This window comes from Neophocaena asiaeorientalis, unplaced genomic scaffold (assembly GCF_003031525.2).
Source record: "Neophocaena asiaeorientalis asiaeorientalis breed wild unplaced genomic scaffold, Neophocaena_asiaeorientalis_V1.1 scaffold59, whole genome shotgun sequence".
Lineage (NCBI taxonomy): Eukaryota > Metazoa > Chordata > Mammalia > Artiodactyla > Phocoenidae > Neophocaena > Neophocaena asiaeorientalis.
In genome coordinates, this window is record NW_020174268.1 from 1,756,430 (window position 1) to 1,900,608 (window position 144,179).

At 38.8% G+C, this 144,179-nt stretch overlaps 2 protein-coding genes across 3 annotated transcripts; one reads left to right on the top strand and one right to left on the bottom strand.

The window, feature by feature from the left end:
- Positions 1-14,392: 14,392 nt before the first annotated feature.
- Positions 14,393-48,590, bottom strand: CCDC122 (coiled-coil domain containing 122). The gene is made up of 6 exons (XM_024755555.1): positions 48,561-48,590; positions 39,309-39,396; positions 38,680-38,795; positions 29,878-30,276; positions 29,012-29,128; positions 14,393-15,025 (listed from the first exon to the last, which is right to left on the bottom strand). The coding sequence occupies exons 2-6, from the start codon at positions 39,352-39,354 to the stop codon at positions 14,876-14,878; spliced, it is 828 nt and encodes a 275-aa protein (XP_024611323.1). The 5' UTR covers positions 39,355-39,396; positions 48,561-48,590; the 3' UTR covers positions 14,393-14,875.
- Positions 48,591-48,881: 291 nt separating this feature from the next.
- LACC1 (laccase domain containing 1) lies at positions 48,882-61,259 on the top strand. 2 transcript variants are annotated; one of them, XM_024755554.1, is made up of 8 exons: positions 48,882-49,308; positions 49,990-50,026; positions 50,485-51,090; positions 51,710-51,888; positions 52,983-53,148; positions 55,942-56,167; positions 57,314-57,474; positions 58,503-61,259. In XM_024755554.1, the coding sequence occupies exons 3-7, from the start codon at positions 50,541-50,543 to the stop codon at positions 57,471-57,473; spliced, it is 1,281 nt and encodes a 426-aa protein (XP_024611322.1). In that variant the 5' UTR covers positions 48,882-49,308; positions 49,990-50,026; positions 50,485-50,540; the 3' UTR covers position 57,474; positions 58,503-61,259. The 2 variants fall into 2 exon arrangements, with proteins under 2 accessions (XP_024611322.1, XP_024611321.1); XM_024755553.1 differs by lacking the exon at positions 49,990-50,026.
- The last annotated feature ends 82,920 nt before the right edge of the window (positions 61,260-144,179 follow it).

Here is a 144,179-nt window from a genome sequence, read left to right on the forward strand (position 1 = left end):
AAATTATATGTCAAAATATTACTCAGCAACGCTTTGATTTCTGGTGGAATTTAGTAATCCTTGATCTGATTGAATTTTCTACTGGATGCAGAAGACATATGTACTTAAGCTACTCTCAGTATATGTTATTTTATACCTTGGTGCGCTTGCTTCTTCCCCTCTGCTATATGTGGGCTGAGAAGCAGCAACAGTGTGGTGATTGAGATCACCAGGGTTCAAATCCCAGCTAAGCCATGATGTCACTATGGGACCAGGTACAACTTACTTCACCACTCTGTGTCTCAATTTCTCCATATGCAAAATGGGAATGATGGTCATAATAGCATCTACCTCATGGGGAAATTATGAGGATAGAATTAATGTTTATAAAGTGCTTATGAGAAAATAAGAGACATAAGAGGTGCTTGCTGATGATAATTTGCTTGTTCTCTTACATTCTAGAATCTCCATGGGGTGATAAATTTGCTACATGCATAGCATTCCTTAGCCAGATAGTCTTTCTTGAGACCACCCCCAGACTGGGTCATTCTCTCAAGAGTTCCCTGTATTACATCTTCAGAGCACTTACTATCTCTACAATTCAATAAATAACCTCATAATAATTTAACATCTGTCTTCCCTGCTCAGTTATGAGCTCTATAACTAAGTTGACTCCTGAGATCCCTTATAATTCATGCAACTGTCTGGGGCTTTCTGATTCGGAGTCAGCCTGGTATTATATCAGATCTGCTGTAAGTTTGGGGGTTATAGGATATATTCTAGCAGGTTTCGTTCAAGCATTTTTAAAAAAAATTTTTTTACTTTCATTTTTTTAATCAAAGTATAGTTGACTTACAATATCGTGTTAGTTTCAAGTGTTAGATTCAGTTATACATAAATATGTATTTTTTCTGATTCTTTTCCATTATAGGTTATTATAAGATATTGAATATAGCTCCCTGTGCTATACAGTAAATCCTTGCTGTTTATCTATTTTATATATAGTGGTGTGTAACTGTTAATCTCATACTCCTAATGTATCCCTCCCCTGCCTCTTTCCCCTTTGGTAACCATAAGTTTGTTTTCTATGTCTGTGAGTCTTTTCCTGTTTTGTAAACATGTTCATTTGTATTATTTTTTAGATTCCACATATAAGTGATATATAAAAATTTTACTTACCAGGGGAAGGATAAAATGGCATCAACCCATTAGCTGCTTTTAGAGCTATAACCAATAAAAACATCTGGACTTAGTTTTTGGCTTTAAGAGAGAAATTAAAAAATTTAAATTGCTACCTCTTCATATTTATTCCACATATTTTAAGACTTTAAAAAGAAAAAAGTATAGGTTCCTTAAAAGCCTTGTGGCATGCTCCAAAATTGTTAGTTTCCATTTTAACTTAGACTAATGGGTTGGTTGGCTGAGGATTGCTTGCGGGAGAGGGACTTAATGATTACAGAGAACACTGATATGTGTAGACTTCATGTTTTGAAAATCATTATGAAGGAATTATTATAAATAATAATATTCATAGAACACCATGTGGAAACGCATACCGTAGTTATGACTTCATAGCCAAAGCAAACTAGAAGAGTTAGGTCCAGCAGATAAACCAATAATGTAGACACTCAGAGATGGGGTTCCCTTCTCTCCCTCCATGAAGCAGCCCTCCCAACCCCACCCGGCCTCAGTCTCAGTACATCTGATTCAAACATTCTCCTTTACTCTTTCCCAAGAGTAATTAGACCTGCGTGCTGTGGGCATTCCAGCACATGATGGCTGTAGTTTGAAATATCCAATTTTTTCCTTTCCTTTTCATCCAAATCCTGTCCATCATCCCCAAAATAGCTCATATTGTTCATTCCTCTGAAAATCTGTGAAATATGTTGGTACTTCACTATAATTGCTCTTTCAGTGTCGCTGAACTGATTCATCTGTTTCACGTCTTAACTGGAGGAACAACTGGGTATAAGATAAAGGAGAAAAAAGACTATATATTGCACTTTATATTATGCTGCCGAGAGATGCATTTAGTAGGTGTACAACTAATAAACGATCCAGAACCCTGGAATACTTAATTAAATCAAGTTACATATTTGTGTGGTGCCCTAGCAAATGTCTAGCGTGGGCATTTAGGCTTCCCTAAATATCAGCACTTCACTTGTAATCTGAGATGTTGCATTTAGTTTTAAAATAGACCAACAAGCCACACAAACTACTTCCCAGGTATGTTTTGAGTTCAACATTCTTTTTTACAACTTCTATATTTACCACTATACCACCGAATAGAGAGAACAGACACTTAAAATGATGACCCTATGGTAAAATTCCATAATTTTTTTTAAGAAAGAAAAGGTAAAAAGTCTTTGACCTACTGAGTTTATTTAATCCAATTTCCATCCCACCTTTTGCTGTGTCTCCTGATCCTGGAAACAGAACACTGCTGAATAAACACTGCAAAGCTGAACTTAGTAGGTTCACCATGGATTTACACTAACTGTGGATTTACTCTAATTGGTGTCATTTAGATCATTAAAGCTAATCCCTTTTTTTATGGCTTTATGGCAGTTCACACCATTTTCATTTTCCTCAAATGACTAACTCTACACTACTAACACTACACTGTCACCTTCAGCTGTTTTTCTTACACTCTATCTAATCAAGAACTCCTCTGATTTCCTTTTTCTTTAAATTGTCCTTTTCCTTTATTCAGTCTCTAATTTTTTCATCCTGACTCAGGAGTGCTCTTTCTTTTGAAGGTTACTCCCTTCCTCTCTGCCCTGAAGCCTATCTCCTCCTGGGCTTCCAGGATGCACTCCATGAATAGCTCCCACTCTCTTGTATCTTCAATGCTGCCTTTTTCATAAGCCCTGCAAGCATGGTCAGATTTCCCAGGCCCTAGGAAATCCTTCTCTTAACCCTTCTAGCTACCCTACAAGTTATCTTGCATTTCTAGCCTTTCATTTACTATCTCATTTCTCAAAAGTGCAGTCAATGTATGTTATCTCAATTTATCCACTTTTTTGTTTGGATGTACTGCATCCCATCAGTCCTCATACTGAAGGCCACAAATTCCAGGCCTAAGGGGTAAGCTTGTGCTTAGATTCTAGAACAAAACTGCTCACAAGGAAGCAACTATCACCCCTTAGATTCAGTTTTGAATCTCTGTAGCAAGTGCTCCCACCTGGAACTAGATTCTGCCTATGTCACTGCTACTAGAACTTACTGAAGCTAACCACCTACCAGCTACATTTTCTGCCTACCGCTAACCCCCATCGCACTCCTTTTTTCTCCCTTCGCGTTTGGACATTGGATATTGGATATCCAATATTGGAACATTGGATATTGGATGATAGATATTGGAACATTAACTTTACTATCGATGAAGCTGATTGGTAAATGTTTCTTTACATGTTTGGCTGAATAGTTTTATTAAATTGAACTTTCTCCTATAACAGCAGCCCAGAATGTGCCCTCTCTGCACTTGATTTGCAGTCTGGCTTACAAGAAGAAGAGTCGGGGGCTAAGCCTTCTTCCAAATCAACAAAAGGTTAAGTCACTCATCTATTGGGACAAGTGGAAGTTCGGAGATTAGCTGAAAACATTCCTACCATAATTTTCCATTCCTGGAGAGTAGATTGGACGTTCTCTTCCCTTTATGGAAATATGAGCCATGGGGAATAAATGTTCTACACTATCCATCCTCTGCCTCCTGGCTAGGGCTTCTCCTAACTCCTGCACCAGAAAGCCTATCTAGTCTTAGCCACCGTGCCAACCCTGCTGCTGCCGGAATACACTCACTCCTTAACCTTACACACTGGTTTCTGGCTCAAAAATCAACCATAAGATCTTAACTACTCAATCCAGTGACACCTTCCCGGTCTTAATCTTCTCTCGCTTCTCAGCTCTAAAATTCCGATCACTTCCCATTTGACTGTGGAAAAAGAGGCAAAGATCATGGGGTCATACACTACAGTTTTGTACATTGTTTCTTATACGATTACCATTGTTTCCAATCAGAAGAGAGTTCTCTTAACAACCAGGTCCCTCTACTCTAGGTTTTTATAAAATCAACATTCATGTTAAAATGACTTCCTACTGATGTAGTAGAGGAATAGGAGATCAGAGGTTAGGTTTGAGTCCAAATTCTGACACATACTAGTTATATGACTTTAACTTTCAACTGCTTCAGTAATTTCAATGATAAATTGAGAATTCTGTGAACTAATTAATACTGATTGTATTAATAGTAGTTAATATGTATGGGATATTTTATTCTAATCACTGAGGACTTTATCTGCATTATCTTATTTAATCTACAACTCCATGAAGTAAATCATGATTATTCCCATTCTACAGATTTTAAAATGGAGACTTAATGAATGTAAGAAACTTGCCCCAAATCACACCACCAATGAGTGATAGTTTGGAATGAATCTAGTGAAACAGGTATTAGAACTCAAGTTTATATAACTCTAAAGTTAAAGCTCTTCACTGTGTTTTTCTTCTTTCCCTACACTTACTGTATGCAAAGACCTCCTATGGTGTATTGTACAGAAAATGAAGTCATAGATAGCATTGTCATCATCGTCATCATGACTGTCATCATTACTATTACACAAAGGATTACATTCTAACTTGGCCAGTGGTCTTTGTGTAGTCATTTCTCAATTTAGTTTATTATCATGTATTTGCTAAAAAGGGGTCTACTCTCTCTTTTTCTCTGAAAACCTTATAGTGTTATTCATGTACTAGAAGAAAACATGGGCATGTTCCTTTACGAGTTAGGTACAGGGAAAACTTTCCTGTGACACAAAATACAGAAGCAATAAAGAAAAACACTGATAAATTTAACTACATAAAAATAAAGCAACTTTGCCTGGCAAAAGAAGAACTATAAACAAAGTAAAAAGACAAATGACAAAGTGGAATAAATATGTGCTACTTGTATCACAAACAAAAGATTATTCTGGCATCAAGATAGATGTATTGACCAATGAAATAGAATACAGAGCCCCAAAATAAACCACCCCATATATGGTCAAATGATTTTTGACATGGGTGCCAAGACCATCCAATGGGGAGAGGACAGTCTTTTCAACAAATAGTGCTAGAAAACTGGATGTCCACATGGAAAGGAATGAAGTTGGACTCTTATCTTTTGTCATACACAAAATTAACACAAAATGGATTAAAGACCTAAATGTAAGAACCCAAACAATAAAACTCTTAGAAAAAAACATAGAAGAAAATTTTCATGACATTGGACTTGGCAGGAATTTTTTGGATATGATACCAAAAGCACAGTCAAAAAGAAAAAACAAATAAACTGGATTTCATCAAAATTAAAATTTTCTGCACATCAAAGGACGCAATCAACAGAATGAAGAGGAAATCCATGGAGTGGGGAAAATATTTGTAAATAAAATATTTGATAAAGGATTAATATCTATAATATATCAAGAACTTCTACAGCTCAACAACAACAAAAATAAAAACAACCGAATTTAAAAATGGACAAAGGACTTGAGTAGACATTTCTCCAAAGAAGATATACAAATGGCCAATAAGCACATGAAATAATTCTCTACATCACTAAGGAAACATGGGCTCAAAACCAAAGTGAGGTATCACTTTATATCCATAAGGATGGTTATTATAAAAATAAAATAAGTATTGGCGAAGATGTTGAGAAACTGGAATGCTTGTACATCGCTAGTATGCTAACATAATCTCTCAGGTTTGGGGAGTGAGTTCAACATGAGTGATCAACATGATATGGCTACCATAAAAGCCTTTGTAAACTTAGGTTGCATTAACAGAAAACTGAGTCCCAAGTATGGAATGAAATAAGACTCTTCTACAGGTGGTTGATCAGACTAATACCTTAAGTGTTGTTTTCTGTTCTGCATCTTTCATAGGACAATACCAAGGCAGAACACATCCAGAGGGATGTGACTAGGATGTGGAGGGATATGAACTAAAGTCACGTGAGTTGTTATAAACTGGGAATATTTAGCTCAGAGAAAACAGTTCTTGGGCTGGACATGGGCTATGTATTTCCGGCACTTTGAAACAGAGTTCATAGTCACTTTAAAAATATATATAATTAAAATATACTGTTCCTAATGTTTCACAATCTACTTTTCCTCTTAATTCATTCAACAAATTTATACTCTAAGTAATATGCATATTAATAAACTCTTTTTACTAATTATTTTTAATAAGGTATATTTGGCTTTTCTTTTTAACATCTTTATTGGAGTATGATTGCTTTACAATGGTGTGTTAGTTTCTGCTTTATAACAAAGTGAATCAGTTATAGATATACGTATGTTCCCATATCTCTTCCCTCTTGCATCTCCCTCCCTCCCACCCTCCCTATCCCACCCCTCTAGGTGGTCACACAGCACCAAGCTGATCTCCCTGTGCTATTCAGCTGCTTCCCACTAGACCTACTAGAGAATGGACTTGAGGATATGGGGAGGGGGAAGGGTAAGCTGTGACAAAGTGAGAGAGTGGCATGGACATATATACACTACCAAACGTAAAATAGATGGCTTTTCATTTTTTTATTCACTCCACTCCAGGGCCCACCATATTAAATAGTGCTGCAATTTTTATTCGGATTCAAAGAATGCTTACTATTTCAAGAACTTGGTATACTTCGAACTTATTTGCCTAAATTGTGATGCATTAGCAATTACAATAGTTAATATCACAGAATACACGTTTTCCCTTTGGTATATGGGATGTTAAACTGTGTTACAATGGTCATTTATTTATCAGCTACTCAGTGCTTTTTCTCACATGGCCCTGGTTAAAGCAGCCATAATTATACTAAACTATATCTGAAACTAAAGCATTTGGGAAACATCCTAACAAAAGCTCAAAACTCCCTTTCTACCTGAAAATTAACACTCTCCAAGGCCTAATAAGCATGGTTAAGGATACTTCTGATGCCAAAACTCTGAAAAGCACTTAAAACCCCTGTGCCATCAGCTAATGGAATATTGCCATTCTAGGGGAAGAAAGTAAAGAATATTTGAAAATGATTAAAAGGGAGGGCATTTTTAGTAGTGTAAAGAATAATATAATAATAGACATAGGAAGTTGGTTTCCTGAAAATGATTTTGCTACAGATGTAATAAGGAAAGATATAAAGTGTGTCATTGGGAAAAATTATATTAGAATTATACTTAAACTCCACAATTACACATAAACCATATAGAAACAATAAAAACAAAGTGAAATTGCCCCAAATTATCCTGAATAGTCATTACATTTATGAATATACAATATTCAATAGAATATTACAATATTCTATTCAGAGGAATGTTATAGTTTCCATTTTTAATAAAGATTTTCTTTCTATTTCCATACAGTCCTCCCTGTTTAGTTGTATTTTCATGAAGCTTTCACAGCTTTCTTCTTTAAAAGATGGAACATTTTACATAATTTTTCAATATATAAAACTCTTTTAAAAGCATGGTTCAAACTGTTTATAATTGAAGAACACAAGAACATATTGCTTGTGGCTTGTTAAACATGTTTACTTTCATTAGAGTTACATAAAAGTTTCATTTCATTTTCTAGAAAAGCATTTAAAGAAAAGTTTTGGTCTTTATAAATATTCACATATTTTGGTTTAAAATCATAAAGGTAAATTTTGGAAGTAATTTTCATGTTCTTTTTTAAATAATAAATGAATTGTCTGTTATTTGGTATCATCCTATGTCAATCAAATGATCCCATGCCAGACTATCCATAATTAAGCCCAATATATAAAAGTGTAAAGTTATTTTAACCTATTTTAAACAAGGAACTCTACATAAGTTCTCTAAATTGTACGCCAATATTTATTTTGATTCAGAAATCATGGTATATATTTCTTAGTACTTCTAAACTACAGCATTGCAGAGAAACTGAGGCATTTTAAATGTAGTTCAGCTTTATAGTAGCTGTAACTGTTGAACTTGGTTCTGAGGCTGTGTTATTGTTGATTCCTGAATGTAGGAGAGAGAACTTGAAGCAAATTTGTGAAAATACATGCCTACAGAAGACCTAGAATTTTGTTTTGGCTGGTGGAAAGGGTTTATTGTTAAATCGAACAGAAAAAAAAATGGAAAAAAAGGCAGTGTTTACTGTTTAGTCCTGAAATGGATTTTGTGTCTTTGGAAAGTTTTTCTTTTTTTCCCAGAAGAGGCATTTCATGCTCAGTTTTTACTCAAAGAAGATAACTCAAGAAATAGTATTAATAATAAGATTAGAGGGAGGTAGGAGAGACTGACGACAGGGATGTTGGGAAATATTGACAAGAAGAGCAATGGTTATCTTATTCACTAATTCATTCAACATACACCAGAGCACCTATTATGTATGCTAGGTATCTGCTTGCTGATGGCAATGCAAAAGGGAATAAAATAGAAACTTTCAGAGTCTGAAGAGTGAAAACAATCATGGGAAAATAATTGCTTTGCAGCCCACCTCAAATGTCACCTCTTCTTTTAAACTCTTCCACCCTCGTCTGGAATTAACTGCACCTTATTTTGTGTTTCCACAGGGTTTCGTTTATGCTTCTATTACAGGATGTTTTATGTTGTATTTGAACCTATTATATACATGTCTCTCTTGCCAACTAAATTAATCTCCTGAATGGAAAGAACCATGACATATTTATTTTTGCAATTACCTAACAAAGAAGGTAGAACGTGAAATTTATTTCTTTGCCATCATCAGCTCAATGGCTGTGTTGGGCTTTAACGCATACCAGTCAGCTTCTTTTTTAGACTGTTACAAAATGAAAGTGGATATTCAAATTTTGTTTCTATTGCTGGGCCCTACTTCCATAAGTGTAGGACATTTTGCAGAATTTTAACTTATTTATATATCAGCTTGAAGTTTTGAGGACTAGCAACACTAATGTTTACAAATGTTTGGAGGCCAAGAGCAAGAAGTCTTAATAAATTTAGCCTAGGTTAAAACCATTTTCACAACACTAATAATTTTTTTATAACTGTTACCAATTTTATATTTTTCGATGCTGTTAATGTAAAAAATCACAAAGATATTATGAAATACCCTTAGCAACACTTTTAAAGTGACTGTAAATTTTCTGAAACCATGATGACAGATGCTATGATTTTGATTTTTTACAATGTTCTGTCTTCTAGATCCACATTTCTTTGTAATATTCTGAGTTAATTACTCTTGATCTGCAACAGACTGTTACTCTAGGGTTTTGAGTTGTAGGTGGAATAATGAATGATTAAAAGGGAGAACTGCTAATTTAAAAAAATGGAAAAGATAGGAAAGGATGGTTTAAAAGAACCAGGATGATTATACGAGGCCATCAGATCTGGGGATGTGCACACATGATTTTTTCCTGTCTCTGTCTTTGTCATTTAGTTGGAATGAGAGCAACCAAAATGTTTTCCTTAAATATCACCCTTTTTTTCTGGTTGCGTGAGTCTTTTAATAAGCCTGTCTAAAAATCACAGGACCTCAGCACAGTTGAAAAAATTTTAAATTAAAAAATTGTTAAATTCAAAATCAAGATTTATTTAATAAATTTATAGTATGCAGCAACATGGTAGTTCCTAAGAATAGTAATATGAAAAAAAGTTTAATACAAAATAGTGACTGATTTATTATACTTGAAGGCTCAAAGTGTACTTGTACTGTTGTACTAAATAAATGGAATAAAGTTTGTGTCTTTTGGCTTGCGTTTTTAACTTAAAGCAAATAAAAACATCATAATTACACTAAGTGGGATAGTAATTAGATTTCAAAGGTGCTAAGTTTCTTGCTTTTTTTTTTTTTTTTTCCTGTTGCTGCTGCTGCTGGAAGCAGAATTGATCTGGAATGAGGAACCGGAGTAGAGTAAGTCATATCTTGAAAATAGAGATTTCAATGTGTAATTATTTTTGCAAGGTGAGTTGGTTTGGGATTCCCAGAAGCAGACTCCGAGCAAGTGATTTATTAGTGAAGTCCTCCCAGGAGAAATTGGTGAGGGAAGCAAGACTGGAAAGAAAAAGAAAGCCAAGCAAGGCTGTAATAGCAGGTAAAGTCCTTTTGAGGGTAGCAGGATTCCCACAGACAGTGTTGGTGAGAGCTAGTGGAGGTAAAAGCATAGCTCACCTGGGAGAGGGGTGCTCAAAAAGGATAAAAAAGAGATCTGAGAGGGTGTGGGCAGAGCACTGACTGTGTCAGTGTTTCTGAGAAAGTTTATCTCTGGGATGCAGTTCAAAATAAAGATGGAGTCTCTTGCATAAGACAGTTATAAATGAAGAGATTGTTTTCAATGTTCAGGATCTAAATTTAGGCAAGTGAATTAAACTTTGGAGTTACACCAAAAATGCGAATTGGAGTCTGAAGATGATACAACTGGGGCTCTGCAGAGACTGAGAAAAGGAAAGCTCTGAAGAGGAAGTGGTATTTTTTGCTGGAAAGAAATGGAAGAAAAATGAGAGAATTAGACTAATTATTAGGAAACTGTGCCTGAGTAAATTACATTGACAGATTAATTGAGATTGAAAGGCTTAGAAGATGAATAATCTAAATTAGTGAAAGATTAGAGAAAGAATGGACTCTTCTGAGAATTGAGTGCTTTATACAAATTTGTATGAACCACAAATTAAAATAATATCAACATTACCTAATTTCCCAGCCAAGTCAATATTACATCCAAGGGACGGAGGTGTCCTCAAAACGGTCTCCCTCTAAGGAATGACAGACACTTGACAATGGCTGTACACAGTCTCTGTGGGAAAGGTGGATGAGGAGAAAACTGTGTAATACTTTCAGCCAAGTATGTGTGCTGACATCTGGCTGGCTAACTGGGCATGAATTAGTTAACACTATCATTGAAGACAAAACAACTCATTTTTGCAGGATTGTTATATTTTTCCCATGTCACATAAAGAAGCACTATGGAATCAAGGAGAAATAGTCTTCAAAGCACCTTGAGGAAGCTTCTCCAATACAAGCACAAGGATAACAAATTTCTATTCTATGTAAAATAATGTCATGGGGAGTAATAAGTAATACATAATAGATAAGGTGGACGATATGTCTTGACTTAAACGTTTTGGACAAAAAAGAAATTTGAAGGTCTATCTTAGACTGGCAGTGTGTTATCATTGCCTCTAAATTACCTTGTGCTATGTGGCTGAGCAACACTGGCAAATATCTGTAATTTAAGGGTTTTATTCTAATTCTGACATGATTGTAATGCCAGAGAGCTTTTTGAGTAAGAAGCCTTTTAAAACTATTTATCACATGAACTCTGGTTTTGCTTTTGGAATACATCATCTCATTAATTAAAAGATTGAAGTTTCATTATTTCATGTCTGTCTTTACAGGGTTATGTAAACAGCAACTCTGTCATTACTAAATCATATGCTATTTTAATTTTTCTAAAAATGTAGACCTCATAGCCATCACTGAGATAGAACATTACAGAAGAGAAAAAGCAATTTGGAGCATCCCATTCTTAGATATGTATTGAATAAATCTATTCTGTTATTAGTATCTGTTTCAATTTATTTTTCCTGGTTTTGGTCATAGTTCAGTAACATTCAGGAGAAAGTGCTATACGGTAGCTTATGTGATATAGAAGACCCATTACTTATACTGCCAAATTTATCAGGAAAGTAAAAGAACAAAAACCAAAAACCAAACCCTTCCCTTAGAAATACATTATAAATTCAAGTAAACAAATATAGCATAGGTTATTTATGACAGGCACACAACTTTTAGCTACTGATCATTAGCTTTACTAATCATTATCTTAGTTAATGAAAAATAAAATATTGAAAATATGAGCAACTAGTAAATCAAATAGTTTTTAGTTGAAAAACCATAAGTTCTTCTTAGTCTACTGACTCTCCCCACCAAAAAATAGTCCTAAATTTCCACAGTATTGATATAGGCCTTAATGATTTGTATGGATGAACAAGGGATTCCATGTTCAATGCAAGACGATACAGGAACTTCGAGTATTAATTGTAATCACCTATGTGAACTTTACAAGGTTCCAAAGCAATTTTTATAAGCAGAATTTCACTTTCCTTAGCCCAAATGTTTTACTAATACTGACTTTCATGTACAGATGTCATAAAGAGTGAAGTAAGTCAGAAAGAGAAAAACAAATACCATATGCTAACACATATATACAGAATCTAAAAAAAAAAAAAATAACAAATTTTTAAAGCAGTTGTAGGTTTATAACAAAATTGAGAGAAAGTCACAGAGGTTTCCCATATACTCCCTGGTCCGACACATGCACAGCCTTCCCATTCATTAACGTTACTCACCATAATGGTACATCTTTTTAAACCAAGGATGAACCTACACTGACACATCATAATCACCCAAAGTCCACAGTTTACCTTAGGATTCACCCTTGGTACTGTACAGTCTATGCATTTGGACAAATGTATAATGACATATATCCATCATTACAGCATCATACAAAATATTTTCACTGCCCTAAAAAAATCCCCTGTGCTCCACCTATTCATCTCTCCTCCAACCCCCCACCCTCAGCAACCCTGGCAACCACTGATATTTTTACTGCTTCCATAGTTTTTCTTTTTCCAGAATGTCATATAGTTAGACCTATGTAACTTTTTCAGATTGGCTTCTCTCACTTAGAAATATACATTGAAGTTTCCTCGTATCTTTTCATAGCTTAAAAACATTTCTTTTTTAAGCACTAAATAATATTCCATTGTCTGGATATACCACAGTTTATTTATCCATTCACCTACCAAAGGTCATCTTGGTTGCTTCCAAGTTTTGACAATTATGAAAAAAGCTGCTATAACCATCTGTGTTTTTGTGTGGACATCAGTTTTCTACTCCTTTGGATAAATACCAAGGAGTGTGACTGCAGGACCATATGTTAAGGGTATGCTTAGTTTTGTAAGAAACTACCAAACTATCTTCTAAAATGGTTGTACCATTTTGCATTTCTGTTTTCTTGGATAAATTATGAAATTTATTTCTATTTCACCTTTTAAAAGCCAGAACATAACAAATCTCACTTTCTGGAAAGTCGTCTTATGAGAAATACATGAAGTGCACTTAATACAAGGAACTCAGTTTCTTGGTATCACCAGTGAGACCACCATCATCAGGTCCCGCAAATGAAGGTTTTGTCAAATTTCCCTCTAAACTTAGACTGAGATGAACTTCTTCCTCAATGGTTGTACCATTTTGCATTTCTGTTGCTCCACATTCTCATCAGCATTTGGTATTGTCAGTGTTACAGATTTTGGCCATGCTAACAGGTGTGTAGTGGTATCTCATTGTTTTAATTCTCATTTCCTTGATGACATATCATGTGGAGCATATTTTCATATGCTTATTTGCCATCTGTGTATCTTCTTTGGTGAGGTGTCTATTAGGCCTTTGGCCCATTTTTTTAATCTGGTTATTTGTTTTCTTATTGTTGAGTTTTAAGAGTTTATTTTATATTTTGAATAACAGTTCTTTATCAGGTTTGCCTTTTGCAAATATTTTCTTTCAGTCTATAGCTTGTCTTATCATTCTCTTGACAGTATCTATTACAGAGCAGACATTTTTAATTTTAATGAAGTCTAGCTTATCAATTCTTTCTTTCATGGGTTGTGCCTTCAGTGTTGTATCTAAGAAAGACATCACCATACTGACGGTTAGCTAGGCTTTCTCCTATGTTATCTTCTAGCAGTTTTATAATTTTGCATTTTGCATTTACGTCTGTGATCTACTAACTCTAACCCTAATCCTAATCCTAAAAATTAGAAGAAAGAATGAAAATAACCTAGTTCTGAGTCATGGGCCAATGCTGATTGTGTTACAGCATAAGCCACTTGAAGTGTTAGCCATAATAAGCCATGCAAATTCCTAATAGGACTACTAATATTAGGCAAACAAGATTATCAGGTTTTATGTCAGCTATACTCTTACTGAATCTTATGCACATAGAAAGGTGAGGAGAAAATGGACCTAAGATACCTCTTTGATGTTACTGCTTTGAACTCATTAAATCCTAAAAGTGAATATTTAAAAACCATATCTTCAATAATTGATGTTTTGTTTCTGCTTCTAAAAATTTAACGCAATGGAGCCACAAGAAGGAGCGCTTTTATTCCAAAAGGCACAAGTTTGTTGCTGTGGACATAGTATATGACTTTCAATGAGAAAAAAAATGTTAGTCTACATTGGTTAACATTAAGAGCTGGTATGTTTGCCTTACATGATGTTATAAATTCAATTTAGCTATAGAATAGTAAGAAAGAACATACAGACAGAAAAGTGAACAAAAAATTGCATACATTGCAACACTCTAAAAATATGTTATCCAACAGCAAAGAAAAATGATTGTTACCTTCTAGAGAAAAACTAAGTAAATATCTGAAGCCTTGAACACATAACAACCTTATTATAAATGTCAACATTTATGGACTGCTTTGAAGCCAGGGGTAAAAATCAGGTAGTTTGAAACAGACAACCATTTAAAATATCTTAACAATTTAAACCACTGTAAATTCAAATGCTTCTTTTCTTCTAAATTTTTGCTTCATGTGCTAGTGAAGGCAACATGTTTATAAACAGGCATTCATGAGTACAATATATCTTATACACTCAAAATATTCATACAGAGTCTTTCACTATTCTTCTGTGAGCCTTCCTATTGTCTCTCTATTGCTGTCAATTATTGGCTTGGAAGGCATTTCAGCAAACAGATGACTGATTCAAAGAAAAGAAAACATATCCGTCATTAAGAGAGCCCTCTGATAGTGGATGTCATTTGTTAAGACCCAAAGGATATTCTCACCTTTCTATCCCATAATTTTTGTGGCATAGTCTGTGCTCAGCATTACCCTATACTACATTACCCTTGGCCATGTTAATCTTTCGTTCCAATGCATTTTCTCAGTTCAGCTGCAGTTTTTTGCAGCTGTTGAATGTTCCATTGCCATTGTCTTCTATCTGACTGAAGCTTGTTCACCTGACAGTGCAAACGCTTAAGAATTGCACCGTATCTCTTATGTTGTACCTATTAAAAGAAGAGCACATGTCAATGGGCCTTGAGAAGGAAAACTAGTAAACAGCCATAAAGGATATTTTGACTACTCTAAAGAGGAAAGCACTTGATTAAAAATTACTCACTGTAAATAATAATGATAATAAAAATAAACAGTAATTATAAGTATTCAACACATTACATGCTAGATACTGTGATGAGAGCTTTTTACATGTAATTAAATTCTCATAATACCTTATGATGTAAATATTATTATCCCCACTTTTGTATAAACTGAAGATCAAAGAGTTTAAGTAATGCACTCAAGTTTTCACAGCTAGCAAGTGATGGTGTTTGGGATTTGAACACAAGGGAAGCATCTGCGATGGAGGGCCTTCTACTTAACAAAGCAGGTTCTGGTTAAGAGTAATAGTTTCATTTCCTATATCTAGTGGTTCACTGAAACATAGACCTATTGATCTAAAAGATCCAGGAGATCATGTAGGCCATTTCCCTGCCATTAAGTAGATCAGTATTTATGCCGAGACAGACAAGGCTACAGTGGAGGGCAGTGAGGCCCAGTGGAAAGTGCATGGGTTAAGGCTGAATAATATTTCATTGTGTGTATACACCACAGTTTGTTTATCCATTCATCCATTGATGGACACTTGGGTTGTTCCTATTTTTGGCTATTGTGACCAACACTGCTATGAATATGGATATAAATATATCTTTGAGACTCTGCTTTCAATTCTTTTAGGTATATACCCAGAAGTAGAATTGCTGGATCATACAGTAATTCTATTTTTAATTTTTTGCTGAACTGCCATGCCATTTTCTACTCTGGCTGCACGAGTTTACATTCTCACCAGCATGTGGGAGGGTTCCAATTCTTCACACACTGAAAGTATTTGGTATTACCTGTCTTTTTGATCACAATCATAGCCATCTTAGTGGGTGTGAAGTGGTACTCCCAGTGAGTGTGACAGTGGTATTGTAGTAAAACACCCACTTTAAAATGAACTGATCAGTGGGGCTGGGAAAGTTACTTCTTCATTCTCATGTCTATTTAAGGGAGAGCTCTAGTCAGTCAGGAAGGTGATTCTAGGTCAATACAAAGAAGAATCAATTTGTCAAAACACCAATTCGTCAAAATAACCAATTTGCCAAAATAAGTTTATAGCTTAAGATGGCTGTAGGGAGACAAGACTCTGGGTTTCTGGGGCCTTAAGACTCTGTCCCCGACCTGTCTCCCCTTCTCTCTGTAACTCAGCTTTCCTTTTTACTGGGACCCTCAGTACAGTTTCCCCTCTCTCTTTCCCAGCTTCTCCCTTAACTTGGAGCTTCTTCACCTTTATTATGCCATGGCTCATTTTGATAGTATATGAGGACTATGGACTTCTTCTTAGAATGCTTTTTAAATGCATAAAATAAAACATACAGGAATACAAAAGAAACCAATTATATGGAAACACAGTTCTGCAGAGCATCAGGGGAACTAGGACAGAAACACTGTAAGCATTCCAAAATACTGGTATAAAAACAAAGTGAAAACTTGTCAAGTAACACTTCACATAAATTGCTATAAACTTTAAACATCCTTTTAAGTTTTCAGTTTTGTTAATTCTTCAAAGTCAGATAGTTCATTCAAATTGGTGAACTAGGCCTCCTGATATATTGGCAAAACAGAAAATGACTTTAAAAGAATTATAAATAAACTGGTAAACAGAAACATCATATTAGATAAGGAAACTATATTCAAAAGAAGATTTTTAATATATCAAGTATATTCAAAGGGATATATATCAACTTATATGTATATATGTAATACATATCACTGCATATATTAATATGTAATAAATACATCCATTGATATATCCAATAGCATACATTCATAAGGAGAATATAGTCACTGAATATGCTTATATACATGTTCATAGAATATGCTAATAGAAATCAAAAAACTGGAACAAAATTTTGGTTACTCCATAAATCATATTAGCCTGCTTCTAAAATTATTCTTCAGCAGTGAAGCTGTGAAACTAATACACCATAGATCAGAGTAGAGACATGCAAAGTCCCCTTAGTGGGACTCTAGATCACCAGCCTCAGCTAGATATCACAGGAGGTATTAATATAAACTAAAGAAAGAATATATCATCAGAAGGGATTATGTGAAGAACGTAGCACAAAAATAGGCAAGTGAAGGAGGCATGTGTTGGTAGTTCCCATCCAGTGACTGTCTGATAAGAATAACACTGTTACGGAGATTGGCTCCTTGAGTGTCCAGAGCCAGAAGTTAAGAACACTCCAACTCAAATGACTGACTTGATTTCTATGCTCAGTAACCAGCTTTATGATAATTTGGCTTCCAGTGTAGTTTCCTTACAGGGAGAAGAAGCACTGATGACTGATAGGTTTTCTGATTTCCTTGAGAGTTTTGTTTATTATTGTAAACTAATAAACTGGCATTTGAGTTTTATACATCAGGTTCTTGTGAACTCTACTAGCACTTCTCCATGTCTACGCAACCCTGGGATATTTAAAAGGTTAATTTTCTAAGCCCACAAGGCTAAAAGGAGGTTTTGGCCAAGAAGTGACTTCATAAAGATGAAGGTCACATTGTGAGCCTTCTTGAAGGCCAGCCAATTGTTCAGCCTCTATTGGTATAATTCTGCCTTTGGTATGTGTCAATATTCAAACTTGAATACCATTACACAGCTAAGGATGTAGTGGTTCTGGAGAGAATACAGCTTTTTTTGCCTCTAAGAAATGGAGGGGTTACTATTCTTATTTAGTTATTGTTACACTCAAGGCAGAAATAAGAATAATAATGAAGCAGGGGTGGTGCTCAGAAAACACAGTGGCAAAAAGAGTGGCCTCTTCATTCCCTTCACTCTAGACATACTTCACTTCTAGAATCTGAGTCCAGGTACGTTCTCATCTTAAGACTTTTGCACTTATTTTTTCCTTTGCCTGGAAAGCTATTCCTCAGATCTACATGACTAGCTCCTTCACTTCTTTACATTGTTTGTGTTTTGAAAGTTAAACCAACTCTGCATTCCTGAGATAAACTTTGCCTGGTCATGAGTTACTAACCTTTTTATACATACCAGCAGATGTCAATTTGAAAATATTTTGCATCTACGTTCCTGAGGAACATTGGTCTGTAATTACTTTTCTGGTAATGTTCCTGTTCATTCTTTGTGTCAGGGTTATGCTGGCCTCCTAAAATAAGCTGGGAAGAGTTCCACCCTCCATTTTCTGAAAAAATTTGTATAGGCTGGGTATTATTTCTTCCTTAAATGTGTGATAGAATCTACCAGTGAAGCCACGTCAGTCTGAAGCTTTCCTTGTGGGGAGGGTTTTAATTATGAGTTCAATTTCATTGATTCCTACTTTACACCATTTATATAGCCTAATTTTAAATGGATCATAGGTCTAAACATAAAAGTAATTTCTTCCTGTTACTGATGGTATGTGCGCTTTTCAAGGAATTTGTCCATTTCATCTAAGTTGTTAAATTTATTGTTCTTTATAATAGGCCTTTATCATCCTTTTAAGTCTATAGGACCTAAAGTAGTGTCCCCACGATCCTCATTTTTTGATCAGTACTGTTATGGTTTATCAATTTTATTAGTCTTTTCAACTTTTGGCTTTGCTGATTTTCTCTGATTTTCCATTTTCTATTTCGCTGATTTCTACTATTTATTATGTCATTTCTTCCTATTTGCTATGGGCTGAATTTATTCTTATTTTCTAGTCTCTTAAGATGGAAGCTTAGATAATTGCTTTTAAACCTTTTTTCTCTTCTAATATGCACACTTAAAGCTGTAATTTTTCCTCTAAATACTGCTCTAGCTATACCCTATGGTTTTTTATATGCTGTGTTTTCATTATCATTCAATTTCAAATATTTTGTAATAATTCTCATGATTTCTTCTTTTTTTGTGATTTCTTCTTTGACTCATGGATTATTTATAATTGTGATAATTTCAAAATGTTTATGTATTTTCTAGCTTTCTTATTGTTACTGATTTTTAATTAAATTCTGCTGTTATCAAAGAATATCAAATTCTTTGAAATTTATCATCCAGTGTACTGTCTATCTTGGTGAATGTTCCATGTGCATTTGAAAATAAAGTATAATCAACAGTTATTAGGTGGAGTATTTTATATATGGTAATTAGGTTTAGTTGGTAGATAAGTTGTTCAAATTTTCTATATGCTTGCTTACTGACTTTGTGTATTGTTCTATCAACTACTCAAAAAAGTTGTTAAGCTCTCCAATATGATTGTAGATTTGTATCTTTTTAATTTTGTCAGTTTTTGCTTATGTATTTTGAAGCTTTATGATTAGGTAAATACACATTTAGTATTATTATTTGTTTCTGGTGAATTGAATGGCCCTCTTCAACTTTGATGGTAGTCCATATCTTAAAATCTACTTGATATTAATACAGCCATGACCAGCTTTCTTAAGACTGATGTCTTCATAGCTTATCTTTTTCTATCTTTCAACCTGTCTGTGTCTTTATATTCAAAGTGCATCTCTTGTGAAAAAGTTATGTTCGCAAATTGTTTTTTCAATCCAATCTGATCATTTTTACCTTTTAATTGGAATGTTTAGTCCATTTACATTTGATGTAACCACTGATATGTTTGGGTTTAAGTCTACCATTTCAATATTTGTGTTCCATTAGTCTATTTTGCCTTTTTTATTTATTTCTTTTCTGTCTATACTCAGAGTGGATCACAGACCTAAATATAGAATGCAAAACTATAGAACTCCTAGACGATAACACAGGAGAAAGCCTAGATGACCCTGGGTTTGGTGATGTCTTTTTACATACAACACTGAAGGCACAATCCATGAAAGAAATGATTGATAAGCTGGACCTCATAAAAATTAAACTTTCTGCTCTGTAAAAGACACTGTCAAGAAAATAAGACAAGCCACAGACTGGGAGAAAATATTTGCAAAAGACACATCTGATAAAGAACAGTTATTCAAAATATACAACAAACTCTTAAAATGCAACAATAAGAAAACAAATAACCAGATTAAAAAATAGGCCAGAAACCTGAACAGACACCACACCAGAGAAGATATACAAATGGCAAATAAGCATATGAAAACATGCTCCACATGAAATGTCATCAGGGAAATGAGAATTAAAACAATGAGATACCACTACACACCTATTAGAATGACCAAAATCTGCAACACTCACAACACCAAATGCTGGTGAGGATGTGGAGCAAGAGGAACTCTCTCATTCATTGCTGGTGGGAATGCAAAATGGTCCAGCCACTTTGGAAGACAGCTTGGTGGTTTCTTACAAAACTAAACATACTCTACCACATGATCCAGCAATCACACCCTTTGGCATTTACCCAAAGGAGTTGAAAACTGATATCCACACAAAAATACAGATGTTTATAGCAGCTTTATTTGTAATTGCCAAAACTTGGAAGCAATCAAGATGTCCCTCAGTAGGTGAAAGAATAAACTGTTGTATATCCAGACAACAGAATATTATTTAGCACTAAAAAGATAAATAAACAAAAGATGAACTATCAAGCCATGAAATGTTACAAGGAACCTTAAATGCATATTAATAAGTGGAAGAAGCCAATCTGAAAAGGCCACAAACTGTATGATACTAACTATATGATATTCTGGAAAAGGTAAAACCATGGAGACAGTAAAAAGATCTGTGGCTGACAGAGGTTGGGGGAGGGAGGGATGAATACATAGAGCACAGAGGATTTTTTGGACAGTGAAACTCTTCTTTTTTTTTAATTAGTTATCTATTTTATACATATTAGTGTATATATGTCAATCCTAATCTCCCAATTCATCCCACCACCACCACTCCCCTGAAACTCTTCTGTATGATATTATAATGGTGGATACATGTCATTATACATCTGTCAAAATTCATAGAAGGTACACCACCAAGAGTAAACCCTAATGTAAACTATGAACTCTGGGTGATAATGATGTGTCAACACAGGTTTATCAGTTGTAACAAATGTACCACCCTGGTGGGAGCTGTTGATAGCTTGGGAGGCTGCCAGGGGGCAGGGAGTATGAGGGAACACTCTATACCTTCTGCTCAATTTTGCTGTGAACCTAAAACTGCTCTAAAACAATAAAGTCTATTAAAAAAATCAATAACCATCACTGTTCTTGTATATTTAATGTGTCTTTTTTTCTGGCTGCGTTTAAGATTTTTTTCTTTGTATTTGGTTTTCACTAGCTTGACTATAATTTCCTTAGATACAGTTTTCTCTGTATTTATCCTGCTTTGTGTTTGGTAAATTTCTTGAATCTATGAGTTATTCTTTTAGTCAAGTTTGGAAAATTGTTGGCAGTATTTCTTAATATTTCTGTTCCCTTTTCTCTCTCTCTTCTCACCTCCTGAAACTCTAATTACCCATATGTCACATTGCTTAACATGGTCTCACAAGTCACTGAGGCTCTATGTATTTTCTTCAGTATTTTTCTTTTTCTCTGTATGCTTGCTTTGATGACTTCTACTGATCTGTCTTCAAGTTTAAGAAAGATCCTGCTTCTGTTGTGTCTAACCTGCTATCAATTACACCCAATAAATTTTTTCAACTTTTTCTTCAGTTCTAAGATTTCCACTTGGTTCTTTTATATGATTAATATTCTTTCTCTTTACCCATTACTGTGTATCCATCTTTCACGTAGAACAGGAGTCCCCAACCCTGGGGCCGTGGACCAGTACTGGTCTGCGGCCTGTTAGGAACCAGGCCGCACAGCAGGAGGTGAGCAGTAGGCGAGTGAGCAATGCTTCATCTGCAGCTCCCCATCTCTCCTCATCACTCGTGTTACCGCCTGAACCATTGCTCTACTCCCCCCATCCCTGTCCGTGGAAAAACTGTCTGCCACGAAACTGGTCCCTGGTGCCAAAAAGGTTGGGGACCGCTGCTGTAGAATATTTAACATATTTAATCATAATTTTCCATCCCTGCCGAACAACTGCTGAGTCAACTGTGACTTGATTAATTATTCAACTGTTTTTCTTGATTAATTATTCTCTTAATTATTGGTAATACTTCTCTATTTGTTTACATGTGTAAGAATGCTTTTAATTAACTGAACAGTGTACGTATATTATAAACTCTGGATTATGTTACTTTATTCTGAAAAGTTTTGAATTTTGTTCTAACAGTCAGTTAAGTTACTGGTGGATCATCTTGAACTTGTGAGACTTTATTTTATACTTTTGCTAGAGAGTGTCCATTTCAGTTTTGTTCTTAGATCTAGGCCTTGTCTTTAGTCTAGTTTTGTGTTAGTTCTTAGTTCTGAGCATGGTCTTTACTCCTAAAGTGTGGCAGTAGTAGCAGTGGGCAGATGCTAAAATCTCAGGTCAGTTCTTCAGCATTGTAGCTGTTTTTCCCCACTGTGATCCTTGAAATTTTACCTCCGTCCCCAATGTAACTGCAGTTCGAGTTAAAGCCAAGGATTTGAAGGGAGATAATACAGAAGTTTGGGGCTCCAAATAAGGCCAAATTTAATATTTACTCAATCAACCTCATGATGAGGGGTAGGAATCCCTAAAACAGTATAAAATGATTTCAAATGTAAGTTATTATTATTATTTGTGGTGATAATTATTAAGAGAACATATTAAATATTAGCAAGATCACGGAACTTATCTTACGACCCAGTAATTCTACTTCTTGATACAAAGGGTGTGTGTACTATGTTCACTACAACACTACTTTCAATAGTGAAACGCTGGAAATAACTTAATGTCTATCAGTTGTGGCATGCTTATATAATTTAAGGCATAGTCATACTGTGAGGTATTTTGCAGCAGTTCAAAAGAATAATGTAGGCCCATAGGTACTAATATGAAAAAATACTATTTATTTATTAAGTTATTAAGTAAAGTAGTTGCAAAATTGTATGTATGGTACTTTATGTAATCTTCCCCTGTGCGTAGATGTGTGTTCATGTGTGTGTGTACATGCACATGTGTATATATACATATATACATACATACTCATGCTTACCCAAGTGCACACGCCAAACAGCGGTTGCCATTAGGAAGAGGTGAGTGTGATAAGAGAGCAATGTAATGGGAGGCAGTGGTCAAAGGAACTTTAGCCTTCCCTCTAAAATTTTAATCTTTTCCAAGGAGAATATATTTCCACAGAAGTGAAAACCATTTTTTAAAAAGATTGGGAGTAGAGTCCAAAAGACATGGACTCATATTCTGTTCTGTTCCTTATCACTAGCTATATAACCTTGTACAAGTTATTTAAATTTTCTGAAATTCTGTAAAATATGCTACTGTGAGAATTTAAATGGGATAGCCTACACAAAGTGCTTGAAAAATACCAGGCACTCAATAAACAGCAATAGATTTAATAATACTGAACATTTCTTCTTGTACCTTTTGTAAGACAGAATAATTTGTTACCATGTCATCTAGCTATCTGAATCATTCTTACCCTGCCTTTAGTTTACCTTTTTACCTTTGCTTCTTTGGGTTTTTCATGTAGGACCGGCTTTCTAGTTGTGTAATCATTTCTGTGGCTGACCTCAGTAAATGAATGGATTAGTTAATTGTGTAACCTGCATGTTGCATTGTAACAAGTGAAACGTATTTTGTTCCTGATCCCTAGTAGCTCCAAAAGCACTCTGAATTTTTCCCTGTCCTTTAAATTTGGAGCTCAAATTGAACAAAATTTAGGCAAGGGTAACCGTTAATAAATCTTAAAATGCTTTACACAATACCTGTTTATCACAAAATGTTACTTGCAGCACTCATCATTTGCTAAAAACTTCTTAACTGCTCTAGTTTCCCTTCCCTGAAAACACTTGGATTTGGCAAATAACATGTTTTTAAAAAATGATTCCTGCTTAATGCTTTGTGTTTGTTTGCTTTGTATTTTGCTTCCCCACTTTTCTTCATCAGTGACTCATAACTTATCTTTATTTTCCTCTCTTTAGTTCCTTTCTTCTAAAATACATATAAGGACAGACAACAGACAGGGAAAAAAGGCTTTTTGGGATAATTATTTGGAAATACTTCTTTCATTCAGACATGGCCTAAAATTACCAAAAACATTCATTTGACTAAAAAAAAAACATGTAAAATTCAAAAACCATTTTCAGTTTTTCTTAATCAAAAAATGTAAAAAGCAACATTAATATCAAGATTAAACATGCAAAGCACAAAATATTGAAAGAATTAAACATTAGAACAAAAGAATGCTATAATCCAGGCAAAAGATGACCATGAACTGTACCAAGACCATGGCTAAAAACATCCAGAAGGAATAGAAAAAAAAAAAAAAGACTCAAAAAAGAAATAAGTAATAAAAATCTTCTGGTACTTAAATTTATACTCTTAAAAAACTAGTTGTTTTGAGAAAGAAGTTACTTGTGTCAATGATAAATTCTCATCAAGCAATAAATAAAGTTGTTGGGGAAAAAATGCAGTGCTCTCAAGACAACGCTGTGGCTGTGGTATTTGTCCTTCAGTGTTATAGTTTATTACAGATAATCTCTAATTTCTTAGATTTTCATTTTTTCAACCATAACATTGTGATAGAATTGAGGACTACTTTTTAATGCATTAGAGTTAATAAAACTAAAATTAAAAAGCCTAAAAGGATCTTTAGTAACCCTATTATGAAAGCTTAAAAAAGAGTTTATTAAATTTCACGATAAGAAATATACTGATGAAAACATTAAAAACTGGTCTCAAGCTCAATGACATTCCATCTAAATCTATCATTAGTAGACATTTACATCACCCTTTACCACTAAAAATACCTATGTACACTTCTGCTTCTGTCAAAATAAAGTAGATGCATTTCATATACCTATTCCTCATGCTAAGTACAACTAAAATCCCTGGACATTGTATGTAATATTAGCATAAGAAGCTTCTGAAAGGTGGAGAGAAGGCAGACTGGCTGGAAACCTTAGGATCCTAGGAACGACTTGGTAATGAGCTCCCTGGGTTTTCATTTTGCCTCATATATCCCAGACTGGATATGGGGAAGACAGCAAGCTGGAAATGCCAATAGATACAGACAAAAACAAAACAAAACAAAACAAAAAACTCCAAGAAAAGCCTGTTATCTAGCCAAAGGACCAGGAAAAAGGCAGACTATGCAAGACTGAAAACTTTTAGGTAGTAACTACTCAAGTCAAACACCACAGAAAAAACTATGGCCCCACCACCACCCACACTAGCAAAGCCTACACTTTCACCTTTGCTGGGCTATTACAAGGTGCCCTGGTCCTCCTGCTGGGGCGGTGTCAGAGAAGGCTGACTGGGGAGCCAGGACTTTTCATTCCCTCTGGAAAGTAACAAACCACATCCTCTGGTGTGAGTGGAGCCCATCTGGGAAGGCTGGACTTCTACTCCCATCTAGTGGTAACAAGGCATTCTTCCCCCTCCTCACTGGGAGAATGTCAGAGGAGGCCTAGTGGAGAGTCAGGGCTTTTACCACCGCTCAGTAGTAGCAAGGCCACATCTACACGGGAGCAGTAAAGAGGTGCTCCTGCCCTTTCCCAGCCACGGGCTTATCAACAGAAGCCTAGTGGGCAGCCAGAACTCCCACTTTTGACTAGCAGTAACAAGAAGCCCTTCTTCCCTCCATGAGTGTCCATGGAGACTCTGAACTTCCAGTACTACCTGGAAGCAACAATGACCCAGAGTCTTAAAACATAATACCCAACATGTCCAGATCTCAATAGAAAATCTCTCATCAAAGCAAGACCCAGAAAGACCTCAAAGTGAGTAAGAAATAACAATCAACATGTGCCAACCCCAAGAAAATGCAGAAGTTAGCATTATCTGACGAGCATTTTAAAGCCCATCATCATAAAAATGCTTCAATGAGCAATTATGAATTGCCTGAAACAAATGAATATTATAAAAAGTCTCAGCAAAGGAAAAAAGGATACAAAGAACCAAATGGAAAAAACACAGTAACTGAAATAAAAAATTTCATGGGATGGTTCAATAGCAGAATGGAGGGGATAAAGGAAAGAATCAGTGAATGGAAGATAGAACTCTAAGGATTACTCAATCTGAAAAACTAAGAGACAAAAGACTGAAAAAAAGAAATGAAGAGAGCCTCAGGGACCTGTAGGGCTATATCACAAAAAGACCTATGATTTGTGTCATCAGAGTCCTGGAAGGATAGGAGAAGAGAGGGCAGAACTGCAAAAGTATTCAAATAAATCAGAGCTGAAAACTTCTCAAATTTGGCAAAAGACATAAGCCTACAGAATCAAGAAGCTGAGAATTTTCCAGATAGTATAAATCCAAAGAAATTAGTTCCAAAACATATAACAGTAAAACTTCTGAAAACTAAAGACAGGAAAGCTTGAAAGCAGCAAGAAACAAATACCTTATCTGTAGAGAGAAAAACAATTCAAATGACAGTGGATTATCTGTTAGAAATCATAGAGACGAGAAAGAAGTGGCACAGCATTTTTCAACTGAAAAGAACTGTCAACCCAGAATTCTATATCCACCAAAATATCTTTCAGAGATGAAAGGGAAATGAAGACATTCTCAGATGAAAAAAAAGAAAAAACCCAGAGACTGCCACCAGCCGACTTCTCCTAAAAGAATGAATTTAGAAATTTTCTAAAGAGAAAGGAAATGATAAAAGAGGAAATCTTCGAACATCAGGAAGGAAGAAAGAATATGGTGGAGTAAAAATATGGGTAAATACAATAGACACATGGAGAGGGCACAGCTAAACGGTATGGGGTTTCTTTTGAGGTGATGAAAATTTCTAAAATTGACTATGGTAATGGTTACAAATTATCTGTATTCATACTAAAACCCATTGAATTATGCAGTTTAAATGGGTGAATTGTATGGTATGTGAATTATATCTCAATAAAGCTGTTTTCAAAATCAGCATAGTGGTAGCCTGAGGAAAAGGGACAAGAGAACTTTCTGGGCATGATGCAAAAGTTTTATATCTTGATCTAGGTCATGGTAACCCAGGTGTATGTATAAATTGCCAAAATTAATCAAGCTAAACCCTTATAGTGTACCTACTCTTATGACAATTATACCTTAATAAAAATTACTAAGAATCTCAAATTTCTCTCTAAAATGCTTTTACCAATTTATACTCATACCAATAGTATTCTAGAATTCAGGTGCTCCACATCTTACAAATTGTAATATTGATAACTGACAGGCTAAATATGGGGCCTTATTGTGGTTTGAATTATCAACCCCTTATTGTTAGCAAGGTTGTTCATCATTTCCATTGGGTTTTTTTTTTGATATTCATGTTTTGAAAGGTAAGACTTTTCATACCATTTTACCAATGTTCTATGGCTTGTTTGAAATTTTCTTATCTCTTAGTCACTTACGTATGTTACAAATACCCTCTCTCAAAATGAGTCTTGTCTTCTTTATTGTTATGCTGCATCTCAATAATCTAGAAATTTATGATATAGTCAAAAGTAACATTTAATCATGTAGTTTGCGTATATGTCTGTGTGTCTTTTAAAATAAATACTTCTGTAACACAAATGGCTAAGTTTGTCTCCTATATTGTCTTCAATCCTCATGGAAGCATGTGCATGCATGTGTTAAGAGGTAGGAATCTAATTTTATTTCAAAATTGTCTTTATTTTTTCATATGGCTAACTTATTTTTGTTTGTACCATTTATGATGGATTATTTCTGGATTCTTTTTTTCTGTTTAATCATTTTTTCTATTTCTATGCCACTTATATACTGTCTTACTATTATAGTTTTATAATAAATCTTGATATCTAGAAGGGTAAAAAAAAATACCCATCTATTTAGATTGCTAGTAAAATATAAGATAAAATCATGGTGTTTCTTGAAGAGAATGTTTTGTAAAGGTGAGGGTTTTTGTCTTCAGATTCCTCAGGTTTTTTTTATTGTGTCAAATTAGACACAAACAAGTTGAAAATATACATCTTTTTATTTTCCAAAGTAATTTTTAAGGGTGAAAATTATTTTTTTGCCCTTAACAACGTACACTTTTCCATTTTTGTTCTGCCCTCATCTAAACAATATGACTATAGAGGTCTGCCAGTGGCACCTCAAATTTAGCTTCACTTTTAATTTTACACATCAGTTTGTTGTTTTTAATTGGACAGTTGAAAATTACAAATAGGAAGTCAGAGGAGTTTAGAATACCAATACTTCCATTGTCTTTACTTTACTTTGAAGAGTCTTTAATTTCTGTCTAGGAGTGGTCATATTTTTGACTGGATAGCTTCTACTTTCTTTTTTTTTAATGTTTATAGCAACTTTATTCATAATGGCCTAAACCTGGAAGCAAGAAAGATGTCCTCTAGCAGGTGAATGGATAAACAGTGGTACATCTAGAGAATGGAATTATCACTCAGCTCACTATCAAGACATGAAAACACATGGAAGGATTTTTTTTTTTTTTGCGGTACGCGGGCCTCTCACTGCTGTGGCCTCTCTCGTTGCGGAGCACAGGCTCTGGACGCGCAGGCTCAGTGGCCATGGCTCACCAGCATGTGGGATCTTCCCGGACCAGGGCACAAACCCATGTCCCCTGTATTGGCAGGCGGACTCTCAACCACTGCGCCACCAGGGAAGCCCCCACATGGAAGCATTTTAAATGCATATTGCTAGGTGAAAGAAGCCAATCTGAAAAGGCCACATACAGTATTAGCCTCTGCTTTCTAGCCATTAACTGGGTACAAAATTGGTGGAATGCGACCTGGAAGAATTCTAGGCCAGATTTAAATAAGAGTGAGTACTTGCTTTCTTTGAATGTATTAATATATTTGAATATTTTTGAATGAGGGAGTCTCTATACTTATCTATTAATGGTTTAGACTTATCAACTGCTTTTTGTAGCTCTTTTTTGTTCTCTAGCTATTTTGGGAATTGAGAGTAAACTATGGAAATTATGACTATAGTAAAAGTTTAAAACATGATCCTATAAAACACTGAAATCCAGATAATTAAGACTTACCTCTATTTCTTTTCTTAAGTTTTCATGTGTCTTTTTTTCTTCCTCAAGAAAACAAGTTTTTTCAATGATGGATTCTTTTACAGTTATAATTTTATCCTTTAGGTTTGTAATGTCTTCCTGTATGTTTATAGAATTTAAAATATACACATCAAACAATGAATGGTCAATATAAATCCAAGATTTTCAGTGTTTCTATAATTTAAGAAAACTAGCCATCACATTTAATTTTGATAAATAGGATTAGAATATTACTTCTATAGGTACGAGGAACAAAGAATGGCTGTTCAAACAAGCAAACCTTAGATTTGAAAATATAGACCAAATGAAAATAAGACATAAAGGAAAGTGGTAGTCACAGGGGCAATTGCCCAGCTACAATATAAAGGATATTTTTTAATTCTTTAGCAAGAAATAATAGATATTTTAAGTTTTTATCTCTCAACATCTTCAAAGACTATTAAGAAAAAGATGCTTAGGGTACAATTATTAATTCATATTGTTTGTATAATAGCATTAAGCACACTAAATTGATTTTAATTGGTCTGTATCCATTAGCCTGGAAGCTAGAGTTTCAACATCTTTGTGAGTCACACCGTCTGTAACAAATGGATTAATTGTTCACAGTGATTTTGTTTGACTATATATTTTTATTAATCTATAAGGGATTTGGGGATGTTTCCTTCATGCATTTGCACATATGGCATAGTTGTTACATAACTCATGCACTTATACAAGTTTTCAAATTTGTGAATCGAGTTAGAGCACCCATGGGTATTTTATTAAGTTAATGATAAGTTTATCACTTAGTAAGTGTACTTGCAATAAAAGGAATAATAGAAAACATTTTAATAAGTGATATTTCAAACCTGTACTTGTTTCATCAGGTTTCCTTCTGGAATTTGGAGATCCTGCATAAGTTCCTCTTTCATTGTCTTTAGTTTTTTAACAAGGTCTCGTTTCTCATTGAGTTCAGTCATGAATGACCATTTGCTCTCTACCTCTCTCAAACTATCTTTATGTGCTTTTATTTTTGCATAGTATTCATTATATCTTATCATTTGTTCCTCAAAATCTTCTTGTGCTGCCTCTATGTCAAATTTAAGCTTCACATTTTCTGTATGTAAGGATTTGATTTGATTTTCCAGGTTTCCACACTGAAGTTTGGTAGTCTGTATGGCAGCATCTTGCTGATAAATTTGCCTTTCTGTTTCTTTAGTTTCTGCAGAGACAGATGCTATTTGTGTTTTAAGCTCATGAAGTTCATTCTGTAAGATATTTCAACATTATTATTATTAGTTCATGATATTCAACATGAAAGAAAAGTCATTGTTTTGATCCATAGTGTGTGTAGAAAAATCACTTAACATAAAAAATATATATTTATCAGATACAGAAAAATTGATGCATAACCGGAGACATGTAATATAGTAACAAAATTATTTTATAATCAGAGGGAGCCCAGGGTTATATATTTCTTATTTAATGTTCATCTAATTCTAAATATTAAAATTTTATCCTTTGTCTTAATATTTTATATGTAAAAGATACTTTACAATCATTTTACTAATATATTTGTGGGCAATCAGAAGTACAAACTAAAGAAAAACTGTATGATAAAAATGATAAAACCCTGAATTGAAAACACAAAAGATCTAGGTTCTAGTGTCCTTACTACTATTTACTAGTTGGGGTGATCATACATAACAAACTTAATTACCCTATTCAAACCTCACTGTCTTCACTTGTAAGATGAGTTTAAAGGTATATTTAGCTTTGCCTCTCTGAGGGATTTGGCATTTCTAACCAGCACCTCCTTTTTAAAACCTCCCAGCATTCTTCTCTTCTTCACCTCAGATATCTCTGAGCATTGCTTTTCAATCTCGATGGTTCCTTCAAATACAGGTTTTCCTCAGGATGCAGTCATCATAATTTCCTCCTCTCATTCTGTATATACTCCTTGGGTAATCTTATCCACACTTAGATCTTGAGATACATATATGCTAATGATTCACAGAATGTAAGTGGCTGTTAAGTCCTATACCCAGCTGCCACTGGCCATCTCAAATTCATCGTGTCCAAAAATCAGACTAATCCTCCCCTCCTCGATCCCAACCTGCTCTCCCTTGTATCAGTCACTTATTGTCAGAATCACAAAACCTCCATGACATATAACTAGTGTTTATTGCTCATGTGATAAGAAGCAACTGGGCTTGGCTAGGTGGTTCTGTTGACTTTGGTTGGATTTCCTCAAATGTCTGGAAGTTGGCTGGCTGTAAGATGATTTAGGTTGGCTTCAACTGGGCCAACCGGGGTGCCTTGGCTTTGCTTCACATGTATCTTATCCTCCAGTGGCCCAGGACAGGCATGTCCTACTCATGATGATAGCAGATGCAGAAGAATGGAAGCCCAATTATGGAACAACTTTTTCAAACTTCTGTTTGAATAACATCCTAGCTGGTCACATGATCAAATCTCAGTGGAGGGGTAGAAAGTATGTCCACCCATTATGGGAGGGCATTATAATGATAAATGGCAAAGGGTGTATACACGAGGATGAAGATTTGGGACTAAAAATGCAAATTACCACACCCCTATGTTCCCAAACTTAGTTAATGGTATTCCTTTGGGAGCCATATTTAATTCCTCCCTTCTCTCTCTTTTTTTTTTTTTTTTGTGGTATGCGGGCCTCTCACCGTTGTGTTCTCTCCCGTTGCGGAGCACAGGCTCCGGACGCACAGGCTCAGTGGCCATGGCTCACGGGCCCAGCCGCTCCACGGCATGTGGGATCCTCCCAGACTGGGGCACGAACTCGTGTCCCCTGCATCAGCAGGCGGACTCTCACCACTGCGCCACCAGGGAAGCCCCTCTTTTCTCTTTATATTTAACTATTCATCAAATTCTGTAGATCCTCCCACCAATAAAACTGTAGGCCTTTATCCTTTTTCTTCTATCCAGTATGGTCATCCTCTTTAAATGAATCTATAATCTGGGGAGGGAAGCACTTCACTAGAAAGGCAGACCCAGCCTATCCTTTTCTTGGCAGAGACAAGAGAGGGAAGTACACTGAAAAATACAGCGTGCTGATGAACTTCAACCTTTATCTCCAGCTCTAATATTTAAAATGACCACTTGACAGTTCTATTTGGATATGTAATAGATGTCTCAACTACACAGGTTCAGGAAAGAACTTTTAATTTGCACACCCAACATGTTCCTCTTCCAGCTTTCCTGATTTCAATAAACTGTACCACTTTCCACCTGGACACTTAAAAACCTAGTAGTCATTCTTGATTCTTCCCTTTACCTTAACCCCCACAACCTATTTACCAACAAATCTTGATGGTTGGGCCTCCAAAATATATAAAATCCCAGCTCACTTCTGACCAGTCTTTGTAGCATAGTCCAGCTTCCAACTGGTCTCCTGTTTCCATGCTTCCTCCTCTCCCCCAACTAGACTCCATTTTTCAGGCAGAAGAATCCTTTAAAAACATAAATCATATCATGCTACTTCCCTGCTCAAGATCCTCCAGTGGTTTTCCATTGCACTAATAATAAAATTCAAATTCTGTAATATGGCTTTTAAGGCCATACATGCTCTAATCCCTATCCACTTTGCCATCCCTCTCGTGTACTACTCTCCCCACTTCCAGCTTCCTTTTGTTTATGAAATACACCTAGTTCCTTCTCTCCTAAGGGCATTTGAAATTGTTCCCTGAACCTTAGAATTCTCTATCTCTAGCTATTACCTGCTGGGGTCTTTGTCTTTCACAATTCAGCTTTATTACTACTCCTCACAACAGCCTTCCCTGAATCAAAATATAAATTAACTATCCACCTTCCTCCCCCGTTATTCTCTACACATCATCCTATTGTATTTCCTTTGTAACACCTCAATCAATGGAATTACTTTATATCTTTATTGCTTGCCTGCCCTAACTAGAAAGTAAACTCCATGGGTGCAGTAAACTTGTCTAACTTCTTTACCACCATCTTCCCTGTAGTTAAAATAGTACCTGGCACAAAGTAGGTGCTCTATAAATATTTAAAAAATGAGTGAATGAGTGATGTACATGGAATGGTCAGGAAAGGGACACATGACCTGTCAACTAGATCAGGCTGTTGACCCTATTGATCAATATGGGAAGATGGCATTTACACTAATTTGGTCATCATCTCTTCTCTTTCTTAGACTAACATAACTAATAGACTGTTGACTTTTCTCCCTGGCTTTATTCAATTCCTCCTCCGATCCACTTCTACTCTTTCACTAGAATTTTATGTCTTCTTGTTGTTGTTGTGTCTCCCCCTCATCCTGCTTCTCTTCCTCTTCCTCCTCCTCCCTCTCCTTCCTTCTTTCCTTCCTCTTTCTCATCTCCCTCCCCCTTCTCGTTCCTTTCTTTGTTAATAGATTTATTGAAATATAATTGATATAAACTGCACATATTTAAACTTTACAATTTAATAAGTTTTGACTTAATTTTATGATCATGAGACTGTCACAATTAAGATAGTGAACTTATCCACTACCCACATGTCCAAATATCAGACATGTCCAAAAAAGTTTCCTCCTGATCCCTTGTGATCTATCCTTCCCTCCTCAGCTCTCTGTTTCCAGGCAAACATTCATCTGCTCTGTCACCAAAAATTAGTTTGCATTTTCAAGAATTTTATATGAAAAGAATCATACAATATATACAATTTTAGTCTCACTCCTTTCACTCAGCCTACTTAGAGACTCATCCATGTTGTTAGATATATCAGTAGCTCTTTCTTTTTATTGCTGAGCAATATTTCTTGTACGAATATACCACACTTTGTTTACTCATTCATCTGGTAGACATCTGTGTTGTTCCTGGTTTTCCAGTGGGCATACACTTTTATTTCTCTTGGGTAAATGAATAGCTAGAAATTGAATGTATGGGTTATATGGTAGAAATATTTTAAACTTTTAACAAACTGTAAACTATTTTCTCAAATGGTACATCACTTACATTCCAAAATAATTGGGTCTGAGAATTCCAGTTCTTTTATATCTGCACCAGCACTTGGTATGGTCAGTCGTTTTAAATTTACCCATTCTAGTGGGTATAGAATGAAATCTCATTATGATTTCAATTTGCATTTCTTTAATAATTGATGATACTGAGTATCTTTTCATGTGCTTGTCTTTTGCAATATATTTTTGCATGAAATGACCATTGAAATCTTTTGCCCATTTTTAAGCTGGGTTGTTTGCCTTCCTGAATTGTTAGAGTTCTTTATATAGTATAAATAAATTCAAGTACATTGTCAGGTATGTTTTCAAGTATTTTCTCCCAGTCTATGACAACCCAAATGCCCACAGGGCCCCAGCAGGTATACCTCACATTCATTTTCATAACAGTGCCTTTTGAACAGAAATAAAAACGTTTTTTAATGAAGTCCAATTTAAAAAATTTTTGTGTACTATTTAAGAAATCTTTGCCAAACCCAGCATCACTAAGTTTTTCTCATATATTTTCTTCTAGATGCTTTGTACTTTCAATTCTTGTATTTAGGCCTATGATCCATTTTTAGTTAATTTTCATATACAGTATGAGGTGGAAATTGAAGTTCACTTTTAGCATGTAGCTGTCCTCCACCACTTGCTGAAAGATTATCATTTCTCTAATGAAGTGCCTTGGCACCCGTCTTAATCAGTTTGGGCTTCTATAAAACAAACAAAAAAACAAATAAAAAAACGGAAAAACACCATAGACTGGGTGGCATAAACAACCGACTTGATTTCTTACAACTCTGGAGGCTAGAAAGTCCAAGATCGAGGTGCAGCAGATTTGGTTACTGGTGAGAGGCCTATTCCTGGCTTGCAGACAAACACCTTTTTGCTGTGTCCTCATATGGCAGAGAGAGAGGGAGGGAGAGGGAGGGGGAGGGAGAAAAGCTCTGGGGTCTCTTTTTCTTCCTATAATCCCATCATAGCGCCCCCACCCTCACAACCTCATCTAAACCTATGTACCTCCTAAAAGCCTCACCTCCAAATACCATCACATTGGAAGGAACACAAACATTCTGTCCATGAGAGCACCTCTGAAATCAATTGTTATGTGTGGGGCTATTTCTGGATACTGCTCTTTTCTGTTCCATGGATCTATATGTCTGTCTCTATGCCATGTTACACTGTCCTGATTACTGTACTCTATAATAAATCTCAAAGTCAGGTAATATTATGGGAGTTCCCTGGTGGCCTAGTGGTTAGGATTCTGGGCTCTTACTACCGAGGGCCCGGGTTCAATCCCTGGTTGGGGATCTGAGATCCTGCAAGCTGTGTGGCATGGCCAAAAAAAAAAAAAACAAAGTAATAGTAGTACTTCCAACATTGTTCTTCACAGTTGTTTTGGCTACTATAGGTTCTTTGCGTTTCCATAGGACTTTTAGAATCAGCCTGTCAATTTCTCTAAAAAATGCCTGCTGGGATTTTGATTGGAGCTGTTTTTAAACAATAGATAAAAGAGAAAGAACTCACATGTTAACAATATTGAATCTTATGATTCATGAAAATGGTATATCTCTCTATTTTGGTCCTTAATTTCTCTCAGCAGTGTTTCACAGTTTTCAGTATATAGGTCTTACATATTGTATTAGTTTGCTGGCGCTGCCATAACAAAATACCATAGACTTAGTGGCTAAGACAACAGAAATTTATTTCTCACAGTTCTGTAGGCTGGAAAGGGTGTCAGCATAGTCAGGTTCTGGTGAGAACTCTTCCTGGCTTGTAGAGGTCCACCTTCTCACTGTGTCCTCACATGGCAGAAAGAAAGCTCTCTGGAGTCTATTTTTATAAGGGCACTAATCCTACCACCAGGACCCCATTCTCATGACCTCATCTAAGCTTAATTACCTCCCAAAGACCTCACCTCCAAATACAATCACATTGGTGATTAAGGCTTCAACATATGAATTTTGGGGAGATACAAACATTCAGTCTATAACACAAAAACTTTCATCAAATTTACCCCTAAGTATTTCATAGTTTTGATGTTACTGTAAATGATAATGCTTTAAAAATTTTAAGTTCTGATAGTTTCTTTCAATATATGTAAATACAACTGATTTTTATAATTAATCTTATCTTGCAACCTTTCTAAACTCCCTTATTAGTCCTAATAGCTTTTTAAAATAATAGATTCCTTAGGATTTTCCAGAAATAATCATGCTATCTGTGAATAAAAACAGTTTTACTCCCTCCTTTCCAATCTGGATGCCTTTTATTTCTTTTTCTTGCAAGGAGTGGCTTGAATTATCAGTACCGTAGAATGAATAGAAGTGATGAGAAGACACATGCTTGCCTTATCCCTGATCTTAGGAGAGAAATATTCAGTCTCTCCCTATTAGGTATGCTGTTGGCTGTAGGATTTATGTAGATGCCCTTTTCTAGTTGGCTGGAGCTCTCTTCTATTCCTAATTTGCTGGAAGTTTTTTATCTTAAATTGATGTTGGATTATAACAAGTATCTTTCATGCATCTAGAATTCTCTTTCTAAAACGTAAATTTAATCATTCACTCTTTTGCTTGAAGTCCATCAAAACCCTCCCATCACCTCTAGAATAAAGTTCAAGTTTTTTATCATGCTATACATCTCTTGTTGCTTCTCAAAACACAGTCTATGTTATTCCACTATCAAACTACTTATAGTTCTATGAATGTACCAATTTTATTTCAGGACTCTGTGAATTTTTTCAGGTTCTTTTTGTCTGGAATATCATCCTCCTCACCCCCTAACCCTCAAACCTATCCCAGACACCTAATCATTCAAGTGAACTCCAGATATTTTTAAAAACTCAACCGATCACTCCTCTTTCAGTGTTAAATCTGTGTTTGCGCTTCTACTGTTGACACCACTTCCCTGCATGTATTTATTTGTTTACTTATTTGTCTCCCTCTTTAATAGACGGTGAGTAGTGTAAAAGTGAGGACTGTATTCAGCAAAGTGCTTAATAGAAATTAGGCCCTCAACATAAGTGAAATAACATCTGTAAAACTCTTTGAAGATTGACAATTTTTATAGAAAATTTCTTTATAGAAATCTGACATTATTATCTTTGTATTATATCCTATTGTCAACATGTATTCTTTTCTGAAAGTGACTAATGCAATGCAAATACTTATAAGAAATCTATATTACCAAAAAGGTATAATTATTATCATCATATCTCTGTTGATGCACTAATACCTAAAGCCATTATCAAAATCTGGTCCCATACTGCCTACCAGGGCCCCAGCAAGGATATCTTACATAATGTTTACAAGTATTATTTCATTTAATTGTCATGAAAACCTTACAGGCAGGTCTTATTATTATCACCATTTTACAAATGAGAAAACAGAAGCATGGAGAGATTAAACCATGGAACCGGAAGTAGCAAATCTCTTCTTTTAAACTAGGCAGTTCAGCTCTAGAGCAGCAGTCCCCAACCTTTTTGGCACCAGGGACAGGTTTCATGGAAGACAGTTTTTCCTTGGCCTAGGGTGGGGGACTGGGGGGGGGATGGTTTCGGGATGAATCAAGTGCATCACATTTATTGTGCATTTTATTTCTATTATTATTACATTGTGATATATAATGAAAGAATTAGACAACTCACCATAATGCAGAATCAGTGGGAGACCTAAGCTTGTTGTCACTTGTCACTCACTGATAGGGTTTTGATATGAATCTGCAAGCAATTGATGTATTATGGTCTCTGTGCAGTCAAACCTCTCTGCTAACGATAACCTGTATTTACAGATGCTCCCCAGCGCCTCAGCTCCACCTCAGATCATCAGGCATTAGATTCTCATGAGGAGCGCATAACCTAGATCCCTCGCATGCGCAGTTCACGGTAGGGTTCGCGCTCCTATGGGAATCTAATGCCACCACTCATCTGACAGGAGGCAGAGAGGTAATGTGAGCAATGGGGAGCGGCTGTAAATACAGATGAAGCTTTGCTCGTTCATCTGCTGCTCACCTCCTGCTGTGTGGCCCAGTTCCTAACAGGCCACAGATCGGTACCTGTCCGTGGCCCAGGGGCTGGGGACCCCTGCTCTAGAGCATATTCTTTTCATTTCTATGTTATATTTAATAAAAAAAAACCTTTAAAACTTAAATACACTGTTTTAATTTTTGCTCCTTTAGCTATATTAACAGAGAACAGTTATGTCTCATTACGCTGAATACAAAAACAAGTATGGCTTCCAGATGCCTGTGGTGGAATTATGAACATATTTTGAAATTTAAGGAACACAGAAATGTTCCTTACCTACCTGAAATGTTCACTGGCAACTTGTAATTCATAAGAACACAGGCTTAAAAACTTAACCTTCTTTCAATTCAGAATTTTAGGAAAAACTATCAAATAGAGTGAATTTAAAATAATTCTATGTGACATATTTTTTATGCTTATTTATAGTCACAGTGACATTGTTGAATGTTTGCACACTGGATGTGTAAAATGTTCCATGAACCTGGAATACTCATGTAGACTTTACTTAGGGATACCAAAATAATTTAGAAGGTGTAAATATGAAAAACAGACATTTTAAGTTGCCTCCTCAGAGTTATTAAGTTATGCTTAATAACTTTACTGTTACAAATTTAATATAACTTTGAAGAACATAAAGACTCATTTAAAAGACTGTGTGAAATAGGTTACCTGCAAATTGAACAGAACTTTTTTGTTTTTTTCTATTTCTGATGTTTGTGATAGTTGTTGCTGTGCAACTTGCTTGATAGCATCAGTTAATGAAGATGTGTCTTGTTTAGCCAGAGCTAGACAAAATAAAGTACATAATAAAAATCTAAATGCAAACATTCTAAGAAACATGTTTCTTCACTCAGTCATGAAAATTGTTACGTTTTCTCAAAAATAAACTAAATTTAGGGTTGGTACTCTTCCTTTTTGACTATAAACAAAACCAAAATCAAAGGCCATAAAAACAGACAATTCAAAGTCACCTACTACAATATTATACCTGTTACTTTATGGAACAGTATAAATATTTTGATTGGCCTAAAAATTTTTATCTAGACCATTTGCACATATACTACAGTTATAGTGGTACCATAACCATTTCTCAATTGCAGTTGATGAATTTTCATTATAGGCCTGCATTTTCAGGTTGTTATACTTTTTCTAAACATTCTATAAGTTTCCTCCCGGTAAACTTCAACAGCTGCCCTCTATTCTAATTTGCTACTAATTTTAACACAATTATCCTAGCATACTACTTTTTTGTAACCGCTCATCTTTTAGTTATATATTTCTGAAGATAGCTTCATTACCTTCTTCAGGAACTCCTTGACTCTTCCTTTCTTCGTTGCCTGACATTCTTGTGTCTCTTTTCCCCTTTTTAGTTCACCTTCTTTACTCCTACAAAATAACCAGTGTAGATAATCTTTCACTTTTCTTTTTTTTTTCCGTCATGTATGAGTGATCCTGAAAGTAAATTAACTGTCAAATATCTCACAAGGATGACAATGACATTCGTCATCAGCTCCAAGAATTAAAATACAATGACTGAGTGAGAGATTTGGGGGAAAAGTAGAACTGTCCTTCCATCTTGGTTGTCCTGCTTTTCAGCTGTTATGACCCTGGGAAGTTTCTTAATTTCTTTGCTCATCAGTGTCCTCATCTGTAAAACCTCATAGGGCTGTTGTAATAATTAATGTATGTAACATGCTTAGCACAGTAAATGACATAGAGTGAGTAACTAATTATTCTGGATTAGTAGCTAGTACCTCTAGAACCATTATGAAATGGATTCTAAAACTATAACCAGAATCTGTGAAAAACAGTGCCAAGCTGAATTAGCAACTTCTGTCATGGGTGTAGGATGCAGGCAATATGGCACTCCTGTGTAAGGCCAGGGTAAGCCTTACGCAAGTTTAAAATCACCATTCAATCTCTTCTATACGTAGGAGAAACGGATGAGATGAAGGGGTAGATTGTTTTCTCCCCTGAAAGGTGGAGAGAAAGAGTTCTTTCCTGTACCAGTGCAACAAATGAATGCTGAGTTGGCAGAGTTAAAGGCACTACCAGTCTTTGGAAAAAGAGTATCTGATTGTGCCCGTCCATTCCTATACAAAATAAATCATACAATTTTGCATGATTAATAAAAGGAATGTAGTGTTCCTGCTTAACATTTGAACATATGGATTTTTCTTTTTAGATGACATCCTTTTTAACACATCTTCTCCCTAAAACCACCTAGTTTCTCTGAAGTTCATGCCATCATGAGCTTCAGATGAGTAAAGTAAGAAAAAGTAAAAAGTAAAGTAAGCTTTACTCTTCCTTATTATCAGTTGACTTCTAAATCTCTACCCTTCACTCCTAGATTACAGTATCTGACTTACTGTGTCTCTATTACTACTTTTTAAAATATTTCTTTGGAATTTCAACATCCATACAGGTGGTACTTTTAATACCCTGACTTCTCTGTTCTTTGATGTTTTTCCTTATCCGTCCTCCGCAGCCACCCACAGAGTATCACTACAACTCATCCATAATCTCTGATTCAAACGCTTAGTTTTCAGCTCATCCCTCCTAGTATTTTGACTGTAAGAGCTCTTCAACCACATTGACTCTTCTACCTTTTCAGGGTCCCTTAGCCTTTCATGTACTCACGTCACTTACCCAGTTTAGATTCCTTTGCATTCAACCTCACTTTTTTTGTGCCACTCTCTCCCTGTCCTACTTCCCTGGAAAAATTCCAACCAGTTGCTTTGCTTACATACTAGTAGCTGAATATGCCTCAAGAAAAGCACACACCTGTGCTGTGGTCTCACTTAAAATTCAAGACACTTTATGTCAGGTGGGCCCTTGATGCTAGGCCCCTAGGATTCATCAAGTTTCATGGATGATTATTTCATTCCCTCTTCTCTGTCTTCAAACCTCCCACATCTCTTTCCCCCTCCTCTTTCAGTTGATAACCCGTCTTCTTATTTAACTGAGATAGTAGGAAAATATCAGAGAGGGTGGTAAATCACCCCATCTACCAGTCTTCCTGGACCTATACCTATATACTAGTCTATTCTTTTCTTCCAGTGAATAAAGTGTACTTGCTCTGACCTAGGGCCAATCCTCTCCTTCTGTACCCCTTCCTCTCCTACTCAAGGACATTGCTCCTTCAAACGTCCCATCAACAGAATTTCCTCCTTTATTTGGTCAAACATACTATCCTGGACGGCCTATCGTATAATCATCAACAACAATAACCACTTTTGCTTGACACTTTAATCTCTTTCAGCTATTGACCCCTTTCTTTGCTCTCCTTTACAGCCAAGATCCTTGCTGTCTACTTCCTCTCCACCTATTCTTCTTGAGCCCCCCAGAATTAATCGTTTACAACTCTAAAGTTCTTATCAAGGTATCTATGACATCCACATTGCCACTTCAATGGCAAGTTTGATCCTCATCTTCCTTAACATATCCATGTCATTGACACATTTGGTCATGCCCTCCTCCTCGAAACAACATACTTCTTGGTTTCCTTTGCCCGCTCCTACTCACCTTTCTCATTTACGTTAGAGTGCCCTAGCACTCAGTCCTCAGGCCTCTTCTTTTCTCTAAACTTACTCTGCAGGTAATGCCATCCAGGTCTATGGCTTTAAACTCCCTTATAGGCTCACAACTCCCAAATTCATATCCCTAACCTGACATCCCTCTTGAGCTCCAGACTCATACACAATTTCCTACCTGATATTTCCACTTGAATTTCTTATAGGCATTTCAACTTATTATGTTCCAAACCGAACTCTTTATGTCTCTGTCCACTCCATCACTATCCCTAAACCTGCTCCTTCATGGTCTTCTCCATCCCAGTAAATTATAAGTTCATTTTTCTTATTCACACTCAAAACTCTAGAACATTGTCAGGGAGGTATCTAGAAGGGTATAGAGCCCAAGGCAATTTAATCAGCCTTGCCCAAGATAATCATAAATGAGAGCTCATTGATGATGTTCCATAGACCCTTTGGGAAATCATTTGAGATATTCCCCAAGTATGTGGCCCAAGACTGCTGCCCCAATTGTTTTACCCAAGAGACAAATCAGAATCTTGACTCTTTTCTTTCTCTTATATGCTGCATGCAATTCTTTTGGCAAAACTCACTGGTTCCACCTTTAAATTATATTGGAATCCAACCACTCCTTACCTCTTCCAAATACTATCTTAGCTAAGAAAGCTTCCCTGATAATCCCTCTAAAACATGACCTTCATCCCCCATTTCCTTACCCTGCCTCATTTTTCTTAACAGCATTTATCAATTTTATCATTTTTCTTTTTTATTTCCTTTTACTAATGTAAGCTCCATGAGGGAAAAGACCTAGAACAGTGCCTGGAACATAACAGGTGTCTAACTATAGTCTATCTCCACTTCAATTGACCCTGTTCTACTGATAGAATAATGCTTCTGAAACACTTCTGATCACATCAAATAGCAACCAATCTTTCAACTCCACCTTAGATGCATCTTCTTTAAGAAGTTTTTCTTGATCTTTCTGGGTAGATATGATCTCTCTCTCTCTCTCTTTTTAGTACAATTGTTTCTATATCTCTATTATACCAAGATAGATAACAGTCTAGGTCTCAGGGTAAGATAGGGCTAATCTTGAAGCTAGGTTGTGCCACTTACTAGTTTATTAGGTAAATTCTTTCCAACCTCAGCCTCAGATTCCTTGTCAATAATAGTACCTTCCTCATTAGATTTTTGTGAGGATGAAGTGAAATAATGAATATAAAGCATTTAGCAAATTCCTGCCACTCAACAATTTCTATTCCTACTGTTTACATTACTTTATACTATATTTCCCTATTAGACTATAAGCTCCAGGAAGTCTTACTCATTTTTGTATTCTTTAAAGTATTTGATGAAGAAACCAAAAAAAAAATTAAGAAACTTAGATTTATACAATAAAAAATAAAGTAACTGGTATTTCTTGATATCTATTTCTGAAGCAGCATAAATTGAAGAACTCTTGGGTGATACTTATTTAAACCAGCTATTCATGAAAGGATATCTGGTCTAAAATTGAGGAAGTTTTCATTTTTTCTGGATCTCTACTGTAGAATGGACAAAAAATAAAAATGAAAACAAACTACTGCCATCTACTGATAATTCATTACAATTGCATAAATCAATAAAAACAAGAGTTTAGAGACTAGACAGTATTAATTATTCTTTCATTCAAACCATGTATGTCGGTACATATTATATACAAAGCACTGTGGGAAATATAAATATGAATTAAGTGACTGATTAAAAAAAACATACCTTATAATACCTATAGTATTTGAGAGTAAATATCCAAATATTACTTATAAAAAATCATTTAGGGGCTTCCCTGGTGGCGCAGTGGTTGAGAGTCCGCCTGCCGATGCAGGGGACGTGGGTTCGTGCCCCGGTCCGGGAAGATCCCACATGCCGCGGAGCGGCTAGGCCCGTGAGCGATGGCCGCTGAGCCTATGCGTCCGGAGCCTGTGCTCCGCAACGGGAGCGGCCACAACAGTGAGAGAGGCCCGCGTACCGCCAAAAAAAAAAAAAAATCATTTAGGCAAAACACTCAACTAAAAAAGTAGCTTTACAGAAAACAATGCAATGGAAATACTATAAACCACCATGTTCTATATTAACTATAGCCAACATTTACTAATTACCATAAGTACTTTCACACAGATGATCTGTTTTAGCCTTCAGAGCAATCCTATAAGCTAGACATGATTTTTACCTGTATTTTGTAAATGAGGAGACTAAGACTTCGAGAAATAAGGAAATTCACCAAAGGTCATACATCCAAGCAGGAAGGGTGAAACGTGAAGCAACTAGGATCCAAATTAACATCTATCAGGTATTTAGCATGTACTGAAGCATCGTGAAGAGCGTGACTTTTGTGCACCGTCTCGTCTGAATTCGAGGCGAGTGCCTGTAATTGGCCCTTGGGAGGAGATTTTAAAAAGGCCATGGCTTGAGTTTTTGGAAACTCAGACATCGTCTGGTACGTCCCTTCAAGTTAATGAGCAAAATAAAGCAAGGCTGTCAAACTCCCCTCGGGTTTTGAGAGCTTCAGGCTTAAAAGAATCAAGACGAGGCAGCTGTCCATGTGCGCCCCTGTCACATAAGCACCATTTTTCATCCCGAATGGAAAAAGCTGCTATGTGGACCTGCCAAGCAGTTTAAGTAGTTAAGTTTATAATTACCTCCTACCCCCTTTAGAACATACATTTGATTAGAAAACAAGGAAAGAAAAATTACTTAGTTAATTTTCACATAAGTGTGAAATTGCTTTTGTTTTTGTTTTCCAAGTGCGAGGGGGAGTTTAATAACTGAAGCTGATGTTTAACTGGGGAAGCTAAAAAAACTGACCTGGGGAAGAGAGAAAAGTTTTCCTGGAATTGAGAGTTTAAAATTATGTCTATATTTGTCATAAGCATGATGGAATCAGTTCTGGATGGTTCAATTCCAACAATAAATTAAAGAGGAATCATGGGGAAAATGTAACAAACTGCACAAATGAGTAAGAATCAATAGTACATACTTCAGGTAAAAAAGAGGACAAGTCTTTTCAACCACATGTTTTCAAGAGAAGTTACATCATCAGAGTCATCCAAAAAGAATAAATTAATTGAATCATTAAAAATGTATTGCATACCTATTATATACCAGAGTCTTAGAATCTGCTGAAACTAGGGACTTTTCTCTTCCCTGGCTAGGTAATGAGATTAAAGTTTCAGGATGCTGAAAACGGAAAGAAACCAGAGGATTGGTACTGTTCCTTAACTTTCTTTCAAAGGCAAGTTAGAGAACATTCAGATATTACTCATTGATAGCTTTAAGCTGAAGGTGGGATTTCTCTGAACGTACAGACAGTACTGGACTACAAAAACATCTCGTTTTGGGGTGTAGACATACAAGGGTTGGTCTGCAGCTCAAATCTAAGTTTTAAGGGATGCCCAGGCAACTGTTTGAAAAAGAAATTATAGGTCTTTGGTGAAATCCAGTCATAACCTCCCTGCTTGTCTCATTCAGGACAGTAAGGGGAAAAGTCTTTTATTTTTACTCTGTAAACAAGTAAACATGAGTTCTAAACCAAAAGGAGCTCGTAGCAGGTTGAATTGTGGTCCCTCAGACAGATGTCTGTGTCCTCACCCCCAGAAACTGTGAATATGAGCTTATTTGGAAAAAGGATGTTTGCAGGTGTAATTAAGTTAAAGACCTCGAGACGAGATCATCCTGGATTTAGGGTGGGCCCTAAATTCAGTGACAGGTGAGACGCTGAGCATGCAAACAAACAGTGACTAGGCCATAGATAAAAACAGGACTCTGACCCACAACCTGCAGCAACCAACCCAGGAAACCATCCATCATCTACAGTAACCAGCTAGCCTGCCATCTGAAGTCAGACCACTATCTCTAATAACAATTCAGGAGCCAAACACTAACCCCTGTAACAAATGGCCCCAAAATGGCCAGTGCTTGATTAATAAATAACAGCTTCCCTAGTTTTTGTCCCTACTTCCAACTTAGGACCAACAAGAGAAAGCCAAATATGCACCCCTAACCAATCACACAGGATGCGCAACTTCTAGTGAGCCCACCTACAGCTTCCCCAGGCCAACAGCCTGCAATCAGGGCATACTTGAAGATTTCCCTTTTTTCCACTATAAGCTTTCCCACCCCTCTGCCTGCCTTTGAGTCTCTGCCAAAACACAAGTAATGCGGCTGACTCCCTTATTCCAGCAAGCTCTGAATAAATAGCCTTTGCTTACTCTATGATTGGCCTTTTCTTTACTTCCACTCAAGTGTCTTTATGTGAGAAAGGTACAGGGAGATTTGAGACTCAGACACACAGGAAAGTAGACCATGTGAGGACACAGGCATAGAGCCCCAAGTCATACACCCCAACACAAGGAACACATGGAGCCAACATAAGCTGGAAGAGGTAAGGAAAGCTTTGAAGGGAGCACGGTCCTGACACACCTTGATTTAAGACTTCTGCCTCCATAACTATAACACAACACATTTTTGTTGTTTTAAGCCATCCAGTCTGTGGTCATTTGTTATGGAAAACTTAGGAAACTAACATAATCTTTTAACAAGGAAATTTGCATGTTACATGTCCTTTTCTGGAAGGACTCATAAACCCTAGTGTGAATGGTTTAAAGACAAGTGCTCCCAATTTTATTCTAATTGTTCTCATGATAAGAATTTACATGGTGATTAAGAATGCCTGGGGATTTTCCCAAAGGTTCCCCTCAACAGCCAGGCACTCTCTCTGCCCCCAAAATGCTCTAAGTCTCTATGGGGGAAATAGATGCAAAGTCAAATAATGAAAATGTAGAGGAACAGTAGGTGTTCTCTTAGTCTACTTACACTTAACCTCTAACCAATTGACTCATTTTGTTTCCTTTTAAATCATAAGCTGCTAATTCCCACATCACGCTGAATGCGCATGCTGGATGCTAAAGGGTTACAAAGCTAGTCTCCAGTGAGTCTGCCCACTTCTGCTCCTACCAGTGGAACTGTACAGCTGACAATGTCACTTGTGTTTGTTCCTGAACCTGTTTATGCCAGTTGTACTTGTCACTGTGCTTTCATAATTTAATTAAATATTATGTAAACCAATGAAATAGTGTGGAAATAAAGTTTGCTGTTTCTTTAAAAGCTATGTTTAATATTTTGGAAAGACCCAATTAAGGTGAGTTGTTTGAATGTGTGAGATAACTATAAATGATTATAAAGAAGAAATCTGCACTCAGCTTCACAAGTGCCTCTAGGTTATTTTCCTCTTAAGGGAACCGAATCTTGGGAAAGCTTAGCTGACGGTTGAGAAGTGTAGTTTATAGAAGAGATATGATGCAGAACTCTAATCAGGAGGCCATGTACAAAGAAAAGGCCTTGGACCTTCTCAACAGATTGGCAAACAAGCATATAGTTGTTTTAGGTTAAAAAATGTTTAAGGTATTATGGTATACTTTTTCATAACTCTCTGGTTTGACTGACTTTCCTTTGAAACAGTTTTATTTAGATATAATTTATATACTACCATGTTCATCTTTATGAGGTATACAATTTAATGTTTAATTGACTTTTTCAATGTACTGCTTGGTTATGGATACAGATTGCATCTATGAGAGAGCTTCTCCTATACAAACAAAATGCTAAAAGCAGTTAATTCTGCTTAGCAAGGGGATGGGGATTCAAGGTGATGTTTGAGCTTGAAGGGGCTTGAACAAGTAACAGCTAAAAAAAAGCATACAAAGAGAAGAGTGTTCTAAGCAGAAGGGATAGCTTATGCTAAGGATGAAATCATATGGTGTTCCAAGGAACAGCCTTTAGTTTGAGTGGCTTGGGAATAGGGAAGTTGTTTTTTCAAATCTAATTACGCATCTGAATCATCTGTAGAGATTAAAACAAAACAAAAAGCAAAGCAAAACAGGCCGAGACTTGACTCCCCGTGAGATGTGACTTCCCGAGTTTCTGATTCAAATGTTTATCTGGAGGTGGTGGAGGGGGAAGCTCCCTGGATTTATATTTTTTTAAAGTTCTACTTGTAGTTCTGAGGTGTAGCCAGGATTGAGAGCCACTGGAGTGGGGGGAATGGGGATGAGGTAAGAGAGTGCTAGGAGATGAGGCCGCAGCCCAGTACCAGATGATGAAAGGAAATGGTATATAAATACAATATAACAGCAAACTTTCTCTTCCCTGACAGCTTCCCTATTCTGAAATATTTCTTTTTTTACCTTTTTTACTGTTACCGTTGCACGACAGAAAATGAATTCCCACCATTGTCTATAAAAAGAGATAAATGTTTTCACCCAGCTTTGTAACTAAAGACCTCTATTTTGCTTACAGTAATATTGAACATAAAGCAAGCTCAGAGCCGAGCGCATCAGGTGCACCACACAGCACTCAGTGCTCTTAATAAATGTCCAGCAAAAATGATGAAAGTACAATTTTTGACAGAAACATCTGCCAGACACTGAACAGTGGGTTCCTATTCTGGGCTGGGGATGCCATAGAATAGCAGCACCTGCCCACTTCAGGTGCTCTTCTAAACTCCCAGATGGCTGAGATTCTTTCTCTCAGGGACAGGTTCTTCAGCACTTATCGTCTGAGCGACTGTCAGAAGAAACGGACCCCCTCCTTCTGTCATAACCAGTTCCACAGGAAGCATCCTTTCTCCTACTCTTTGAAGGTTGGAGATATTTCCCCTTGGCCAGAGCGTCTGCCTTCCATATACGTAGGAGCTGTTCAATATTTTTAAATAAATGAATGCTATGCTCTTTCAGGGCAGAGAAAGGATGCTAATTTACATCTTTGTCACAACTCTAAGGGTCAGTGCCTTCTAATTTTCTACTCCTGGCGCGTAGTTTTCAAAGGGCACCTAGGACCTCCGTTTATCCACACACGTGCAGGAGCTGTAAAGTTTAGTCAGCAAGTTAGGCAGGATCAGCAAAAAGGCAAAGGAGGGGTTCAGCCAACTCGTTTCTGGAAACAACTAAAGCAAAAACGCTAAAAAAAATTTAAAAAGTCTACCTCAGGAGGCACGTTACTTGAACTTGGATGGGACAGAGTGCCAAGTGCTAACGCGAGGAGGTTCTCAGGCCTGGGCTCTGGGGAGGAAACCGAGTGTCCCGACCGCGCTGCCGGGCCGGCGACTCGTTGAGGCACGACTGGGAGCGCGGACGCCGGGAAAGGGCTTCCTCGCCCCCGCGCAGGGGGAGGAGGTCATCGACCCGAGGCCGCTCGGCCGGGCGCCCAGTCAGGAGGCCCGCCCCGTTCCCTCGCGCCCCGCCCACCCCGCCCAGCCACCGGCCCGCGGACCCGCCTGGCTCCGGTCACTCGGTCGGTCGGCTGCTTCGGTTCCCGTTCCTCCTCCTGGCGCCGGGCGCGGGCTGGCGCCCTCCTGACCCGGAACTGCTGACGGTTCCCCGCGGTCTGGCGCGTCCGACCCGAGGGTCGCTCCCCGGGTCGCTCCCGCTTCCCCGCACCCAGCCCCCCGGCCCGGCCTCCGCGGCTGTCAGGGGGCTGCCGGGCGGGGGCTCCGGCAGTCCGCGGTCAGGCGGGTGAGGCGGGACGGGCGCCGCCCGCCCAGCGCCCGGGGACACGCTCGCGGCCTCCTGGTCTCGTTCAGGCGGAGGACTTGGGGGCGGCAGACGCCTCAGAGCTCGCCGCCCACCGAGTGTGCAGCGGAAGGCGACGCGCGACGGACGAGGACGGAGAACGGCCTCGGGTGTGCGTCCGGCCGTCGGAAAATCTCGAAGGGGCGGGAGGAGTACGGCAGGTGAGGATCGGCGCCCCACCGGAACGAGCGCGGACCGGGCGGGTGGCAGAGGCGTCGTGGGGCTTTTCACGGTGCAGAGCGAGGGGGTTAGGAGTGGCGGCAGGAGAAAACCATCCGGGGCACAGGGGGTCACCGAAGGGGTCACCAAAGAGAGACCGGCAGCCTGGGGTGGGGGAGGGCAGAGGCTGGGGGGAGAAGATCTGTGCGCGGGGAGTGAAGAGGAGAGCAGGTGGGACGCACACCTGATCCAAATTGCCGTTGCTTATGAGATAATTGCCATACCTGAGCCCTGCGTGAGTCCTGGAGTCTGCTTTTATCTCCTTAAAAACGCATTTTAAAAAAATTGAAGTATAGTTGATTTACAATATTAGTTTCAGGTGTACAACATAGTGAGTCAATATTTTTATAGATTTTATGCCGTTTAAAGTTATTATCAAATATTGGCTATATTCTCTGTGCTGTACAATATATCCTTGTAGCTTATTTATTTTATACATAGTAGTTTGTACCTCTTAATCTCCGACCTCTATCTTGCCCCTCCCTCCTTCCCTCTCCCCGCTGGTAACCACTAGTTTGTCCTCTGTATCTGTGAGTCTGCTTCTGAAAAACAACAATAACAAAATGCAATTTTTCTGAAGGAAAAAAAAAGCAATTAAGAATTTAAAAATTTTTAATTTTTAGGTGCAGCTCCTTTTAACCTGTTGAACTCGAGACCCAGGTATTTCATATGAAGTGATGTAAATTAGCAAACCAGTGATATCCGGATTAATGATATATCAATAAGTTGACACCCTGTAATTAAAATACAGGACTTTGTCTAAGTCAACAAGTAATTCCCTGCTTAAAGTTTGCTACCTGCACCATTGTAAAGCAATTATACTCCAATAAAGATATTTTTAAAAAATTGCTACCTGAAAATAAAACAAAACAAAAACTGTTGCTCTGCTGGAAAGATGTAAAGTACTTTCACAAAATGAATTAAGAGATGGCTTTGCTTTTCATTGTCCTGGTTCTGACAAATAGTGCACTAGCTTTTCTGGGAGGAGTCTAGATTCACTATTTTGGTTACATTTTTAAGTCAATGCAATTCTTTTTACCCATCCACAAGTTTCTGTTGTAACTATAAGGAGATTGATATAACTTTGTATTCTTACTTAGGCTAATTTTTCTTTACAGGTGATTTTGGGGGGGCACAAAAACCTTCTTTGAAGAACTTTATACAGTGTTGAAGGATGGCAGAAGCAGTGTTGATAGATCTCTTTGGTTTGAAATTAAACTCTCAGAAAAACTGTCATCAGACATTACTAATGGCATTGAATGCTGTCCGAAACCACCATGGTGCCAAGGCCAAGTTCCTTTGCATAATGTGTTGCAGTAACATCAGCTGTGACCATGATAATTGTGAATTAGAAACAAGCAATGGATTATCTGCTTTCCTGAGAGAATTTGAGACTGTTAGCAATCCCAGCATGGCTGCCTCATTGTATACCATTAAACAAAAAATTGATGAAAAAAATTTGAGCAGCATTAAGGTAATTGTGCCTGTGCACCGGAAGACATTAATGAAGGCCTTTATTGGTCAACTCTTCACTGATGTTTACAATTTTGAGTTTGAAGATTTACAGATGACTTTGAGGGGAGGTCTTTTGAAACAGCCTACTGAAATAAACATAATCACAGCTCAAGAACTAGAGGCAATCCAGAATGAAATAGAAACATATTTGAGAAGTTTGCCAACACTGAAAGGAGAATTAACCATTATCACATCTCCTTTGATCCCAGGTACGTTAAACACTATCTGTTGATTTTACTGGATGTGAAAAACCAGTCTTTCTTTACAGGTTGTTCACCTCTTTTTGCTTCTTTCTTTTGTAGACTGTTGTGAATTTATGTGTTCATTAGCATCAGTTACAACATGGGAGTGTCATGCATTGCCTTGTAGTGTCAGGGGTGTCAAGGGATAGCCACCCTAAGTAAATAATTTCTCTTTATTGCAAATTCAGCTTTAAGACAAATCCCCCAGCCTTCCTTTTAAATGAGATTTATGACCGTAAGCATTTCCTACTCAGAAATTCTGAAACCTTAACTCATTGGTGCTTTCACAGAAGAATGAAGTTTACTGTGAGCTATATGCTATTGGGATAACAAAGACAAATGGGACAAAAGATACCCTTTGAAGAGCAATAATCCCACAGAAAAGGTAAAACAAACTCAAAGCATTATAAGAAGAATAGGTGGAGAATAAGAATAGGTGGAGGTATAAAGAGCTGTAGAAATTAGAAGGCAGATAAACTAATGCAGGATGAGGTGATTAGGGAAAATCTTAATGAGAGACTGGGTTTGTAATGCTTATAGTCTTTTGTGTGTCATGTTTTTAATCTTCATTGTTTATCTTCAACAGATATTTTCATACATGGATTTACTACAAGAACAGGTGGGATATCTTACATACCAACTCTTAGCTCATTCAATCTCTTCAGTAGTTCCAAACGGAGAGATCCCAAGGCTGTTGTTCAAGAAAATCTGCGTAGGCTGGGGAATGCAGCAGGATTTAACGTGAAGAAATTTTACCGAATAAAGGTACAATTTTGTTTCCTATTTTGGAAGATGTAAAGTATATTCTTATTTATTTATTGCTGTGTTGGGTCTTCGTTGCTGCATGCGGGCTTTCTCTAGTTGCGACGAGCAAGGGCTACTCTTCCTTGCGGTGCGTGGGCTTCTCATTGTGGTGGCTTCTCTTGTTGCGGAGCACAGGCTGTAGGCGTGCAGGCTTCTATAGTTGTGGTGCGTGGCTCAGTAGTTGTGGCTTGCAGGCTCAGTAGTTGTGGCGCATGGGCTTAGTTGCTCCGTGGCGTGTGGGATCTTCCCGGACCAGGGATCAAACCCGTGTCTTCTGCATTGGTAAGTGGATTCCTAACCGTGGCGCCACTGGGGAAGTCCCTAAAGTATATTCTTGACTCTGCTAATGACTACGTGGACTTTAAATAAGTTATTTAACTTTTGCATCTAGTGTTTTATCTAAGATTTAGGATAATGTTTGTGATTTTTTTCTTAGAGCTGTATACCATAACCTAAAGATCAATTCTATGACGATATATATATATATTTCATCTGGAGCTCCTCACATCTAAAAGTACAGTGAATTCTCAGAGTATAGTACCACTGCCCTTTTTGATTTAGAAGGAAGGTTCCTGGTTGGTGAGAGAGAAGAGCCATTATTAATCAACACTAGGAGGAACTCGGGTACAACTGATGAGATAATTGTTTCTTACAGAATTCTAGCGTTACTTGACTCCAGGAAAAGTAAAAATATCATTGATTTGGAAATTTAATTTCTTTCAGTAAATTAGTACTTTGTGGAAAGTACTGCAATTAGAGATTTACCCATCTCTAGTGGGAGGTATTCATGATGGATGGACTATTTTGAATTTTTTTAAATGTTTGTTAAATGTAAAAGTCTGCTTTCCTTTGAGGAAAATATGCAGAGATTATCATATCATAAAGTTAAATAAGTAAGTTTGTTATTTTATCATATATGGACCTGATATATTTAATGAATGCTTGTAACCTTAAACTGGTTATATAATTTTGTACAAGATGCATACTTTAAGAAAAGCTTATGGTATGAGAAACTCTATCTTCAAAACATTTTTTTCTCACATCTTTGGTATTAGACTGATCATGCCAATGACGTCTGGATTATGGGAAGGAAGGAGCCTGAATCTTACGATGGAATCACCACAAATCAAAGAGGAGTCACAATAGCGGCTCTTGGTGCTGACTGTATACCGATAGTTTTTGCCGATCCTGTCAGAAAAGCATGTGGGGTTGCTCACTCTGGTAAGTGTACTTAATTAAACATCTAGGATTTTACCAATTTTTTTGGTACAGGAAAAGTTATAATTTCTTTCTGATGGATATTACAAATAGTTAATTACTACCCATGGTGATAAGTGTAAAGATAGGGAAGAGATAGCAGACTCTTAGGACAGGAGCAGATAAAAGGAGTCCCTAAGTCAAATTATATGAATCAGAGTATAATTCCCAAAGAAAGCAGTACTTAGGCTGATTCCTGGGAGATTTATAGGATTTGGTTAGATGCCAGTGTTTCTCAGCAGGGGTGCTATTAATATTTGGGGCAAGATAGTCTTACACTAACTGCAGACCAAGTTTACTTGGCTTTTTGAAATTCTTCATGCCAGTAGCACTCAGAGTTGTAAGAACCAAAAAAAAAAAAAAAAAGCCTCCATGCTTTTCAAAACACTCCCAGGGAGTTGTACTGCCTCTAGTTCAGAACCCTTGAAGTCCAGGTAATAGGGAATAGGAAGTTGAGACATGTTGGGTCACAGAAGGTGTTTATGAAAATGCAGCAGCATGTGTAAAGGTGTGGAGGTAAGAAAAAGCAAGATATGTTTGGAAAACCGCATTTAGTTTAATATGCTGTAGTCTAGTGGCTTTAACTATTCTCTAAAGATAAGAACAAAGAATTTTTAGGTTCTGTGTTGTGTTAATGGAATTTTGTTTTCTGGTGATTTTTTTAAAAAATACTGTTTAGACTATCCAGTGGTTATGAGTCTATGTAAAATGAAGAATGATCTTTTAGATTTTCTTCTGCTTGTAAATCAACGATTACTTTGCATTTTAGACTATAGATAAATAAGAAAGTGGTGCATTTTTCTTTTGATCTAGCTAAAGTAATGAATGACTAGAAGTCAGTGACATTGTCAAAAGTTACTTAAAATTTGAGTTTTAGTTCCTGGATATAAAACGGGAATATTATTTGCTACTTCCTGGGTTTTGAAACATTAAATTCAAAAATATCAAAGATAAAAGAAAGTCTTGAAAAGGAACAAAGTTAGATGTCTCACACGTCTCGATTTCAAAACTTGTTATAAAGCTACAGTAATCAGAACAGTATGTATGGTGCTAGTATAAAGACAGATGTATAGAGCAATGGAATAGAATAGACATCCCAGAAATAAACCCTTGTATATATGGTCAAATGATTTTTCACAAGGTACCTAGACTATACAATGGGGAAAGGACAGTTTCTTTAACAAATGGTACTGGGAAAACTGGATAGTCATATGCAAAAAAATAATGTTAGACCCTTATGTCATATATAAAAATTAACTCAAAATGGATCAAAGATCTAAATGTAAGGGCTAAAACTCATAGAAGAAAGTGTAATCATAAATCCTTGTGATCTTGGATTAAGCAATGGTTTCTTAGATATGATGCCAAAAGCACAAGCAACAGAAGTAAAAATAGATAAATTGGATTTTGTCAAAACTTCTGTGCATCAAAGGACACAGTAAACAAAGTGAAAAGTCAACCCAACCGATTGAGAGTAAATATTTGCAATTCATATATGTACTAAGGAGTTAATATTCAGAATATATAAAGAACACCTACAGTTCAACAACAACAACAAAAACCAACTTGATTGAAAAATGGGTAAAGGACTTCAATAGAACATTGAAAAATGGGTAAAGGACTTCAATAGAACATTCTCCAAAGATGATATGCAAATGTCCAACAAGCACGTGAAAAGATGCCCAACATCACTAATAATTTGGGAAAAGCAAATCAAAACCACAGGATATCACCTCACACCCATTAGGATGGATAATATTATAAAAAAAAGTGTTGGTGAAGAGAAATGGAAACCATAATGCACGATTGGTGGGAGTATAAAATGGTGCAGCTCCTATAGAAAACAGTATTATGGTTCCTCAAAAATTTTTAAATAGAATTATCATATTACCCGGCAATTCCACTTCTGAATATATATCCAGAAGAATTGAAAGCAGGATGTTGGCAGGATATTTGCACACCCATCCTCATAGCAGAATTATTCACAATAGCTAAGAGGTGAAAGTAACCCAAGTGTCTATCCACGATTGAATGGATAAGCAAAATTCATACAATGGAATATTATCCAGCCTTAAAAAGGAAGGAAATCCTGACCCATGCTACAACATTGAATGAATCTTGAGAATATTATGCTAAGTGAAATAAGCCAGTCACAAAAAGACAAATACTATGTGGTTCCACTTATAGGAGGTACCTAGCGTAGTCAAATTCATAGGAACAGAAAGAAGACGGGTGGTTGCCAGAGGCTGGGGAAGGTGGAAAGGCCAAGTTCTTGTTTAATGGGCATAGAGTTTTAGTTTGCAACATGAGGAAGTTCTGGAGATTGGTTGCACAACAATGTGAATAGACTTAACGTTACTGAAGAGTACAGTTGTAAACAGTTAAAATGGTAAATTTTATGTTATGTGTTTTTTCCCACGATTTTTAAAAGTGTGCATAAAAAGTGAAGGAGAGAAGACTAAGAAGATATAATTCCAGTGGAAACAAAGTATAGAACATTTTAAAAAGGAAGTGGAAGGGACCTCCCATTAAATGTCTCTTCTGTGTCAGGTGCTTTGTATAATATACCTCATTTAAAACCCAGTATTTTAATTAATTAGTTGATTATTTGGCTTAATTAATTTTGTGATTCATTTACTATTTCTGGACTTCGAAAATACATAAACTGACTCTGTTCATTTTTAACTTAGATATAAATTATGATGAAATTTTCTTATGTTTTAACTTTGCTTATCTCTTTTTCTTCTTATTTACTAGGTTGGAGAGGTACTTTGTTAGGTGTTGCTATGGCTACAGTGAATGCTATGATAGCAGAATACGGCTGTAGTTTGGAAGACATTATTGTTGTACTGGGGCCTTCAGTAGGACCTTGCTGTTTTACTCTTCCAAGGGAATCAGCAAAGGCATTTCATAATCTTGATCCCGGATGTGTACGGCTCTTTGGCTCACCAAATCCCTATGTTGACATCCGTAAAGCCACGAGGTATGCTTGATTTCAGTCCAGAACTGCAAGTTAGATTATTGCTTCTAAAATGAAGATAATTTTAGAAAACAATTAGTAACTCCAAGAAAAATTCAGGTGGCAGGTATTTAAGTAGCTGACATATACACTTACACAAAAACTAATTTTAAATATGAAATCTTTTCTCATTTAAGTTTGAATAACAGCAGTCTTTTGATCTGGTATCTCTTATTGATTTAAAAGTGAAGGAAGAAACAGCTGGCATTTAATTTTAAGAGATGTACTTAAACTTCATATAGAAAAGTTGGCACTTTTTATAGAAAAGAATGGCACTTCACAGACATTCCTCAGCTAAATTCTCCTAAATATAATAAACTATCAGGAAACTGATATTTTTAAATTATTTTTATTCTCTAATTAACTGGAGGAATATATTTTTCAGCAAAAATACTAGATAATATAAACACATAGATACTTTCAAGTTTTTTATGGTCCCTTGCATTTTTGAATTTATGAAATTTTGCTATTAATAGATAATACAAATTATTTGTCATTTCTACAAAGGAAAATTGATGTCTGATTTGAATCGTGTTTCTTTTCCAGTCAGCAAAACCTTACCCAGATTCTGCCTCATTTAGTACATAAGTAGAAAGGATTGAAATTGATTCTTAAATGTGACCTGTGAAATAAGTGTCACTAATTTATAGTCATATTTCATACCATGAAGTGTTTTAAGGAGAAGCAAGTTTTCTGTGAAAAATCTGGTTAATAGAAGGAAAGGAGGTGGGAGAGCCAGATGACTACAAAGCACGCTCTGTCTGAATCAATTGAATCTTGTCTTCAAGATTCTTCTTAAATTAGTACTTGATTTTGCTTATAAAAGTTTCTTCTTAAATAATTACTTGATTTTGCTTATAGAATCCTATACTCAGATCATGTCTGCAGGACAATATGGAGGTTATGCAGTTCACATATGAACTTAGATGATTAATGGTGGTGAAATCTACCATTTCCTGACTTGTCCTTGTTCTGTAACTGAATAACAATTTGCATTGTTCCAAGCAGATCTTTCCCAGAATTCTTTTACACCAATATCCATACTTTTTCCATATTGCTTTGGCTGTTGGTAAAGTAAACTTTCTGTCTTTTGAAAAATCTTTATCTAAGGATTCTTCTAGAACAGGGAGGAATTCTACCACAGAATATTCAGGACCAGAACCAAGATCTCAACCTCTGTACCTCCTGTCATCCTGACAAGTTTTTCTCCCATGTCCGAGACGGCCTTAACTTTGGTACACAGATTGGCTTCATATCAATTAGAGAATGAGGTATAGTAGCTTCTCTCTCCCTGCTCCCTCTCCCTTCTCCTCCCTCTTTGCACCTTTCCCTCCCCTCATTTTAAAAAATAATTAATTATATTTAACTTTACTTATTTATTCCTATAGGAAGAATTAATTCTCTACTTTTTAGTGAAGCAATAGTAGTAGGACAGTTAATTTTCTGTGACATACTCTAATATAAAGAGCAGCTACTTCTTTTCCTAGTTAATGAAGAATATATTATAAGTATATATAAAAGTATAAAAATAAAATAATTTTTTCATTAAAAAATCATGTATGCCATTTAACTCTCCTATGTACTTGACATCTGTATATTTTCTTTTTTTTGACATCTGTATATTTTCTATCATAACATCTTTATATTTTTCTTTTTTAAATTCTTTTAATTTTTGAGAAGAAATCTTTACATAAAAATTCGAAATTCTATAATGATAATACGTATGTATTATCGTATGTAACATACCAGCCTGGTTTTACAACCAATTTACAAATTTCCAGCTGATTATCTATAGTAGGAGTTGGTCAGTTTTCTTTAAAGGGCTAGATAGTACATATTTTAGGCTTTGTGCAACATGTAGTCTCTGCTCAGCTATTCAACTCTGCTTTTGTAGAGCAAAAGCAGACAGGAGCAGGAAGGAATGAGTATGTCCAGCTTCAGTAAAACTTTATTTACAAGATAAAGATTTGGTCCACAGGGTATAGTTTGCTGACACTTGAGCTATAATCATAGAGCAAGATTTAGTGTAATTTCATTAAATTAGTATTTCTTAGAGATGGATTTTTTTTTTTAGTTATACAAAAAATATTTTGTGACAGTGATTTGGCACTGACCCTTTAGCATATACCTGATTTTCTTTAAGGTTACTTTTAATTGAATTAATACTGTTTTTAGGCTTTACAATGTCTTTAACTCTTTAATATACAAAAGGCTTTGATAGATTTAGTGATTCTTACATTGATATTTTAATAGCACTACTAATGGCCTCCTCATATTTGATTTCTATGTATTTTTACAGATACTTGACTGGATTTTTGCATAACTATTTCCTGCTTCCTTCCAAACCAACTGTAAGAGAGAAATTTAGCTGTTTGACATACTTAAAACCAAAAGGATTATAATGAATAATTCATCTTTCAGATATATTTTCATTATTATCCAAAGCCAAATGATTTCATTGATTCTAACAATAACTGACACAAAATTAATATGATGTATTGGGTTGGCCAAAAGATTTGCTCAGTTAATGAATACGTTGTTCAATAATGTTCTTGGTGAAAATGAAAAATGTGTCTTTTATTTTTACTTAAACCCAAATGAACTTTTTGGCCAACCCAATAGTTTATATGTTACACAGATAAGGATTATTCTTAAAGTTTGTACTCTGTATTTGTTATGTAAATCAGGAGTAGGTCTATTCAGTTTAGTATTTATTGGGTAACCTCTATTTGTCAAGTGCTGTGTGAATCATAGGTGAAATCAAGATGAGTAATACTTTTTCCCTTTGAGTCTAATGCAGTGGAAGAGATAAACACTTCTAACATTTTAATTTTAATAGCCAAAGAGTACAGGAGAAGGGAGGATTAATTCTATGTGAAAGGCAGAATAGAGAAGGTATTACAGAGAAAATGACTTACCACATGCACCCGAAAGATGATGTATAGGCTTTTGACAAATAAAGAACAACCATAACAGGTAGAGGGAATACCATAAACTAGGGCATGAAGCTGTGCGTGTATAACATGTTCTGCAAAGAGAAAGGTGTGGGCAGGAGTTACTGGAAAAACAGGTTAGAAACAGATTAGTTCAGGTTTTGAATGCTGTGTCAGAGAGTTTGGAGTTTATTTTCCAGGCAAAGAGTAGGCATAGAAAGTAGGAGAGTGTTTTTATGTCCTTGGCATTATATTTAACAGGATGGATTTAACTTGTGAGAGACTAAAGCAGAGAGATTAGTTAAGAGGCAGTCACGATACTTTTAAAAAGAAATAATGAAACCTGAATGCAGTGGAAATTAAAACAGAGGCAAGAGTAGATGAATTAGCGAGACATTTCAGAGATGGAATCTGCAGATCCTGTTCCTAGATCATGGAGGTAAGAGATGAGGAAGAGTGGAGAAGTCCCTGATGCCTCCACAGTCTCTGCTTGGCTGACTACCTAGAGTGGCAGCAAAGATGGGGAGGAGGTTTGGGGCAAGGGAGAGGGATGATGAGATTGACACACAGACTGAAGTACATCCAGATGGAAATTATGTGGTCAACAATTAGAAATAGAGACCAAGAACCTGGGAGGGAGTTGCGAAAAAGACAGCAATTTGGGAGTTGGCTATGCAGAGGCAATGCCCGAGTCTGCTGGAATAGGCTGGATCATCTCCATAGAAACATAGAGTGAGAAGAAGGGAGGTCCAAGGATGAAACGTCATGCCACACTTGCATTTGGAGAGCCAGAAGCTGAACCAGTCAAAAAGATTGATCCTAGAAGAAAAAAATGTATAGTTATTTTGGAGAAAGAAGCCAGCATAGATATGAGAGGAAAAGAAATCTTCAGGGAGTTCCCTTGTGGCCTAGTGGTTAGGATTTGGTGCTTTCACTATGGAGGCCCAGATTTGATCCCTGGTCAGCATCCTGCATGCTGTTCAGCGTGGCCAAAATACAAAAATAAATAAGTAAGTAAGTTAAAAAAAAAAAAAAAAGAAATCTTCAGAGATAAAATGAGAAGAAACCAATGGATTAACCATGTTGAAGCTGTTCTATAGGTCATGGTGGAGGAATCAGATTTCAGTTGCTTGAGGACGAGGATGCACCAGTGTCAACCCTTCTTCGCTAGTATTTATTGGAGAAAATAAAGCACCGAGGGCTGTATTTTGAAGCATGGTGTGTGTGTGTGTGTGTGTGTGTATTTGGGAGGGGGGATGAGTAGTCTTAAGTATTTGTAGGCTGAAGAGAGGAGTTAGGCTGTTTTCACTTGGGAAAAATGGTATGTATGGTACATACTTTTAATGTGAATTGTCACATTGTACCTTAAAAAGATTTCTTATTTCATACATGTATTTCTTACCTGAATATGCAGAAAATTACATTTGTTTGGTACTTATAAAGGACTTTCAAGTCCATTACCTCATTTTACCTCTACAGGTACCCTGAAGTATATGTCAGGTGCTATTCCTTTTATTCAGATGAGAAAACTGAGCCTCGTTCAGGTAGAGGCTAAAATCACATAATTTGTGATAAAGTAAGATTTGAACCCACATCTTGTGACTCCAAATATCATTTCAGATTTTACAGTTCATCAGAGCTATCTAAATTAAATTTTTGCAACTTTTTGTTAATATCACGTATTCATCCACTCAGTCAAAATTTTGTTGAGGTGCTAGGGTAGGTTAAAAATTATAGTTATGGCCCTTAAGATATTTAATATCCAGTGAAAGTGACATTCAATAAAGCAACAATTTTAATACTGTGATATGTGTTGTAAGGTTGTTTAATTCTTTTATGTAACTCATAGCTCAGTGTGAAACATATATAATACCTCATTTCTTCCAATTTAGGGAAGGCATTAAATACAAATCATAGGACAAACTCATGCAATCAAACTCATGTAAAATACTCTTGTTTCATGATAACAATAAGATTAAGAAATAATTCCATTGAGAAAGATGGATAATTTTCCAGTTCTTCACTGTATATTATTTTGTTGAATGCAGAGTGTTAGGCAGCCATGTTTTACTTTATGTATCAAAATACTCCAAAACCAAATAAAAATTATGTTCGATTATCTATGATTTTGCATTATCTGTGTCAAAGCATAGAATGAAAAGTTGTCTCCTTGCTGTTTTACTGAGTGAAAAGTATTGATTCAGTAACTCAAAAACAATGTTGGTTGTTAAATAGTCATATCTTATTGCCTCTACAAGATCTCTCTCATTTTTAAGCATTTGTATATAGGTTTCTGGGACTTTCAGGGTGTAACTACAATGATAACTTTTAATAAGTTTTGTTCTGTTTTCAATCTAAGCACTACTACTAACTGCACATAGAAAATATAAGTTGTCGTTTTAGTAAGACGATGAATTAAGTTTGTAAATCAGAGTTCATGACATGATTTTTTAGAGGTGCTAATTAGCAAACTAAAATTTATCTAATTGTAATTTTAAATTCTGAAGAGTAGCATAGTGATTAAATATGCTACACTCCATTGCTTTATAAAGCAAAGGAAAACATGGTCTTTCCACTAGGAGGTAGTATTTCTACAAGTAGCTCTGCTCTGTTTCTTGGCATAAAGTTGAACCAATCTTAATCTCTGTATTTATTTGTACAAAACACATATATAGCTCTTACTTTAGATGCAACTTATAGTTCAAGTAGGTAAAAACATTTAGGAATCCTCACCTACCTGGGTCTCACTTCTACAGAATCTCCAGTAACTGCTCTTCTGTAAATAGATTGGGGGGTGGGAGGGATTCAAAGAAGCTTATTCTGTGTCACGTGACAAAAACATAAATGATACCCATGGATTCAGAAGCTGGAAATAAGAGGACAGTGACATATGAACTCATTTTATATCTCAAAGTAGGATTTGTTTTCACTCAGTTGTCCTAAAGTTGTACTTCCGATGTATCCATCCTTTTATGTGAACTCTTAGAGAGTGCCACCAATCTTAGACATGGATCTGTGTGTGTGTGCTAAATGGTAAACAAGAAGTATGTGCCATGTATGGTGCATAGCCTCTTTGCCCCAGCTAATGTAAAGTCACACAAAATACATTGGATGCAGTGGAACCATAGATTTCCCTCTATAAAAATTTTGTAAATCGGGCAGTAAAGAATGGAAGCATGGTCCTTATGCTCACTGTATGTGTTTATGGGAGCTCTGGTCCAGAGCACGTCCATTTCCATTGTAGGCAGTGTTTTTAAACTTTACTTGTGATTTCAAAGATGAGGCAACTGCTGTAAGTAATGCATTGTTCTGTGTGAGGTCATTGCTTAATGAAGGAAAAAAGAAATCTGCCAGTACTGCTTTTTCCGGGTTAATGCATTTGGTTTGGACTCACAATGATCACATGTCAGTTGTGTGGAGACAAACTTCTCATACTCTCCGTAGACGCATTTTCTTCGTAGAGAAAGAATGCTTACATCACGCTCCCTATGTCTGTGCCAATTGCCTGAGGTGAGCTATGTCCTTTCTGTATCTGGAGCAGGCTTTTTCTTTTATGTAGTTCTCAAAAGACTGGGGTGTCCAGTTACTGTATCTTATTAAACAATTAAAATTTCTAGCAGATTCAGTAGCTCAAAATACCACATTCCTTTCTAACAACAACAAAAAGGGTACTCTCATTCCATGAGAAACATCTGTAGAAAATAGAACTGTTCATGGTGACAATTGAGTTTTGAATTTTTATTTTCCTTTATTTTCTTCTTATTTATTTTTGCATCATACATTGCTACAGTTTACATCTTACCAGTGCTTCCCTATTATTTCACTTTCCTTAAGTACTTGTTTTAGCCTGAATCTAATCAAGCTCTAGAGCTAATTATCAATGTGTAAGAAATATGGGGGAGGGAGGATTAAGTTAAAGGATACCACAAATTTGGGATGGTAAAAAAGTGATCCACTTTTTGAAACTGGTCAAGAATTTTAAAAAGTGTGGGAGATACAGCTGAAACCAATATGTCAACTATACTTCAATAAAAATTTTTTTAAATAAAAAAGTGGCTATATCATTTTACCAAAGAAAAGATAGGAGGGGGACTGTTCTGGATTAAAATAAATTTATTAGACCTAACAGTCCCATGAAATGAGTGGGCCTAGTTTGGATTCCAGTGAGAAGAAATAAACTATAGAACATATTTTTGAGACAATTGGGAAAAATTGGAATATGATCTAGGTATTAAATGATGCCAGGAATTATCATTAGTTTTTCTAGAGGTTAATGATATTGAAGTTCTGTAAAAAATATCTATGTTGATCTGTATTGAACTGTGTAGGAGTAAACTGATGTGTTACCTGCCAGTTGCTACCAAATGTTTCAATAATAATGATAGTAATAAGGATATGATGCAAACATGGCAAAATCTTGAATTGTTAAACCCGAGCGATGGTTTTCTGGGGGTTCATTGTACTGTTTTCTCTACTTTCGTGAATGTTTGAAATTTAGCCATAATTTTTAAAAATTTAAACTTCTTGCACTGCTAGTAATATTTAAAGTAACATTTTTGTTTAGAAAAAGTATGTACACATTTCAATTTTCTTTATTAAAGCAGAAGATGAACATTGTCAACTCATTCTTTTATATGCATGGTGTGGGGAGTGGAGAGGAGAAAGCAAACATATCTGACCGTTGGATTCTTGTTTGAATGAAGAATATGAGAATTATATGCCATTTATATTAACACAGGAGGTCTATAATTCACAAAATAGGAAACAATAAGGAGCCACACTTTTCTGCTAAATAACTATCCTAAAATAAGAAGCTTACTTTTACATTTTCTATTATATTAAGTGGAATCTGGTTGGTATGATGATTCCTTTAATGAAAAACTACATGGAACTTCCATCCTCTGGCATAAGAATAGTCTAGAATAGAATAAAAGTGTATGGCTTAATAGCAGTTTATGGTAAAAGTTAGTGTTTTTCAATGAGAATTAATGGGACTGCCAAAAAACCTCATGGGATCCCAGGTTGCCATATAGAAATATACTTCTAGAATGAGCAAAGCAATGTTTCTATTCTGTTCTAAATTGATTAGACCATACTTGGGGTATTGTAGTACATTTTGGGAAGTACCCCTTAAACAAGTTCAGAGAAAAGCAATACTAATGGTGAGGGGGCCCAAAGCCAGATTATGGGAGGGATGGGTCAAAGGGACTAGAAATGATTCGCTTGGAGAAAAGAAGTCTCAGTGGAATTTAAACAACACAACATAGATATTTGAAGTACAGAATGCCGACGGAATAGAAAAAAATAGAACAAATTAGTGGAAATTATAGGAAGACTGATTTTGGATTAGTATGAGTGTTGAGAAAGGCTATCTGCCATGGGCCTTAAGTACTCCAGCAAGGCCCTGTTTGCTCTTTTTTCCAGGACATTTATCAGGGTTGTGTTTGCAGCAAGCAATCTTGAGGGATAGGTTAAGATACCATTTTGGAGAAAAGGCAGACTTGCTTACCACTTATTATAAAAGTGAATTCCCCAAGCTCAGTGTTCTTAACCTAGGACAAAAACCTACTGTGTGCATACAATACACCTGAGCCCCTCTTTGGTGCCCCCATGGGACTTGGAGGGAAGGGAACTAAGATAAGATGTTTATCCTACTTGTTAACTATGAATAATGAAATCTTTTGTCTCTAACTCAGTCATCTCACATCTTCTGCCAATACTGGTGATAGACTAATTTATTAGCCCATAAGTAGGATTAAATCGATAAATCCCAGATCCAACAAAGGAGAAGCACATTAGTTCGTGGGTTCCCTATTGAGAGGTGTTCAAAAGTGAATGGATAAACCTCTATTTAGGATACTGCATAAACATAGCAAAAACCAAAGCCCCAGACTAGTTTTCCTTAGACATTCAATGTCATGCCAATTGCATAAATTTTATTTTTCTTTTTAGGAAAGACAGTATATAAATTTAGACTTGTCTGTAGAATACCAGAAGAGTTACTCCAAGAGAATATTGCTATGCCCCTCCAAGTTGAACCACTAGGAAATCCCTATATAAACATGGCCTCAATACGTATTTAAATGACCCAACTTCACCCATTGTCTCTGTGTATCCCTAATCTCATATTTTTTATTTGCCTTCAGATGAAGGGAGACTCAAAATTATTATGCCAAAGATGTAATTCATCTCTGATTTCATGTCAAAGCTTTTAGCACCCTGGGGAGTCAAGACTGGAATCTCGAATCTCTGCCTTGGCAGCCCTCTTTCTGCCATATGACGAGTTAAGTATCTCCTACTTGTCCTATTGGAAATTCATGAACATAAGTTTTATTAGCGTTAATGAAACTTTAGTATCTAATGTGGTGGTAACACTCAATATTTTTCTTTCATTGCTGAAAGCCTTTCATAATATTTATCAGAATACTTTGAAAAATGTGTATTAAAATCTAGTCTGGCTTTCTGAATGAGTGGTGTGATTCAGGTTTGGATCACATATGATATCACTGAACATAAAGTTTTAACACTAGCATCACGGTGATAACCTCTCACAGTCTTCCTTTGTCTTTTCCTTTGCATATGATTTGTGCATCATGTACATTCATCCACTGGGTGGCAATGTGTACTCAAGAATGTTTACTGTTTCTAGTTCCCTCAGACTAACTGAAATTAAGGCATCAAACTTTTATTTGGAAAATTGTCATTGTATCAGATCTTAAGAAACAATATTGCCTGAATTCAAGCTCCTACCTACAGAGATTTTAATAATGTTAATACTTCCTACCATTTACTCTTAACCACATTCTTCTCCCAATATGTTCACAGGCCACACATTTGCAAAATAGATGATCTCTCGTGCTCTTCTCAATCCATGCCATTTTATAATTATTCATACCTCACTCCTTAAACACACACATGCCCCTTCTATATTCCCCTAAACTATTTTCTGACCCCAACACTCTTAGTTCCCCACCTCTCATTTCTGTGGCTCTTGCCTGACAGTGAATTTTTCCCCTTTTCCATTTTGTTTCTTAAATACCACATCTCCTTCACAGTGAAATCAAGAGACACATCATTAAGCTCCTATATAACATAGTATACATGCTCTCTGGTTCTGTACTACATCCTAGATAAGGAGAGCAGATTCAGGAGATTCATTTAGTCTTGGGAAGTCCTGTAGTTCCCTTTCACTTGACTTAATTGTCCAAAATGCAGAATAATACTAATTAACTAGCTCTGTGTAAGATTTATCTTCAAGTTAAGAGAGGGAAAAACTTCCAAATTAAATTGTATATCAAGTGTGATTACAACATGAGAAAACCCACAAAACTTTATATATTTTTTAAAAATTGAAAATAAAATAGTAGTAATAGTAGTTGCATTAGATGGTGAGATTATGAAAACTTTTGTTTCCCCTTTCTGCTTTTCTGTATTTTTCTATATTTTCTATTTTTTCTATGTATTTTAATGAACTATACTTTTTTCAAAAGAAAAACTTATATCTAACTGTGCCTAAACCATATTTTATCTTTCTCTTTCCTGGATTGAAAACCTCCTTTTTCTTTCACATATCCTTGGCTGTCTAATTTTCCAAAAGGTACTTAATAATATTTTGACGTTTCCTTGAATCTCCACATGGTGCTGAGTGTGATGGGAGGTTTGGCTCGTGCTTTCTTTTTTTAAAAACAATCTTTATTTTAGCATAGTTTTTAGACTTACAGAGAATTGTAAAATTGTAAAAACCCCACTTTTCCCTATTACTAACATCTTACATTAGTTTGGTACATTTGTTGCAATTAATGAACCAATATTGATACAATATTGTTAACTGAAGTTCATACCTTATTCAGATTGCCTTTGTTTTCGAGTCCTTTTTTCTGTTCCAGGATCCTATCCAGGACACCACATTACATTTAGCCATCATATCTCCTTAAGCTCCTCTTAGGTGTGACAGTTTCTCAAGCTTTCCTTATTTTTTCATGACCTCAGCAGCTTTGAGGAATACTCGTTAGGTATTTTGTAGAAAGCCCCTCAACTGGGATTTCTCTGATGTGTTTCTATTGAATAGACTTGAATTATGGATATTGGGGAAGAAGACTGCAGAGGTGAAGTCATGTCAAGGGTAAGTACTAATCAGCATGACTTAGCACCATTGATCACCTTGCTGAGGTAGTGTTTGTCAGGTTTCTCCATGATAAAGTCACTCTTTCATTCCTCCTTTCCATGCTTTATATTCTTTGGTGGTGTGTACACAGCTATACTTAGTAGGGAATTATGTTCCATCTCTGTGAAGGGAGAGTATCTACATAAATAATTTGAAAATTTTCTGCACAGATTTATCTACTCTCCTCCCTTTATTATTTATTCAATAATTTATTTATATCCAAAGGAAACAAAAACACTAATTTGAAAACATACATGCACCCCAGTGTCCATAGCAGCACTATTCACAATAGCCAAGATATGGAAGCAACCTAAATGTCCATCCATGAATGGATAAAGGAGATGTGGTACATATATACAATGGAATACTTTATCCATGAATGGATAAAGGAGATGTGGTGCATATATACAATGGAATACTACTCAGCCATAAAAAGAATGAAATAATGTCATTAGCAGCAATATAGGTGGATTTAGAGATTATCATACTAAGTGAAGTAAGGCAAAGACAAATATCATACGATATCAGTCATATGTAGAATCTAAAAAATAAAGTGAATGAATGAATATAACAAAAGAGACAGACTCACAGATAAAGAGAACAAACTAGTGGTTACTGGTGGGGAGAGGGAAGGGGGGAGGGGCAAGATAGGGGTAGGGGATTAAGAGGTACAAACTACTATGTATAAAATAAATAAGCTACAGGTTATATTGTACAACAGGGAATATAGTCAATATTTTATAATAACTTTAAATGGAGTATAATCTGTAAAAATTTTGAATCACTATGGTGTACACTTGAAACTAAAATATTGTAAATCAACTAAATATTTCAATTATAAACAATACAAAACAAAATTCAGTCATCCCAATGAATCTTCCTGTACTTTTAGTACTGATATGTAGCTTCTCTTCTGGCCCTACTTAGAGATTCTACATACACCAACACTGAGACCCAGAGATCTGGTGACTTTCCTAGGTCACCCCGCAGTTAATACTATGGAACTGGATGCCTACTCCCTTGACCTTCGACCTTCAGGTCAGAGCTCTTTTCACCACAGAGCTTTGCCTCATTTAATAATTGATTTATACATTTAGCTCATTCATTTGTTCAACAAAAAATGCCTGAGTAACTGCTTCATACCTGACACTGTGCTAGGATTTGCAGGTACCTACAAATTTGGAGAGTTTATACCACTTTAAATAGAATCTAAAATTGGGTATACTGCCACCAGGTGGCGTAAACCCTCAGACTGGCAAGGATATTCGTAAGTAATTTGTAGGTAACCATTCAGTTTTTCCTCTTAGACATTTTTTCAAATTCAGATGGTGAGAACTGGTCTGAATGTGTAATCCAGGTTTATCATGTTCTGCGAAGGTGCAGCCAATCTTCCAGCCTCCCAGGCAGAAATCTTTGAGTTATTTTTGTTTCATTTCATGTTTTACTTATTGAGTCACTGCTTGTTCAAACTGGCTTCTTCCTTTACCTATAACCCCTTCATAAATATCTCCAATTTAGAAGTGTCAGGGTAAAAACACCCTGGTCTGGTCTCAGCCTCCTGCAATTTCACTGCTGCTTCTGAGCCTTTGCTCCTGATGTTCTCTTTCCCTGAAATTCCTCCTTTAAACTCTTTCATCACTGACTCACCCATGTTCAGCAAACATTGGAGTAGTCATTATGGTGACTGGTAATATATGAAGTCCCAAACTACATACTCTCTCCACATACTGCTGTGTTCCTCCCTACCCTTCTGAGGGTAGAGGATATCTAGTTGGTAAAATGGGTGTATGAACAAATACATTGAAAGCATTTACTAGGCACAGTGCTGACAAAAGTATCAGCCTTGTAGAGATGGTCAAGAAAGAAATTGGCCCCTGGGTTAGGACTGAAGTTAACTCAAACAGTGTAAATGGATACAGAGTTAAAGATGGTTTTACATGGTGAGATGAAATGGCATGGTATTTCAAAGTCTGACAATTTTAGCATAGGTAGAAGGTACGATGTGTGTAGGCAAATGCTTAAAGTTGGTATGAAAAAGAAAGGCAGGGATCAGATTATGAGGCCCTTTGAATGACATGCAAAAAAGTTAGGACTTTATGCTTTAGACATTAAAAGTCATTTTAATATTTAGAAAGGGGGATGACACAAACATTTGCATTTTAGAAAGATCATCTGCAGCTGTATCTGGCATGGATTGGAGAGAGGTGAGACCAGATATAAGGTAACCAGTTAGGAAATGACCATAGAGCCTGGGTGGAGAAACTAAGGCCCGAACCAAGGAAGAAGCTGTCTGAAGGAGACGCAGGGTTGAATCGGAGAGATTCAACAGAATTTGATGAGGAATCAAATATGAGAGTAAGAGGAGTGCTGGGTAACCACTGGTATCCTGATTTAGGTCACTGGGTGAGTGGTGATGTCATTAAGCAGGATAGAGGATACAGGAGGCTGAGCAGTTTTTAGGTGGTGGTGGTAATGAATGTCTCGAGTCTACTTCGGGACATATTATCTGATTATTTGCACTAATCAACTTCATACATTATTAACACACAGGTTAGAATGAAAAGTCTCCGTAAAGAAACATCTCCTACTACCACACATCAATCTAATCAATATGCAGTCAAAAATATTTTAGGAGTTAAGTGAATGGGTCTTGTGGAACACATATTCCAAACTTTCCAAGACAGGTTCACTTCCTACAGTATTATTCTTTTTAATAAACACAAGTCATTAAATATATAAATTTAAGATGATTTAATTTTTTATCTCTTGTAAGACTTTTCTCATAAGTAAGTTCATAAATTATTAAAAGGTTTAAGGTATGAGTCCTGCTAGTTAGGACTCTGCAGACTAATCCAGACGAAGAACTCAACACCCAGTGAAGAGCCGCTTAGTGGTAAACTGTGTTGGTGTAAGGGCTCGTGGTGCATCCAGAAAGTGGCTTTCATTTTGGACAGAGAGAGCTGTGCTGAGAAGAGGCTGGAACTGCAGCAAAGCTCTGAAGAATGAACAGTGTCTGAAAGTCAGACATTGAGTGAGGAGAGCGCCTTAGGAAAGGAATCAAATTGGAAATAACCTCAACGTGTCCAAGGGAGATGGAGGACCATGGCCTATCTTGATTAGTCTTTCGACTCTGCCACAGAGAGAGGCTGCTAGGTGGTGTGACTCATATTTCTGCCTTCCTATATCCAGCTCCTCTTCACTTTGTGATCATTTTTCTAAGGTATAATGAAAATTTCTAGTTGTGTGGTTTCCAAGGTTTTTTTTTCATTCCCGTCCTGACTTTTTCCCATTTCCATCTCATTCTGAATTTTAGCTTTTCTTTTTTAAAATTTTTTTATTTTTATTTATTATTTTTTTAACATCTTTACTGCAGTATAATTGCTTTACAATGGTGTGTTAGTTTCTGCTTTATAACAAAGTGAATCAACTGTACATATACACATATCCCCATATCTCCTCCCTCTTGCGTCTCCCTCCCACCTTTGCCATCCCACCCCTCTAGGTGGTCACAAAGCACCGAGCTGATCTCCCTGTGCTATGCGGCTGCTTCCCACTAGCTATTTTACATTTGGCAGTGTATATATGTCCATGCCACTCTCTCACTTCGTCCCAGCTTTTCTGACCTTAGTCCTAAAAGCTTTTGCTAAGTTTTAGGATTCCCTAGTCACCTTACTTTCCATTTTGGGTAAGAGTCCCATTTTCCTGTGAGGTATACATGCAGTCTTTTGAGATATTGAGATATTCTTCTAGCATATTTTCAAGAACTGTGGATAGATAAACGCATGGTACTGAAAAATCCATAATGTAAGGTGGATATATAATCGTGCCTCCTGCATAGTAGCCATCTGATAAATCTTTATAAATGAATGAATTTTATGTAATAACCTATTAAAAAAAGAATACATCTTTTCTATTACACATTTTTCACAAGGACTTTTTACCACCAGAGCAAGAAGTACAGTAGAGGCTCCAGGGATAAGTGGCGAGGTCACATTTCTTCTGAGATAATTCCTTTGGCTTCTCCTTTAAGTCAAGTCAAGCTCTGACTCCTGATGCTCTGAGGTGAGGTGAGGGTCAGGGACCTTGTGTGTCAACCCCCTTCTCTCCAGGGGGCCTTAGCTCAGGGATCTGTAAGAAGTGTATCAAAACATTAGTCCAAGTGTCTGACTCCACTTCAGCTATTTGTGTTTGAAATTTTGTATTTGAAAACAGTTTGCTCTTTAAAGTTGGTGAACATTCCTTTTATAATTTGTTTACACTGTTTGTTGGACAAGCTACTAATATTACTGATAGAGCAAAATTAAAATTAAACTAGCCTCACTCTGATGGTTGATTATAAATCCCAAATTAGCAAAGTCCAATTAATGAGGTTTTATTATCTACGTATATATGTGTATGTATACAGGGTTACATGTATATGAATTAAGAATGATAGCAATTTAGAAGTAGAGGGACACAGAGAAATGAATTCTATTTAAAGCCTACATTTTTGCAGATGAAGAGATTTGCAACTGGTAAATTGTTCTTCTTTTACCCAAGAGACTAGTTTATATTTAAACACAATCCAGAAATAGCCTCCTTTACAGACATAACTTGCTATGACTCCACGGCTCCATTGAGCACATACATGTTATGTAATGCTCTTACTTCTACTAGCTGTGTCTTATCATCTCCCATAAGTCTCCAGCCACTTTGAAGATAGAGATTTTATTTGTCTTTGCACAATCCCCACAATACTGGTCCCAGCCCATCCCCATGCCTGATACTGGATTGAGCATCAGTCAAACCAGTAGGCAGCCATGATCCTGCACTGAAATCAAGGAATCAACCATTAAGGTGATAGATCTCTTGTGAGCTTTGCAAATTTTCTTCTGCTCCAGTACATCTGACAATTTCCCCAGATAGCCTTGTTTGCTATTTGGAGTCCTGTGGTCTCTACGCTTCTCCTGATAGTAGGAAGCTGTGCCCTTATGCTAAGGCTCTCCCATCCCGTTGTTTCCCTACTCTAATACCAACAACTGCAGTGGGCTGCACTGGGTTTGCCATTCTCTGGTTTGGATGTGATTTAGAATTGCCGCCACTCCCCAGCCCCCCTTTTGTGGTGCCCCTTGGCTCAGCCTCCTCCATCCCGGCATGCTGGGTGGTAAGTAATGCAGGCAGCATGTGTAATCCCACCCTGAGATCTAAAGCTGTTGCTTGCCTGGTACTGTTACATAAAATAAATGGATATTGAATAATTCAAAAGAGTGAATTTGGACATTAATTATTCACTCAACAAATATTTATTGAGTACCTAATATATACCATACCAGACTTTTTCCTGGGTGCTGGAGATGCAGCAGGTAACAAGATCAAACTTCTGCCCTCATGAAGGGCATTCTAGTCAAGAGGGATACAGTAAACAAATAAATTAATACATCTATAATATAAAGTCACTGCTAAAGAGTAAGTGCTGTGAAAAAACAAGAAGCAGGGAAAGGGAATAGGAAATGACATCACTAATCAACATCACTAATCATCAGGGAGATACGAATCAAAACCTCAATGAGCTATCACCTCACACTGTCAAAATGGCTATTATCAAAAAGACAAGAAATAACAGGTGTTGGTGAGGATGTGGAAAAAAGGGAACCCCTGTGTATTGTTGGTGAGATTGTAAATTGGTGCAGGCACTATGGAAAACAGTGTGGAGGTTTCTCAAAAAATTAAAAATAAAAATAAAAAAAGAGGCATTGCTGCTGAATGGGAAGTCATTATTATTGTGACAAATGTTTCTGAGAGGTCATAGTTCATTTATTGAGTGTCTTTCATTTGCTGGGTATTTGTTGGGCATTTAAGATTTAGAGATGGATAAGACACAGTCCCTGCCCTCAAGAAGCTCCAGGACAGAACTGTGAACAAATCAGAATGTCATGGAACGAATGCAACAAAAGCATTTACAATTCTCCAAGCTTGCTTTATTGTTCCCACTTCATACATTAGAAACCAAGACTCAGGATTAAATGGTTTGTTCAGTATTATACCACAGACAAAACTGAAATCCAACATGGGGATAGGGAGTTAAAACCTAAACCCTTCCTGTCATTCTATACAACCTTTCTCAGAAAGTGAATGCAGAGGTGATCCAGTCCAATACCTCACTGGAGGCTGGAATCCTTGTAACCTTAAGTAGCAAAAAGCTAGCATCTTGGTGAATTGGGCCCCACGATAATGGATGTAAAATGGATTACATATGCTTTGTCCTGCTTTATAATTCTACTCTTTTTACCCATTGACTTAGATTGCCCATCAAAATAACATTTATAATATTAAATAGTGAGTTAGATTTGCATACGTATCCTGGGCTAGTAGAAATCTGAGATGTCCACTGGATGATACTTTGGTCAGTTTTTAAAGTGTCTGAGTCACAGTCCATAGCCTTTTAGTGGATTGAATTTTTGTTGATATAAACTATTTTGATGATAAAGGCAAAACCGAATGGATCATCAGGTCGTCCATTCCCGAGAAGTTAAAAGGATTGTGGACAGTAATATGGTATCCCGAGGGCTGGAGTGTATGTATAATTACAACTTTCAGTTCTGTTAGCCACTATGAAGCTATTACTATAATCTTCTATATCAGTATTTATTAAGTGTGTCATAACAGTTCCAATATGAAAAGGCTCTTCATATTTGTTCAGAAAAAATATCTGTGAGCTAATTTTTGCAGAACATTTACCATAACTCTGTTAAGAAAAATTATAGGTACCCTACTAATTGTTCCCATGTTAAGAAAGAGAAACTAAACTAGAGCAGAAAATAAAAAATATGCACTTCACTTGGGTACAGTAATAAGTCATTCGAAGAGTCCAAGATAGGACAGGATTCTAGTGGATACTAGTGTGGATTAATAGAGTTTTAGATTTTGAAACAAAACTTTGGGGGAATGTTAAGGGCACAAAAACAAACCCACCCACTAAGGCTTAATTTTCTGTAGCCTAACAGAGAAATTTAATGAGTACATTTAATGCTCAGGCAAGAACTGGGATAATTATGAAGACTAGAAAGAATTAGAAAGCTTGGTGAATCAGAACAATGTTTCTGTGCCATCATTTTACACTGGAGGATGTTTGCGTTTTGTTCGTTTCTTGTAGTGAGTTTCATATTGGCTACTTGAGGTCTGGTATTTGGGTTTACTTCAGTTCCAGTTAGCATAATACTGAACGCCAATGTTTTGTTACTTCAGTGTTCCCTCCTTTCACGATTCCCAAGTTTGTCAGCACTAGAGGAAGACCTTCCATGGAAGCTTAGTATTGAAAGTCTGTCTCAGTATTGAGAGTTTCTTACACCAACAGGGACCCTGCAGCAAAGCTGCAGCTGTTGCTTTCCCACCTTAATGCTGGAGCATCGGAGCTGAGGTGGGCCTATTCTTCAGGTAGCCTTCACTGCTGAATCTGCTAGAAAACACTTTCAATAGACCTCTGGTGGAATCTGGAAAATAATGACAAGAAAACAAAGTCCCTCAACTGCAGGTCTAGATACTCAGAAAATGTTTTATTTACAGTGGGCAAATATCCTTAGAGAGTTTTAGGAGCTATTCCCACATGTGTGTTTGATATAGAAACAGGATCTCAGTTATTTCTATCTCTGGAGGGGATATGTGTTTACACAACAGAAGGGTGAGGGTTTAGAATGTTTTGTCTATGAACCTATGTGAGCAGGCCCCTAGTAAAAGGAATTAGGTCTATTAGGATCTATCCATTATTACTATCTAGCTATTAGGGTCTATTAGGAATTGATACATTTTCTTTTTATTATTTTTCTTTTTTGTCTTATTTTTAAAAAGACAAGTGGATGGAAAAATGTATTGGCCCTCTGCCTTTGGATCAGAAGGTAAACATTCTCGCATTATGGAATAAATTATTTGGAAAAGGGTAAACTGAAGAGTTAGAACAATTTGAGATGGGAACACACAGCCTATTTCTCTGCCAATAATGGACATTACCTCATGACTATGTTTGAAATTTTCCTCAGCCTGCTTGTAAGGGCTGGAATTGATCAATTCAAGCATTTCCTTGACACCAACTTGATTTTTCTCCATCTGAATTTCACACAATTTTCTTCTAGCTAGAAGGTAATTTGTTTGGCTCATTATAAAAAATGTTGAAATGGCAAAAGTTTCCAAGATTATGTCTATTTTTTTCTTTCTTTTGGTAAAACCAAACTGCTTCAATAGTCAATTGCCTAGTTAAATGATTAAATTCTTAACTATTCCCATGGCTTGCAGGATTATGGTTGTAAAAACATTAAGTCCTACAGAAAACTTATGTAACTTGTACTAACATCTTTTGGAAATGAGATCCTTTCTTCTTTAAAAATTCTGCCATTTTTCTCTTCCACAGAGATTGAATTACTTGTTTACCCTTTTTGTTTAAAGGCAGACTATTAGATTTCTCTCAATTATTACATCCTTTATTATAAGTATGACTCAGCTGAACATTATTGTGACCTGTTTTTTAAAAATATCTTTCTTCCCTTTATTTTGGGGAATTGAATTGGTGTGCTAGTGCTTTTCTTTCCTGTGAAGGAGACTGATTGTTCTTGTGGTGAAGGCTTCTAGTTTACTTGGACATCTTTAGATATAATTTGATTATTTTATAGTGGTTGGACTTTTCTTTCCTTTGGACCAACACCTATTCTGTACCTTTCCCTTTTTGTACTTTTTTCTACTCATTATTCAGATGGTCTTTCTCTTCTAGTATCATATTACTTTAATGATTGTAGCTTTGTAATATATATTTTTAAACATCTTTATTGGAGTATAATTGCTTTACAATGTTGTGTTAGTTTCTGCTTTATGACAAAGTGAATCAGCTGCATGTACACATATGTTCCCATATCCCCTCACTCTTGCGCCTCCCTCCAAACCTCCCTATGCCACCCCTCTAGGTGGTCACAAAGCACCGACCTGATCTCCCTGTGCTATGCGGCTACTCCCCACTAGCTACCTCTTTTACGTTTGGGAGTGTATATATGTCCATGCCACTCTCTCACTTTGTCACAGCTTACCCTTCCCCCTCCCCATATCCTCAAGTCCATTCTCTAGTAGGTCTGTGTCTTTATTCCCATCTTGCCCCTAGGTTCTTCATGACCTTTTTTTCTTTTTTTTTTTCTTGGATTCCATATATATGCGTTAGCATACGGTATTTGTTTTTCCCTTTCTGACTTACTTCACTCTGTATGACAGACTCTAGGTCCATCCACCTCACTACAAATACTTCAGTTTCATTTCTTTATACGGCTGAGTAGTAATCCATTGTATAAACGTGCCACATCTTCTTTATCCATTCATCTGTCAATGGACACTTAGGTTGCTTCCATGTCCTGGCTATTGTAAATAGTGCTGCAATGAACATTGTGGTACATGTCTCTTTTTGAATTATGGCTTTCTCAGGGTATATGCCCAGTAGTGAGATTGCTGGGTCATATGGTAGTTCTATTTTTAGTTTTGTAAGGAACCTCCATAATGTTCTCCATAGTGGCTGTATAAATTTACATTCCCACCAACAGTTCCCTTTTCTCCACACCCTCTCCAGCATTGATTGTAGATTTTTTGATGATGGCCATTCTGACCATCAGGGAGAGGTGATAACTCATTGTAGTTTTGATTTGCATTTCTCTAATGATTACTGATGTTGAGCGTCCTTTCATGTGTTTCTTGGCAATCTGTATATCATACATCAATTTGTGGTGTATCACATTGATTGATCTTCATATATTGAAGAATCCTTGCATTCCTGGGATAAACCCCATGTGATCATGGTGTATGATCCTTTTAATGTGCTGTTGGATTCTGTTTGCTAGTATTTTGTTGAGGAGCTTTGCATCTATGCTTATCAGTGATATTGGCCTGGAGTTTTCTTTTTTTGTGACATCTTTGTCTGGTTTTGGTATCAGGGTGATGGTGGCCTTGTAGAATGAGTTTTGGAGTATTCCTCCCTCTGCTATATTTTGAAAGAGTTTGAGAAGGATAGGTGTTAGCTCTTCTCTAAATGTTTGATAGAATTCGCCTGTGAAGCTATCTAGTCCTGGACTTTTCTTTGTTGGAAGATTTTTTAATCACAGTTTCAATTTCATTACTTGTGATTGGTCTGTTTATATTTTCCATTTCTTCCTGGTTCAGTCTCGGAAGTTGTGCTTTTCTAAGAATTTGTCCATTTCTTCCAGGTTGTCCATTTTATTGGCATATAGTTGCTTGTAATAATCTCTCATGATCCTTTGTAGTTCTGCAGTGTCAGAGGTTACTTCTCCTTTTTCATTTCTAATTCTGTTGATTTGAGTCTTCTCCCCTCTTTTCTTGATGAGTCTGGCTAATGGTTTATCAATTTTGTTTATCTTCTTTGAGAACCAGCTTTTAGCTTTATTGATCTTTGCTAGTGTTTCCTTCATTTCTTTTTCATTTATTTCTGATCTGATCTTTATGATTTCTTTCCTTCTGCTGACTTTGGGGTTATTTTTGTTCTTTCTCTAATTGCTTTAGGTGTAAAGTTAAGTTTTTATTTGAGATTTTTCCTGTTTCTTGAGGTAGGATTGTATTGCTATAAACTTCTCACTTAGAACTGCTTTTGCTGCATCCCATAGAATTTGGGTCATCCTGTTTTCATTGCGTTTTATTTCTAGGTAACTTTTGATTTCCTCTTTGATTTCTTCAATGATATCTTGGTTATTTAGTAACGTATTGTTTAACCTCTATGTGTTTGTGTTTTTTACAGTTTTTTTCCTGTAATTGATATCTTGTCTCATAGCATTTTGGTCAGAAAAGATACTTGATACAATTTCAATTTTCTTAAAATACACAGGTATCTCACTGTTGTGGCCTCTCCCGTTGCGGAGCACAGGGTCCAGACACACAGGCTCAGCAGCTGTGGCTAATGGGCCCAGCCACTCCGCGGCACATGGGATCCTCCCGGACCAGGGCACAAACGCTTGTCACCTGCATTGGCAGGCGGACTCCCAACCACTGTGCCACCAGGGAAGCCCTGTTTCTTGTTTTTTGAGGTAGGATTTGTATTGCTATAACTTCCCTCTTAGAACTGCTTTTGCTGAGTCCCGTAGGCTTTGGGTCATTGTGTTTTTGTTGTTATTAGTTTCTGGGTATTTTTTGAATTCCTCTTTCATTTCTTCAGTGATCTCTTGGCTATTTAGTAGGGTATTGTTTAGCCTCCATGTGTTTGTATTTTTTACAGTTCTTTTCCTGTAATTGATATCTAGTCTCATAGCATTGTAGTCAGAAAATATACTTGATATGATTTCAATTTTCTTAAATTTACCATGGCTTGTTTTGTGGCCCAAGATATGATCTGTCCTGGAGAATGTTCCATGAGCACTTTGAGAAGAAATACCATTCTGTTGTTTTTGGATAGAATGTCCTATAAGTATCAATTAAGTCCATCTTCTTTAATGTGTCATTTAAAGCTTGTGTTTCATTATTTATTTTCATTTTGGATGATCTGTCCATTGGTGAAAGTGGGGTGTTACAGTCTCCTACTATTGTTATGTTACTGTCGATTTCCCCTTTTATGGCTGTTAGCATTTGCCTTATGTATTGAGGTTCCTCTATGTTGGGTGCATAAATATTTACAATTGTTATATCTTCGTCTTGGATTGATCGCTTGATCTTTATGTAGTGTCCTTCTTTGTCTCTTTTAATAGTCTTTATTTTAAAGTCTATTTTGTCTGATATGAGAATTGCTACTCCAGCTTTCTTTTGACTTCCATTTGCATGGAATATCTTTTTCCATCCCTTCACCTTCAGTCTGTATGTATCCCTAGGTCTGAAGTGGGTCTCTTGTAGACAGCATATATACGGGTCTTGTTTTTGTATCCATTCAGCCAGTCTATGTCTTTTGGCTGGAGCATTTAATCCATTTACACTTAAGATAATTATCGATATGTATGTTCCTATTACCATTTTCTTAATTGCTTTGGGTTTGTTTTTGTAGGTCTTTTCCTTTTCTTGTGTTTCCTGCCTAGAGAAGTTCCTTTGGTATTTGTTGTATAGCTGCTTTGATGGTGCTGAATTCTCTTAACTTTTGCTTGTCTGTAAAGGTTTTAATTTCTCCGTCAAATCTGAATGAGATCCTTGCTGGGTAGAGTAATCTTGGTTGTAGTTTTTTGCCTTTCATCACTTTAAATATGTCCAGCCACTCTCCTCTGGCTTGCGGGGTTTCTGCCGAAAGATCAGCTGTTAACCTTATGGGGATTCCCTTGTATGTTATTTGTCGCTTTTCCCTTGCTGCTTTTAATATTTTTTTCTTTGTATTTAATATTTGACAGTTTGATTAATATGTGTCTTGGTGTGTTTCTCCTTGGATTTATCCTATATGGGACTCTGTGCACTTCTTGGACTTGATTGCCTATTTTCTTTCCCATGTTTGGGAAGTTTTCAACTATAATCTCTTCAAATATTTTCTCAGTCCACTTCTTTTTCTCCTCTTCTTCTGGGACCCCTATAATTCGAATGTTGGTGCATTTAAAGTTGTTCCAGAGGTCTCTGAGAGTGTCTTTAATTCTTTTCATTCTTTTTTCTTATTCTGCTCTGCAGTAGATATTTCCACTATTTTATCTTCAGGGTCACTTATCCGTTCTTCTGCCTCAGTTGTTCTTCTATTGATTCCTTCCAGAGAATTTTTAATTTCATTTATTGTGTTGTTCATCATTGTTTGTTTGTTCTTTAGTTCTTCTAGGTCCTTGTTACACGTTTCTTGTATATTCTCCATTCTATTTCCAAGATTTTGGACCACCTTAACTATCATTATCTTGAATTCTTTTTCAGGTAGACTGCCTATATCCTGTTCATTTATTTGGTCTGGTGGGTTTTAAACCTTGCTCCTTCATCTGCTGTGTGTTTCTCTGTCTTCTCATTTTGCTTAACTTACTGTGTTTGAGGTCTCCTTTTCACAGGCTGCATGTTCATAGTTCCTGTTGTTTTTGGTGCCTGCCCCAAGTGGGTGAGGTTGGTTCAGTGGGTTGTGTAGGCTTCCTGGTGGAGGGGACTGGTGTCTCTGTTCTGGTGGATGAGGCTGGATCTTGTCTTTCTGGTGGGCAAGGCCATGTCCGGTGGTGTGTCTGTGAACTTAGTATTATTTTAGGCAGCCTGTCTGCTAATGGGTGGGATTCATTCCTGTCTTGCTAGTTGACTGTCATGGGGCATCCAGCACTGGATCTTGCTGGCTGTTGGGTGGATCTGGGTCTTAGTGTTGAGATGGAGATCTCTGGGAGAGCTTGTACCGATTGATATTACATGGGGCTGGGATGTCTCTGGTGGTCCAATGTCCTGATCTCGGCTCTCCCACCTCAGAGCCTCAGGCCTGACACCAGGCCAGAGCACCAGGACCCTGTCAGCCACACAGCTCAGAAGGAAAGGGAGAAAACTGAAAGAAAAATTTATTAAACTAAAATAAAAAAAGAGAGCAACCAAACCAATAAACAAATCCACCAATGATAACAGGCGCTAAAACTATACTAAGATTAAATATAAAAATCTGAAACAAATCAGTCATTAACAGCCGACCCCAAGTCTACAGTTGCTCCCACAGTCCACCACCTCAATTTTGGGACGATTCGTTGTCTATTCGTGTATTTCACAGATGAAGGTTACATCAAGTTTATTGTGGGGATTTAATCTGCTGCTCCTGAGGCTGTTGGAGAGATTTCCCATTATCTTCTTTGTTCGCACAGCTCCTGGGGCTCAGCTTTGGTTTTGGCCCAACCTCTGCATGTAGGTTGCCCTCAGGCATCTGTTCCCACCCAGACAGGATGAGGTTAAAGCAGCAGCTGATTCGGGGGCTCTGGTTCACTCATGCTGTGGGGAGGGAGGGGGATGGTAGTTATAATTGGAATGCAGGGTGAGCCTCCAGTGGCAGAGGCCGGCATGACGTTGCACCAGCCTGAGACACACCGTGTGTTCTCCCAGGGAAGTTGTCCCTGGATCACGGGACCCTGGCAGTGGCGGGCTGCACAGGCTCCCCGGGGTGGGGGCTGTGGATAGTGACCCATGCTTGCACACAGGATTCTTGGTGGCAGCAGCAGCAGCAGCATTAGCATTTCATGCCCGTCTCTGGTGTCTGAGCTGATAGCCGTGGCTTGTGCCCTTCTCTGGAGCTCATTTAGGTGGTGCTCTGCCTCTTCTGGGCAGACAGGGAAGGAATCCCCTCTCCTCACACACCCCGAAACAGTGGTCTGTTGCCTCTTCCGCAGGTCCAGAATTTTTCCCGGACTCCCTCCCAGCTAGCTATGGTGCACTAGCCCCCTTCAGTCTGTGTTCACACAGCCAACCCCAGTCCTCTCCCTGGGATCTGACCTCCGAAGCCCAAGCCTCAGCTCCCAGCCCCCACCTGCCCCGGTGGGTGAGCAGACAAGCCTCTCAGGCTGTTGAGTGCTGGTCGGCACTGATCCTCTGTGCAGGAATCTCTCCACTTTGCCCTGTGCACCCCTATTGCTGTGCTCTCCTCCGTGGCTCTGAATCGTCCCTCCCACCCAACCCCCATCTCTGTCCATGAATGGTCTTCCTAGTGTGTGGGAACTTTTCCTCCTTCACAGCTCCCTCCCAGAGGTGCAGGTCCTGTCCCTATTCTTTTGTCTCTATTTTTTTTTTTTTTTTTTCTTTTGCCCTACCCAGGTACGTGGGGATTTTCTTGGCTTTTGGGAAGTCTGAGGTCTTCTGCTAGTGTTCATTAGGCGTTGTTCCACATGTAGATTTATTTTTGATGTATTTGCGGGGATTAAGGTGATCTCCATGTCTTACTCCTCTGCCATCTTGAAGGTCCTCTCTGTAATATATTTTGAAATTAGGATGCCTCCAGCTTTATTCTTCTTTCTCAAGATCTCAAGATCAAAGTAGCTTTGGGCTATTCAAAGTCTTTTGTGATTTCATATGAATCTTAGAATTTTTTTTCTATAAAAAATGCCATTGGGATTTTGATGGGAATAGTATTGAGCCCTGCAGATTGCTTTGGGTAGTATGGGCATCTTAACAACATTAAGTCTTCCAATCCATGAACATGAGATGTTTTCCATTTACTTGCATTTTAAATTTCTTCTTTAATTTCTTTCTTCAGTGTATTACAGTTTTCAGTGTACAAGTTTTTCCAACTACTTGGTGAAGTTTATTTTAAGTATTTTATGCTTTTTGATGCTACTGCAAATGGGATTGTTTTCTTACCTTCCTTTTTGCATGGTTCATTGTTAGTATATAGAAACGCAACTGGGTTTTGTGTGTTTTTCTATCCTGCAACTTTACTGAATTCATTATTAGTTCTAAGATTATTTTTGGTGAAATCTTTAGATTTTCTGTGTATAAGAACATGTTATCTGTAAACAGAGATCATTTTACTTTTCTCTTTCTGATTTGGCTGCCTTTTTTTTGTTACCTAATTGCTCCAAGACCTTCAGTACTATGTTGAATAGAAGTTCACCACTAAATTTCAATCAATTACAGGTCACAGTGATTCAATCTCTGAAATATATTTTCCTTTTCTCTCTTTCATTCCAACACTGCTGCCACTCTGGTTTTTGTCACTTCTTTCTCTTCAATAGCCTAACTTTTCTCTTCTTGATCCTAGGTTGCTCCTTTCTTTTTCCACCTGCCAGTGGAGTGAACTTTCAGCAACAAAAATGCTCCCTTTCTTAAACACATTAATGACATGTATTCCTATAACTTTGGGGACAAAAATAACATTTTCTTTTTGAGCTTAGCATGTAAGGCCCTTCACAATCTGATTTCCACACACCTTTCTAGTTTCATCTCTTACCAGTCCTTCATACAAACTATTTACCAAAAAGAACGCCTATCATCATGTAAATACGGTGCACTTTCCTACTTCTGGGCTGTGGTGCAAGCTCTGAACATCATAAGATCTTTTCTAAAATATCTTCTCCGAATCTGCCTCTTATCCTTCTACTCATTCATCATCAGTCAGCTCAGTGTCATTGCCACCTAATTTCATTCAGTGCCCTTCTTTTGTGCTCTTATAGTGTGCATATCATACATTCATCTTTTTAACTAGACAACATGCTTCTAGAGTTGTTACTCTATGCTTTAATATATTTTCTAGTATAGTCATTGATTATTTTTACATTCTAACAAAATAAAAGAATTGAGGGGATATCTATTGAGGGAATTGGTGATGTTGAGCTGCAGAAGAGAACGGTGTGGAAGGGTGAGGTGGGCAACAGAGAGGTGGTGGATCATGATACCTGTTTCCACACCTGAAGTCTTTCATAATGAAGGGTTTATATGTCCATCTGGGGGAGATTGCAGGGGAGCAGATTTTCTCTTGATGTAAGAAAAATGAACAGAGTTTTCTGAAGAAAGAATAGGCTACTGGGTCAGGAGGAAGTGAATAAATCACTTCTGGGTCTGTTTCGAGAAACATTGGACTGTCTCTCCTGATTGAGTAATGTTTCTGTTGAAGGAAGGAATTCAGCCTCTTCTGGAGGGTTTGATCAGATGGCCTATGACATCTCTTCCAACTTTTACATTCCACCATTATTTTCTAAAATACAAATAAAAATAAAAATAAAAATTACAGCTTCTTTTAAAAGAACGAGATACCACTATATATCCAATAGAATGGCCAAAACCTGGAACACTGACAATACCAAATGCTGACAAGGATTTGAAGCAACAGGAATTCTTATACATTGCTGGTGGAAATACAAAATGGTACAACCACTTTGGAAGAGAGTTTGGTGGTTTCTTACAAAAATAAACATATGTCTCCAGTAAACATATAATCCAGCAATTGTGTTCCTTGGTATTTACCCAAATGATTTGAAAACATAGGTCCATATAAAAAACCTCCACACAGATGTCTATAGTAGCTTTATTTATAATTTCCCAAACTTGGAAGTAACCAAGATTTCCTTTAGTAGGTGAATGGATAAATAAATTATGGTACACCCAATCGAATATTATTCAGTTCTACAAAGAAATTAGCTATTAAGCCATGAAAGATACAGAGGAAGCTTAAATGCATATTACTAAGTGAAAGAAGCCAATATGAAAAGGTGACATACTGTATGATTCCAACCTAATGACATTCTGGAAAAGGTAAAACTATGTAGACCATAAAATGAAAAGTGGTTGGGAGGAATGAATAGGCAGAGCATAGTTTGTTTTTTTTTTAAGGTAGTTAAAGTACTCTGTGTAATATTATAGTGATGGATATATGTCCTTATACATTTGTCCAAATCCATAGAAGGTATAACACCAAGAGTGAAACCTAAGGTAAACTATGGACTGTGAGTGATTATGATGTGTCAATGTAGGTTCATCCTTGGTTAAAAAAAAAAAAAAGTACCGTTCTGGTGAGTGATATTGATATTGAGGGAGGCTGTGCATATGTTGGGCAGGGAACATAGGGGAAATCTCTGTACCTTCCTTTCAATTTTGTTGTAAACCTAAAGCTGCTCTAAAAGATAAAATCTTTAAAAAACTAAATAACAGCTTCTTCACACTTAAACCTTGAAAACAGATTGACCTACATAGTACTACTTAGAAGGTTTCAGTGAAGCCAAAGGAACATAGGCCCCTTTCAGAATTCAGATTTGAACTTATTTATTGCAAAGGTGTTTGATAGTGTGGCTTCCTGATTTCTGTCGTTCACCCTTTTCCTCATCAGTATCCCATTCCTGATGGCCAACATCTAACAGTACAATGATCAAGGAACAATGTTTTATGTATCCTAAGATACCTATCTTACTCTATCTTGTGTTACATTCCTTTTTGTGCTTGAATATCTACCCAATTAGATTGTGAACGATGTCTTAAATTTTTATGTACCCTCTGTAGCTTTTATATCTGTCCTTAGCGAGGATTCCACAAATGATTGTTAAGGTGAATTGAATTTGGCTACAGGATGAAACAGATTCAGCTAATCCATTCTAAAACATTGTAGTAGGGGCTTCTCTGGTGGTGCAGTGGTTGAGAATCTGCCTGCCAATGCAGGGGACACGGGTTCGAGCCCTGTTCTGGGAAGATCCCACATGCCACGGAGCAACTAGGCCCGTGAGCCACAACTACTGAGCCTGTGTGTCTGGAGCTTGTGCTCTACAAGAGAGGCTGCGACAGTGAGAGGCCCACGCACTGCAATGAAGAGTGGTCCCTGCTCGCCACAACTAGAGAAAGCCCTCGCACAGAAACGAAGACCCAACACAGCCAAAACTAAATAAATAAAAATTAAATTAAAAAAAAATTACCCTCTAAAACATTGTAGTAATCTACCAGAGGGATAAAATAGGAAAAAAACAAAACAAAAACCATGAACATGGGACCTCAGGATACTCTGGCATTTCAGTTTCTGAAATGTGGCAGTCTGGTAGTACTGGCAAGTTGGGAAGAGAGGTATGCCAATTACAGGGTGAGGAGGTGAACAGTACAGCTGAGAGTCAAGAGGAGTGACATGGACTGAGCACCTATGTCCTGACTTAGCCTCAAGTGGTCCTCAGTAGAATCTAACAGGTGGACCCTCCTGGGGATCCAGGAAATACTGCAAACACAGGGAATTCAGTCTATTGTTAACGTCGGCCAGATCACAGACAGTATGAGTTAGGAAATACCAGAATTCACAAAGCAAGAATGTTTCTGTCTTTTTCATAGGCATCTAAAAATGGAATTAGCTACCAAAGAGAAAGAAAGAAACAACCAGATTTTTCAAGAGGAGGAGGAGAGGTTGTAATTCCTCTTTTTTTTGCGGTACGCGGGCTTCTCACTGTTGTGGCCTCTCCCGTTGCGGAGCACAGGCTCCGGATGTGCAGGCTCAGCGGCCATGGCTCACGGGCCCAGCCGCTCCGCGGCATGTGGGATCTCCCCAGACCGGGGCACGAACCCGTGTCCCCTGCATCGGCAGGCAGACTCTCAATCACTGCGCCACCAGAGAAGCCCCCCTCTTTTTTTTTTCTTACAGATTTTTCTATGGCTAGCAAAACTATGCTCGTCAATCCTTTGGTGTTGACAGCAAAGTATCCCACAGTATCTGCCAGGTAGCTGTTGATCTGTAAATCATCCACCTTCTCCCATACTTATTGCCTCTGGAGGGCCCCTGTGGGGCAGCCTCCTGCTTGAAGCTGAAAATAATTGCTGATCTTTATAAAGGCAGAGAGAGGCCTGAGGGAAGGAATACTGGACATAGAGACTAGTGGCATTGGAGAAAGGGGAGCTGACTAGTTTGCAAAGTAAACTTTTCCTCAAAAATTCAATTGAAAGCATTCACAAGTCTGCACATCCAGCCTTGTTGGCTGGTCATCTGCGGCAGCAGAGTTCAGATATGATGACAGAGCTATGTGAATCCTGGGTGGAGAGACATTCCCGTGATGTGCCCTGTGGGACCTTCTGCCTTCCTGCTGACAGCATCATCTGTTCCAAAAAAAAAAAAATTATGCTTCTAATTAAGACTGAAGCTGAGAAATTTTCCTGACAGGGGTGGAAGTTGTAGCATGCATGGCCCATTAGATTTGCATTCTTTGTTCAGTGGGACATAAAGTCACTACTTTATCAACAAATTGAAACACCGAGGATATTCTCTCTCTCTGACTTTCCTACATACAATCATTACACCGCCCCACACGCATGCATGAGAACACACATCCAGTTACTACTTTAGTGTAAGCTCTTTTTGCTCTTTTATAGTTTCAGGTGGAATCAATCAGTCAATCAATTTCTCTGTGTGTCTCTGTCTCTTTCTCTCTTTCTTCAATATTTCCCAGACTTGTGGGGGACTTTCCCTCCAGATTTGGTGGTTTTAAATTCAGGACAACCCTGATAGAATAAAGACTTTTTACCACTAAGGAGATTTGAGAAAAATAGGCCTCTGTCCCTAAAAGAAATAGCGAAAGTTCATTCCTAACAATTTTTTGAATGGGCATTAACTGCTGAAATAAGTGAAATAAGTTGACAGTTTCCCACAGTGGCTAATTTGAAGGGGACAAGAGGTACCTAGAAGTACAGAGTTTGGTGCATTTGGTAAAACTAAAACAGCCTCCTTACTTTATAATGACAGCTTGTGTTATAGGTTTCTTGCTAAAGTGGAAATGTTGCCAAGGCAATACCTTGGCAATCTTCTACATGGCTGCTTTTTACATTAATCCACACAGGCTTCACGGACGTTAATCTTTATAACACACCTATGCAGTCCAGAAAGGCAGAATATATTGTTTTAGTCTGTTTTTCATGAAGGGAAAGAATAATAGAAAACAAATGTTTCTGGTCTCCACTCGCCTTTCCAGGACACACTATCAATGACCAGACCTGGGATTTTGAAATGGCCTTAGGACCTCAGCCCAGGACTGTGGAGAAAAGAGAGCAGGAGACCTAAAGGGAATGAATGTAACAAGCCAGATCAAGGACGCAGCTGCTGATCAGAGCTGGAAGGTCTGCCACTGAGACAGCGTGGAGGCCAGGGGGCAGAAGCCCAAAAGGAACCAGAGCCAAAAGTCACAGTTAGCAAAGCTCAGAGCCAAAGCACAAGACAGGAACCAAAGAAGCAATCAACACTGAGCAAGAATGTCCAGTGTCAGCATTCAGAAAGTGCCCTCGTGACCTCCCTCCGTGCAGTAGCGCTTCCTTAGCCCCAGGGTGGGCAGCCCCTCTGGAAAGCAGCCCCTACAGCTGGGCTTGAGGAGTGATTAACCTTGGAGTCAGGGTGAGCTGTTTCAATTTTTACTAGACCTTCCACTATGAGGAGACAGAGACAAGATCTTTATGCCCAAGATGTCTCTGGAGTCATAAAGTTCACCAAAGTGGTATCATAGGGGCAAGGCTTGGACTAGGGTGGGCGCGTGAGGTGCCTAGGGTGCCAGCATTAGGGAGGCATTCACTCATAGTGTCAGACAAGTGCAGGTCACTGAGGCTCAGAGAGGGGAAGGATGCTTCCCTGCCCCAGGCTGGGCAGCACTGGCCCTGACACCCGATGGCCTCTGTTTCCCTTTGACATTGGGCCACGAGTCCATTCTGAATCAGAGTCTGGGGACCCCATGGTGTTTCTTGAAACAAAATATTTGATTAATATTTAGCTTCTCCCTGGCTTTTAATAATGTAGGATGGATGAAAATAAACTCCTAAATCAATGTATCAAGAAAAATGTTGGCTAACACCATGGTAAAGACATTTTCTCTTATCCATTGGCTGGCCAGGAAGTTCTAAATACTTTCCCAAGAGTATTTGCTTCAAAAAGAACAGAGAGAAAGTTACTGAGAGACCCCAGCAAATGTTTGCTGAATGAATAGATAATGAATTAGAACTGACAACAGAGAGAATAGGACTCACATGAACCCCATGAAAATATTCAGTATTCTTCCTTTTAGTTCCATCTGGTGATTAACAGGCTTGGTTTATTTTTATATACTAAATTTTTTCAAGCGATGTCTATATTAAGTGCCCAAAAGCTTTTCCTCTGAAACTTATCATTTAAATCACTTTAGTTGACTCTGATCCCAACCAAGTAAGATGTTAAGGAAAGAACAAGAGAAATAGTATAAAACTTTATCCAAGAAGACTTGTTGGTTAATTTTGATTTAGGGTGTTTGTGAAGAGCTCCCTCAAATCCATATTCTAAATCTAAATAGGAGTATCTTCAGTTTTCCAGTCAAGAGTCATTTTCTTTCTTTCTTTTTTTCCACTGGGCTCCACAGATTGGGCTGTCTTCTGTCTGCTTCTGAGGCTGTCATCCATCTCCAGGGTTTATAGTTGCTGACAACGTGCTTTAATAATTCACAAGGAACAGGACCCGTTTTGTGTTCCCCCTTTTTTCAGTTGGCTCAGTGATGCAAAGCAGATTAAAAGCATGCTTTTTGTCAGTGAAGTAAGTCGAGAGGTATCAGAGACACCCTACGAGGAGTAATAACTGAAGGAGTTACTGCTATTAAATGTTTTCCACTAAAGCACGACTGGATAAAACCAGAAACACACTGGGGTCTGCCCGGCACCCTTGAATCCTGCTTGCCCGGTGACTGTACTCGAGAATACCCTGTCTAGCCTCCAAAATGTGGAGTTGTTTTATTCCGGCTCTCAAGGTTTAAGGAAGGGAAATCTAAGGACAAAATGAAATTTTAAATTCACTCACTCAATTTATATAACCTGTGGCATTTGTTTGCTAATTATCTTGGTAAGATGTTTAGCAGCTATTATGCATTCTTTCCATAACTCTCTTCAAAAGAAGATGCCTTTTATTTCTGCGCGGCTTCAGACAACAGAGCAGGAATGAGAAGGCCACACAGCCATGACTTTCCCTCTTCAGAGAAGGAGCCTCCTGGGGACGTGCCGTTGCTCGTGTGTCTTTAATATCAGATGTAAAAAGTTCTGTGTCACGCTGAAGTCCCCCGACTGGCCTCATCTCCGAGGAGGCCGGAGCCTGTCAGGGCTCCCATGTCAGGGCTCCCATGTCCTGACTTTGTTGACTAATTTCTGCTTATTGAAATTCAGCCGCCGCAGCAGAAGAAGCTGCCTCCTCCCTGTAACTGGCTCCTATCCCTGTGCAAATAAGACTGTGGCTCAAAGGCTTTGTAAGCCACGATTTCCAGGGCCAATTTCAATACTCCGGTTCTTCTCTGAAGCCAATAACCAGACCCACACCAGAAGGCGGACACACCCCTCCAGATAAAGAATGGACTTATTTAGGTTCATGCAGAAACCAAAGAGGAAAGAACAGGGTAGATGATACAGTCCTATACTGGCCCTTGCAACTGAGCTGAGGGCTGCTTTGTGGAGCCTGGCTGACTACCTCAGCTGCTCGTGTCCACGTAGCACGCCCTCTGCACGCCCTCGGCATGCCTTGCATCTTCAGTTTGATTTTGGCATTAGTGGTTTTCATAGATTTTTCTCCCTCATATTTTCCACATATCTCATATCATTATTAAAAGTGTATTTTGGATAGACTGGTCCTAGCCATTGAGTAAAAAATTCTGCTTTTGAAAAGTATATTTGTAATGGAATATTGCAAGGCTCACGATCTGGAAATCAGCTGACATCTGCTATGTCCTTATATGTCAATACACATAAATGTACACAGATGTACAGATAGATAGTTCTACACATAAAATATTAACTTTATTTACATGCGGTTTTCTTTAGGTAAGTAAATACAAAACTTAACCTCAGTTCCACTTGGCTTTTGGCAAGAAGTTGTCACCTAGTTTTTCATCCAATTGGCAAATGCACATAATTAATAAATGAGTTTAAAGGATACAATTTTTCTTTTTGTTTTCTTTAAAATGCAATTTGAGATTGGAGTAAAAGAGAATAAATATCAATGGAGGCCCAAAACCTTACAAAAACTTTAATAGGATAGGCCTGTGGTACCTGGAACCATAGCCCTTGAGGTCTACACTGATCCAGAAATTCCAGTCATCAAAACCTGACTTTTTTTTTTTTTTTTTTTTTTTTTTTTTTTTTTTTTTTTTTTTTTTTTTTTTTTTTTTTTTTTTTTTTTTTTTTTTTTTTTTTTTTTTTTTTTTTTTTTTTTTTTTTTTTTTTTTTGCTTCTCCATCATATTCTGAAGCTTGTGGTAGCCCTAAAAGGGTTGCCAGTTCACTCTTACAACTTTGCCCCCAGGCTGAGGAAAGAACTGACTCCAAAATGTGTTCTGACAATGACATCGTCACAAAGGTGAGTCTTCTTGGTGTTAAAACTATCATGGCTGCAGATACAGGGGATGTGCTCTTAGGCTTCACTGCAGGGATGCTGGGAGCAACTAGCTTCCCCAGGTGGATGCCACACAGACACACCAAAACGCAGGAGTGGGTACGTGACTGTGAGATGCACTGGTCCTATCGCATACTGCACCATCAGAGACTCTGGCTCAGCAGGGCACTGGAATGGTACATTCAAGGCATAGCTGAGGCAGCAGCTTTGAGATTAGGGTAAGGAAGTGGGGGTCATCATCTAGGGTGCACTGTGTACTTGATATCAATGAATATTATACGGTGTGACATCCTCAGTAGGTAGAATACATACTTCCAGGAGTTAGGGGTCAGGGCAGGAATGGCCCTGCTTACCATCACTCTGTTACCTGCTTGGAGAATTTCTCTTCCTCTCCTTGTTTCTCTGGGTTCTGTCCTGGTTCCCTCTGGTCCTTCCACCAGAGGACAGAGTCCTATTAAACTATAATCGACAGCTCGGCACTTTGGGTTCCTTGTGCCAAGGGACCAACAGGCAAGAAGGGGGTGACTCGTGGCATCAGGAGGAGGTTGGGAGACTGTCATACAGCGGAAGCAGGGAAGAATATATTTGGCACCCAAGTGATTTTTTTAGGTGCCTCTTGGTACTACTTTGCCCAGTGTTGACAGTAATAGGCAAGTTTAGAAACCTTAGTCAGAGAAGGACATGGTGACTGGGAGCTCAGAGCCCTCTGGTCAGGTTCATGCCACCAGGGAAGACACCCAGACCTGTGGAGATGCTAGGTGAGGTTGAGGAGAATATAGAATGGAGGTGGAGGAGGAGACAATGCGTTTCACTTGTGATCCCAAGACTGGCTGCTCAGCTGGGGCTGTGTTTCTTGCCACTAAACCTCAGTAAGTTTACCTGAGGAAGAATACACCACAAAGCTGCCTCCAGAATGTATACAGAGCAGTGGATTCAAAGGGTAGACTCGTGAACTCCGTGAAGTGCTACCTAGACCCTCATTCAGTACCAAAAAACTTGCTCCCCAAGCTGCTGGGAGTTCTGCAGACAGATAGCTTTTGCTGTCAGCTTACTTTGGGAATTGTCTCAACTGCAGAGAGCCCCTGGCATCCAGGAACTGGTTGACCTAGGGATGTCAAACTTGTTGCCTCTTGCTAAAATGGTATATCTCTATATCTTGCAGCTTCGGAACTCAACTGTGCGGTTTGCTGAGGTTTTTGTTAAGACTGCAGTTGTAGCCCAACATCTCCCTTCATCCACTCCTCTTATTTTCCTTCTTTCCTCAGGTGTTGATCAAGAGAACCTCTAATAAACTTCCTACATGCAAACCACTCCTCAGTCTCTGGTTCCTGGGGAACCTAACTTGCAGCAGTGTTAGGAAAAAAATGAAACAGGGAAATGGAATAAATATCAGATATCAGGAGGGGCTGCCTAGTTAAGATGGTCAGGTAGGACTCCTCCAAGAAGTTGATATTTGAGCCGATGTGTGAATGATGAGAAGGGGCACAGAAAGATCTGGGGGGAGTAGCCTCCCAGAGGAAAGTATGAAGACCCTGAGGGGAGAATGAGTTGGACGTGTTCCAGAAAAAAAGGAAGGCCAGTGTTACATGCGATAAATGAAAAACAGGCCGGTAGAAAAAGCTGCTGGATCATGGAGTTTGAACTTTATTCTAAATACAATAAGTAATTATTAACAATAATTTAAAATATTACTTTGACTTCTGTGTAGTGAATGACTTGCAGATGTTGAAAGTAAAATCGGGATGAATGGTGAGTTATAAGGTCACCCAGGAAAGAAATGGGGTGTTTTGGATGAGGGTGGTGATGGTGGAGTGAGATTGATTTTTGCTATTTATTTTGGAGGTGAATCTAAAAGAAGTTGTGATGGGTTACGTGCAGGACAATGAAAAAAGAATAATTAAAGATGACCCCTAGGATAGGCCTGAGCAACTGGGGCCTCGTCACTAATTGGGATCTGAAAGACTAGCAGAGGAGAATGTTTGAAAGGAGAAATCTAAAGCAACCTGAGGATGGGGTACAAAGTTCCCAGAGAAAAGAACAGACTCAAAGTTTATATTACCTAATTAAGTAGTGAATTCAACTTTGTCAATCTTTTCCATCCTTCTGCGCTTCAGTTTCTTAGTTTTCCAGTCTTTCCTAGGCAGTTATGAGATTTTGTAGGCCTCAATCTATAATTCTGTATAAACTGGTTTAAGTTTCTCAGAGACTTTGCATTTTCAGCCACCTCCCAAGTGACACTGATGCTGTGGTCAGAGGACATTTTGAGCATCAAGGTTCCAGTTAGAAAGACCACCCAGTTTTGAATTATTTCCCAGTCAATTATTAGTTGTATAATCTTGGGGAAGTTTAACTCTTCTCAGAACTTTCATTTCTTTAAAAATAGGAACAATATACCTACTTCATAATGTTACTGAGAGAATTAAATGATGTCATGTCTGTAGAGCATAAAGCAAGCAACCCAGCTCCTCACTCACAACAGCGTTCACTAATTTAGTCTCCCTCCCACTCCGTCTCAAAAAGGGTGTCTATTCACAAATTATATTAGAATTAAAATAAAATCATTATAAGGCTATTGGCATTCAGAGAATTAAGATGTGTGGTTTTGACTACAGCTAAGTAACTCCAGTGGTCCACAGAATGTAGTCTTTTGAATTTTCCTGAACTACATATTTAAGTCCTATACACTGAGGTGACGGTCATTGGCAGTAGTGAGTCACTTTCCTGGGGTGAAACCTATCCAAGGTCAAGCATCCTCATCTCAGACCAACTTTATGGTTCTTAGCTCATCGTCGCATCCATGCACCTTTTGTGAAGCAAGAAAATCTCTGTATTTTATGGAAAATGCCCCTGCTAAACAAAGGCACAAACAGAAAAAAACAAACAATTCGAACCAACCAGTGAAGAGTGTTGGCATGAAAGTGAGGAGAAAGCTAAGAAATCTGGGAAAAAGATGATGCCTATACAGCAAATTAGGAGTTTGGGATAAATTATGGAGTGGGAGTGCCACACTGGCGGTGGTTTGGATTCACGATATGAGTGCTTTTACCATGTGCCCCATAAGGAAATAAGGAAAGGTAATTCACACACTATTTCAATAAAATTTCCAGACAGAATTCATACTATTTGCCTTATAAATGAGTCTACTCCTCTATTTATAGAATTATGAAGGTCTTAAGGGGTCAGTTAAAGGTTTTTAATGATGCTTGACTGAACTTTATGGAAAAAATTCTATGCTACAATGGTATCTGTGATTTGGGGAATTTGTAAATTGTAAGGTGGAAATTGTTAACCATCGGACTGGTAATCACATTGTAAAGAGAGAATTGGCATCTTTAATTTCTTGATTTACAATAAGACCATGGTGTTTGTCAATAGATATTCAGCACCATGTACACAAAGTACAGGGGCAAATAAGACATGGATACTGCCCTCTTTTGAGGAAGGGAAAACACTGGCTCCATGATGCAAATATAACCCTGAAAATTAGGAGGGTAAATTGTCTTGGGGAAAGAATACTGGGATCTATGACTGGCAGATGCTCATAACATAGGTGCATTTAAAACAGCTGTTAATCCCCTGGTAATCAAAGAGACAAAAGGGAGATATAATTTATTATGATACTAAAGCACTGAGCTAGCTCTAAGAAATCTGACACATCCTAGAAGTGATCAGCAAATCTCAACACTTTTGCTTTCTGTCAAGTCACTTAACTTTGACTGGATACTCTCTGTGGTAGCTAGGGCTAAAACACACCTAAAGATAGATATATTTCCACAAAAAAATAATTTTTATATTATAAAAAAAGAAAAACCAGCATTCTCACTTTCACAAGGCTCCGATCAGTCTCAACACCATGGTGTTCCTTTCATTTGAACCTTGTATTCCTTGTAGGATGGATGATCCCACATTCCATGGTTGTTTGAAGAGTCTTGAGTTGACTTCTGTGGACATGTCGGTCTGTGTTGCAGAAAGACTGGTATTTCCTAGGTCGGGTTAAAGGGAGTGAACCACAGGGTTGATTAAAATTCCATTGGGCACGAATTCCTTTGTATTATCTTCTGGAATCCTCACTTAAAATGCAGATGCTCTAGGGAGGGTAATACATTAAAGAGCATTAAGGAGTCACACTATCAAGAGAGCTGCCAAGGTCAATTTCCATCCTAATAACGTCCACAGCATGTCACTCATTCTTAGAAGGCCGTTCAAGACTTTTTCAAGAATTCACTTGAAAGTCTTATCAGAGAGCTCCTGGTCTCCTGAGTGGAGATAGGCTAACCATTTGTATTGCCCCAGTGAAATGGGAGGAAAAAATACAGTATGGCATACAAGCAGTCTTAATCAAAGGGGGGAAATAAACTCTTGCGAGTGTCTCCCGTTTCCCGGGCTGTGTCCTATGAGCTTTGGATATGGCATCTCGCCAAATCCTTTCTCCAGTGTCATTATGCTCTTATTTCTATCACCGTTTTACGGATGGGAAACTGAGGCTATGGGAGGTTAAGTAGCTGCCATGAGGAGCTGATCTTGGAGTCAAGGTTGCCCTATCTCCTTTCAAAGCTCGTTAACCCAGGAAAAGAGATCTTACCTAGGAAATTTGGTCTAAGGCATTTTGGTTCTCTCCCTCACCACCCAGGTCCATATAATTCTGACTTGTACAGAGGCTTTTCAAGAGAAGCAAAGTCCAGGATAAAAGGTTAACATGTTAAGTATTATGAGACTTATTATTGAGCAGGACTGGAGTAGCAATGGAAGGAAGGCTATTTCCCATGTCCTATTTGGAAGAAATGCCTCATTTCTTTATTTTTAGAATGTTTAGAAAATTATTCTGTGACAAAGCTAAACATAATCTTACCATATGATCCAGCGATCGTGCTCCTGAATGAGCCAAAACTTAGGTCCACGTGAAACATGGTGCGCACATTTTTACAGCTGCTTCGTTCAAAACTGCCAAAATTGGAAGCAACCAAGATGTAATTCAATAGGTGAATGGATAAACAAATTGTGGTACATTCAGACAATGGAAAATTATTTAGTGATAAAAAGAAATGAGCTAGTGAAAAAGACATGGAGGAAACTTAGCACATATGGCAAATGAAAGAAGCCAGTCTGAAAGGCTACATACTATATGATTCTCACTATATGACATTCTGGAAAACAACTTTAAACAGAGTAGAAATATCGGAGGTTGCCAGGGGTTCAGTGGGGTTGGTGGTGTGGTGGAGGGAGCTGAACAATTGGCACACAAATTATTTTTAGGGCAGGGAACTATTCTGTATAATACTATAATGGTGGATACATGACTACGCATTTGTCAAAACCACAGAACGGTAGAACACAAAGAATGAACCCTGATGTAAACTATGGACTTTAGTTAATAATAATGTGTCAGTATTGGTCCATCGATTGTACGCACCAATGTAAGATGTTAGTAATAGGGAAACTGTGGGCAAAAGGCGGGGTATCTTGGAAAGAGAGTATAAGGGAACTCTCTGTACTTTCTGTTCCATTTTTCTATAAACCTAAAACTGCTCTAAAAAGTACATTAATTTAGAAAAATCATTCTAAGTCTAGACAATAATATTGTACTATAATTATGTGATGTGATAAATAGTGCTACAATGGCAATCATATTACAATACAAAAGTGTATCAAAGAACATGTTGTACATCTTAAGTTTATACAGTGTTATGTGCCAAATATATTCAATTAAAAAAATCATTCCAGGACTTCCCTGGTGGTCCAGTAGTTAAGACTCTGTGCTTCCACTGCAGGGGAAGTTGTTGGGGAACTAAGATCCCACATACTGTGTGGCATGGCCAAAAACTTTTTTAAAAATTCAAATATTTAAAAACAAAACTTCAGGCGGATACAGTCTATGGACCACCACTTTGTGATCTCTACTGAAAATGTTTAGCTTGGTTTCCAGCACTCAATAAATGCTAGTGTTCAACAAATTAAAAAAAAAAAGAAAGTAAAATATAAAAATTCCAGAACTATTCCATTCTTCAAATGTCTTATTAAACTATAACAGATATAGGTAGAGAATAAAGAAGGAATAAGAATAGTGTAAAGGAAAGGAAGAGGCAGAAAAAATATGAGAATTATAATAAGCTAAAAGGAAATTTGTGCCAGCAGAGGGAAAAAAAGGAGGTTAGAAATTTACAGAGCCATCTCTTCATAGTCTTTTTTCTTCTTTTCTTCCTTTTTTCTTCTTTTCTTCCTTCCTGGGGTATGGGCTGGGTAGAAAGACTTCAGCAAGCTTAGAATGTGGAATACGATGACAGCATGCACTCGTAAAAATAGTCTATGCACATTCCCCCAGGCAGGCATTTTACTTAGGGCTGACGGAAGCCTAGGATATCTGGAACAGTCTATATTTATGAGATGATTAAACTTGAGATGGTTAAACTCTAACTTCTGGGTGGTTGGGGGAAGAGAATGTATAACGTGCTGCCACTGGAGGAATCATGGGGCTGAACAGTTGGGAACCAGCTTTCAGCTTGGACTCCAAGTGTAAATAGGGCAGATGGGGGGGGGAGGAGTGCAGGGTGCTGGAAATCAGCGGTAGAGGTGATACGGAGGCTCAGAGTGAGTGAGAAGAAGGAGCTTAGAGGATTGGAGAGGTTCTCTTCCAAGCAACTTTTCTTTTCTGTTGAGGAATAATATTGCTACAATGGCATATATATATATATATAAAAATATTATAATTATACATATTATACACATGTTATACACATATATTATATGTATAATTACATACCTTACATACATGTATACATACATGTATAATATACATTATACACATATATTATACATATATTAAAGTGCATGAATCTTAGGCATATAGTTGGTTGAATTTTTATCTGTGAACATACTCATGATACACAAACCATATCAAGATACAGAATATTTCCAGTATTTCAAAGAGCTTCTTTGTGCTCCTTTCCAGTCAATACCTCTGTCCTCAGAGGTAATCACTCTGATTTTTATTATTAAAAATAGTGCTACTATGAACATTGGGGTGCATGTATCTTTTCAAATTAGAATTTTTGTCTTTTCTGGATATATGCCCAGGAGTGGAATTGCTGGGTTATATGGTAACTCTATTTTTAGTTTTTTAAGGAACCTTCATATTGTTCTCCATAGTGGCTGCACGAATTTACATTCCCACCAACAGTGTGGGAGGGTTCCTTTTTCTCCACATCCTCTCCAGCATTTACTATTTGTAGACTTTTTGACGATAGCCATTCTGACTGGTGTGAGTTGATACCTCATTGTAGTTTTGATTTGCATTTCTCTAATAATTAGCAGTGTTGAGCATCTTTTTGTGTTGGCCATCTGTGTGTCTTCTTTGGAGAAATGTTTAGATCTTGTGCCCATTTTTTGAGTGGGCTGTTTGTTTTTTTGATATTGAGTTGTATGAGCTCCTTTTCTTCATTTGTTTAGTTCTATATACTGTTTACTGTCATTGATTCATTCTTGAACTGTGCCAGAAATACAAATCTCTTTAAATATATTCAATTACAACAGGTAACTATCACATCATTTTTTTCTTTTTCTTTTTTTTTAAAGACATCTCTCTATTCCCCTTCTAGTCCGGACTGGCTGATCTCCAGGCCTGCCACACCAATTTTGCCAAGGAATTTTCAGTCATTACCATTTTGGAGATTCCCTTTGCCTCTCTCCTATTTTGGATCCATTGTTTCCTAGATCCTGTGTCTTCTGCTTTCTTGCTTTCCTCATTGTTTTGATGGAGCACACCTTGTAACTTCCTAGGAAACAGTTCATAGGAGATACATTTTTTGAGAACTTGTAATCTTTTTTTTTTTTTTTTTGCGGTACGCGGGCCTCTCACTGTTGTGGCCTCTCCCGTTGCGGAGCACAGGCTCCGGACGCGCAGGCTCAGCGGCCATGGCTCACGGGCCCAGCCGCTCCGCAGCATGTGGGATCTTCCCAGACCGGGGCACGCACCCGCGTCCCCTGCATCGGCAGGCGGACTCTCAACCACTGCGCCACCAGGGAAGCCCCGAGAACTTGTAATCTTTATTCCAGTTTTATAATTAATCAATCATTTGGTATCTTATTACAATGGAAAGCATTTCCCTCAGGATTTTGAAAGCATTGCTCCAGCATCTTCTAGATTCTGATATTTCACTTTATGTTATTTTGCGGTAGTTGTAACAACATGATGTAATCAGTGTTAGTTTGATTCCTGATCTTTGTATGTTTTTCACTCCCTGAAAGGTTTTAGGATTTCCTATTTGTCCTTCAGCTCCTGAAATTTCCTCACTATAGGAATTGATGTGGATCTTTGCTCAAGTATTGTGCTGGGCATTCTGTGGGTCTTTCCATTTGGAAGCTATTTTTTTAGTTCTGACACATTTTCAAGTTATTTCTTTAATAATTTCTCCCTGTTTTATTTTTTTCCTCTCTTTCTGAATATTCCATTAAAAGGATGATGGACCTCCAGGTTGATTCTCTAATTTTCTTATCATCCTTCCTATTTTCTATCTCATGAACAGATATGTCATACTTTGTACTTGATTTACTAAACTTTATCTTCGATCCCTTCTATTAAAATGTTCATTTTTGCTCTTTTCCTAATTCCCAAGAATTTGTTTTTGTTCAATAAATGTTGCTTTTTTACAGACTCCTCTTATCTATTTTATTTTTATGAGGATTAGTTACAGTTTATTTTTTTTTTTGAAGTTTTCTTCTGTTTCATTCAATGCCTCTCTTTTCTCTCTTTTGTTTGGGGCTGTGTCTTTCATATTGTAGGTCTTTCTCAGATTTACTGTTATTATTGGCCGTGTGTTCATTATTATTATTAATGAAAAACGTTGCTTCTAAGGTCTGAATGAGTAGGGGGCCTTGCTGAGTAGTGGGCTTCACTCTAAGGTAATCTGGCTGAGTGTCTTCTTAGAGGAACCCCAACTGTCAAGATCTGCAGATCTTTCTGCTGAGTCAGTTTCCCTAGATATGAATCTTCCAATTTCTCGCCTGGGGGTTATGAGTTCTTGCAGCATTCTGGGACTGAGTGGGAGAAAGTGCTGCGATGGGGGTGAGGAGGGTTCACCTTTCAGAAATTTCACATTTGGCCTGTTTTCCCTGTATTTAGTAGAGCTCTCTAGCGAGGTGAGGCTATAGCTCATCAGTGAGCAAACCTTTTGTTTCCTTTTACGGTGGGGGAAGAGGCGGTCTGAGGAGGCTGAGGAGGGAGATCTATGAGGTTAATTTTTTCCTATACAGATTTTCAACTAAGCTTCTGGTTTTCAGCCTCACCTGAACACCCCACCTTCAGAGGTAATTGATACCCCAACTACTGAGGCTTTCGGTGGTTTTGTCACATGCACCTGCTTATTTCTGGAGTTACCTTGAGGCTTCTCCAGCTCAAACCACTTCCAGGCTTCCTCTAGTTTCCTAAGTTAGTAACTACTCATCCATAAGACTTTCAGCTTTCAAACTTTTATTGTCATTTGTCTTCCTGCTCTCTTTATACTTGTGGATTTATATGTTTTATTGCCTTTACTGCCTCCTTAGTGAGGTTTCTGGAGGGAAAAGAGTAAACATTTGTGTTCAATCTACATTTTAACTGAAAGCTGGTTAGTCAATATGTAAGCATTTAAAGTCAGTTCTGGATGTCTCTGAAACATAAGTAAGTATTGCTACTTTTTCACCATTGTTCTAACAGCAGACTGATAAATAAAAGTGCCCATACTCGGTATGTCCCTTGGGGAATGTTGTAGAATGAAATGGGAACAAAGAAATGGATCATTGCCAAGGAGACATTTTGGGACTGACTTTTCTGGTCATATTTAGGATCAAATTACCATAAAAAGGTGTCAACATTATAATATAAAACTGCTGTTCTGGATCTGTTGGCTTGATTATTACAGGAAAAGAACAAAAGAAATAACAGAATATAATAATTATCAAACATGTGGTATATTTGTAGGAATGATTATTTTACTCATTTGATGCAAAGGATAGAAACCTAATTTAAGATTCCAGTGGAACGTTCAGATTTTATTTACCAGAAATCCTCCAAGTATGTGAGCATATTTTAAATACATTCTACTTATGCTTTTTAGTCTTCATGGAATTATTTCTATATTTTACAGATAAATGTCCCTTGTGTTACAACCAGTCATAGGTGGTGATTCCGGTTATTCAAAAAAATACACATCTGTTAAGAAACCTGACACCAATTTGTGATAGTGGTTTCTTTCTTCCATTTTGCTTTGCGCAGCTGGAAAATTAGGCTACTTTTTTTTTTTTTTTTTTTTTTTTTTAAAGAATGAAATAAGCTCCAGCAATTGAGGGAGTTTAGTGACATGTTCCTCACATGCCATCATTAGTGACTTCCAGAGCCTGATCTTGGATAACTACTTTATTAGCCTCCAACACTATGAACGAAGATTTATTTAGCATCAAGAGTTGATAGTTTGCCACTGCCAGATTTAGATGCTGCTATAATATTACATGGCCAAGAAAAGTACGAGATAGGAAGAAAATATGGGAAAGTATGTTTGAGCCTAGCAAAGTAATAGGGTAGATAGAAAACTCCTCTAAAGAGACTTCAGAAATTTTGAGCTTTTCAGACTATCCAATTACATGGAGCATTTAAAGGTGAGGAATGTGGAGAGAAGCTGAATGGAAATTATTTCAGACATGTGAGGCTGTATGCAGGAGTTGGGAGTGAGAGAAAAAAATGAAGGGAGTGAAGATTAAGTAGAGGAAGGAGACACATAAAGTGTGCTGAGTTGGGTGGGGAAGAGCCTAGACACCGAGAGCGTCTTGCGCGTTATGTATGAACTGTGAGCTTTTTAGTGAATGGCAGCTGACGCTGTAGCAGAAAAACTGACAAAGTGCTGTAGAATTTAGAGTCTGGAGCTGATGTAATACTTAGAAAGCTGTGACGCATGTGATCCAATCCCTAAGCCGTGTCACTTTACAAAAGTACAGTAGAAACAGGCAATCCAAGCTTTAATATAGTTCTCAAAAATATTTGAGGAAGCACAAGTATGTGACCCAGAACATATTTTACTAAAGTCTTTTCTAACCTGCAGTCCCCAATTCCCAGACGGTTATGTGTGCAGGGCTATTGACTCATCTGTCTTTATTGAGCAAATTGCCTAATAAATGAGGATAGAATCTGGTTTCCAATATTATTAGCAGGTTTTTGAGAAAGGCATTGGTATAAATATTGTTCAAATAGCTTCTGGATTACAGAAGGCTTTCTGCTGGCTATCCTTTTCTTTGCATCAAACCAAGTTTAAGGGGAAAATGAGCCACCTATGTGTCTTGACCTTCCCACAAATAGTCAGAATTCTATTGGTTGCCACAGCATAGCCTGTGTCTTTGTGATAGAAGCTTTACTGGAGTGATAACCGTTGTTACTGAGAGAACCATGACGCTCCAAGTCCTTCTCCTTGAGTTATTATCTGCCCAGGAAGGATGCTGAGTGGAGGATTTAAAGAAAAAACAATGCTTTTTTGAATGATCCACAAATCCCTGTTGTGTATGCCCATGTGAATGCCAATCCAATGGAAGAAATTTACCATGTTGCCCTTTTTAGCAATAAGAGCCTTTGTAAAGTGTTAACTGAATGATTAAAATCTGTACTAAAAGTGTATGATTAGAAAAATTCCTCTAAAAATCAGTACATCTGAAACAAACCAATTGACTTAGTAATTCAGCCTAAGGAAGTTTTATCTTGATAAGTTACAATTGTGAGAAAAGTTCAAATTTGTTTATCACAATACACTAAAGGGCAGATCCATTTCGTTTTTATATTAAAGAATATTTTCCCAAACCCAGTCCATTAAGTCATGTATAATTAAAACATAAAATATGGCTGAAAAGTCTACAACAAAAATTATCCTTTGTTTTTTCACCCTTGAGAAATCCTAGGGTAGATTTATAACTCTTTATAAAATCAAATCAGAAGAATAAATATTCAGTAAGCACATATGATGGGTCAGGCTTTGCCTTAAATCCTATGGGAGAAACAAAGAAAGTTCCTGTCTTCTAAAAATCTGGTAGAAGAATATCGTTAAGAACTGAAAGTTTAAATAACATCATAATATATAAGTAATACTTTAAGACAACAATGGAAAAGCACATACAAGGCTAACTGTGAATACAAGTCAGATGTTAAAATTCCTCTGGGAATCAGTAGTTCAGCTCTTTGGCTAAAGAATAGAGTTTCTAAAATGGTAGAGGAGACAGGCCCAGAAAGTAAAGTTGTGTTAAAATTATGGGCCTTAGATGCCATGCTAAGCTTTTAGAACTTGATTTTGTAGGGAAACCACTGAAAGATTTTAATTCCAAACTTAAATGGAGAAGTGACAAAATCAGAGCAGCACGTTGGAGCGGTGACTCAGCTGTGTGCAGATGGGACAGAGAACTTCAGACACCAAGATGACTTAGAAGGTACTGCTATTGGGACTTCCCTTGTGGTCCAGTCGTTAAGACTCTGCGCTCCCAATGCAGGGGGCCCGGGTCCAATCTCTGGTCGGGGAACTAGATCCTGCATGCCGCAACCAAGAGCCCACATGCTTCAACTAAAAGATCCTGCATGTGACAATGAAGATCCCGTGTGCCGCAACTAAGACCCTTTGCAGAAGGAAGGAAGGAAGGAAGGGAGGGAGGGAGAGAGGGAGGAAGGAAGGAAGAAGGAAGGAAGGAAGGAAGGAAGGAAGGAAGGAAGGAAGGAAGGAAGGATCTGTCATTTCCCAGGTTGTTTAGGTCCCTCTGTGGAAATGGGAGGGACCTGCCACCACCACAAGTTTAGTTCAGGGGTCTAGACTGATGATGCCACACACACACTATGAGAGCCTGAGAAGCTTTATTACTCACATGAGACTTTTGTGTGTGTGTGTGTGTGTGTGTGTGGTACGCGGGCCGCTCACCGCTGTGGCCTCTCCCATTGCGGAGCACAGGCTCCGGACGCGCAGGCCCAGTGGCCACGGCTCACGGGCCCAGCCGCTCCGCGGCACGTGGGATCCTCCCGGACCAGGGCACGAACCCGCGTCCCCTGCATCGGCAGGCGGACTCCCAACCACTGCGCCACCAGGGAAGCCCCATAATGAGACTTTTAAAGGAGAGCAGGACAAACTCCCAAGCAGGTCCAAAGACTTGGGAGATCCGGAAAGGGCGACTGCGCTGGCTTTTTACGGCGGTTAGAGTGTAGGGATGGAGTGAGTGTCCCCTCACATGTGCTGAGGCTTGCGTAACCTGAATTTCCTGCTGGTACCAAAGGAGGGAGCACCCAGGCTTCTTATCATCTGGCTGTGGGGCAGCAGGAGAAGAGGAACGATGTGGCTGGAAAGTTGTCAGCAGACATGAAAAATGGAGTCCGATTCTTTGTAACACACATATAGGGTGGAAAGAGTGATAGAGTGTCAAATGAGGGTGCTCTTTCAATATTACACATGAGCTATAAGTCTCCACCTGATAGAAACTGCACTGTGGGAGGGCACGTCTCTGGAAGAATGGATTTCCATGTGCATGTGGTTATATGACATTCAATTTACAGGCCTATCGAGGGCCTTTGGAATGTCAAAGAGGAGGTCTCTAGGGCTTTGAAATAAATATCCCAGGAACTCTTGACCTTTTGTTCATTGCATTTCTTTTTTTAAAAAAAAATCTAATATATTGCTTATGTTTGGAGAAAGATTGTTTGAAAGATGCAAAGCTGAACAGGATTGTTTGCATCTGAGATCAGTCATAGTTTCTGTTGTTCAATAAATCAGTCTGTTTTGGTTTGAGCACCAGTTCCATGCTGTCAATCTATATGTACAGGAATAACTATCTAGAAAACTTGTTTTAAATGTCTTTTTCTGCTCTCAACCCCAGGGATTCTGGATGAGAGGTTTTTGCGTGGATCTCAGGAATGAGCCTCATGACAAGTGTTGCTGACACAGGGGTTTACAGGCCTCAAGTCACAAAACCACTAAGTGGTAAAACCAGGTTTCAAACCTAATTTTGTCTAAATCAAACTTGTGTTATAAACCATAATACTCTATTTACTGTCAGGAGCCCGGGTCTAGCTTTGCAGTCTCACCTGAGTGATGATGGTGGGGGGTGTCCCGTGGCACTCAGAGCAGGGGGAATATTAGGCAGTTGCTTACTTAGTTTTCTCATAAGTTGACAGTAGAATAATAGATGTTGGTTTGGTGTCCTAAGGGTCTCTGTCTCCCAGGGTAGAACCTTCCTCGTTGACTGGCACATCAGCCCTTTCGTGAGCTTCTGAAAGACTTGAATTTTGTAGGTTGCTGCCCTGTAAGCACAGGTTGTCTGGTTTAGAAGAGCACTTTTTGGACCACTTTCAAGAGTCTGAGAGGAACTAGGGTGGCTACAGGACAGTGAGTGAGGGAAAGGGTGATGGGATTTGGGGCTAAGAAGGTATACAGGGCACAGATCAGACAGAGTTTGGAAGTCATGGTCAGAAATTTGGTTTTCAGTCTAAGTATGGTGAGAAACACATGGAATGTTTCACACAGGGGATTTAGTTCTCTGATTTTATGTCTTAAAAAATAGCCTTTTGGTTGCTATGTAGAGAATGGATGAGAGGGAACAAGAGTTGAAGTGGGAAGATGGGTAAGGAGGTTGTTTTACCTTTTTGAAAAATTTTTATTTATTTAATTAATTTATTTTTGGCCGCGTTGGGTCTTCGTTGTTGAGTACAGGCTTTCTCTAGTTGTGGTGTGCAGGCTCTACGCACACGGGCTTCAGTAGTTGTGGCTCTAGAGCGCAGGCTCAGTAGTTGAGGCTCACAGGCTTAGTTGCTCTGAGGCATGTGGGATCTTCCCGGACCAGGGCTCAAACCCGTGTCCCCTGCACTGGCAGGCGGATTCTATTTTTTTTTTTTTTGCTGTACGCGGGCCTCTCACTGCTGTGGCCTCCCCCATTGTGGAGCACAGGCTCCGGACGCACAGGCTCAGTGGCCATGGCTCACGGGCCCAGCCGCTCCGTGGCATGTGGGATCTTCCCGGACCGGGGCACGAACCCGTGTCCCCTGCGTCGGCAGGCGGACTCAACCACTGCGCCACCAGGGAAGCCCGGCAGGCGGATTCTTAACCACTGCGCAACCAGGGAAGCCCACCCTCTGACTATTTTAAGTGTGGAAAAGTTCCTCATGAAGGAAAAGCCAATAAAGAAAGAAAACTGATACTTCTAGGCTTAATGTGGCAGGAGCAGAGTAGAACTCAGAAAGAAATTTTTAGAGGCTCCCCCACCTCCTCCCCAAAGTAATTTTGGAGAGAAGGTAAGAGGGAGAGAGAATCAGAACTTGAACATTTCAGATTTCATTTTTTGTTCCTTTTTATCCTTCTAAAATCCACCCCCACCCCCCCAAATATTTTTCTCCTCAACTTTAGCAGTGTTGACTCTGAAAGCCTACGTGTCAGGCAGGTGTCTAAGATGATGATAATCTCTGTAAGAAATTACATATGTAAATATTCTTTCCTTGGAGAATTGAAGAAAAATATGTTTCTTGATGGTGGATAAGAACCCAGCTCTGGAGTCATTCTCCATCACACAAATTACTCTTGTAGTAGCTTGAAGGTGGCACACTCAGTGTCACAAGACAAGTATCTCCTTGTGCAAGAAACATGACTCAAACTGCCATGAGACCAGAACAGAGTGGTGGTTTCATAGATGCTGTGCTTTTTCCACACATACTACATAGAACTCCTTTGATAGCAAGCTATAGAAACCCAACTTGAATTACCTTAATGAAAAAGGGTATTTATTGTAAGCACAGAAACATGTCTCCTGGAAACCAAGGTCAGAAAGATGGCTGGGCTTCTGGAACAACTGGATTAGGCTCTTGAAAACCCTGATTCCTCACATTCTTTTTTTTTTTTTTTAAGTTTTATCTACCTGACAGAAAGATAGATGCTGAAAGCCCTCAGAACTTTAGCCGCTTAGACAGAGAGAGAGAATGCGATGCTCTCAGTCCCAAGTCTAAAACTCCTGAAAAAAGAGCTTGTTGGCTCTGCTTGAGTTAGGGTCTCACCCCTGTGAATAAGTGTCAGAGGAGGGTAACACTGGGCTAACAGAGTGGACTCTACAGCATCCATGGAGGTGGACAGTAGGGGACAGCTCTTCGAGGAGAGTTGAAGAAACACGTTTTCTTCAGAGGTCTCCAATGATAGATAGAAAGGTACTAGGTAAAAAGCCCCATACATATCCACTGCACAAGAAAGTTTGTGTATGTGAATGTTGATGGAACGAGTTCTCTTAATTAAATTGATGACCGACCTAAACTAGCAAAAAGCAGGAGAACACTCAATCCAAAGAGATATCTAAATATCAAGAAAACAGAATGAATAACAAAGAAAGGCTGGCATTGTATTTTTCTGTGAACTGTCATCTGGGTAAGCCATTGCAGAGAAGGACTGACCTCTTTGCCTTCTCTAATTAAGTGGTATCTTAATCTCCATGAGCTGGATTTTCCTACAATGAGGTAAATACTTGTTTACAAAGTGTTTATAAAGTGTATAAGAGGACAAAGTCCCTCTTAACCTCTCCCCGATCTTCCCAATCTGATGGGTGAAGACATTTACCTCCGTTAACATATAAATATATGGATAATCTACATAAATAAATCATGGACATTTTTACATTTCAATAAACATAAATCCTACGTTTTTAAAAAATAATTTACCTTGAAATAATTTCAAACTTAAAGAATACCATATCCCCCCATCCAGATTCCCCTTTATTAGCATTTTACCACCTTTATTCCTTCATTTTCTGTCTTTATATAGATAGAGATAGATACACCCATGATCATTAGTTTTTTTCTGAGTCATATGAGGGAAAGTTGCAAACATGATGCTCTTTCATATTTAGATCCTTCAGTGTATATTTTTCCACATCATGACCCCAAACAAGGACACTTTCCTACCTTTCACCATACAAATTTTCCAATCGGGAAATTAGCACTGACACAACTGATGACACTACCCTCCAAAGCACAATCCACAGACGCCTCTCACATCTCCTCAATGGTCCCCAAATGTCTCTTTCCCTTTCTCATTCGGGACCCAATCCAGAATCATGGGTCGCATTTAGTTGTCATATCTCTTTAATTTCTTTTATTTGGAGTGGTTCCTCATTCTTTTCCTATCTTCCATGGCCTTGACATTTTAAATTCTGTATCTGTATTTAATTCTATATTCATTCTGTATAATGTCCTTCAACCTGGGTCTGTGCAATGATTCCTCAGGCTCAAACAAGAATGCCCATGCATTCTTGACAGCAAAACCACCAGAAATGCTATTTATGCTCTTCTCAGGGCACCACACAGGAGAAAATATGATGTTGACCCATCCCATCATGGTGATGTAAACGTTGATCACCCTCCCACCCATGGAATCACTTCTATAGGGGCCGGGATGGCTGATGCAAGAGTGCTGCTAACCTCATTTTTGTCGTGCTGTGGAGGCGTGGGAAGAGGGACAAGGACTCTTCATTTAGATTTTAATGTTGAACAGACCTTCTGGAAGAATCTAAACAGCAGGAACTCAAGATAAGGGCTTCAAGAAACACAGAGAATGGTCACAGAGTGTCAAAAACTTACAAAACTAGAATTAATCTGTACGTTTAACAACTGCTCATGGAATTATAGAATAAAATAAAATTTTAGAGCTGGAAGAGACCGTCATAAACATTTAAAACACATCTCTAGCCCATCAATTGTTATGAATTACTGACTGATTTTGTTAATGGGCTTCTTCAATGTTCCTCTCACCTCTTTTTCCTGGTACTGCCAGTGGGGAAGTTCCCAGTGAACCGCTGCTTTAGAGCCTGGGAGGGTACAGAGATGCACCTGCCTCCTTTGGCTGGGCCTGAAGGGAAGGGTAGATCCAAAACATAAAAACACTGGGGACACAAGGACAGTCCATCCCCATTCTTAAGGTCATTTATTCATGTTTTTTGTTTGTTTGTTTGTTTGTTTTTTTGGTACGCGGGCCTCTCACTGTTGTGGCCTCTCCTGTTGCGGAGCACAGGCTCCGGACGCGCAGGCTCAGCGGCCATGGCTCATGGGCCCCGCCGCTTCGCGGCATGTGGGATCTTCCCGGACCGGGGAATGAACCCGCGTCCCCTGCATCGGCAGGCGGACTCTCAACCACTGCGCCACCAGGGAAGCCCTATTCATGTTTTTTATCCTTTGTTTCATTCCAAAAATTATTTAAGATTCTACCTGAAAACATATATACAATGCTACAGGATAACTGAAGGAAACTAAAATAAAACCAGAGACAAAATTAACACACAAACTCCTTGAAATACTTTGCCTGAAGAGGTTCCAGGTTTGGTTCTGAGCTTCCTAGCTGCCAAACAAAATGAAACATGATTGATTACAATGTTTAGAGTGTCTAAAAATGAAAAAATCCCTTTTTTTCAGAGATGCACAGCTCTTCCTGATATTGAGAACTGAGAGGAACATCTCCTGTGATTTCCCAAGGAGAACGACATCCTCAACAATAATTTCTGTGATAAATAAAATGGCAAGCGTAGAATGACTTCCTCTTCTTACCTCCCTGGATGCAGGTCAAAGAGGCCCAATGCCAAAGCATAGCTAGTGTACAAGGGACCAAAGCAATGAAATCAAAAGCAATATTTTTCTTCCTTAGCTCTTTTAGATTCAAGAGGAAGGAGTGGATTCCTATAGCCTTATGGTAATCTTCCATGAATGACATTTCTTAAAACTAAGCTTTTTATTAAAAAAAAAGTTCCACAGAGAACTTCACAGTATATTGTCTATTTACCTAACCTCCAGGTTACTGACAAAGGGAAGTGCCCTACATATATTTTAAGAATAAACTGAGAGAAAGGCAGGTTTGACATCTCCTTATGACATTTTATGAATAATATGGGGTCTAACCAGGGCATGTGACTGCCCCGGGGCCAGCCCCAGCTTCACACAGGGGTTGGGTAGAGGATGTAGCCTTAGGCAGGGCCAACATCTCCTTATGACATTTTATGAATAATATGGGGTCTAACCAGGGCATGTGACTGCCCCGGGGCCAGCCCCAGCTTCACACAGGGGTTGTTGTGGCCTCGTACCCTTAGGCAGGGCCAAGATCTTCCCCAGAAAGTAGTTAATTGTTTAACTTGAACACACAGACAACTCAGGCCTAGAAGCATTATGGGTTAATACATGTTCACAAAATTTTCACTGGAAAATATTGCCATTAAGTGACATGCATCACCTAAAGTGTCCATTAAAAAAAAAACCCCACCTCAAAGACATAGTTTAATTTAAAGAACTAATGTAAAATACTATTTAATACAAACTAATTAAAATTTAGAAGCTCTGAGCTCAGAATGATAGGATTCTGGAATGGTCGATGTTCATTTGTTCTTTCTGGTTATAGAAAGCTGTTCAGGAACAGCTGTCCAGTTTATGACACCAAACTATGTCATCAATTTCCAGCTATGATGGAATACCTGTGTTCCTGCTGGAAAACAAAGAGCCATTAAAAAAAAAAAGTCTTGTTGCAGCCCTGCCAAAGCAGTCAGGACCTAAGGGCCTAAGAAAAGGGAACAGCAGAGAGGCGTTTTCTGATTCTTGATCTAGAGCAAGACATGCGACTCTGGGCAGAGAACTGCTACAAGGCAGATGATGAACCAGCTAAAAACATTAACTCTTATAAAGAGACAATTAAGTGAAGAAAAAGTAAAACAGAGGCATATAAAAGTCACTAATTATATATACGATATAATTATATATCAATGTCTAGCCACTGGACCAACATGTATGCCCAACTAGGGGGCAGGGAAATCAATCTCCCCTTCCCACAAGTGACCCCCAAGGGACTGTGACCTCTGCACCCCAATGTACACAGTACCTGGATCAGGGGTGGGTGAGAGGCTCACCCCCCCCCATCCAGGACGCCACCCTGGAGTACACATCCTGTCCCAAGATGGTGTGGAGCACACTAGTTCTACTTTATTTCTTCTGGTGCGAAGGGGTAGGAAGGGGAGGCTGGGCATATCCTGAGGCACCAGGGAATGAGAGGGTGGGTGGTTGAGAGCCTGTCTGAGGGAGGGCAGTTGAGATGGGCCCTCCTGTGGGCCAAGCCTCCAAGCCATTAGTACATGCTCCACTGGCTCACTTATTTTAAAAACACAAGTCAAAGATAAAATTAAGAATTTCAAGACAACACCATTAACCCCAAGCACAAGACCCTCGTGGGCATGAGGCTCTGTAACTGCACTGGTGGCATCCTTGGGAAGCAGGCCTCGGGTGGAAGCGTTTTCTTCAAGGTTATGGAGAGCCTGGTCATCATGTTACTTGAGTCCTCTTCCTGTGCTAAGTTTTTCCTGCTTCAGCCTTTGGTTTTCGATGTTCTGTGCGTCGTTTTAAAACACATCATTCTTTTTCTTGCAAGTAATTAGTTTTACCAATTCCCCATGTCTGAGACCTTCTGATAGAAAAATAATAGAATAGAAAAATAGAAAAAGTTGAATGAATGTACTGCTAATTTTCAGGGATAGTGCGTCAATATTCTTAATTTAAATAAAAAAATACGTCTTAATTGATTTTAACGGGATTGGGTTAAATTTTGTCTCTGTGATTCCCCATTCTTTCTTTTGATCATCAAAGTCACTATTTAATTCTCCAAGGGACCTCTTCTAACATACTAGTTTTCATGGTTTAAGTGGAAAATTAGAATATCACACTGGTTTGCAAATCTGGATCTGATGAATGAAAATATTGTAAATTGAAGCTCTACTTGGAAAAATACATTTCAAACTCCCAAAGAGGTAGATACGATTTTTTTTGTTGGTTGTTTTTATTTTGTCTTCAAGATTTCTGATAAAGAGTGAAGCCCAAAGCCAAATAATCATACTAAAAATACTCTGGGCTAAGATTGGCTAATGCCTGTAAAGCCCCTCTTCTAGAAACTTGTATGAGATTCTCACGTGGGCAACCAAGACAGGATCTTGAAATTATAACTTCTCATGGCACAGCTGACACTCTTTGTTTCCTGGCTCCAAAGAAAAGTATAATCTTAACATGTATCCAATACCTCTTAAAATACACTCTGACTCATCTCTCAAACTCCAGGCCCTATATTCCTGCTGTAAATTTGATATTTAAATACACATTGAAGCCTCAGGGGATGTGAGCTTGGTTAGCGGGGAGCCCTATTTATAATCTGCAAAGTCCATTTGTTTTTCTTATCTTTCTTAGATTTCTGGCTCAGTCAACAAAGCTGAGCTGGAAACTTTAGTAAAGAACTCAGCAGCTTAGGCAATGTAATGAGGAAAAGAGGCCTTCAAGGAGGGAAGGTTATAGAATGCAAGTCCGTGCGCCCCACACAAAGTGAGGCCAAACAATAACAAAACACCAGAGTTTGGAGCAGAGAGAGGTTTATCGCAGGGCCGTTTCAGGAGATGCGTGGCTCACGCCTTAAAAACCCTGAACTGCCCAAAAGCTTTCAAGCAAAGCCCTTTTATTGGAAAGGGGAGGGAGGGGCGTGGTTAGTTGTTGCACACTTCTTGGTATTAGATCCTTTGTTTTTGAGGTCAGGTCATGGTCAGGTCATGATGTTCCTGTAAACCTCCATCAAAACAGATGTTATTCTCAGTTCTGACAAGAAAGGGCAAGGTCCCAAGGCTCAACTTTAGCCCTCCAAGGTCCAGGACCTGGCCAAGAGGATGGGGTCCCTTCGCGGGCTGGTAACCCTGCCCAGGAGCGCTCGTCCAGCACCCAGTCTGGGTCCTCCCGCCAGTGTCCAGGCCCAGAAGAGGAGGCAGATCTCAGCTGGCGGCACCCTCAGTGCCAGGCCCCCAGGCCCTGCCCAGCCGACGTCACTGAGGGAGCCAGGCACCCAGGACCCGGCCGGTCCTCAGGCTTTTCATTTAAACTGGAGGGAACCATTTGTATAGGATCAATAGGAATACACGTTGTAGCAAATCAGGTTAATTCCCAGCTCGCGACTGCTGCCCTTCTTTGACAATAGCCCCAACCATAGAGGTGGACCTGAAGTAATGACGTGCAATGTCCCTGCAACTTAGCCCTGCCCTCCGGCCACCTCCGAGGGGTAGACAATTGATCCAAGCTGGACCAATTTTTGAGACTTGGGCAGAAAGACTGAAGCTTGTTGAAGCTGTTACCTTAATGGCAGTGTCCACATACTGCAGCTGCTGAGGCCTCCATGGACCACGACCCACGGAGACAGACCTCGCCATTAAGTCACGGAGGTGGGGATGGGGGAGAGGTTTGCTGCTGTTTCAAGGCCTGGGCCCGGCCAGTGGGCGGCTGTGGCGAGGGCTCTGGAGCTCTGCGGGACACAGCGCTCTCTGTCCTGGGGCTCCCTAGCTCACCCGAGGCCAGAGGGCCTGGAGGGCCCCGGGGAGAAGGCCACGATGCACCTCTCACTACACTCTCTGCCGCAGGGACCACTGGGAGCTGACTGTTGGCGGAGCAGAACCTCTAACTACTGTGCTCAGGATCTCGTCCTAATGGTCTCGCGCGAATGGCTTCGCTCAGGGTCTCCCGCTGACAACCGTGCACCCGCCCCGCCCCTATTACAGGAATGGACACTTTGAGGGCCAGCAAGACTGGCCATGAAGCGTGGACAGCTGGACAGGGCAGTTAGATATCATTCTCTAATGCCCCCTGACTTCTCTTGCTCAGACCTCCAAAGAATACTTTGTTTTACCTGTCTAGTGCATGGGAGGGGTGGCAATAACTGAAATAATGTGGTATTGGGAGGTCGTGGTGACAGGACGAGAACGGGAGTTTCCAGAAGCTTGGCTGGGATGCCGCGATTCAGTGTTACGCTGGAGAAGGTTGTACTGGCTTAAGAGACTTGACCGTTAAATATTCTGGTAGCTTGAAAATGGCCACGGGAATTGGTATATACTATAAGTCAAAGTCCCCCCACGCAACCATCCACTGGCCCAGGATTTGGTTTACCAATACTGCAGTGTCTGATTTTAAGCATATACTATTTTCTAGAAATGTTCTCTGGCTCCCTCTGATTGCCTGTGGCTCTTCCTTTGTGGCGTTCTGAGACCCTTATCTCCACTTATCTCCATTATTTATGCACCTGCTTCAATTCCAGGCCGTATAGGCCATAATGTCTAGCACATAATAGATGCTTAACAAATGTCTCTTGTATCAATGGACCCATGAAATGCATATTTTCAGACTCACATTAAAACTAAGAAAAGATAGATCTTTACTAGCAGCATTTTTTTCATTCCTTTTTTCATATAGGTAACATTTAGTGAGCTCCTATCATGTAACAATGTACCAGGTCCTGAGGGTTTACCACAGAGTAAAGCATGTTTCTTTTCTTCAAGAAGCCAGTTTTTTGAGGAAGACATGTATAAATAACCACACTACACTTATATCTATGTATTGATAATAAAATAAGAACAGCCATGTTCAATTTTAAGAATGAGTGTGTTAGAGTATGAGTGTGTTTTTATAAGAAGTGTGTTAAGAATCACTTGTAACAACATGAAACTTGAAACATTATAAGTATCAATCAGTAAGGGACTGGTTAATTAAATTATGAACTGCCAGGAAAATGGAACGGTATGCAGCCACTAGAATCAGGTACAGTTATGGATGCTGGTTTGGAAAGAATCTCAAAGATGTATTTTTCAAAGGAAAGAACAGCACAGTGAAAAGTTGCATGTATATAATGACCCTTTTTTTTTTTACTAAAAGGATACATACATAAATATATTTGCATGTAAGAACGCTATTATATGCATGCAAAAATTTTTGAAAGGAAATACAAGGTGGTTATCTTTAGAAGAGATTGTAGAGAGGTAGATTTTTTTTTCCTTTATAGTTTTAATATTTACATATTTCAATTCTCTATTATAAATTTCAGTGGAGTTTATGAGACTGTTTACTTTTCTTCTTCGTACTTTTATATAATAAATAACTCTAAATGTTCTTTAGAAAACAGTGAGTGATGCCATTAGTATGTTTAAATTTTATATAACCATTTGGTAATACTTATCAAAAATTTAGAAGTGCCTACCTTTCATTCCAGTGTTTTTACTGCCAGGTATGTATCCTACCAAACAAGAGCACAGAGGTAGATGTACAAGGATGTTTGGCCCATCACCTAAATGGGTGAAAATCAGGAGTGAAATACCCATGAAAAAGAGACAGGTTGAATGAATTATTATAGTACATCTAAGCAATAGCATATCAGGCAGTGGTTAAAACAGATAAAGTCTTGAAAAAATGCTCCTGGTTGCAAAGCAGCGTATTACACCCTCACTATAACAGTGAAAATATTATATTCATATAGATAATAGAGTCACATCCAATGAGGGGATTCGATCGTCAAGCAAATTCATCAGCTGAGAATCAACTACAATCAAACCTGCATCCACAAGCAGTAGGACCACACTCAGCTGTGAGATGTTCACCCTCCACAGGCCTGGAAGCAGCTGTCCTTAGGGTCAGCGGAGTCCCAGGCTCTCTCAAGGCTCTGTGCTCCACGGAGTAGAATAAATAGCCTCAACTTCTATTTACGCTGCTTTCTCTTTGCAATTTTCTCTCTTTCTGTATATTTTTATTATATGTGCATTAGTTGGCTTGGTAGGTTATAATGCAACTCCAATACATAAAGATTTATATAGAGTAAAATATCTGAAGGGCTACATGGCAAAGCATAACAGTTTACTTCTGAGAAAGAGGTGGAGATAGAAAAAGAGAAAATATTTTTTCTTTGTGCCTTTTATATTGTTTGAGTGTGTATTATTTTATACATGCTAAAATATATATTTTATACTTAGTATTTTATACTAAAAAGAAATTTTAAAAATTGATACAGCTAACATTTAAGGAAGTGTGGAGGGGTATGAGACAAAGGTGTGTTGGGAGATTGAATTTGATTCTGTAGATAATGAGAATCACATGGAGATTTTTAACCTCTAAGGGTGATGATATTTCAATTGATAATTTTGGAAGATAATGTATAGGTTTGAAAATTATAGGTGGCACTGGTGAGAGGTAGACTGAGTTTATGAATTAGTTATCTTTTGGTTTTTATCTAAATAATGAAGATATTCCTCTACCTAGTTTTGCACTGGAAGTTCCTAGGGTACAGTATTTAAGTCCCTATGTGGCTATGAGAGTAGACAGACAGTCAGACATTCAGCCCCAATTCTTTCATCTCTACTTTCATCCTCATCCTGTGTCCTGGCATCCATAGGTGTCTTGGCAAGAGGGAAATTCAGGCTCCTTCTGAGTCATATGAGTGGACCAACAGTGATGCAGGGAAGAAAGCTCCCAATAGAGGTCAGCCTTGCTGGAAATGCAGAGATGGACAATCCCTGTTCCTAGAGTGGTCAAGGGTGTCAGGGTGCAGCTTGAAAGTTGTCATTGGAGGGTGACCTGGGTTGTACTCAGTGGCACTGACTCCCGGCTAATGGCCCAGGGCTCTTTGAGTTATAGTGATTTCAGTTCCTTCCCCTGGTGACTTTCATAGGGTGCTAATCTCCTCCAGGGCAGGTTCAAATGAAAATCCCTGTGTGAATGTTAGGTGAATGAGAGTTCAATGGGGTACCAATCATTGGATTTGAAATACTTCATGTTGGGTGAGGTGGCCCAGAAACCCTCCAGCAGAAGAAGAGGCAGGAAGGGAGGTTATGCATCATCTGAGTATTGATTTGACTCCAGAATGTTGTCTACTCTTGTTGGCAAATACTGCATATGCTGTCCAGGAACATGGCCGTGAGGCTGGGTAAAGTCCTCTGCTTTGGCAGAGCCCTATCCTAACCCCAAAAAGCTTTTGGGGGAAGGTCACTTCCTGTCCCTTGCTCAGATCAGATAGCTTTCGTCTATAACAAGTCTGAGGTCCATGTTGATACCATTTATAGAGAATGTTTCTTTCATTATATACCTAGCCAGATCCTAAGACAGGCCTTCCGAGGAAGGATGGATCAAGACCATGTCTAGTGTCTGTCACATCATTGAAATTAAACAACTATACCCTTCTCAGTTTCTAACTCAAATCCAGTCTACTGGCCCCATTTCTTTCTACCTTTGTGGTAAACTTATTGGATTTTGTTATCCTCTTTGCCACTTACCTTGATTGGTAACACCGTAAATAGTTCTTTCCAACTCATTCATTCATTCATGTCTTCATTCATTTATTTTTTTGACAAGTACCGTGTTTGTTGAGTGCTTGTGTGGGTCACACTGTGTGAGGCATTAGGAATATAATGAGGAACAAAGAGAGTCTCGGTCCTTACCCTCATGTTGCTTAAAGCCTAGAGCAGGACTGACGTATGAAAGAATAACAGTAAAACACAAAGCCACGACTGTGAGAAGGCAATGATGGAGTGGTACAAGGTGAGATTACATAAAAGGAGAATCATCTGGTGAGGAAAGTCAGAGAACACTTTGCCGGGGAGGTGACTCTGCTGAGCTCTTTTTTCAGAAAAGCCTGGCTTTTGGCCAAGTTGATCAACTTCCTACCAGAAAGTAAAGCAACATTTCCAAAGTCACTCTAAAAGAATGAGAAATAAAGGTCAATGGCACTTACTTGGCCATATTCACAGAACTAAGGACCATTCAAGTGACTCTGAAGGACACACAAAAAAACAAGAACAAAACAAAACTAAAGAAAGCAAACAGGTACCCTGCTCTATTTATTAAAATGTTGCTTAATATTGATATAATAACGCTGAAGGATATAGTCCCTTCCCGACACCTGAATCTGTGGAGTTAAAAAGACAACCATTTTCCACTTACTTTGGACACTTTTTCCCTCTGAATGTTCTGTTCTGTCACCAGCCTATTAAAGCCCATTTCCAATCATTTTTTCAATTTTTCAAGGTCCTTCAGGATTTTGATGAGTAGTTATTTCTCTCTCCTCACAAAGAGACCTGCTTTAAGTTGTCTATGACTAGAACAGATTGCGTTATCGTGCTGAAGAAACTTTGAGAGGTAAATACAAGTGTCAGCAACACATTCTGCTTTCTGGAATCGCAGGATGGAATTTCCAGCCATAAGCAAGGGTGCTAGTTAGCATTTCTGGTTGGAGAGTCTGACTAACAAGCTCTTTTCTCAGGAAACAGGAGTGCCAGTCGCCTGGTTATTAGCAGTTGTAAAACCAGGCCCCACCGGTGATGTGTTACAGAACTTTCTTCAGAATTCCCCCATCTAAAAGAAGACCCATGAGTCAGAATTTTGGGAACTGCTCAGGTAGCCATCTTGAAATTTCAGGGAAATTTGTCTGGCTTACAAATCATAAAAATAAATAGATGCTATATATTTTGAAAGAGACACAAGGCTGTCTAAGTATGGGGGAGATTGAAATGGATACAAACATACATATACTAACTTCCTCTTCACCAATAAGATCCTGAAAGATGACGGCTTCCAGGGCAAATGGATGAAAATGATCACAGTTAGTTTGAAGTGTTTAAGTCATTAGATGCTATACAAGTCACAATGCAGTGGACTCACAAATTAAGCAGGATTGATTGGTAGTAAAATAAAAAATTAAGCAATATATGGAAATGTTCAACTGTTAAGAAACTGACCAATGCTAACATGTAGCAGTAATCAAAATAATTCCAAGATAATAAAGCTCATTAATGTTGAAAACAGGGAGAAAGAGTTCATTTAAAGTACATATATTTTGTACTCAAACGGTGTATTTATTTTTTCACATCCATTATTCCCTGTGAGCATTACTACAGTCCCTTTTTTACATGCTGATATGAGTTTATTTCTCATTTCTGATTATAAACAAAACACGTTTTTCATGAATAATTCAAAGAGATAGAAGAAGAGATATAAAGTTAAAAGCAAAACTCACAGGAAATCCCAACTGAGATCACTATTGTTAAGAATTTCGTCAACATCCTTGCAGATGCTTCTATGTATATATACAGTAGATACCCGTGTAATAATTTTGCATTTGCTACCAAGTTGATACTTTGTAGTATATACACAGTCAATAAATATTTTCTTCCTACTCCCTGGGAAGGAAATTTTGTTCACTTAGTATTTTCTTCTCTCCCTACCTTATTATTCAGATTATGGTAATTACTACCAAAGGAAGAGGGAAGAGGGACAGGAAGAGAAGGTGACGATCAATTTGGGAGCAAAGTTTGTGGATGAGACTCTGGAAAAACTGTTGAGTAGAGAGAGGCTTCAGGAAGGAGCTATAATATTACAGTGTGAAAGAGAACAGGATGAAAAAGGTGAGTTGCAAAAGATATTTTAAGATATGGTACTGTGAGTTAGCAGCTGTACGTCCTTTAATGTTTTCTGAAAGTTGAGAGCAAAGGCTGAAATTGCTTGGTAAAGCCTTTTGTTAGCTGGGCTGTTTCTGTGAAGGTCATGGTGCTGAGACTGGATCTCAGAGGGATATGCGATTTATTTGATTTATATACAAATGGGATTTTATCAACTATGCTGCTTTGTAATTCCTTTTCTCTCAAAAATACGTCATGGCGCTTCTTCTCAAGTCAACAAATATAAATTTCCATGATTCTCTTTAGTGGATTCTCTGGTGGGAATACACCATATCTTTATAAACGGGCCCATGTTGGTGGGTGTTTAGGTTGTTTCTAATGGTGATGAGCATCTTTGTGCATCTTTACATGTTTACGTGACTATCTCATTGGACTAGACTATTTATTAGATATAATATTTTACATTTTAAATTTTATTACATAATGCCAACAAAAAGTCACACTGATCTATACCCTCACTGAGTGTAAAAGTCCCATAGCCACCCAGACTCATTCTTATCTTATTTTTTTGGAGAGGATTACCACAATTTGGACAATATATCTAGAGCATACATCTTTTTTTTTTTTTTTTCGGTACACGGGCCTCTCACTGTTGTGGCCTCTCCTGTTGCGGAGCACAGGCTCCGGACGCACAGGCTCAGCGGCCATGGCTCACGGGCCCAGCCGCTCCGCAGCATGTGGGATCTTCCCGGACCGGGGCACGAACCCGTGCCCCCTGCATCGGCAGGTGGACTCTCAACCACTGCGCCACCAGGGAAGCCCTAGAGCATACATCTTAAGAAGCTGAAACACAGGAAGACTGAGGGACTCTCATCTAAGATGTTAGAACTGGGTAGTTCTAGTCTGGTGACCTCTCTATAGGTGTCTTGGGCCTGGAAAAGCCAAATGACAATGATGTCTGTTAGGCCACACGGAGACTAATGCCACCCAGAAGGTAAAGAAAGATAGTGAAAAGTGGTGAATGAAACTATTTTCAGTTCAACTCATCTGTGTAACCGGGGTGCACACCATAGTGATGAGATGATGTGTATAAAAGTACTTTGTACATCACTAGACGTTGAGGTACCGCTTGGGAAAACAATTGACCCCTTTGTCTGTACAGTTAGGACTGTGTGTGTTTAGCAAATTGAAAAATTATAAGCATTGTGGTTTGACCTTGCATCTCAGTGTCATTTTTATCTTCTGCAACCTGATTGCAAAATTCCCAGTAAAAGAAGCATTTGATATTACAAAAAAGTGCTGACAGGGTCATTGCCAACCTGGACCATGTTTCCTTGTGATATCCTGATGATTCAAAGCCAGAATGTCTGACGTTGTGCTGTCTTGTAGCAAATGTACTATAGATAGTATCTTTCTCTCTCAATTTGTGTCCCCACGTTGCCTCTGACCTTGGCCTATATGGATTCTATGCTTATTTATATTCATTTTGTCTCTAGAAAAGTGGGTCCAGACAGCCCTCTCTGAGTTTATTTTACCAGCTCAGGTCTTGCCTAACTCTTAAGGATTCCAGTCACCAGAGCAGCTGTGTTTAACCTTGTCTGTTAGTCCCTGCCCAAGAAACCCATCCGAATTGGCAATACTTCTGAAAACACAAGCGAGACTAAATTACAAATGGAGAAAGCGTCTGGGTTAAAATAAACAGTCACCAGACAAAAGCTATCCCCTTCCATGTTCTTTTTTCTGTAGGAAAAACAAGGAACTAGATCTGATCTTATTCTTAGGTGAGATTTGTTGTTCTATTTAAAAGCACTTACCTCAGAATTTCTGAGTAGCAATAAGAAGTGGCAGTGGGAGGGGTGGTTTGCAGTGCAGTTGTCTGCTTGTAGTAATAAAGATTCAGATCTAGTTTCTGCAGTTCTGCCTTTGGTATCTTTATTTTGAACTAGAATAGCACAGAAAAAAATGGATTGAGGACCTTGTAATTGGAGCATGTCTTATGTTTCCTAGTTACAGGGACCTTCAGGAGATGAGATTTTTCAGGATATTTAAAAGCACAGAAAAGCAAAAAAAAAAAAAAAAAACCTCCTACCTGGCTGGTAATTCCTGTGTGAGGACAGGACAACCTCTAAGGTTGGAAACCTAGGTGAGGGGAGAAAATCATTTCTGTTAGCAGAGGATAATAAATAGTAATTATTTTCAACTACGTCTGCCCCTACGAGATAGTGTCACCATCCCAGAGACATAGTCAATGGGAAGTGGTCTCATTCAGATGATGAATTGCATTCTGCTTTAATTCTGGGGACCCTCAGATAAGTACACACCGGCCTGCTTATCTTCACAAGTTGCCCGTGCAATCTGCAAGTTAAGAGAAGAGGGCTGGGGAGACCTTCAAGATGGCGGAGGAGTAAGACGTGGAGATCACCTTCCTCCCAACAAATACATCAGAAATACATCTACATGTGGAACAACTCCTACAGAACACCTACTGAACGCTGGTAGAAGGCCTCAACCTTCCCAAAAGGCAAGAAACCCCCCCACGTACCTGGGTAGGGCAAAAGAAAAAAGGAAAAACAGAGACAAAAGAATAGGGACGGGACCTGCACCAGTGGGAGGGAGCTGTGAAGAGGCAAAAGTTTCCATACACTAGGAAGGCCCTTCAATGGGGGAGACGGGGGTGGGAGTGGGGTGCATGGGGAAAGCTTCGGAGCCACGGAGGAAAGCGCAGCAACAGGTGTGCGGAGGGCAAAGCGGAGAGATTCCCGCACGGAGAATGGGTGCCGACCAGCACTCACCAGCCCGAGAGGCTTGTCTGCTCACCTGCCGGGACGGGCGGGGCTGGGAGCTAAGGCTCGGGCTTCGGAGGTCGGATCCCAGGGAGAGGACTGGGGTTGGCGGCGTGAACACAGCCTGAAGGGGGCTAGTGCGCCACAGCTAGCCGGGAGGGAGTCCAGGAAAAGTTCTGGACTTGCCTAAGAGGCAAGACACCATTGTTTCATGGTGCGTGAGGAGAGGGGATTCAGAGCACTGCCTAAATAAGCTCCAGAGACAGGCGTGAGCCGCAGCTATCAGCGCGGACACCAGAGACGGGCATGAGATGCTAAGGCTGCTGCTACAGCCACCAAGAAGCCTGTGTGCGAGCACAGGTAACTCTCCACACCTCCCCTCCCAGGAGCCTGTGCACCCGCCACTGCCAGGGTCCCGGGATCCAGGGACAACTTCCCCGGGAGAATGCACGGCGCGCCTCAGGCTGGTGCAACGTCCCGCTGGCCTCTGCCGCCGCAGGCTCGCCCCCCATCCGTACCCCTCCCTCCCCACGGCCTGAGTGAGCCAGAGCCCCTGAATCAGCTGCTCCTTTAACCCCGTCCTGTCTGAGCGAAGAACAGACGCTCTCAGGCGACCTACACGTAGAGGCGGGGCCAATCCAAAGTTGAACCCCAGGAGCTGTGGGAACAAAGAAGAGAAAGGGAAATCCCTCCCAGCAGCCTCAGAAGCAGTGGATTAAAGCTCCACAATCAACTTGATGTACCCTGCATCTGTGGAAAACCTGAATAGACAATGAGTCATGCCAAAATTGAAGTGGTGGACTTTGGGAGCAACGATATATGTATTTTTTTCCTTTTGCTCTTTTTGTGAGTGTGTATGTGTGCACTTCTTTGTGTGATTTTCTCCGTATAGCTTTGGTTTTACCATTTGTCCTAGGGTTCTGCCTGTCCATGTTTTTTTGTTGCTGATGTTGTTGCTTTTTATTTTTTCTTTTATTTTTCTTTATTTTTTAGTATAGTTTTTAGCGCTTGTTATAATTGGTGGATATGTTTTTTGGTTTGGTTCTCCTTTCTTTTTTTCTTATTGTTTTACCTTTTTTATTATTTTTAATTTCTTTTATTTTTAATAATTATTTTTTACTTTAATAACGTTATTTTATTTTATTTATTTATTTCCTTTTTTTTCCCTTTTCTTCTGAGCTGTGTGGCTGACAGGGTCTTGGTGCTCCAGCCGGGTGTCAGGCCTGTGCTTCTGAGGTGGGACAGCCAAGTTGAGGACATTGGTCCACCAGAGACCTCATGGCTCCATGTAATATCAAAGAGCAAAAGCTCTCCCAGAGATCTCCAAATCTACGCTAAGACCCAGCTCCACTCAATGACCAGCAAGCTACAGTGCTGGACACCCTATGCCAAACAATTAGCAAGACAGGAACACAACGCCACCCGTTAGCAGAGAGGCTGCCTAAAATCATACTAAGATCATAAACACCCCAAAACACACCACCAGACATGGACCTTCCCACCAGAACGACAAGATCCAGCCTCATCCACCAGAACACAGGCACCAGTCCCCTCCACCAGGAAGCCTACACAACCCACTGACCGAACCTTAGCCACTGGGGACAGAAACCAAAAAAAAAGGGAACTATGAACCTGCAGCCTGCAAAAAGAAGACCCCAAATGCAGTAAGTTAAGCAAAATGAGAAGACAGAAAAACACACAGCAGATGAAGGAAAAAGGTAAAAACCCATCAGAGCAAACAAATGAGCAGGAAATAGGCAGTCTACCTGAAAAACAATTCAGAGTAATGATAGTAAAGATGATCCAAAATCTTGGAAATAAAATGGAAAGTATACAAGAAAATTTAACAAGGACCTAGAAGAACTAAAGGGAAAACAAACAATGATGAACAACACAATAAATGAAATTAAAAATTCTCCAGAAGGAATCAACAGCAGAATAACTGAGGCACAAAAACGGATAAGTGACCTGGAAGATAAAATAGTGGAAATAATTACCACAGAGCAGAATAAAGAAAAATGAATGAAAAGAATTGAGGACAGTCTCAGAGACCTCTGGGACAACATTAAACACACTAACATTGAATTATAGCGATCCCAGAAGAAGAAGAGAAAAAGAAATGGACTGAGAAAATATTTGAATGGATTATAGTCGAAAAATTACCTAATATGGGAAAGGAGATAGTCAAGTCTAGGAAGCACAGAGAGTCCCATACAGCATAAATCCAAGGAGAAACATGCCAAGACACATATTAATCAAACTATTCAAAATTAAATACAAAGAAATCATATTAAAAGGAGCAAGGGAAAAGCAAGAAATAACATACAAGGGAATCCCCATAAGGTTAACAGCTGATCTTTCAGTAGAAACTCTACAAGCCAGAAAGGAGTGGCAGGACATATTTAATGTGATGAAGCGGAAAAACCTACAACCAAGATAACTCTACCCAGCAAGGATCTCATTCAGATTCAACAGAGAAATTAAAACCTTTACAGGTAAGCAAAAGCTAAGAAAATTCAGCATCACCAAAGCAGCTTTACAAAAAATGCTAAAGGAACTTCTCTAGGCAGAAAACACAAGAGAAGGAAAAGACATACAATAAAAAACCCAAAACAATTAAGAAAATCATAATAGGAATATACATATCAATAATTACCTTAAAGGTAAATGGATTAAATGCTCCAACCAGAGACATAGACTGGCTGAATGGATACTAAAAGAAGACACGTATATATGCTGTCTACAAGAGACCCACTTCATATGTAGGGACACATACAGACTGAAAGTGAGGGGATGGAAAAAGATATTCCATGAAAATGGAACTCAAAAGAAAGCTTGAGTAGCAATTCTCATATGAGACCAAATAGACTTTAAAATAAAGACTATTAAAAGAGACAAAGAGGGACACTACATAATGATCAAGGGATCAATCCAAGAAGATGATATAACAATTCTAAATATTTATGAACCCAACATAGGAGCACCTCAATATATAAGCCAAATGCTAACAGCCATAAAAGGGGAAATCGACAGTAACACAATCATAGTAGGGGACTTTAACAAAGCACTTTCACCAATGTACAGATCATCCAAAATGAAAACAAATAAGGAAACACAAGCTTTAAATGATACATAAAACGAGAGGGACTTAACTGATATTTATAGGACATTCCATCCCAAAACAACAGAATATATTTTCTTCTCAAGTGCTCGTGGAACATTCTCCAGGATAGATCATATCTTGGGTCACAAATCAAGCCTCGGTAAATTTAAGAAAATTGAAATTGTATCAGGTAACTTTTCTGACCACAACGCTATGAGACTACATATCAATTACAGGAAAATATCTGTAAAAAATACAAACACATGGAGGCTAAACAATACACTACCTAATAACCAAGAGATCACTGAAGAAATCAATGAGGAAATCAAAAAATACTACAGCAAAAAATTTCACAATTTGTATGGAAACATAAAGGACTGTGAATAGCCAAAGCAATCTTGAGAAAAATGATGGAGCTGGAGGAATTAGGCTCCCTGACTTCGGACTATACTACAAAGCTACAGCAATCAAGACAGTATGATACTGGTGCAATAACAGAAATATAGATCAATGGAATAGGACAGAAAGCCCAGAGATACACCCATGCACGTATGGTCACCTTTTTTTTGATAAAGGAGGCAAGAATATACAATGGAGAAAAGACAGCCTCTTCAATAAGTGGTGCTGGGAAAACTGGACAGCTACATGTAAAAGAATGAAATTAGAACACTCCCTAACACCATACACAAAAATAAACTCAAAATGGATTAAAGACCTAAATATAAGGCCAGACACTATAAAACTCTTAGAGGAAAACACAGGCAGAACACTCTATGACATAAATCACAGCATGATCGTTTTTGACCCACCTCCTACAGAAATGGAAATAAAAACAAAAATAAACAAATGGGACCTAATGAAACCTAAAAGCTTTTACACAGCAACGGAAACCACAAACAAGATGAAAAGACAATCCTCAGAATGGGAGAAAATACTTGCAAATGAAGCAAGTGACAAATGGATTAATCTCCAAAATTTACAAACAGCTCATGTAGCTCAATATCAAAAAACAAACAACCCAATCTAAAAATAGGCAGAAGACCTAAATAGACATTTCTCCAAAGAAGATGTACAGATTGCCAACAAACACATGAAAGGATGCTCAACATCACTAATCATTAGAGAAATGCAAATTAAAACTACAATGAGGTATCACCTCACACTAGTCAGAATGGCCATCATCATAAAATCTACAAACGATAAATGCTGGAGAGGGTGCAGAGAATAGGGAACCCTCTTGCACTGTTGGTGGGAATGTAAATTGATACAGCCACTATGGAGAACAGTATGGAGGTTCCTTAAAAAACTAAAACTAGAACTACCATACGACCCAGCAATCCCACTACTGGGCATATACCCTGAGAAAACCATAATTCAAAAAGAGTCATGTACCAAAATGTTCATTGCAGCTCTATTTGCAATAGCTAGTACATGGAAGCAACCTATGTGTCCATCAACAGATAAATGGATAAAGAAGATATGGCACATATATGCAATGGAATATTACTCAGCCATAAAAAAAATGAAACCGAGTTATTAGTAGTGAGGTGGATGGACATAGAGTCTGTCATACAGAGTGAAGTAAGTCAGTAAGAGAAAAATAAATACCGTATGCTAACACATATATATGGAATCTAAAAAAAAAAAAAGGTTATGAAGAAACTTGGAGCAGGATAAGAATAAAGACGCAGAGGTAGAGAATGGACTTACGGGCAAGAGGAGGGGGAAAGGTAAGCTGGGACGAGGTGAGAGAGTGCATGGACTTTTATATACTACCAAATGTAAAATAGAAAGCTAGTGGGAAGGAGCCGCATAGTAAAGGGAGATCCGCTCGGTGTTTTGTGACCACCTAGACAGGTGGGATAAGGAGGGTGGGAGGGAGACACAAGAGGGAGGAGATATGGGGATATATGTTTATGTATAGCTGATTCACTTTGTTATAAAGCAGAAACGAACACACCATTGTAAAGCAATTATACTCCAATAAAGATGTTAAAAAAAAAGAAAAAAAGAAGAGGACCTTCTAATTCACTGGTCTTGATCAAAGTAGAATAGAAGCAGGCTTTCAAGTATCCCTACGGAGGGCGCTATAGGATTTGTGTTAGAAATGGATGTAAAGACGGAGAGATTAGTAGGTGAGAGATGTAGACAGGCTGATCCTCTTCCATCAGCTAATTTAGAGCTAACCTTCTGCCAAATGATGCTTTTAGCTCAGCATCATCATTGCCCCTTTCTGTATTCTCTCCTGCATCACAGGAGGGAAATCTAGAATGTCATTTTCCTGAATTTCTTTCCAGTAGAATTCTGGGTTAAATCTGCCAATGATAGGAACTTCGGTGAGATTAGGAAGGAGAAGAGGAGAAGGTGTTTTTCTCTTGTGACAGCCATGGGTAGGGAGCTAAGATCATTGCTAATGGCTTCCGTAGGCTACGGGCGGGGGGTGGGGGGGAACTTCCCTTTAGACAGGACTTCCCTTTAGACAGGCAACTGAAGTCATCGGCAGTGGATTCCCAGCCATCACTGCATCTCTAGCTCTTCTAGAGTGGACTCTTGACCTTTGCTCCCTCAACTCTTCCAATTCTTTCTAATTTTCTATATTAAATATCTCTCCACTCAAAATGCACAGTCAATATTTTTCCTCCCTGCATAATCCTGAATGACACAAAGGTACAGAAACAAAGGCCCAATACTTTGGTCATCGATATTAATAAACCTGAATTTTGATTATCACCAAATTAGAGACCAATATATGGCTTACAAACATAAAAAAAACACATACGTTATAATTTCATTTTTATAATGTTCAAAAGCAAAGTATTTGGTTGGCCAATAAGTTCTTTCGGGTTTTTCCATGAGATCTTATGGAAAACGAACTTTTTGGCCAACCCAAGAATTTGTGGTGTTAGAAGTAAGGACAGAGGTTATGTTTGGGGAGGGCCAAGAGGGTCGTGATTGGGTGAGCCATGAAGAGGGCTTTGAATGCTGGTAACGTTTGATTTCTTCATCAAGGTGGTTCTTAGATGGCTGAGTTCTTTTTGTGATAATTCTTTCAAGCAAGAGAACTATAATTTATGACTTTTCTTTAGAGATGTTCAACTTTAATAAAATATTTATTTTAAAAATTTAAGGCTGGGGCTTCCCTGGTGGCGCAGTGGTTGAGAGTCCGCCTGCTGATGCAGGGGACACGGGTTCGTGCCCCGGTCCGGGAAGATCCCACATGCTGCAGAGCGGCTGTGCCCGTGAGCCATGGCCACTGAGCTTGCGTGTCTGGAGCCTGTGCTTCGCAACGAGAGGCCACAACAGTGAGAGGCCCGCGTACCACAAAAAAAAATTAAGGCTGGTAGGAAATCTCATTTTTTAGGTCGATCCTAGAATGACAATGTTATCGTTAAGTTCAGTCTTACTCTTTGACAGTTGCTACAACGGAGGCAGCAAGAGATACAGGAACTTACTTGCCCAAGGTCTGCCTTTAAGTCCCATCTTCTACCCACTTATAATGTGATTTAACGTGAGAATTTTAACAATCAGATTATCTTTTTCCCATTTAAAAAAATTTATGGTTAAAATGAAATCAACATTACATAAAAATAGGTAAGAGGAATCAATTCGAGCTAATTTGTCATCTCAGGCACTACTTAAGAAATATCAGGGTCTCCGGTGAAAAGGTCTATGGGTGACATGGGGGGAGAATGTGTAGACATTGCCAAAGTATTTAAAATTTAGGAATAGGAAGCAGAGACACTGCTTCAACAGTGGGCTATTGTGAATTGGATGTGACTCTAAATCAAGCAAAAAACACACATTGTAAAATGTCACCAAGAAAGGTAAATTGGATACTGCTTGAAAACCCACACTAATTTTGTCCATTTGTTCATTTCCCACAGCTTCTGCTACCAATGAGCTGCCTAGATAGTCAACTTTCAGGGTGTGGGATTCCTAAGGCCTAATGGACCCAACACCTCAATGTTACCTTCCCTGCTCTTCTTGTCTAGAGAGTATGGGCTGGCCCGTGAATGCCCACTGAATGAATCCTGAGTTTTACTAATGGAGGGCTAGTTGCTGGAGAGTTGTGGATTCATAGTTAACAAAAGATAAAAAGGTTCTTTTTGCAGAGTTCTCTCTTGCCAACTCCCCCAACCCCGCCAACCCTTGTAGGATCGAAATCTTAACATATTCTAGGACATTCTTGGTTCATTACAGCACGTATATGGTTTTGAAATCTTTTAACCCATGACTTTCAGAAATCAGCAAGAGTGGGAGCTTTTGAGCTCCTTGGCTTTTTCTGAACTTGCATCCAACATAATTCAGAAAAGACTACTAGACTACGTCTTACCATCTATTTATTCAACTTCCACTATATGCCTGGCAGTGCGCTTGGTGCTGAGGTCATATGATGAATAAGATATCGTCTCTGTCCCCAGCAAGCTCTTGATTGGTTGCAGAATAGTCATGTAAAATAGTAGTTTAGTTATAGGAATGACTTTTTGTGCTGGTTAAAGCATATCATATAAGTCCTAACGATGACTTCTAAAATCTGCTTTCCTGATAGCTCTTCGTTGGTTACCTTCCAATATAAGGCTAACATCTATTTTGGATAAAAGAACTTTTTGGAGAATTCATCCTGCTTGACTTCATTTAAATGTACTAAATCTGGGCATAGTCTGGGAGCATCCCAAGTTCAGAAGAACATACATGTAAGAATTGGGCTGGGATTTCTTGTTTGAAACTGATCCTAATTAAAAGTCCTAGGAGTAGGGAATTTTATGGCAAGAAGCTCCTATAATGCTGACTTGTAAACTAAGATTGAGAAGGTTCTGAAAGACATAGTTGTTGTATTGAAAGAAAGGTCAAAGATACTGTCCAGTATGTTTAATTGTCACCTGTCCATCATCAGACTATACTTCAGGGATAACAGCTCGGAGTATGGAAATTAAGGTAGTGTCTCTAGTCTCGGCAGTTCTATATCTTTCCAGAGCAGAGACATTCTATTCCAAATCAAGAGATACCTACTTGCAATTATTCCTGATTTTTCAGTCTGGGAGATAAATTATATGCCAATTTTTTTTTTTTGTGGTACATAGGCCTCTCACTGTTGTGGTCTCTCCCATTGTGGAGCACAGGCTCCGGACGCGCAGGCTCAGCGGCCATGGCTCATGGGCCCAGCCGCTCCGCAGCACGTGGGATCTTCCCGGACCGGGGCACGAACCGGTGTCTCCTGCATCGGCAGGCGGACTCTCGACCACTGCACCACCAGGGAAGCCTTATATGCCAAATTTGATCAGAGACTTAAACCAGAAAAATTATCAGTCACTCGAGATTTTTTAAACTAATATTTATGGCCCTTGGGTTCAGATGAATCCGAATTTGGTTAAAAATCCTGCTGCAGGACTCTCCTTCAATCCTGATGGAAATATTTGATGATGAATATCAAAAAGATCAGGAATCACAGGTCATGTGACTTCGGCTGGATGATGGGAGTGGAGAGAACTGGGTGGAAGTTGGGGGTTCCCACCTTGAGTAAAGAAGAAACCTCTGTTTGGCTGTGACTAATCACTGCATCTAGGACTACAGGTCTAGTGAGTTCAAGAGAACCTACTTTCAATAGAAGCTGCATAGTCCTTGGGTTTTCCTAATTTTTAATTGTTGTCAATTAATTAAAAAACTAGAAAAAGGTGAAAGGAAAAGACTTTTGCTTCTAGCTGGGATCTAGAGGCATATGAAAGCCCTTTTCTTCCATGGTAACAAAAAGAAAAAGCCATACAAAATTTAAATCATACTTTTCCATGGGGCAGGCAAAGAGCAGTGGACACAAGGAAGCCTTGATGAACAGAACTGGCTCAGTAATTCTCCCTCCAAACCAAGTTTTGCTGAGAAGGCAAGAGTAAAGAAGAAGGATGGTAAGTAGAGAGGAAATAACAGAAAACTTATGTTCCTATGGTAACTGAATTCCAGGACCCTGACTGAGTTGAATCTAAAGGTGAGCCAAAATTACCTGCAAACTTTCTTGTAGCTCTCATACTGACAAAATCAAAAAGGCGGTGGCAAGGAAGGTTGGGTTGTGCTCAACATCAATTTTCATCAGAGAAATGCAAATTAAAACCACAACGAGATGCAATTTCAGACCCACTAGAATGACTAAAATTAAAAGTATGACATCAAATATTGGCAAGGAGGTGAAACCTTGGGAACTCTTACACACTGCTGGTGGGAGTGTAACTACTTTGGAGCACTCATTGGCAGTTTCCTGTAGTGTTATGTATACCTATCCATGACAAAGTAATTCTATTCCTATGCATATACTTAAGAGACATAAAGAAGTTTGTCCACCAAAAGATTGTACAATAATGTTCTTTACAGCATCTTTATTCATAGTAGCTGAACATACTTCTGAAAATATAAGCTTATTAAAAATATAAGTGCCTGGGGCTCCAGGCACACTTTCAGAATCAGAAATGGCATTGAGAAGCATTGTACATAGAACAAACACCTGGTGATTGCTCTCATCAAGGGACCACTGAATTCAGTAACTACATTCTGTAGTGGATGTGTTTACCTTCCTAAAGAAAAGCACCAGGAATCTTTGCACTTAAAATAACCAGGCACTTAGGGGGTCAAGGGGTGGACTTTGCTTCCATTGGTTAACATCTGGGTCATGCAAATGGCATTTTCTTGCAGTGTTCTCTTTAATAAATGGCAAATGTTTTCCTCCCGGCAATCAGCACTGGAGAGTAGTCTGCTTTCTAGCTTGCATGGATCTGGGGTTAAAATAAGTTTGAAGTCCTCCTCTACAAAAACAAGTTTAGCAAACATCAATCCTTTCAGAAAATCACTGAGATTTAAATGGCACCTTAATAGTATTCTTCCATCTTCCAAACAGTTGGGCTGGAAGATTTTTGTGGGAATGCAAATCTGAAACCCAGGGGTAGGGGCTGGGGTGGGGAAGCGATTTCGCAGGGTCTGGCAGATAAGAGCTGTCATGCCAACCCACATTTGCAGTGTTTCTTCCTATTCACTGAGGTTAAGCTAGAAAAAAAGTATTTTTTCTCCAGACATTTCTCCCGATCACTTTTATGTGACTGGCACCGTTTCATCTTGTGCAGAAAGTCTGAGCCCAAAAAGCAGACTTCATTTCTGTGCTATTGATTGAAAGAGGAAAGAAAAAAGAAAGAAAGAGAAAAGGTGTGCTGAGTGCCATAGGAACTTCCATCTAAGGAAACTAATCATCTTTTATTTCTGCTGAAGAAATAAAAAAGCAAGAGAGAGGGCTTCCGTGGTGGCGCAGTGGTTGGGAGTCCACCTGTCGATGCAGGGAGTACGGGTTCGTGCCCCGGTCCGGGAGGATCCCACGTGCCGTGGAGCGGCTGGGCCCGTGAGCCATGTCCGCTGAGCCTGCGCGTCCGGGACGGAGCCTGTGCTCCGCAATGGGAGGGGCCGCAGCAGTGAGAGCCCGGCGTACCGCAAAAAAAAAAAAAAAAAAAGCAAGAGAGATAGGTAAAATGGATTTTTTTTCTAAGCCTACCTTGTGAGCACACGTGTGTGCCTTCATGTGCACGCATGTACAATCACAGACATGAACCAAGCTGAGGTTAGCACCCTCCAGATTACAGTGGGAGGCCTGGAGCATTCCCTATGGACTCTGGCAAATGAGTGTGTAAGGATGCAGGGGATTGGCTGACAGATCGCTGTCTATTCTCTTCTCTGATAGTAGCCTGGCTGGTGTGCCGAGGCCTTGGGGAAGTGCTCCTACAGGTACCGACGTCTCGCCAGTGAAGTTTGTCAGGCTGATGGATGGGAGTGAATCTCAAAAGTCCATCAACACTGCCACCTCGCCTTCAAATGGAAGACACACCAGGCTGACTCAACAAATAGCTCAGCATCACCCAGCAGCTGGAAAGGCAGCTGGAGGAAGTGAAGGAAGATGGAAGGGGTGAAAGAGTGCTGGTTTACTTGGGAAGAAACTGATGACTTGTTAAGTCTGACTTATTTTGACAATCAAGGCAGTTTGTCCTGGTGTCATCTTAATTACCTGCTGTGCAAAGGGGAAAAAAGGCAGTAGGTGGCAACAGTTAATTTGCACTGTCAAATGATTATTATTTTTTCTTTCTAGGAATTCTTCTGACGCACAAAGCATATTCTATAACTTTCCTCTAGAGATGAATTCTATTAGATTCAACCATTTCTGTCTCCTCAGAAAAGGTACTAACATTGCCAATACTGAGCATCTGTGTGTGTGGGTATGTGGGTGTGTGAGGATGTGTGTGTGCGTGTGTGTGGGGGGATATCTGGTGGTTTTATTTTGCACACAGGTAAGTTTTGTGTCCCTTAAGGGAGCCCTTAAAATTTCTCTTGCTTTCTGGTCTCCAAACTCCAATAGCCATTCGTACTTAAGACCAGATGCTCTGCAGAAACCAGAACTAAAACTTATTTTACTCTGGGGGCTTAGAAGGAAAGAGAACTTTTCTCAAGGGGATGATGAGGAATTCACACAAGTCAATGCTTCAGAGGAGATGTGAGTTCTCACCTGAATTGGCACCATCCTTACAAGGCACATCACTTATCCGCTCCGTTTTGAGTTTTCTAAGAAAATAGAGAAAGTGGTGCATCCTACCTCTTTTTGGAAAAAAGAAGAAAAGAGCAAGAAAGAACACAATCATCTCTGCTTTTCTACTTTCTGATTTCTCCTTTTTGCTTATTTCACACTCTCTAATAAAGGACCAATGGGAATATTTTATACATTTATTTAGTATTTATTTACTTATCCATTTATTTAACATTTATCCATTGACTCAGCAGTTTCCGCTAATGTCTGGGTAGGAAATGTATCTGCACAGGTGTGGTTGGGGGCAGTGGACCTGCCCAGGGAGGACCCAGCTTACAGCGGTCTGCTCAGAGACCACCATCACGAGTAAGCTATGTCTGAAGTCAGGAGAGGAGGGTGCCTGTTTGGAACGTGATATATTAAGTGCCTTATAACTGACTTCTTTAAACTCCCTTCCCACTCAGTCCTTTGGTTTTGGCCCCTAAGGACACTGAGCCCTCTGGTTTTCTACACATGCTTGAACCAAAGAACTCCCAGACCAGGGCAGGCAGCAGAGGAGTTGCGTGGTCTCCACGCACGTAGTTTTACTCCCAGTAAAACCTAGCATCCTGTCCTGTGCAGAGTAAGGACTGAACTGTTTGTTGGGTCAGTGAGAAAGTGGATGAAAAAGCTGATTCACTTGTTCATGGCGCCTCTGCTCTCCTGCTTTTAGTCTGAGTGAAAATGAGACAAGAGAACAATCTCTGACAGAGAAGAAAGCCAGCAGGCGTCTGTTTTATGCCCTAGAGAACAAGCAAGGAGCTTTGAGGCAAAGCCCTCATGCGGAGCCCTGAGCTCCTAGGGCTGCTGTTAACGATGTGGTTTTGAGGTAAGGTCAGTGGACCAGAACCCTGAGAGAGGATCCCAAAGGCCTTGGGATCCCGGGCTGTCCGCTCCACTAGCCGGGACATCCTTACCAGAGCATTAGTGGGGAAGACGGCAGCTGTCAAAGGAGAAGAAATTCTCAGGTCCACTCAGGATTTGGCAATGTGGTTTATGGAAGAGACAACTTTAAACAGCAAATGATAAAGAAGGGTCGTCACTCTGCATTTACAGGAAAATTCTGTGGGCTCAATCTAAGAAGTGGATTTGTGCTCTGACTGTAGAGAGAGCAGTGCCAGGGCTGAAGGGAGGTTTCATGCCCAGAAACACGAATTCAAGTTGTGTAGTAGCACACAGGGTTCTTCTAATGTCTAACCTTTGGACGCTGTAATGTGGCTCTTTCCTGACCTGCTATGTTCTTGCTGATGGTAGGAACCTTCAAGAATCATCTCTGTAGTAGCTCCTCGCTTACTTACAAACTTCCATGGACACCAAGTTGCTTCTGTGATTCTTGTAAAAAATAGATAAGCCATATGACGATTAGCAACCCATCATTCTTTAGAGATCAGCAATGTGGAAATATTATCTATCGTTTTTATCATTTGAGTCCTAAGAGACATCTGAGAATCTATAATACGCTACACTAAGTGTAACACAAGAGCAGCTAGTCTTTCAAGGAGATATCTGCTTATCAACTCTCCAGAGAGGCTGTGGGAAAGGCTATCTGTTTTGGATTATTCCCTTTTCCAGCCGAGCAAAGTTTTGTACGCCCACGACAGCTCACCTCCTTGGGCTCGTGTCATTCTGCTCCTAGCATACCCTCTTCTCACCGAGCCGCTCTCTTCGTGCCTTTAAACGTTAACATTTAAATCATGTCCTCAAGCTTTCGGCCTCCTGGAAGACTTTTCAGAAAACCCCTCTCTAAACTCTTCACTTTGGTTGGCTCAGCCAGCACTGGTTTGAAGCCGTAATACGCTGTGTCTGTGATTTCTGTTTATTATTTGCACACTGTCATGTCTTTGCATTTAAGTTAGACTTTGTATCTGTCCCAGGTGGGCAAGGAAGGTCTTTGATTTTGCCATGATCTTGAGATGCATGTTCTGCACGTGATGTTATGGGCTCTAACTGATCAACGAAATGGGGGGTCAGATTGAACCTGGCAGAGAGGAAATGAGACATGAAGCCCTGAGGGTGGCTGAAGAAAAGGCAGAGTTATCCCAATGGACTATGTTCCATTGAAGGGTTCCTGTTGAAATATAATAGAGAACAGCAGGAATTCAATGCACCAGCATTTACCATCTGATGGACGTTTGGTTGTTTACTGCTTGGGTCTCTCAGTCCAGCTCCTGGAAGACATATGCCCTGCAGACTGCAAGTTCCAATTAGCGGGGAATTACATCTTTAAAAAATACAGTTTCCAGAAATATAATATAACTAAATAAAATCTAGTACTGAAGGCAGGAAGAAACACCTGTCTCCTAATGCTTAGCTGGAATAGCTTTTCCTCCAGCACATGGGACACATTTTGTTCAGTTCCTTCATTGAAGACAGATTGGAAAAATGAGAAGCAGTTGAGTTTGGGAAGTTAATTATTGTATCTTTGTGTCAAATGTGGTAATGCTTTAAATGTAGGATTAGATGGACATCATATGGGGACTAGGAACTGAGAGACACCATAAGATAAATGAAGGAAACAAAAGTAAAATATTTTTGAGTCAGTCATTTAATCGTCCTCCTGGACAAAAGATAACCTTGTGTTATAAGCGTTCAGGTTATAGAGTGAAAGATGCATTTTACACTCTCACGTAAAGGCATAATCTGTAAGGGCATAATCTGACCCAGGTGTAACCCAGTCTGTGAATTAAAACGGTGCTTTATAACAGGATTTAATTGTACTTGTCGGAATTTTGACCCTCATTCCAGTTGTGGGATTTAATTAATCGGTACCCAGAGGTCAGTCACCTCAAGGCAAATGCCATAAAAGTACTAAAAAATTATCTTAATGTGGGTTAGGATTAGATGCAGGCAGTTTCCATTTTATTACTATTATCAATTGTTTAAAGAGCTTTGCTGAATGATCTCATTGTATGTGTGCCCTGAGGCTTTCTAGAGCAATTTGGAAAATATATTATAGAACAAACCACAAGATTATTAAAATGACTTTAAACAGTATGAGTCCAATTTCCAAAGGAGGTTATAATACTCATATTTCATCTCCTTATATAATTATTCTCACTCCATATTTTGAGAATAAAATTTATAAGAATGTGTCCCCACCTAATTATCTCACCCCCCTCTTTACTCTTTTATTTCTGTTCTTTTTATTCTATGAAGCAACTTTCTGGCTTCTAGCAAGAGCTCACAGGGGGATTTAAGAACGAAAAGCTGAGTGATCTAGATGAAAACACCAGAATCCCTCCTTCATGTGCTTTCCTTTCAATATATCTAATTTTTTCCCCATCAAGGAATACCTTTTGAACAAAATAAAGTGGGTTTGTCCTCACCACTGTCAGCAAAGGATTAAATATATGGTTTCTTCCTGCAGCTCTTTTATTGCCTGTTTCTGCCCCCATGTTCCCTGAAGTGTTAGAAGTTGGGCTAGAACCTCTGCTAGCTGCCACTGAGCAAGATTAAAAAGAGGGTGGAGTAAGGAACAGGTGCCCCAAGGACATCTGCTAGTGGGTCCAACTTACTGTGATCCCAGGGGGCTACAGGAGCAGATTTGATTGATTTGCCTGAAGAGGTTGCCTCCTGGTAACCTGCTTCAGACCAAACATACCAAAGTATTAAACATGAAACTTGAAAGAAAAGGACATTCTGAAGACCACCTTTTCTTCACTTCATAAATATATTTTCTTCTCCTTTTCTAATTCATCTTTTTTGTTTCTCTCCCATATTATCATAGGTATATTTCAAATCAAGATCTCTGTCACAATCCCTCTTTTATATCTAGATAAAATGTTGGATGTGGAAGGATGATTTGTCATAAAAATATGAAATAACTTGCCCATCTACATTGCTAAGATAGAAAGAGTGCTGGATTCCATCTTCAAGTTACGGTGATGCTATTAACTACTGCAAATAACCACACAGTGCCTCCGTTTACTCAGTTGTAAAGTAGTATAATATGATACTTTAAATCTCTTTCTATTTCACAAAGACTGGGTGAGGCTGAAGTGAGATGGATATTGCATAAAACTTAAAATGTAAAATACATACTACAGAAATATAAAGTATAGTGCATGGTAAAGAGCAGTGTCATAACTTGATCTTATCTTTTGTTTCTTGTTTTTTTATTTGTTTCTTGCATTATGCCAAGCAAATAATAATAGCCAATATTTATGTTTCAAGCACTGTGCTAAGTGGTTTGCATATTTTATTTGTTTATATAATTATTGGGTACTATTACCATCTCCACTTTACATATGAGGAAACAAAGGCACAGAGAGGCAAAACACGTTGCCCAAGGTCACACAGCTGGTAATGGGGATCTGTAGTAGGTTGAATTTTGTCCCTCAAAAAGATACATCTGGGCTTCCCTGGTGGCGCAGTGGTTGAGAATCTGCCTGCTAATGCAGGGGACACGGGTTCGAGCCCTGGTCTGGGAGGATCCCACATGTCGCGGAGCAACTGGGCCCATGAGCCACAACTACTGAGCCTGCGCGTCTGGAGCCTGTGCTCCGCAACAAGAGAGGCCGCCATAGTGAGAGGTCCGCGCACCGCGATGAAGAGTGGCCCCTGCTTGCCACAACTAGAGAAAGCCCTCGCACAGAAATGAAGACACAACACAGCAAAAATAAATAAATTAATTAATAAACTCCTACTCCCAACATCTTCTTAAAAAAAAAAAAAAGATACATCCAAGTCCTATCCCCTGGTACTTGCGCAAGTGACATTATTTGAAAAAGGGTCTTCCTGTATGTAATCAAATGGACGATCTTGAGATGAGGTAATCCTGGATTAGGATGGGCCCTGCATGTAATGTGAGTGTCCTTATAAGAGACAGATGGACACACAGACTCAGAGGGAAAACAACCATGTGAAGATGGAGGCATGGATGGAGAAATGCTGCCACAGGCCTGGAGATGTCTGGGGCCACCAGAAACTAGGAAGAGACAAGGAAAGATTCTTCTTTAAAGCCTTCAGAGGGAGTATGGCCCTGCTGACAGCTTGATTTAGGAACTTGAAGTGTCGAGAACTGTGAGAAAGTACATTTCTGTCACCTTAAGCCACCCAGTTTGTGGTAATATGTTACAGCAGCTGTAGGAAACCACTGTAAGGCCCCAGGATTCAAACAGAGGGAGTCTGACTCCAGAATGTAAACACTTGGCTGTTTTCTTTTAATTTACTGTTTTATTTGAAGTATAAGTAAATCTGGGAGAGAAGGATATTATCAACTGAATGTAGTATGATTGTTTCGGCGAAATGAAATGGTTAAATTGTGGGAGCGTGCTCTTACATAAGCTAAGACATCAAAACCATTGTTCTGTGGGGATGGGGCTGTTGGAACTCTGAGTTTTTCAAAATATTTGGTCCAGAAGTAGTACAGTAATTTAGTTTTAAAAGATTAGAAATCCTTTCGGAAAGAGAAAATGGTACACTCAGCAAAGATAAACAAACTCACTAACAAGTAAACCCAATAAGAGCAGAACACAAGAACATGCTAGCTGACGAGCTGAGATTTGTGCTATTATTATCAATAACAATGACAATGTCAGTTTGGGATCAATACGTATTGTCTTGTGTACTTACAGAAAAAAACCAATTTCTTAGAGATATTGGGTTTCTTGGGCCAGACTAAAACGTCTCTGAACAATCTAGCATTTCCTAGCCTGGCTAATATATTTTACTCATGAATAAATTTTTGTTCCATAAAATATTCTCTCCACTTCCACTGATTTATAAATACACCATTCAAAAGCCGTTATAAATGTAATTCTTTGGAGGTTGAGAAAAGCTCTGGTCAAGCCTACCTCCTCTCTTGCCTGGGCTCTTGGACATCAGCTTTGCATGATGACAGCTCAGCTAGATGACTCAGGAGCCACACTCATCCTTCACCTTCCTCTGAGAGACATGGAGGACCAATGAGCCTCAGGAAAAGAGGAAGCGAGCGCCACAGCCAGGATCCCAGTCTACCTCTGGAAGCATCAGGAGCTGCTACTAAGCTTTGTCTTTTTATGTCCAGTAAAGTTTAAGTCTGCCTGAGCTAATTCCCTAACTCCGTCCCTGAGGTCTCTCCTAAGCTCTAATTCCATGTTTGCGACGGTTTTTTACAACCCTCCCCTTGGTTTTCCATCTAGTCCATCAGATTCAAATGTCCTTATTATAGCCCTTCTTTTCCCCTCCTAATCTGATCTCAACCTGGGGCTTCTCTGAGTTACTCATGCTTTTAAGGGCAACACCATTTTCCCTGGAATCAAGCTTTGCCATCATCTTTCATCCTGACCCCCCATTATTTGTGCCTCCAATCATTTATCAAGAGCTGTTAAGTATACTCAGTAAATGTCTTTCACGTCGAAACTGTCCTCTTCATTCCCACTGTCATTACCTGCCAAGGTCAAGTTATGACACTTCTTTTATTGCATTTCTACAGCTTGCAAAACCAGTTCTCCCCTCTCTGCATGCCTGAAATTTACTCCACACAAGCCCCTCTCAGATTCTACTTCTTCCAGGATTCCAGCACTCCCACCTGAAATAGAGGTAAAGTACTGTGTACCAAAAACACAGAGAAAAAAAGACCCCCTCTTCAAGGTTTTGCAAGAGTGAGGAGATAGATAAGTAAACAGAAAACCAAATCTGGGGCTATATGAAATTAGGGTACTTGATTTGCATGGAAACAAGATCAGGGCTCCAAAAAGGGCAGATATTCAACTGGTTCATACGGTGGGGGTGTAGCGGTTTGTGAACTACTGAAGTAGTTTTGTCTTGGTTGTTAAGTAGCTGCTCTGATGCCCCGGATGCCTGGGCCCAATTCTGGTATCTCCCCAGGATCCAGCCAGGCAGAAAGCCTCCAGTATCTGCGCCAAAGCTCTGGCCCACATCTGTTCCGGTTCGTCAGACCTTGCCGTCTTATTTATTAAATATTTCAAGTATCTCCACGGCCTGTCTCACTAACTACAGGTGAAAGCTTGGGATTGTCAGAGATGGTGAGGGAAAGAATCAAACCCACTTGACCAGGGCATCACCCAACTCTTCCCAACTTGGTTACTCTTCCAGGTGATTCCACTGTCATCTGGAGTCAGAGCTCTGAGATCACAGAAAACCCGTCTTGTGTCTTTTTCCCTTAGAACGTTTCTCATCTTCATAATTTCCCATTATTCTGCTATTTTCAACATTTCTGCATTTCTTCTTCTTTCTTATGCATTCAAGACCCTGCTCTAGGCTTCACATTTTTGGACGTACGATCGACAAAGGTAGCGAAGTATTTGAATCTTACAGATTTAACCTGTGACTTAATTATGCCTTTAGCAGGAAGGCACTCACCCACAGATGCCCCTTTCCTTCTAGAAAGAAGAATTTCTCTCTGATGACATGTCTTGCCCCAATTATTGCCCTTCCTCCTCTGTGTCCTCTCTGCCAACGCTGGACTCTTGACATCCAAGTAAGTCAAGAGACCTCGCTGGAATCACTAAAAGAGTTACTGTTTGACTTGACAGTCTCGCTATTGTCCGCCGAAATTTTACCAGTAAGTTCAAGTGACAGCTGGGGAACATAGCAGAGAAAAGGTTTCCATTATCAGAGGCCTTAGTGAGATGTGCTCATGATCAAGGTTCAGAGGGGCTGGAAACTCAAAGAGGCTGAGTCTCGGGGAGGTCAAACATCAACTGACTCTCAGTGCATTGTCGATGCTACGGGCTTGCCAGGTTTCTTGTATAAAATGCTGCTGTTTTCTCTGAAGCAGTTTATGTGCTCAGTGGTAAAGCTAAGGTGTGCTCACTGTTTGTGCCTTATTTGGGGACCAGGGCTTAACCTGCAGAGGCCTGGATTAATAGTCCTTTCACTGGGTAAAGCTCTAGGTGTCTTGCAGGTTGGACCAGTTCCTGGCCCCTCGGCTGACTTGTGGCCTCTAGTAACCAGCTCCGCTAGTCATTATTTCCCACTGGCTTCTCCCCTTCCCCTGCCCAATTCTGGAATGAGAATGCATGGCTGGTACCGCTGTCCTCTAGCCTATTGGTACCCTGTCCTTTTCCAGAGCATTTTCTGATAGCCAACAACAAACACAACAAAACAATTGCAACATCAGTACTCAAGGAAGCATAGGATAAAATGACATATCTGTGTAATAAATACATAGCTCTTAAGTGTGTTGCAAATTGAGCTCCTATCCTATTTTCATGTTATTTTTGAAGCCCTCGTGCTCCAATCTGTATTCTTCTTGTTCTGCTCCCTCCTTTAGATTGGAGCTTAAGCTCCCAGTTCTGACAGGTAGCTCTCCCAGAGATGTTTCTCTTACATAATCTATCATCTATCTATCTATCTATCTATCATCTATCTTTCTATCTATCTATCTATCATTGATCTTCTCTATCTATTTTTATCCTTTGCTTATCTTCGGAATTCTCTTATAGATCTCTTAGCACTATGCCTTACTTTACTTCTGCATAACTGGTGTTTATTACAAATAAATCACCAACATTTTTATGATAGTAGGATCATCTCTTCCCCTTTATTTGCAATTACAGCTAAAAGTAGCACCCACTATATTAAATAGCTCTAGCAGAATAGCTTGCTTTCACATCATTTGGTCAAAACTACTCTCCTTGAGTGAGGTAATCACGGTGGATTTTTGTAGATCAGCTATTTGTTGTTGCTGTTTCTTTGAAGCAATTTTTTTGGTGGGGGGCGGTACGCGGGCCTCTCACTGTTGTGGCCCCTCCCGTTGCGGAGCACAGGCTCCGGACGCGCAGGCTCGGCAGCCATGGCTCACGGGCTCAGCCACTCCGCGGCATGTGGGATCTTCCTGGATCGGGGCACGAACCCGCGTCCCCCGCATCGGCAGGTGGACTCTCAACCACTGCACCATCAGGGAAGCCCTGAAGCAATTTTTTTCTTGATCTTTTGATATCAAAACACTTTATTTAATAATTTGACCTATCCTAATATATTTAAAACACTTCTGGATTTTTTTCCTGAATTAAAAGTTTCACTGAATAGAATTGACATATAACTTTATATTAGTTTCAGGTGTACAGCGTATTTGATTCAATACTTGTATACATTGCACAATACGTCTAGTTAATATCCATCACCGTACATAGTTATAATTTTTTTCTTGTGATGAAAACTTTTAAGACCTACTCTCTCAGTAACTTTCAGATATGCAATGCAATATTATTAACTATGGTCACCATGCTGTACATTGCATTCCCATGACTTACTTATTTTGTAACTGGAAGTTGGTACATTTGATTCCTTTCACCTGTTTTGCCCATAATCTGTATTTTAAAAATTCCAAACCAGACTGGGTTTGAACTGACGGCTTCATGCCTGCACGGGTGTCTCTTTGCCTGACACTTATCCCATATGTCTCAGCCTGAGCCAAAGTAGAAACTTCAGCATTATTCCCAACTATTCCCTTTTTCTTTAACCCACTACGTTCCATTTGTGGTCAGTATTGCAGATTTTGCTTTAGACAATATCTCCACGTAGGTCCCCTTTTTCCGCGTCCAGTGGTCCTGCCTTGGTCTAGGTCCTCATCACGGTTCACCTGCACGAGTCACCTTCTCTTGGCACCATTGCAGCCGGTCGGTCTGATCACCCCGCTCCACTCCTTTCTCCTCCCTGCTCTGGTTGTGTTCATTTATCATTATTCTGTGCCTTTACTTCCTGCTGTTTTCTCTGCCCTCAAAGTGCTTCTCAGCTGGGAGCATCCCAGTTCAAAATTGCTTTAAATCCTTTTTGGAACGTGGTACAATATGAAAACAAAATAAAATGAACAGCACAAACAACCCAAGAACAAAAGTCTACTGGTTCTTTAGAATTGGGTTCTGAGGCTGTGTTCTCAGAGCCCTTCCTCAGCAGATGCCCCTCAGCAGGGCAGGCAGTGTCTTCCTGGTGTCCCCACTGGACTGTGGTCAGACACTGGCTGCTTCCCTCATGGGCTTAGAAGTTGGTCGACTGTGGAGGTCAGGGACCATGTCTTACCTTCTTTCCTTATTTTCCAATTACTGTTTAACAAGCCCATGTTGGATGGGTCCTGCTGCACCCAGGGTGGTCTCCATTTGATTCTGCAGCCCCTCCCTGTGCTCCTGAGGCTTCCCCTGAAACTCAGTGCATGGAAGAGAGAAGTATTTTCCCTCTGTGAGCCCCAGGTTCTTCCTCACTGGCTTCAAGCCATGCACTTTCTGTTGCCATCTTCTTTCTTCACTGAAAATGATCATGATTCTTGACTAAAACACCTGTATTTTCTCCAGAATCTGGACTGTGTCCGATATGAGTGTAGATTCTCGCTCTCTGTCTGGTATTGTGATTTGTACACTTTCTGGATGAGCTTGTCAAAAATGCATATTTCTTTGGCTTGTTCCCCCAACGTTGTGACTAATACCCCAGCAAACTGTAATATATGTTTTCCCATTCATGTCTGGGGTCAAGAAAGGGCTTCCTTTGCTTTGCCAGAAAACCCACATCATTAGTTCTTCTCTGATTGGCAATGCTCACCCTCAAACCAATCCACTGGCCAGGGTGATATGTGGAATACAGCCACCC

Bases quoted from the DNA above. Each gene is read 5' to 3' on its own strand.
- CCDC122 (XM_024755555.1), bottom strand. From the start codon at position 39,354: ATGTCAGGCAACGAAGAAAGGAAGAGTCAAGGAGTTCCTGAAGAAG. The intron at 38,796-39,308 runs GTAATGAAGCTA...TATTTTGTCTAG, and splicing joins TCAAGGAGTTCCTGAAGAAG to CTCTGGCTAAACAAGACACA. The intron at 15,026-29,011 runs GTAAGTCTTAAT...TTCTTTTAATAG, and splicing joins ACTTAAGAAAAGAAATAGAG to GTACAACATAAGAGATACGG.
- LACC1 (XM_024755554.1), top strand. From the start codon at position 50,541: ATGGCAGAAGCAGTGTTGATAGATCTCTTTGGTTTGAAATTAAACTCT. The intron at 51,091-51,709 runs GTACGTTAAACA...TATCTTCAACAG, and splicing joins CACATCTCCTTTGATCCCAG to ATATTTTCATACATGGATTT. The intron at 51,889-52,982 runs GTACAATTTTGT...CTTTGGTATTAG, and splicing joins AGAAATTTTACCGAATAAAG to ACTGATCATGCCAATGACGT.